This window comes from Bos javanicus, chromosome 18, assembly GCF_032452875.1.
Source record: "Bos javanicus breed banteng chromosome 18, ARS-OSU_banteng_1.0, whole genome shotgun sequence".
In the NCBI taxonomy this organism is placed as follows: domain Eukaryota; kingdom Metazoa; phylum Chordata; class Mammalia; order Artiodactyla; family Bovidae; genus Bos; species Bos javanicus.
This window is the reverse complement of record NC_083885.1, coordinates 51678612-51795847: the sequence shown is the minus strand read 5'-3', so window position 1 is coordinate 51795847 and position 117236 is coordinate 51678612. Positions and strand designations below refer to the sequence as shown.

The following is a 117236-nucleotide window of genomic DNA, read 5'->3' as shown; positions in this document are numbered from 1 at the left end:
AGCCCATGACCCATGCCCTTTCCATCTTCAAAGCCAGCAACGGCCGGTGGAGTTGTTCTCACGCTGCATCACTCTGACACTGACTTCTTGGGATTATGCTGAGCCCACCTGGATAACCTGGGATAATCTGGTTTTAAAGTCAGCCCGTTAGCAACCTTCCTTCCTTATGCTGTCTTTAAAATCTTTTATTTATTTCTGACTGTACTAGGTCTTCGTTGCAGTGTGGGCTTTTCTCTTGTTGCACCAAGCGGGGACTACTCCAGTTGAGTTGCCCGGCCTTCTCATTGCGGTGGCTTCTCATTGCTGAGCACAGGCTCTAGGGTGGGTGAGCTTCAACAGTTGGGGCACATGGGCTCAGTAGTTGTGGTGCCCAGGCTTAGTTGCTCTGAGGCCTGTGGGATCTTCCCAGGTCAGGGGTCGAACATGTGTTTCCTGCATTGGCAGGTGGATTCTTTACCACTGAGCCATCAGGGAAGCCCCCTTATGCTCTCTTAATTCACCTTTGCCATGTAACATATCCACAGGTTCCAGGGGTTAGGCTGTGGGTGTCTGGGGGGTCATTACTGTGCCAAGCACACCCACACACTGGGGCTCTGGTGTGCCAAATGAGACATGAGTCCCTGCTCTTATGGGGCTGACATTCTGCTGGGGGTCAGAGATGGTGAGTGTCTTGCAGCATGGCAATAAACCCTGTGTGAGCAGAAAAAGCTGGGTGGGGTTATCCAGCGATGAGAGTGACAGGGTCATGGGGAAGGCATCTCCGAGCACTCACCCATCGGCAGGGACTCAGGAGAAGCAAGGGAGGGTCTGGGGGAGCCATTCCAGGCAGAGGAAAAGCAAGGCAGGAACACATGCAAGGAGCAGCAGGGCATCAGCATGTCAGGAAAACGGAACCCACCCAGACTCAACGCTGTCCCCTTGTTTGTGTGTGTGCGCAGTCCTGTCTGAGAGGCCTTGAGGAGCTATTGTTTGAGCTCAGATCTGAAAGGTGGGGAGGATGGAATGCAAAGTGGTTTGTGGAATCTCCAGCACCAGGGGCATGATGCGTGTGCGTGCTGAGTCCTGTCCGACTCTGATCCCATGGACTGTAGCCTGCCAGGCTCCTCTGTCTATAGGAATTCGCAGGCAAGAATACTGGAGTGGGTTGCCATGCCCTCCTCCAGGGGACCTTCCCAATCCAGGGGTCAAACCCGTTGATCCTGTGTCTCCTGAATTGGCAGGCTGGGTTCTTCACCAATAGCACCACCTAGGAAGCCCTGTCCTCTTGTCAGTATGACCAAATCCCATCTCTCCAGGAGTCAGCTCTCTGGTCTAGACAAGCTAAGGTTGGACCAGATGGACACATCCCAAATGAGTTTGTGTCCTTGAAATTCGGATAGCGGTGTGGTTGCTTCCCAGAAGAGCTGCTAAGACAGGCTCCATGGTAAACATGGGCACAGGCCATACTGCCGACTTCCGAGGAGAGATCCTGCCCCTTGGCTGTCCCTCCCCCAGGGAGGGGAGCCTGCCATCCTGTGGCCTCGTTTTCATTTGTCTGGAGCCTGATGCTGGAGATTCCACAAACCACCTCACATTCCATCCTCCCCGCCTTTCAGATCCGAGCTCAAATAATAGCTCCTCAAGGAGACCTTTCCTAACTCTGTATCTGACAGCATATGCCAGGTATACACTCATAATGAGCTTCCCTGGTAGCTCAGCTGCTAAAGAATCTGCCTGCAGTGCAGGAGACAGAGATGCAGGTTTGATCCCTGGGAAGATCCCCCGGAGGAGGGCATGGCAACCCACTCCAGTATTCTTGCCTGGAGAATCCTACAAACAGTGGAGCCAGGCAGGGAACAGTCCATAAGGTTGCAAAGAGTCAGACACAACTGAAGCGACTTAGCATGCATACACTTACAATACTGTATCTTTGGACTTCCCTCCTGGTCCAGCAAAGGACTGCATCCCCAAAGCAGGGGGCATGGGTTTGATCCCTGGACAGGGAACTAAAATCCCACATGCCATATGGTGGGGCCAAAAAAAAAAAAACCCAACCCTTATGTATCTTTATCATAGTTGTAACTTGGTTTGCTTATGATCAGATTCACCAGTCTTTTCCTCTACAATTTATACTTTTTGTGTCAGTTTCTCTGTCTCTGAGGTTACTAAGATATTCTTTTATTCCCATCTAAATGCTCCAGAGTCTTATGTCTCAAACTTAGATCTTAAATCACTAGGAACTTAATTTTTGTGTATGCTGTAAGGTGGAGAGCTGTATTCATTTCTACACTGCTGTAACAAATTACCAAGATCACAGGATTTAAACAATACAACTTTTATTTTCTTACAGTTCTGGAGGTCAGTAAACCAAAATCAGTCTAAGTTGGGGTAAAAACTTGGTGATGTCTGGGCTGTGTTCCTTCTGTCTTTTAAAATTTATTTTTAATTTAATGTATATATTTAAATTTTTATTTTGCTGTGTTTCTTCTGGAAGTTCTAGGGGAGAATCCATTTCCTCGCCTTTTCTAGCCTCAAGAAGCTGCCTGCATTCCTTGACTCGTGGCCCCCCATCACTCCAGTCTTTGCTTCCATTGTCACATCTCTGGCTCCTGTGCCTCCGTCTTTCCCATGTAAGGACCCTTGTGATTACATTGGGCCCACTGGAATAATCAGGATAATCTCCCATCTCAAGATGAGATCCTTCGTCATGTATGCAAAGTCCCCTCTGCCGTGTGGAAGCCAACACAAACTCAGGTTCCAGGGATTAGGACGTGGACGTCTTTGGAGGACCATTATTCTGCCGGGTCTCATTTAATTTTCTGCTCTTATCTCTCAGCTCACTTCCCGATTAGCTATCCTGCCCCGGCTCGTCTATAGTTGGGACTGGCAAACTACAGTCCACGGGTTGAATCCGCCCACCGGCTGTTTGTAAATAACGTTTTATTGGAACATGGCCACGCTCATCCTTATATCCTAATGTGGCTGTCTGCCTTTGCCGCACAGCAGCAGAGCTGGACAGTGGTGGCAGACCCTGTATGGCCTGCAAAACCTAATAAGATCTGCTGCCCAGCCTCTGAGTATACAGGTGGGGAGCATCTCCTGACAGGACCTTGTAAGCACAGGTCTGTATCTGAGCTCCCAGTGCCATCCCTCCAGCCTGTTCCCAAGCCAACATCACCAGCCTCATTATGACAGCTGTGTAATAATTCTTCGAATGGGGGAAGGTGAGGCTCCCCTACTTGTTCAAAGTGGGCTTGGCTTCTTTACCTTTTTTTTTTTTTTAACCTATATGTTGTACAGTACTATTTCTAGACAATATTTATTTGGCTACACCAGGAGATAGTGGAGGACAGGGAAGCCTAGCGTGCTGCAGTCCACGGGGTCACAAAGAGTAGGATGCGACTTAGCCACTGAAGGACAACCAGGTCTTAGTTGCAGCACATGGGCTCTTTGATCTTCATTGCAGCTGGTGGGATCTAGTTCTCTGACCAGGGATCAAACCTGGGCACTTTGCATTGGACACATGGAGTCTTAGCCACTGGACCACCAGAGAAGTTCCTTGGCTTCTTTCTCTTGTTTTTGCAACTCTGGCTGGTGTCCACCTCCTCACTAGACCAGGTCTGTCTTGTCCATTGCCGTGTTCCTAACACCCTGTGCAGGGCCCAGCTCACAGTACCTGCCTGATACATGTCTGTAGAATGAACAGCAGTCCACTGTTAGCTCAGTCATCCTTGTTTTATAGCAGGAGAAACGGGCTCCAAAAGGGGAACCATCTTTGCCCCAAAAGATGCTTGTAAAGGCCTTGTAATACTCCCATTTGGAAATTCCCTGGCAGTCCAGTGGTTAGGACTCAGTGCTTTCACTCCAGCAGCCTGGGTTCAGTCCCTGGTTGGGTATCTAAGATTGCGAAAGTTGTGCAGTGTGGCCAAAAATTTTTTTTTAATTCCCATTTTATAGATAAAGCATCTAAGTCCAGAGAAATCACAAAACTTGTCTGAGGCCCTGAGGCTTTTACGTAGTGGGTCAAAGATGGCTCCAAAGCTTGGGCTTTAAAAAAATTTTTATACTTCTGGTAGTATACCCTTTGTGCTTGCTTTTATGATTTAGTATGCCTTGGGAATTCTACATGTCAGTACATGTAGAGCTGACTTTCCCTTCTGCAGCTACATCTTCCATTCTGTGGCTGTACTGTGATTCCTTAGCTGGTCCCCTATAAATGGGCACTCAGGTTATTTCTCATCTTTGGCACTACCATTGTACTGCAGTGAACATCCTTAATCTTATATCCTTCCCCCCCCCCCCCAAGTGCTAGGATAAATTCTTAGACGTGGAATAGCTGACATGAACATAGACACATTCAAACTTCTTTACACCTATAGTTGGGGGTTCCCTGGTGGCTCAGACGGTAAAGAATCTGCCCACAGTGCAGGAGACCAGGTTCAATCTCTGGGTCAAGAAGATCCCCTAGAGAAAGGAATGGCTACCCACTCCAGTATTCTTGCCTGGAGAATTCCATAGACAGAGGAGCTTGGGGGGCTACAGGGACCTATGGGGTCGAAAAGAGTCGGACACGACTGACTAACACACACACACACAGTCAATGGCCAAAGTGGAGGCACTAATTTAAACTCACAACAAGGAGAGCTTGTCTCCACACTCCTCAGCAGCACACAAAGCTAGCAGTTTAACCTTTGCCATATGAATAGGTGGGGTGGAAACCAGAGCCAAGACCTTTCTAACCAGGCTTCCAGGTCCACGGTTGGGACTCAGTGCAAACTCTTATGGATGACACTTTCCTTTCCCCCAAACAAAGGACTCCTCCGCCTCTAAGTTTGAGCCCAATGCGGGGTCAACTTCCCTTTCGTCTACCTGGAAGAGGCAAGTCCATACAGCCTGGCTTAGAGATGCCACCTCTTTATTGACGGGGGCTGGCAGCAGAAGGAGCCAGTGAGCCAAGAGGAGCGCTCACTCCCGCTCCCCGGGGCTCTCCGGCTGGTGGCTGCGCTGGTGAACGAGTAGGAGGCGTCTCTGGCCAAACGCCTGACTGCAGCTGGAGCAGCGGTGCCGCGCGGTGGCCTGGCTGCCCGGCGCGGTCGGGGGGTCGTGGCACAGGCGATGGGCCGCCAATTTGGAGGGGAATGAAAAAGCCTTGGGGCAGTGTGGGCAAGGATAGGGGCGGGCGTCAGTGGCATGGTGCGTGTGGCGGTGGGCCGCCAGCTTGGAGGGGTAGCAGAAGGACTTGGGGCAGTCGGGGCATGGGTAGGGGCGGGTGGGCGCGTGGGTCCAGAGGTGGGCTGCTAGCTTGGAGCGGTGGCCAAAGGCCTTTGGGCAGTGCGGGCACGGGTGCGGGCGGGCGCCGCTGTGCGTGAGGCGGTGGGCGGCCAGCTTGGAGGGGTAGGAGAAGGCTTTGGGGCAGTCGGGGCACGGGTGGGGGCGGGCGCCGCCGTGTGCCAACCGGTGGGTGGCCAGCTTGGACGGGTACGAGAACGCCTTGTCACAGTCAGGGCAGCGGTGCGGGCGCTGGGGCGGGGGTCGCCGACGGGGTCGGGAAGGCGCCCCCGTGGAGGCAGCGGGCTCTGGAACAGACTGGCTGGGCTTCTGCGGCGGGCCCTGGTCGGGAGCTAGGGAACAGGCGGGTTGGTGGGCTCCAGAAAGCAGCCAATGCCCTGAATCTAGACCAGACTCCCCCTAGACCTTGACATTTTAGGGTATCTGGACACCTCAAGGGTCATATTGAGGTTCCCCAAATGGCTTGATCCTGCTCCTCACCCACTGCCATGCATCCTCCTAAGGCAGGCTCCAAAGAGTTACATCTCTGGAACCCCAGACCTAAGCTTTCCCAAAGCCACTAAAGTGTTCGTTTCCAGGATCCTCCCAAGTGATAACCCTGAAATCCCTACAGAGGATCACTGAGGTCCCCCAAAGACAACCTGGAGGATTCCCCAGAAGGTTGCGTTTTAGGGATCCGAAATGGTTATCACCCTGGGCCCTCAAACTGTCACCCTAAGGTTCCCACAATAAGTGACTCTCTTGGCCCCAATTCCTGGAGAACGCCCCCTACCCCGGGTGGAGACGCCCTCACCTTCTCTTTTGATCACAGGCTCCTTGTCAGTGGGACTAGGCTCGGCGCCCCCGGCCGCAGACTCCGTCTCTCGCTCCAGCATCCTGCTGGCCCAGAAACCTAGAGGGAGGACCTAGCCGGGAGAGGGGGCGACGCCGGGGGTTATCAGGCTGTTGGGGATAGGACTGAGAGCCCATATTCAGGGGTTAGTTTGTTCAGGAGCAGGGGCTATCACGTCAGGTCCTAGAAGGCGAGGGTGGGTGGAGCCTAAGGGCGCAGTGGGCGGGGTTACTTACGCAAACCCGACCCAGAAGCAGTCTGGAACCTAGACCCCGAGATTGAGCCTTCCGGCGGAGTGGGTGGGGCCTCTACAACTTTAACTCCCAGCCGCCCCGGGCGCGGAGCAGGCGGGGCTTAAGCCCAGGTGGGCGGGACCGGCCGCGGATGGGTGGAGTTATACAATTAAGACCCGAAGTCGGTTGCTCAGCAACTCTGTCCCAGGGGAGGGGCCTACGAGCTCAGTGTGCGGTAATACACACCCAATAGGTAGCTTTACCCGGCTCTTGGCTCAGTCTCAGTCCATTGACGCCGCGTGCACTGCCTTTCAACCACGGAGTGGAGCTGGAGACGTGGAGAGGAGAGGGGAGACCTGGAGAAAGACACAGAAAGAGCGTGGCTCGTGTGTTGCGATCCAGAGACCCATAATGGACTTCTCCCTCGAGGTCGCAAGCGTCCGAGCCTTCACGCACCCCTTGGGATCATGGCATTCGGGCATCAATGTAACCTCCCAAGGCTCAGGGGGCAATGCAGCCCCTCCGGAACCTATGCATCAGGACCCCAATGGGTCCTTCTCCGGGAACTGTGGCGTGCAGGCCCCACTCCATTTCCCGAGACCCAGGTGTCTGGGTCCGAACCCCTGCCCCCTCACCTGAGGACGGCCCCTCCCTGGGGGCGGGGCTCCGGGCCCCTCCCTCGGCGGCCGTGGCCACTGCAGAGCTGCCTTCGGATGCTGGGGAGCTGCACCACCCGGCGCGCGCCCAACGACGGGAGGGAAAAGGAGGGAGCGCGCGCGAGCTGCTGGGCCCAGCCTCATTTCCATCCCCTCCTCCCACGCCGAGACGTTGGGGGCGTCAGTTCGCATGCGCAGTCGCGGCTCGCGGGGGCTGCTGCGGAGGAGATGGAAAGGAAGGAGTGGGTGGGTTCTCTAGGCCAGCGAGTTGGCGAGCAGGCGCACAGCTACAGGCCGAAGGACCGGAGGAAAGTGTCCTGCGGCTTGCGGGGCCTACGGTGGCTGGCTGGGGTCAAGTACGTGCAGGAGTTAACCTAACTCGGAGATCACTGAGACAGCCTTCTCTTTTTATGTTCCCCTTCTTTTCGAGAATTCCCCTGGGAGCTTGAGTTCCGTCTCGCGAATCAGTTTCAAGAACCCGCTTCCTATTCTCCCTTTAAAGGCATTGGCAAGGAAAGGGTAGCCATTTCCTCGAGAGAGGACGGAAGCGGGACTGCAGGCTCAGAGGGAGCCGATGCCCAGTGCAAGTCACGTTATTTGCACAGCGCCCGACACTTTTCGCCGTTGGGTGATTCACGATTCTCAGCCCCTCGCACCCCAATGCTAAGGCCCTGGGGCAGGGAGGGCGGCAGTGTCCACGTTTCCCGGGCCCCCGCGTTCCTGGCTGGAGCTCCTGAAGCTAGGCCCAGGGTGGCTTGCCTGGCACCATTACGTGACGGTGCACCATCCCGCCCCGCACAGGAATGATCGTGAAGTGCCCATAAACTACCCCCGCATGGGTGGGTCTTCAGTTTGATAATCCACAAGATCTGGCAAACCCTGGCAGTCAAGGGAGTTATAAGGAAGGATTATCTGGGCTCATTTCCCCACCCACTCCTCCCGGGTGATTTTTGAAGCTATATACCAGGCCTCCTATTCCATAAAAATATTTTTGTTATGCTTGGTTTGTTTGAATCAGTAGTTAAACAAGATCCACACGTTGGATTTGTTTGCTGTGAGTCTTCAGTCTCTTCTTTAACATTTTAAAAGGTTCATTTAAATAGGTTTAAAAGGTTACTGCATGGAAAATGGATCATTGGGAGGCAGAATGGAAGACAAGTCAGTGAGGCGGCTGTTATATATTAATTATATTAGCTATTAAAAATAATATAATTTTGTAATAATTATATTGTCATTACAGCATCTGATCTTTTATATCAGAAATTGTCCTGAGTGCTTTGTAGATGTTCATTCATTTAATCCTGACAGCAGTTTTCTCGAGAGGAGGTGCTACTATGATAAGAATGATGCACAGTGGGACTTCCCCGGTCTAGTGGTCTAGTGGCTAAAAATCTGCCTGCCAATCCAGAGGACATGGTTTCCATTCCTGGTCCAGGAAGAGCTCACATCTTTCTTCGTTGCGGTGAGACAGCTAAGGCCATGTGCCGCAGCTAGTACAACGGCCGCTAGAGCCTGCACACTGGCAACTGGAGAGTAGCCTCCACTGGCTGCTACTACAGAAAGCCCGTGCGTAGGGACGAGAACATGCGCCCCAAGGAAGATACAGCACAGCCAAAAATAAAAAGAAATGAATTCTTTTTCAAAAATGAGGTACTGGGCCTTCCCTGGTGATCCCGTGGCTTAAACACCATGCTCCCAATGCGGGAGGCTCAGGATCAAACCCTGGTCAGGGAACTAGATCCCACATGCTGCAACTAGGAGTCTCATGCCACAACTGAAGATACTGTATACTGCAACTAAGACCCAGAACAGCCGAAAGAAAACAAGAGGCACGAAGACTTATTCAAGCAGAAAGAAGCAGGGCCAGGATTTGAACCCTTGCAGCCTAGCCCTGGAATCCGTGTCATTTACGTTCTTGCTTTGCTGCCTCTGTGACTGGGGCAGAGGGCATGATGATGCAAAAGTGATCTGATTGGAGAGATTAATTCAACAGGGCTTAGTAATGAATGGAGAGGAAATAGTAAAAGGAGGAAGGAGTCAAGGATGATGAAATAAGGAGAGCCACCTCCCTGGGAGCAAAACACCTAGAAATTGTTCCGTGCCAGCTGATCTGCCAACCTTTTTGCAAGCGTGCACTCATTTGATTTTTTTCTAAATTGAAATATAGTTGCTGACAAGAGTATATAAATCACAAGTGTATAGTGATTCAGTTTATTGAATATAAAGGTTATATTCCATTTATAGTTATTATAAAATATTGGCTATATTCCCCATTTGCATTGTATATCCTTGTAGCCTATTTTGCCCCTAATAGTTTATACCTCTTAATCCTCTACCCATGTAATGCCCCTCCCCACTTCTTGTTCCCCAGTGGTAACCACTAGTTTGTACTTATCTGTGAGTCTGCTGCTTCTTTTTTTTCTGTTACATTCAGTAGCTTGTTCTATTTTTTAGATTTCACATATAAGTGATATCATGCAATATTTGGGAGAAGGCAATGGCACCCCACTCCAGTACTCTTGCCTGGAAAATCCCATGGACAGAGGAGCCTGGTAGGCAGCAGTCCATGGGGTCGCTAAGACTCGAACAGGACTGAGCAGCTTCACTTTCACTTTTCATTTTCATGCATTGGAGAAGGAAATGGCAACCCACTCCAGTGTTCTTGCCTGGAGAATCCCAGGGACGGGGGAGCCTGGTAGGCTGCCATCTATGGGGTCTCACAGAGTCGGACACGACTGAAGCGACTTAGCAGCAGCAGCAGCATGCAGTATTTGCCTTTTTCTGATTTATTTCACTTGGCAGAATGCCCTTCAAGTCAATCCATGTTGCTGCAAACAGCAAAAATTTTTTTTATGGCTGAGTAGTATTCCATTGTGTATATACACCACATCTTCCTTAGCCATTCCTCTGTGGCTGCACACTTAGGTGGCTTCCGTATCTTGGCAATTGTAAATAATGCTGCTGTGAACATTGGGATGCTTGTTATCTTTTCTTAGATCTTCACAGTGAGGGAGGAACTATTTTCAGCCACAATTTACAGATGAGAAAACAGAGGCCCAGAAGAGGTTAAGTTTTGAGCCTGAGGTCACACAGTTGGGAAGAGTGATGGTAGTTTCTAACTCTTAGGATGCCTCACAGCTAACACTACAAAACCCCCAGAAGGCGTGCATGCCTTCAAGGGACAGGTTACTGTCTAGAGATCCTGCCAGAACAGTTAGGAATGGGCCCCAGGGCTGAGGAGGTTTTATTTGGGGGATCCTCACAGTAAAGTGCCTGAGGGTCCCTGCTTTCCTGGCCTCTCTCTCCCCTGAGCTCCTGGCTATCCCTGTACCTCTCCTCCTTGTTTTAGGCCTGATGTCTGCTCCTCTTTCCCCACCAACCAGACTGAGGACTCACCTCTGCATCTCCAGTTTCACCCAGCTTGAGCCAAACATTCAGGACACCTCACTGTGAGGATAACTGAAGCAGGTTCTCTCCTTGAGTCTGAGCCTGTCTTTCTACCTGTTTCTCCATTCTCTGGGTGTTTCCCTGTTCTGACAGGCTCTCCTTCCTGTACATTTCTCCCTGCTCCCCACATCTCTTCCCATCTCCACAATCTTCTAGAATCTCCAAGTATATCTTTTTTTGTTTTGTTTTGGCTGTGCCATGTTCCATTCATGATCTTATTCCCTGAGAGAAAGTGAAAATGAAAGTCGCTCAGTAGTGTCTGACTCTTTGCAACCTCATGGACTATACAGTCCATGGAATTCTCCAGGCCAGAATACTGGAGTGGGTAGCCTTTTCCTTCTCCAGGGGATCTTCCCAACCCAGGAATCGAATTGGCGTCTCCTGCATTGCAGGTGGATTCTTTACCAACTGAGGCTGACCAGGGATCAAACCTGTGCCCCCTGCAGTGGAAGCACAGAGTCTTAACCCCTGGACAGCCAGTAAAGTCCCTCCAGGTATATCTTTGTGACCATATTCCTTTTGACCCACACCCCATTTCAACTCTGAAACTCCATATATCTCTGAAACTCTCCAGATCTCTCTCTCTCTCTCAGTATGACTGAGTCTCTGCATCTTCCTTGTCTCTGAGTCTCTCTCCTCATAAAGTCCATCAGAAACACACTAGGAGTCTGGCAAAGTTGGCTAAGGGGAGAGGACCAAAGATGGAGCACTGGTTGTCTCCCCAAACATAGGGAGAATTACAGTCATCCCTCAGCATCCACAGGCTTCCCCAGTGGCTCAGCAGTAAAGAACCCCCCTGCAATCCTGGAGACACAGAAGATGCTGGTTCGATCCCTGGGTCAGGAAGTTCTGCTGGAGGAGGGCATGGCAGCCGACTCCAGTATTCTTGCCTGGAGAATCCCATTGATAGAGGAACCTGGTGGGCTACAGTCCATATATCTCTGAAACTCTCCAGATCTCTCTCTCTCTCTCAGTATGACTGAGTCTCTGCATCTTCCTTGTCTCTGAGTCTCTCTCCTCATAAAGTCCATCAGAAACACACTAGGAGTCTGGCAAAGTTGGCTAAGGGGAGAGGACCAAAGATGGAGCACTGGTTGTCTCCCCAAACATAGGGAGAATTACAGTCATCCCTCAGCATCCACAGGCTTCCCCAGTGGCTCAGCAGTAAAGAACCCCCCTGCAATCCTGGAGACACAGAAGATGCTGGTTCGATCCCTGGGTCAGGAAGTTCTGCTGGAGGAGGGCATGGCAGCCGACTCCAGTATTCTTGCCTGGAGAATCCCATTGATAGAGGAACCTGGTGGGCTACAGTCCATATATCTCTGAAACTCTCCAGATCTCTCTCTCTCTCTATGACTGAGTCTCTGCATCTTCCTTGTCTCTGAGTCTCTCTCCTCATAAAGTCCATCAGAAACACACTAGGAGTCTGGCAAAGTTGGCTAAGGGGAGAGGACCAAAGATGGAGCACTGGTTGTCTCCCCAAACATAGGGAGAATTACAGTCATCCCTCAGCATCCACAGGCTTCCCCAGTGGCTCAGCAGTAAAGAACCCCCCTGCAATCCTGGAGACACAGAAGATGCTGGTTCGATCCCTGGGTCAGGAAGTTCTGCTGGAGGAGGGCATGGCAGCCGACTCCAGTATTCTTGCCTGGAGAATCCCATTGATAGAGGAACCTGGTGGGCTACAGTCCATGGGCTCATGAAGAGTAGGACGGGACTGAAACTACTGGGCATGAACATGAGTTCAGTATCCATGGGATGGGGTGGGAGTGCTTAGTTCCAGGACCCCTCTTGGCTACTAGAATGCGGAATGCTAATGTATCTCATATAAAATGATGTGGTACAGTTGACCTCTGAATCTGTGACCAAGGTGAGGGCGGGGTGCTATTCTCGAAACTGACATGCAATTCTTGCTTTTGATATGATTCCAAAGAGCAAACTTTCAGACTGCCCATGACTAGACGTGTTTCAACTCTAGGTCCTTGGTGTAAATGAATAAAAGCCATTTTTAGAGGTTCACATTCCAAAAGAAGCCAAATGATTCCAAACCCGATTTTGCAAGGCATCATGCTAAGTTATTTATTTATTTGGGGCTTTATTTGGCACTAATGGTAAAGAACCTGCCTGCCAATGCAGGAGACTAAGAGATGAGGATTTGATCCCTGGGTGGGAAAGATCCCTTGGAGAAGGAAATGGCAACCCACTCCAGTATTCTTGCCTGGAGAATCCCATGGACAGAGGAGCCAGTCCATAGGGTGGCAAAGAGTCAGACATGACTGAAGAAACTTAGCAAGCATTTATTTATTTATTTAGCTGCATAGCAATACGTGAACCGTGAACTTCCAGATGTTCAAGTTGGTTTTAGAAAAGGCAGAGGAACCAGAGATCAAATTGCCAACATCCGCTAGATCATCGAAAAACCAAGAGAGTTCCAGAAAAACATCTATTTCTGCTTTATTGACTATGCCAAAGCCTTTGACTGTGTGGATCACAATAAACTGCGGAAAATTCTGAAAGAGATGGGAATACCAGACCACCTGACCTGCCTCTTGAGAAACCTATATGCAGGTCAGGAAGCAACAGTTAGAACTGGACATGGAACAACAGACTGGTTCCAAATAGGAAAAGGAGTACGTCAAGGCTGTATATTGTCACCCTGCTTATTAAACTTATATACAGAGTACATCATGAGAAATGCTGGGCTGGAAGAAGCACAAGCTGGAATCAAGATTGCCGGGAGAAATATCAATAACCTCAGATATGCAGATGACACCACCCTTATGGCAGAAAGTGAAGAGGAACTAAAAAGCCTCTTGATGAAAGTGAAAGTGGAGAGTGAAAAAGTTGGCCTAAAGCTCAACATTCAGAAAACAAAGATCATGGCATCTGGTCCCATCACTTCATGAGAAGTAGATGGGGAAACAGTGGAAACAGTGTCAGACTTTATTTTGGGGTGCTCCAAAATCACTACAGATGGTGATTGCAGCCATGAAATTAAAAGACGCCTACTCCTTGGAAGGAAAGTTATGACCAACCTAGATAGCATATTCAAAAGCAGAGACATTACTTTGCTAACAAAGGTCCGTCTAGTCAAGGCTATGGTTTTTCCTGTGGTCATGTATGAATATGAGAGTTGGACTGTGAAGAAAGCTGAGCGCTGAAGAATGGATACCTTTGAACTGTGGTGTTGGAGAAGACTCTTGAGAGTCCCTTGGACTGCAAGGAGATCCAACCAGTCCATTCTGAAGGAGATCAGTCCTGGGTGTTCTTTGGAAGGAATGATGCTAAAGCTGAAACTCCAGTACTTTAGCCACCTCAAGTGAAGAGTTGACTCATTGGAAAAGACTCTGATGCTGGGAAGGATTGGGGGGCAGGAGGAAAAGGGGACGACAGAGGATGAGATGGCTGGATGGCATCACCGACTCAATGGACGTGAGTCTGAGTGAACTCCGGGAGTTGGTGATGGACAGGGAGGCCTGGTGTGCAACTGAACTGAACTGAACTGAACTGAAGCATACATTTGTTTTCAAAGTCTGTGACTCTGTTTCTGTTTTGTAAATAAGTTCCTTTGTATCATTTTTTAAGATTCCACATATAAGTGATAACACATGATGTTTATCTTTCTCTCTGACTTACTTCAGGTAGTTAGATGATCTCTAGGTCTATTCATGTTGCATTATTTCATTTTTAATGGTTGAGTAATATTCCCTTTTATTTATGTGCCACACTTTCTTTATCCATTCCCCCAGCTGATGGACATTTAGATTACTTCCTGTTTGGGCTGTTGTACATAGTGCTGCAGTGTAGATTGGAGTGCATATGTCTTTTCAAATCGTGGTTTTCTCTGGATATATGCCCCTGGAGGGGGAATACTGGATCATATGGTAGTTCTATTTTTATTTATTTATTATTTTTGAAGTGAAGAAGTGAAGTGAAGTCGCTCAGTCGTGTCCCATTCTTTGTGACCCCATGGACTGTACAGTACCAAGCTCCTCCGTCCACGGGATTTTCCATGCAAGAGTACTGGAGTGGGTTGCCATTTCCTTCTCCAGGGGATCTTCCGTACCCAGGGATCGAATCCAGGTCTCCCACATTGTAGGCAGACGCTTTTTTTTCTTTTAAGGAACCTTTGTACTGTTCTCCACATAGTGGTTGTAACTCTTCCAACAGTGTAGGAAGGTTCCCTTTTCTCCCCACCTTCTCTATCATTTATTGTTCATAGACTTTTTGATGATGCCCATTCAGGTCAGTGTGTGGTGACTGTTCTTTGTTTCTCTGGGACTTTCCAAACTCGCCAGCCTCGCTCTGCTCAGCCCCGCCCTCGGTCCGCGCAGTCGCGGCTCCTTTAAGGCGGGCCCCGCCCCCGCCCTGCCCCTCCGAGGTCAGCCAGCGGAGCACCCGGCTTCCGCGGGCATTCGTCCTCGGCTCCGTCCCTACTCTGCTTCGGGCACGATGGCGGGGTCTGTACTGAAGATCGCTGGCCGGCGGCTCAGTCAACACACAGGGTCTGGAGCCCCCGTTCTCCTACGGCAGGTTCGCTGTGGCTGGACCCAGGAGCGAAGATTACTGGGTCCTGAGCGGGTGCAAGAGCGGAACTCCTGGGTCCTTTAAATCCGGAGAGATACCTTGGCCCCGATCCTGGATCTTTGAGGAAGGGGTGTGGGGCTAGACTCGCGTCCTTTAAAGGTGGTGGTGGTGGGGGGGTGTGGTTCTGGAATCCTCCGGACTTGGGGCCGGAATCCTGCTTCTATTTCAGAATGAGTGATGGGGACCCAAATTTGGGGACGGATGGATGTTGGGATTCTTTGGTTTAGACAAAGTAAGGTGCAGGGGTCCCAGACTCCTGACTCCTGGAGTAAAACGGGTCTGGAGTTTCTGGGCCGGGATCTTAGGAAGACAATCGAGTTGAGGCCTGGACTCCTGGGTCTGCAATGAGTGGAAGTCCGATTCTGTGCTCTCAGCTGTACCCGCCCCGCTTCCCAGATGTTTGAGCCCAAGAGCTGCACCTATACTTATCTTCTGGGGGACCGAGAGTCCCGAGAGGCGGTTCTGATCGACCCGGTTCTGGAGACAGCGCAACGAGATGCCCAGTTGGTCAAGGAGCTGGGGCTGCGGCTGCTGTATGCGGGTCAGTGTGGAGCTCCTGGGGTCTGAGGGCGTGGGGCCGCAGCTTGGAGCGGGAAGCCGGAGACCCGGACTCCTGGGTCTCAGGGCGGGCGGGGGCTTGAGGCTGGGGATCCCGGGTCCTCTCTGTGCCCTCCCGGACCTGGCCCTCCTCTCTCTCCCAGTGAATACCCACTGCCATGCGGACCACATTACCGGCTCCGGGCTCCTCCGGTCCCTACTTCCCGGCTGCCAGTCGGTCATCTCCCGCCTTAGCGGGGCCCAGGCTGACTGGCACATTGAGGATGGAGACTCCATCCAGTTCGGGCGCTTCGTGAGTTGGATGCTGGGTCTAAGAGGGTGGTGGCCTGGACTTCTTGGGCTAAAGGGAAGTGGGGATGGAGGCCTGGGCTTCTGAGACCTGCCGTAGGAGGGGCGGCCAGGCCTGAGTTCCTGGTCTGTCTCTGGGAGGAGGGCACCATAAACCCAGGTGGAAAAGTGGGCCAGGAGTCTCTGGCAGGTGTGTCTTTGACCGAACCCCTTAAGTCAACAACACTTAAAGAGTTTTCTGTAACCTTGTGGCAACTCCTTTGGCCTTGGAGTCTCATAATATTTGACTGGGAGCTGGAATTCCAAGGTCACCGTTGAGGGAGAGACCCAGCCCTGGCTTCCTAAAATCTTTGACGGAAGAAGGTGCATCCAGTAGCCCCAGGGCAAGGACTAACTAGGGTGAGGCAAGAGAGGTGCCTCGGGCGCAACACTTAAGGAGGCGCTCATTCTCACGTCTGCGAAATGACAGGGCTGGCACCTTCGAGTGGGTGCCTCCTTAAATGTTGCGCCCCTTTAGGAGCCTGCTTGCCTCACCCTAACTCCAGCCTCGCTATTGCCTCACACAGCAATGGTCTGAAGATTCCTACCTCCTTTTTTTGCAACCAGCACTATCAGCAGGGTTCCGGCCAGAATCTTAACCCAGGGCAATATGATGGGTGAGGAGGGTGCTAGGGGGAGTTGCCCTCAGGGGGAAGGGGAAACAGCTGGCAGAACTCTTTTCTGATCAGAGTTGCTAAAGTCTGAAGAGAGTTTGGCTGGCTTTGTAAACAGAATGTTAGATGACAGGGTGAGGACTTTGCCTCCAGGTTTTGCTAAACGAGGTCAGTTCATCTGAGTCAGGATTTTGCGGAAATGAGGTCTGTGTGTGGGATCGGAAGGTTTATTATTACTTTTTAAATTTAATTTTTATTTTATATTGGCATTTAGTTGATTTACAATATTGTGTTAATTTCAGATGTACAGCAAAGTGATTCAGTTACCCATTCTTTTTCAGATTCTTTTCCCATATCGAGTTATGACAAAATATTGAGTAGGATTCCCTGTGCTATACAGTAGGTCTTTGTTGGTTACCTATTTTCTGTATAGTAGTGTGTATATGTTAATCTCAGACTCCTAATTTGGGATCAGAGGGTTTAGCTCCACTGGTTACAGCCTCTTTATTTCAAGTCTTTTCCTGGAAGAAAGTAAAAAGAAAATGCATTGGACATTTATATACACTGTGTTTAATAGTCAGGTTCTAACAAGCATTAGAGGTGTTAGAAACAGGTGGAGTTATGTGTCAAGGTGAGCCCTTTGTTATGTTGGGTGAGTGATGTTTTCAGTTAATCAGTGTGGAAGGCTCTAGCTATGGAAGATTGTTTAAGTGCTTTTCTTTTTTTTGTTGTGTGGAGCAGCTTGCAGGATCTTAGTTCCCTGATCAGGGATTAAACCGGGGCCACAGCACTGGGCTTGCCTTGTGGCTCAGCTGGTAAAGAATCCACCAGCAATGCGGGAGACCTGGGTTTGATCCCTGGGTTGGGAAGATCCCCTGGAGAAGGGAAAGGCTACCCACTCCAGTATTCTGACCTGGAGAATTCCATGGACTGTATGGACCCATGGGATCACAAAGAATCGAACACGACTGAGTCACTTTCACTTTTCACAGCAGTGGAAGCATGGAGTTCAGACCACTGGGCCACCAGGGAACTCTCAGTGCTTGGTTTTTTAAAACAGCTTTATTGATATAGCTCACATACCATCCAGTTCACCCATTTGAAATACATATTCAGTGACTTAGTATATTTGGAGTTGCACACCCTTCACCACAGTTCATTTTAGAATATTTTCATCACTCCAGAAAGAAGATTCTGCACCCCTTAGCTGTCACCCCAGTGTATCCTTCTTTTGCTCCCACGGCTGTAGGCAACCACTAATCTGCTTTCAGTCTCTACAGATTTGCTTATTCTGGATATTTCATAGAAATGCTATCATATAATATGTGGTCTTTGTGACTGTAACACTTACCACAATTTGTCAAGATTCATCCATGTTGTAACATGTATCCAGTGTTTTGTTTCTTTTTATTACTGTATAATATTCCATTGAATGGATATATCACATTTTATTTAGTCATCAGTTGATGGGCAGTTAAATTGTTTCCACTTTAAGGGTATTGTGAATAATGCTGCTATGAATATTCATGAATAAGTTTTGTGGGGGTGTATGTTTTCATCTCTCTTGGGTGTATACATGGGATGGAATTGCTGGATCATATGCTAACTTTGTTTAACAGTTTGAGAAACTGTTATCAGAAACTGTTACCCAGGGCTTCCCTGGTGGTCCACTGGCTAAAACTCTGCATTACCAGTGCAGAGGGCGCAGGTTCGATCCCTAGTCAGGGACCTAAATCCCACATGCCATACCTAAGAGTTCACATGCCTCAGCCAAGATCCAGTGCAGCCAAATAAATAAATTAAAAAAAAACAAAACTGTTACCCAAAGTGTCTACACAATTTTACTTTTTTCAAATTGATCTTTAAAAAAAAATGTGTGTGTGTTAGTCGCTCAGTCATGTCCAACTCTTTGCGACCCCATGGACTGAGGAGCCTACCTGGCTCCTCAGTCCATGGAATTCTTCAGGCAAGAATACTGGAGTGGGTTGCCCTTCCCTTCTCCAGGGGATCTTCCCAACCCATGGACTGAACCTGGGTCTCCTGCGTTTCAGGCAGGTTCTTTGCCATCTGGGCCACCAGAGAAGCCCTTAAATAAACATTTTTTAAAATATGTATTTATTTGGCTGTGTTGGGTCTCAGTTGAGGCATGTGGGATCTTTCATCATGGCCACAGGCTTCTCTCTAGGTGTGGCGTGTGTGCTCTGGAGCTCACAGGCTCACTAGTGGTGGTGCACGAGCATAGCTGCCCGGAAGCAAATGGGAACTTAGTTCCCTGACCAGGGATCAAACCCACATCCTGTGCATCAGCAGGCAGATTCTTAACCACTGGACCACCGGGGAAGTCCTGGCTGTACCATCTTATGTTCCCATCACCTGTGTGAAGGTTGCAGTTCCTCCACATCCTCGCCAACACTTTTTACTATCTGTCTTTATGATTATTCAGCATTTTTGTTTGTTTTTCATCTGAGTTCTTTATAAACCTCTGGAGATGGGCACTTTTCTTCCCCTCTCACTTCTCTCCCCTCCACTTTAAAAATTTTAATTGTAACATGCATATTATAATAACAAGGGCTCATATTATACACGTGCAGCCTGGTAATTTTTTACATATGTCTATACTGGAGTATCCACCGCCCAGATTCAAATCAAGCCCACTGGCCCAAAAGTCTTCCGTGTCCCCCTTCCTGGCCATTGACAGTCACACGAAGGGACTATTCTGACTTAAAAATCAGACTAGTTCTGTCTGTTCTGGACTTGATAAACAGGGATCCGTGTGTACTCTTTGTGTCTGCTTCCTTCACTCTACATATGCTTCTGTATAATTGTAGTTCTTTCCTTTCGTGTTGTACAGCAGTAGCTGGCACACTTTTCTGCCCAAGACCAGATAGTAAACCTTTTTGGTTTTGCAGGCCACGTGATCCCTGTTGTAACTACTTAATGCTCCTGCTGCTGTGAAAGCAGTCATAGACAGTGCAGACATGAATAAGCACGGCTGGGCTCCGCTAAAGCCTTATTTATGGCCCCTGAAAATTTGATTTCAATAATTTCTAAGTGTCATGAAACGCCATTCTTATTTTGATTTTTTTTTTCCAACCATGAAAAAGAAAAACCATTCTTAGTTCCCAGGGCTTATAAAAGCAAGTGGCAGGCCAAATGCCATGCTTAGTTTGCCAGCCCCTGTGGTAGAGCATTTTATCATGTGAATTGCTGACAGTTTATATCTATTATCCTTTTGATGGTTGATTTCAGTCTTGGCCTATTATGTAGAACACTGCTTTGGAGATTCTTGAACATCACCCTCAATGGTAATGGCGGGCATTACCCTCAATTCCAGGGAGTGGACTTGCCGGATCTTAGAACTGACATATATTTAACGTTAGTAGAAACCACCAGCTTTTTGAACTGCCTGTAGATTTTATATTCACAGTGGGCCACATTTGGGTGGTTTCATTGTAGAGTGGACTTTCTGTTTTATTAAGCAGTAATTGAAACGTAAACCTTCCAGCAGCTCCCATGAGGGGTGGCAGATTCCGAAAGTTAGTCTTTCCTGTTACACATGTTGATGTAGCTTCCCTGATAGCTCAGTTGGTAAAGAATCCACCTGCAATGCAGGAGACCCCCGTCTGATTCCTGGGTCAGGAAGATCTGCTGGAGAAGGGGTAGGCTACCCATTCCAGTATTCTTGGGCTTCCCTGGTGGCTCAGCTGATAAAGAATCCACCTGCAATGTGGGAGACCTGGGTTCGATCCCTGAGTTGGGAAGATTCCCTGGAGAAGGGAAAGACTACCCACTCCAGGATTCTGGCCTGGAGAAGCCCATGGGGTTGCAAAGAGTCAGACACGACTGAGCGACTTTCATATATTGATGCAGAGAGGTTGCTGCTCAAGATACTAATCCCTGGGTCCCACTTAAGAGATTCTGATTTAATTGTTTGAGGCAGACACCAGAAATCAGTATATTTTAAAACCTCACAAGTGATTCTCATTTGGCCCACCTGAGGATTTCAGTGGTTCTTCCTATTTGGAATGAAATATTGTAGAACAGGTCTGTGTGCTGTGCTATGCTTGGTCGCTCAGTCGTGTCCAACTCTTTGCGATTTCATGGAGTGTAGCCTGCCAAGCTCCTCTGTCCATGGGATTCTCCAGGTAAGAATACTTCAGTGGGTTGCCATGCCCTCCTCCAGGGGAACTTCCCAACTCAGAAATCAAACCCAGGTCTCCCACATTGCAGGTGGATTCTTTACCTTCTGAGCCATCAGGGAAGCCCAAGAATACTGGAGTGGGGATTCTCCAGGGGATCTTCCCAACCCAGGAATCGAACTGGGGTCTCCTGCATTGCAGGTAGATTCTTTACCAGCTGAGCTACCAGGAAGCCCCAGAACAAGTCTAACCCCCGCCACCAACATTTTTATGAAAAACTTGCAGTATACATAAAAGTTGAAAAAACATTTACAGCATATGCCTCTATCTATCTATCACTTAATCTTATTTTTTTAATCAAAGTATAGTTGGTTTACAGTATCTTGTTAGTTTCATGTGTACAACACAGCGTCCATCTTATTTTTTGATGCATTTTTAAGTACCAGGTCCCCCAAGCAGAACAAATAAATTTAATTTTTTTCGCAAAAGAAAGAAAGTTTAGCTGATGAAACTTTAGAGTATTTAGCTACAATGGAAAATGACGCTTTAGATCTTCAAGTTTAGCGGGTATAGAAACAGCAGTTAGTTATACCATAACCAAGTGCTTTTTAAATAATGGAGCAGAGAAATGAACTTGAGAACCAAGTGGGAAAAGGCTAGCGCTTACTTGCCACCAGGGGGCAGTGCGGGCCATGGGAACTGCCAGGCGAAGGAGCCTTGTGCTTGCGTGCATCTCCTGTTGAGTTTCGCTGATGGTTTTCTAAGGCACCACATCTGCAGGAAGGGCTTCCCAGGTGTGATCCTGCCTGACTTCCGAGGCTAGGTCATAACAGGCAGTTGGTGGCGCAATGGTAAAGAACCTGCCTGCTAGTGCAGGAGGCATAAGAGATGTGGATTCGATCCCTGGGTGGAGAAGATCCCCTGGAGAAGGGCATGGCAACCCACTCCAGTTTTCTTGCCTGGAGAATCCCATGGACAGAGGAGCCTGGCGGCTGCAGTCCATAGGATCACAAAGAGTCAGACATGACTGAAGCCAGCTTAGCAGGCACATTTCTGCAGGAAATAGGCGAAAGGGCAGCTGTGGAGCTGTATTACGCCCTTGATGCATCATGAACGGGAAGAATAAATTTTTGAAAAGAATGTGGGGTTAGGCGGGTCCTACAGAATCCCTGCAGAGGATTACTCAGGTTTCAGGAACAGGCGAGGCTGGGCTGGGTCACCACGTTAGCTGCCCCCACCCACAACTTTTTATTTTTAGTATTTTCAAAACTGTAGTAAATCAAAAGAATAGTACAGTTAATAGTCTCATATCTTTTCTCTGATGTTTACCGGTTGCTGACATTTTTACTACTTTGCTTTATTTCTCTCATGTGTATATATTAATACTTTTTTCCTCCTTTTGTAGTCAAAAGCTAAGTTGCAGACTTTTCCCCCCTAAAGACTTCTAAGATTGTTTTCCCATATCAGCGGTTCTCAAACTCAAACGTTTTGATCTGAGGATTCCTTAACCCTCTTAAAAGTTATAAAGGGCCTCCCTGGTGGCTCAGATGGTAAAAAATCTGCCTGCATTGTGGGAGGTGGGGGTTTGACCCCTAAGTTGGGAAGACCCCCTGGAGAAGGGAATGGCTACCCACTCCAGTATTCTTGCCTGGGAAATCTCATGGACAGAGGAGACTGGTGGGCTACAGTTCATGGGGTTTATGGAGGGCCCTAAAAAGCTCTTGTTTACCTGGATTCTGTCTGTTAATATTTACTGTATTGGTTATATGTCAATCATATCTCAGTTTTAAATAGAAAACATAAGTATTCTGATATGCAAAAAACATTTACTGTATCAGAAGTTGAAATTGAGACTTTTTTAAAAACACAAGCATACACAAGCACCCAGCTGTCAGAGTGATGACATCATCACAGGTTATGTAGCTTCTGGAAAACTCCACTGAATTCTCATGGGAGTGAAAAAGGACAAAAGGCCTCTTCACACCATTGTGAAAATAGTTTAATAGTGTTGATCTTGCAGACCCTGAGGGTTCACTCTACGACCTACGACACCACCTTGAGAACCATTCTTTTTAAAAAATCTCTGTCATGTCTAACAACATAGACATGTTCTTAAATTCTTAAACAGTTCTGAATCTAGCCCATGTTCAAATTTCCCCATTTTATCAGGAATCATTTTTATCAGTTCAGTTCAGTCGCTCAGTCATGTCCGACTCTTCGACCCCATGAACTGCAACACTCCAGGCCTCCCTGTCCATCACCAACTCCTGGAGTCCACCCAAACCCATGTCCATTGAGTCAGTGATGCCATCCAGCCATCTCATCGTCTGTTGTCCCCTTCTCCTCCTGCCCTCAGTCTTTCCTAGCATCAGGGTCTTTTCAAATCAGTCAGCACTTTGCATCAGGTGGCCAAAGTATTGGAGTTTTAGCTTCAACATCAGTCCTTCCAATGAACACCCAGGACTGATTTCCTTTAGGATGAACTGGTTGGATCTCCTAGAGTCCAAGGGACTCTCAAGAGTCTTCTCCAACACCACAGTTCAAAAGCATAATTTTTATAGCTATTCTTTTATTAAATAGGACCCAATCAAAGTTCATACATGGCATTTGGCTGGTATGTGTATTTAGTCTCCTTTAGTCTAGAACTCAATGTACATGAGTTTGAGCAAACTCTATGAGATAGTGAAGGACAAAGAAGCCTGGTGTGCTGCAGCCCATAGGATCTCAAAGAGTTCAGTGGGCTCAATGGTTGCAACTCCCAGGCTCTGAGCGACTCATAGGCTCGGTAGTTGTGGCACAAGGGCTCCATGGCATGTGGGATCTTCCTGGATGAGGAATCAAACTCATGTCTCCTGCATTGGCAGGAGGATTCTTCACCACTGAGCCACCACGGAAGCCCTTCTCTCAGTCTTTTTTAAAATTAGAAGCTACAAATATACATTTTTGAGAAATCCTCCAAATGATAAGGGTCAACAGCAAATTCAGACTTTTAATAACTACTGAGCAGTCCAGACGAAGCATTACTATGGCTGAACCTGGTTCTTGACCCTCCACTGTGTCTTCTCTGACAGATAAATCTCATTAAACCTTCCTAACCACGTAGTAGGGATTCCCTGATGGCTCAGGGGTAAAGAAACCGCCTGCAATGCAGGAGACGCAAGTTAGATCCCTGGGTTGGGAAGATCCCCTTAGAGAAGGAAATGGCCACCCACTGCAGTATTCTTGCCTGGGAAATCCCATGGACAGAGGAGCCTGGTGGGCTACAGTCCATGGGGTTGAAAAGAGACAGACACGACTTTGTGACTAAACAACAACATCCCTGTAGTTAGATCAGAAGTATTTTCCCATTTTACAGAGAAGGGAGTGCAGAGAGGAAAAGTGACTTCCCCAAAAATTATACTGAGAAAGTTGGCTGAGCCAGGATTTGAACACAGGAGGTTTGGTGGTTCCACTAGATCAGTATTTTAGAATTTTAAAACATTATTATTATTTATAATATAGAAATTATTGTATGTCAGGCATTTTAATTTTTTGGCTGCGCCACTTGGCTTGTAGGATCTCAGTTACCTGCTGCTGCTGCTGCTAAGTCGCTTCAGTCGTGTCCGACTCTGTGCAACCCCATAGACAGCAGCCCATCAGGCTCCCCCGTCCCTGTGACCAGGGATCAAACCCTGGCCCTTGGCAGGGAGGATGTGGAGTCCTAACCACGGGACTGTCAGGGAATTTCCTGAGCATTTTTAAAATGCTTTACATACATGAAATAATTTAATCTTTATAATAGCCCTATGAAGTGGGGACAATTATCCCCATTTTACAAATGAGCAGAGAAGCCCAGACAGGTGAAATAGCTTGCCCAAGGTCACACAGCTAATAATAGCAGAGCCAAATTTACAGCCCATGTCATATGGCTCCAGGGACTGCTCTTAACCACTAATCCATGTGCTTTCACTGAGAGAGAAATATTTTACATCTGGGGTCAGCACTGAAACCTCAGCTTCATGAAATACCACTTACCTTCCTGTGTACCAGGCACTCTGAGATTTCCCACTTTATCCTCTGCCTCTCCACTTCCCTCTTTATGTCTGCCCCACTTTTTTGTTTAGGCTCATGGTTATGTCTGTGAGATTCATCCGTATTGTCACGTGTAGTTCGTTCATTCGCATCCTGTGCCTCAGTTTCCTCATCTGTAGAGTGGGGACAGGAATGATGCTTACCGAGTAATGATGTGTGAGGTCTGAATGAATTCAGTCATGTCAAGGCCTTAGAAGAGAGCCTTGACAAAGGAAAAGGAGTCAATCAGGCTCGTAAAAAGTAGGCAGACCAGACTGATGGGAGAAGAGAGAATTGCAGGGGCAAAAAAAGTGTGGAGAAGCCTGGTGTTTTCTGGCAATGACTCTGGGATTCAAAGTAGCTGGGGAAAGGCGGATGTCATAGGACATGGGACTGGAAACGTGAGCAGGCACCAGAGCCGGGGCTGAAGAGCTGAAACTTTGTCCCAGGGCCACTGGGAGCCTGGGAAAGGTTTTTTTGTTTTTTAATTGTTGGATTGAAAAACAATTATTTATTTTTAATTGGAGGATAATTGCTTTAAAACATGGTATTCATTTCTGCCATGTATCAACATGAATCAGCCATAGGAATATATGTGTCCCCTCCCTCTTGAACCCCCCCTCCCCCAGGATGAGTTTTGAGCAGATAGGGACAAAATTGGATCTGGGTAGTAGAAAAGCTCCCTCAGGTCATGTAGGAGGTAGATTGGAGGCTGGTAGGCCAGGGAGGAGGCTGGTGCTTGGCCCAAGCAGGTGAGGCCTGGGATGGACAGGATTATGGGGGTTGATAGATATGGTAAATTCTAGATATTCCAGAGAAGGGAAAGATAAATAGGGAGGCTGACCATTAGCAAAGCCACCTGTGACACAGACTTGGTCATTAAGGGCCTAGGAGATTTTGATCCCTGTGGCAAGCAGGATTGTGTTCAATTTATATTAAAATTTTGTTTAATTTATACACATCACATAATTAATATGCCATATACTGTTGACCCTTGAACAACTCAGGGAGTTAGGGCTACTGACCTTCCCCACATTCAAAAATCGGGATATATCTTAATACAGTCGGTCCTTCCATCTGTGTTTTCTCCACATCCATGGATTCGCTAAGCCAGATTGGGTAGTACTGTAGTTCTTACTACTGAAAAAAAATCCTCCTATATATGGACTTGCACAGTTCAAATCTGAGTTATTCAAGGGTCAACTGTACATGCTCTAAATGTTGTTTAGTTGCTCCGATTCTTTTGCAACCCTGTGGACCCAGCCAGGCTCCTCTGTCCATGGGGTTTCCCAGGCAAGAATACTGGAGCGGGTTGCCATTTCCTTCTCTAGGGAATCTTCCCGACCCAGGGACTGAACCCAGGGCTCCTGCATTGCAGGCGGATTCTCTGCGGCTGAGCCACCAGGGAAGCCCTTATATACTCTAATTACTGGTTGTTTACAACTGACGCCCTTCTGATTGGCCAATACCCATGTTATTTGTTGTTGTTGTTATTCAGTTGCCAAGTCATATCCAACTCTTTGTGGCCCCACGGATTGCAGGACGCCAGGCTTCCCTGCCTCTCACCATCTCCCCGAGTTTACCCAAGTCCATGTCCATTGAATCGGTGATACCATCCAGCTATCTCATCCTTTGTCACCCTCATCTCCTTCTGCCTTCAATCTTTCCCAGCATCAGGGTCTTTTCTAATGAGTCAGCTGTTTGCATCAGGTGGACAAAGTATTGAAACTTCAGCTTCAGCATCAGACCTTCCAAAGAGTATTCAGGGTTGGTTTCCTTTAATATTGACTGGTTTGATCTCCTTGCTTTCCAAGGGACTCTCAAGAGTCTTCTCCAGCATCACAGTTCAAAAGTATCAATTCTTCTGTGCTCAGCCTTCTTTAGTGTTCAGCTCTCACATCTGTACATGACTAATGGAAACACCATAGCCTTGACCATATGGACCTTTTTCACCAAAGTAATGTCTTTGCTTTTTAACACACTGTCTAGGTTTGTCATAGCTTTGTTATAACCAAAGTTAAATATTTTGAACATTTCTCCTGAATATCCATCCCCTTTTTTAGTTCAAAAATTTCCATGCTTTTTGTTTAAAAAATTCAATGGAAACATACAAAATAAAAAGTGAAATATCATTCCTCTACTACCAAAAGGCAATATTACTTTGAGGGGCCAGGGGATGTGCTTTTTCCCACAAGATTTTGCAAGATTTGTGATTTCCCTTTGCACTTATATACCCTAGTTTGGCAGATAGTAACTGAAAAAAACATACAGTGGCTTGAACAAACAGTTTCACTTTTTCCTATAACAGGAAATTTGGAAGAAGGTAGTTATTCTCTGATTTGGCATCACCATCATTTGTGGGATTGATTATCTTGGCTTTTTTTCCTTCATGGTTGCAAGATAGCTGCTGCAACTCCAGCCATCACATCTTGTGTTCAGAGCCAGATGAAGTGGAAAGGGCAAGTGCCAGTCCCTTTTTATTAGGAAGGGAAAAGCTTTCCCAGAATTTCTCAGGATACTTGCTGAGATCTTATTGGCCAGAGAACTGTGCCAGAGGCCACTCAAGCTGTCAGGGAGACTGGGAAAGTGCTTCTGCTGGGCACACTGATGCCCCAAACCAAACTGGAGATCTGTGAGTGGGGAAGGTTAAAACAGATATCGGATATGGATATAGAGTCTGCACATAGTGTCCTTTGATAATTAGCAGATGACTGCCCTGGACAAGGATGCTAACTGGTGGGAGGAGCCTCTATTAAGAGAGGAGGAGTGATATGTGAGTGGAAACTAATCTCATAGGTGATTGTTAGATCACTGGGGTAATAGTTTTTTTTCTGACAGTTGCTTCACTGAACTGAGTGTGGGGATTTAGATAATCAGGGCTCCCTGGGTGGTGTCTTTGTGCTCATGTGTTGGTTGTACTTAACAGCAAGGCCTTAGTAGTGGCTTTGAGAGGTCAGAAAATATGTGCCTTTGAGATGTTGCTAGACGCTGCTTGCTGCTGCTGCTGCTAAGTCACTTCAGTCGTGTCTGACTCTGTGTGACCTCATAGATGGCAGCCCACCAGGCTCCCCGTCCCTGGGATTCTCCAGGCAAGAACACTGGAGTGGGCTGCCATTTCCTTCTCCAGTGCATGAAAGTGAAAAGTGAAAATGAAGTCGCTCAGTTGTGTCCGACTCCTCGCAACCCCGTGGACTGCAGCCTACCAGGCTCCTCCATCCATGGGATTTTCCAGGCAAGAGTACTAAAGTGGGGTGCCATCGCCTTCTCCGAGATGCTGCTTAGCTGCCGTCTAAAATGGCTTTTCTGAGTTGTACTCATGTGGAGAGGATGAAAGGGTTTGTCTCAAACACCCTGAGCAACTCTGACAGTTGCCAATCTGATAAATGAAAAATAAAGGTTTTAAAATTTATTTTAAACCTCTCTCTCCCTGCCCTTTTTTAAAGGGGATCAAACATCTTTTCAGATGTTTGTTCCCTCTTCCCTGAATTGCCTGTTCTTTTATGTAGCCAGTTTTCTTTGGGGATTCTTATTGATGTTTAGGAGCTGTTCAGATATTCTGGTTTTATAACACTTTCTTATACATGCTGCTAATATTGTCTCTGAGCTTTTTTGTTTTGTCGCTCTGATTTTCCTTTTCTATAATGAAGTTAAACTATGTGGTCCCTGTTTTTCCTTGTGGCCTCAGGATTTCCTACTGTGCTTAGAAAAACCTTTTCTACCTCAAGATTTTATGTATATACATATGTAATATATATTATATATATGCATAATGTTATATAAACATTAATATAATATGTATCTATAAATATAGATCTATTCTTTTATATTTCCTTCTAGAATTTTGGTTTTTTTAAGTGTTTATTTAGTTTATCCTGAATTTCGTGTTTTATTTTTGATTACAAAATGGCATGTTCACTGTAAAACAAAAAGATAATATAGGAGGAGTCTAAAGAAAAAAATACTTGGAGTTAATTAATAAATTTTTAAAAATAGACATTAAGTTGCTTTGTAACCTGTTTTTGTGCACTTACTGGCTAGTAAACATTTTTTCATGCCATTAAATATTTGTGTATAGCATCATTAAATTTTATTTCAATGACATAATTTTAAATGACTGTTTAGTATTTCATATTTATTAGTGTGCTTACCTTTTTCTTACTGATATGTAAGATCCGTTAGTACATAAAGTATCCTGACTACTGTCTGGTATGTATGTGCTACAAAAATATTTTGCCAGCATGTTGATTTCCTTTAAATTTTGTTTATGATGTTGTTGCCATTCTGAAACCTCAAATTTATTAAAATTCAAACCACTGATCTTTCCCTTAATGATTTAAGCCTTTTAAGAGAATGTTCTTCTCTAACCAGAGATCATATATCGAGTTGGCTAAAAACTTCCTGAGTGAACTTCTTGGCCAGCCTCCTATTTCTTTGTATGTTTGTTGTTCTAGTTTTATGATTTTATTTCCTTGTTTTAAGTTTGTAAGTCATTGGGGGTTTACTCTGGAGTGACGTTTGAGTCTAGGATCTAACTTACTTTTTTTTTTTTAATCAAAAAAAAGTACACATTATCTAAATGTGACCCTGGGATGAGGTGGGAGCATCTGAGGCCAGTTTTACCATGAGTGTAAAACCATAGGCTTATTGGTGACTCTTTGTACTTTCCTTCTCTGCCAGGCCTTGGAGACCCGGGCCAGCCCTGGCCACACCCCTGGCTGTGTCACCTTCGTCTTGAACGACCACAGCATGGCCTTCACTGGAGACGCCCTGCTTATCCGAGGGTGTGGGCGGACAGACTTCCAGCAAGGTCACAGGCCCTTTTCCCTGACCCAAGATTTTAGTATGGTTATGTGAATGCCAGGATTTTAAGTGTCCATTGTAAGAATGAATGAACAAATGTTAGATTTTTAGGGGATTAGCATTAGACTCAAGGAGTTTAGCTGCTAGTAGGTGGTTAGGTTCAGTGGTTTAATTGCTAGGGGGTGATGTTACATTGGGCTTCCCTGGTGGCTCAGCAGTAAAGAATCTTCCTGCCAATTCAGGAGACTCAGGAGATGCTGGTTTGATCCCTGGATCAGGAAGATCCCCTGGAGGAGGAAATTGCAATCCACTCCAGTATTCTTGCCTTAAAAATCCCATAGGCAGAGGAACTTGACAAGCTACAGTCCATGGGGTTTCAAAGAGTTGGACACCACTGAGTGACTGAGCGTGCACGCATGATGTTACATTTGGGGTATAGCCGCTGGGGCAGTTACATTAAGGAGTTTCACTATGGGAAGGATGTTTAGTTTCACAGTGTCAGGGTTCAGCTGCCCTTTGAGTATGTGTGTGAATGGGGGGGACACTAGATTGGAAGGATTCAGCCACCTTGCAGGGTGACGCTGGATGAGAGAAAAGAGACAGCCCTAGTGAGCTGGCTGTGGGTAGCCACGTCCCCAGGCTGCTTCTTGCTTCCTCTTTCCTTATCTTTCCATCTTGGTCTCTGTCTTTTTCTCTCTGAAGCTCCTAATCTTCCATTTATTCATCCCCAACACAGTCATGAGATCAAAGAAAAGATGGCAGAACATTCTGAGAGGTTTGCTCCTGTCCCAGTTTAGGACTCGGAGCTTCTTGCCAAAACTATGGCTCTATCCTCCTTTGCCTCATGTCTTCAATTTCTTACCTTCTAGTCCACTTTCCCTGCCCAGAATCCTTTCTTAGCACCCCCAGAGTGACGGGACTTGGTGCTTCAGGGTCCTATCCCAACCTTCTTTACAGTCATGCTGAATTCTTACCATTCCCCAAGTCTTTGCGTGTGTTGTTCCACTTACCTAGAATTCCCTTCGCTCTCCTCTACACAAAGGGTTGGCTACTGACAGAAAATGAGGGAGAAGGTTTAGCTACAGTGATTTTTATCCTCCTGTCTTCTTCCTGAAGGGAAGCAGTTTGGGAGCTTCTCTCAACCTGTTGTTCCACTGACCTCTGACTTTTCCTTCCCCAGGCTGTGCTAAGACCTTGTACCATTCAGTTCATGAAAAGATCTTCACTCTTCCAGGAAACTGCCTGATCTACCCTGCTCATGATTACCACGGTGAGGGCTTCCTGGAGGAGGTGTGTGATTTACATAATTTAGCATTTGAGAGGGAGCACTGAACTGCTATAATCCTCATGTGGCTCTCGGACTACAATTCCCAGGAATTCCTCTGGCTAAAAAGATCAAGTGCTGAGGTATACTGAGGGTCAGTTCAGTTCAGTGGCTCAGTTGTGTCCGACTCTTTGCGACCCCATGAATCGCAACACGCCAGGCCTCCCTGTCCATCACCAACTCCCGGAGTTCACTCAGACTCACGTCCATCGAGTCAGTGATGCCATCCAGCCATCTCATCCTCTGTCATCCCCTTCTCCTCCTGCCCCCAATCCCTCCCAGCATCAGAGTCTTTTCCAATGAGTCAACTCTTCGCATGAGGTGGCCAAAGTACTGGAGTTTTAGCTTTAGCATCATTCCTTCCAAAGAAATCCCAGGGCTGATCTCCTTCAGAATGGACTGGTTGGATCACCTTGCAGTCCAAGGGACTCTCAAGAGTCTTCTCCAACACCACAGTTCAAAAGCATCAATTCTTCGGCGCTCAGCCTTCTTCACAGTCCAACTCTCACATCCATACATGACCACAGGAAAAACCATAGCTTTGACTAGACGAACCTTTGTTGGCAAAGCCTAGAATTCCGGAAGGCATAGGCTTTCCTGGGACTTTCTTATAGAACTTAAGGAACTGGGAAACTACATTTCCCATAGTGCCTATTGGTTAGTGGGAAAGCAATCTGTTAGTCCTGGGCCAGAAAGATACCCTGAGGCCTCCTGGGAAATGTAGTTCTGGGAGGCCAGAGGCACTGGACAATTTGACATTCCTCCCCACTCCCTTGGCCATTAGGGCTCACAGTGTCCACTGTGGAGGAGGAGCGGACTCTGAACCCTCGGCTCACCCTCAGCTGTGAGGAGTTTGTCAAGGTCATGGACAAACTGAACCTGCCTAAACCTCAGCAGATAGGTGAGTGGCTGAGGATCTGGACTCCTGGATCTGAGGGAAGGAGCTGGGGGTCTGGACACCTGGGTGTGAGGGAGGAGGTGCTGAGGGTCTGGACTCTTAGTTTCTCAAAGAAGAAGAGCTATTAGGATGTCTGGGTCCCCAGTGGGGCAGAGGGGAAGCCGCATGGTCTGCTTGGGCCCCTTTGTTTCACTATTGGCTTCTTCGTTTCAGACTTTGCTGTTCCAGCTAACATGCGCTGTGGGATCCAGACACCCCCTTCCTGACCGACCCTGACTCTCAGGCGCTCACAGCTCACATCCGTTAAGAATGCACTAGGTGGGGTGAGGGGAGCCGTGCCATCACTGGGGCCTCTCTCCTCTTCCCCTCCCTTACTAGCCCCCTCAAGCTTCTTAAATAAACATCTTTTTTTTTTTCTCTTCTCTGAATCTGACTTCTGTTTTCTGGGGGAACCAGTGGGTTTCTGGGCTGAGGTATCTGCGGTTAGTTCTGGTCCCTGGAGAGGTCAGGGAGCAGGGCAGAATAAAGGTCCTGGGAGCCTGGAAGGAGGAGATTTTTGTAACTCATAAGAGAGAAGCAAACAGATACGTGGGGCAGGATTTCTCAGCTCCTTGGATTAGAACAGTCTTGAGTTTAAACCACTTGCCCCGTGAGACCCAGAATAAAGTATTTCAATTCTCCCAGCCTCAGTTTCTTCATCTGTAAAATGGGAATAATAGAAATAATAATAGAGTGTTGTGATGATCCAATGAGTTCATATACATGAAGTGCTTGGCACACTGCCTACACAGCAGATTTCCTATCAGTGTTAACTATTATTGTTACTATCTTTCCGAATGATCTCTCAGGGACTTCCTGGCTTGAATGACAGTAAGCGTAATGGTAAAGACTATGGATTTTCCAGAGAACAGATACGTTGCTCACATCAACAACATGTGTAGACTCTGGGTACGCTTGCCCCCCTCAGCTTTCCTGACTATAAAATGGAGATAGTAATTTCTCTGTAAGCTGCTGTAAAGATGAAATAAATTAATGTGTATAAAATGTTTATACTTTATATAGGCAGCTCCTGACATCCAAAAATCCTTTCTCACATAGCAGTTATTTTCCTGTTTTTGCCCAGAGAGGAAAGGGTCTGGCTGAGACCTTTAACCTCTGCCCTCCACCCATAGCAAAGTGGGGGGGCCACACTTCCAGCTGTCTCTGGGCGGGCCTCTGACTCAGCTCAGGGCACCCCCTCCTCTTGTCCAGCTCCCCAAACCGGTTGGGGCCCTTCTAAAGTGCTCATTAGAGGGGAGAGGTCCCTACCTCCATTCCCCTCTTCCTGTCAGGAGTCTCAGGGTCTGGGCATTAGGGAGGCGCTTTTACACAGGTGACCAAGGCGCCTGGCTCCCTGGGGGCAGGACTGGGGGAGCTGGAGGCAGAGCTGGGGGGTCGTCATGCTGGATTTTCCTAGGGTGGCGCCGGTGGGGCCAGGATGGCCCGATGCCGCGGCTGCGGGCGGGGCAAGCTGGTCGCTCCCTCCTCCCTCGAGAGCTGCTGGACCTGTTGTCCGCCCCCCCCCCCCTCCACTTCCGGGCTGCTGGGGAGGGGGACCGAGCAGCCTGTCTCTCCTCCCTCTTCCCCAGCCACCTGTCCAGTGGGCAGAAACTGCTGCGCCGGAGCGCAGAACGGAGCGCGCCGAAGCCTGAGCCGGTGAGGGGGCCGGGGCTGTGGGGGTCTCGGGGGCTGGAGTTCTGGAATCTCGCTCCCGAGGACCCGAGGACTCAAGGCTCCTGGTTTGTCCAGAGAGGGAGACCAGGAGACCCAACTCTCCGATCCCTGGGTGAGGCGGCAGGGGCATGGCTCCCTTACACAGGGGGGTCAGAGCTGAGACTACGGGGCTCCAGAGAGGACAGGGCGGAACCCAGATCCTGAGTCCGCGAAGCAGATGATGATGGGGTCGCTCTAAAGTGGTCTAAGGGGATAGTCGGGGGAGGGTGGGAAAGTACAAGGCTCGACACCTAGATAGCAGGGAGACGCCGGTAGGGGGCGTACTAGGACCCGGACTCAAATTCCAGTCCCGCCTCTTGGGGCGTGACGCCCTAGGAGCCAGGAACCCCGCCCCTAGAAGCTCCAGGCCCCGCCTGTGGAATGTTCAGTCCCATCCTTTGAACTCTCAGGCCCCGCCTCTGGAGCGCTCTCCGTAGCTTTCGGGAGGGACGCGCCGGCCCCCTGGGCCACGCCCCCAACGCCTCCGGAACCCCAGGCCCCGCCCACCCGACGGGAATTCTCAGCGGCCATGGGGACGCGAAGCAGCCCGGACCTGGGGGCCCCGCCGGCGGCGGTCCCGGAGTGCGACACAGAGGTCCGATCTCAAGGGGCCTCCAAGCCCCAGGGGCACCCCAAAGACTCCCGCGAGCCGGAGGCGCCCGAGGCCCCGGCAGAGCTTCCGAGCGGCCAAGGAGCTGAGCAGCAGGCGAAGGAAGAGGAAGAAGTGGGAGAAGGCAGCAGCACCGAAAGTAGCCACGATGCGGTGAGGGACCCGGGGGGCGAGAGTTCCTGGGGGGGGGGGGGCGGAGAGGGGCGGGGACCCAGAGGAGCAGACCCAAGCGGGTGACAGAGACACATTGAGCCAGGTATAGGGAGACCAGATAGAGACCGAGAGACGGGGAAACTGGGAGACAAAGATCCAAAGGAGTCAAGGGACACTGCGAGACCAGAGACAAGAGACTCAGAGAGTTGAGGATAGACACAAACAGAAACCCAGAAACAATGATGCTCAGAGAAACAGAGAGACAGAGAAACCTTGAGACAGGGAGATACTCTGAGGGAGAAAGAAACATAGCGATTCAGAGACAGAAGACATACTGAATCAGGAAAATGAAGCCCAGAAAAAAGGGGGGAAGACTCAGAGACCCGGGGAGAGAGAAAGAGATGCAGAACCTTCGAAGACGTGAGGCCAAGACAATGGGAAACAGCATCCTTGAGTCGGCGTTGTGCCCCCTCCCCGAACTGCGAGTCCCTGAGCCACCTCCTGGGGCCGAGCGGTCATCGGACCTGCACCCTCCCCGCCTCAGACAAAAGAGCTTGGTGGTTAAGGGTCGCTAACGCAGTCTCCCACCCTCATCCCCCGCCCCAGGGACCTATTTAGTGACGGCAGGGAGCGAGTCCTCCCCAACTGACTAGCCCTCTTCAACCTCAGGCGGAGGCTCCGTCTCCAGTTCAGACCCCGGCCACGACCCCCGCACCCGCTCTGTCTGGAGAAGGGGTGCGAGGGGCTGCGCGGCGGCTTCGCGCGCAGCAGCTGGAGGCACTGACTCGCGTGGCTTTGATGGAGCAGCGAGTGAAGGAGCTACAGCGTCAGAGGAAGGAACTGAGGATCGAGGTGAGGCTGCAGACCCCTTGGGAAGTCTGGCTCCAACTCGTGGGGAACCCCGTCAGGCCAGGCTCCCAGTCCTTTACAACCATGGGAGCCGAGTCTCAGGCCTCCAGCTCCATACTCTCTTCGAATCCAGGAGTTCGGATTCCCAGGTTCTTCTCTCAGACCCAGGCAGGCATCCTCGCGCCAGCACCCCTTTCTTACTCTCAGACCCAGGCCTCTGGGTCCCAGCTCTTGCCTTCTCTCTGCAGATGGAGGTGGAGGTGGCCCTGCTGCGGGGTGAGCTGGCTGGGGAGCGAGTGGCCGCTCGGCGGGAGGAGGAGCAGCTTCGTGAGCTGCTAGGGCAGCAGGTGGACTCAGAGAAGGGCGGCCAGGAGCAGCGGGAACAGGTGTGTTAGCCCTCCTGAATCTTCACCGTCGGTTCTCTTCCTTGTTGGACAGACTTCCTGTGGTGCTCCTGGGACCTGGGGCCGGGGTTACACCCCGCGTTGCCCAAGCCATGATGATACTGGGGCTGGGGGTGGGCAGTGGCAGGGACCTATGCCTCTCTCTGTTTCCCTCCTCCCTCCCTCCTCTATGACTTTGGGGCCTGACTCACTGGGGCGTGTTCCATCTCTCTTTGCTCGCTAAATGTCATTTTGTGAAAAATGTCAAACCAACAAAAAATAGACGGTTGCCATGTGATGTACTCCCCAGTTCAGCTGCGATGAATCCTCCATTCCTGTTTCATGTCCTCCAGTTGGCTTCCCTGTCCCTAGATTTGAAATCCAGTACCAGACATCATGTTGACAGTAGATACTTTAGTTCTTTAAGAACTCTTTTAAGAAAACATCACCCCTATGTCATTATCACATCTGAAGAATTACTGTCTCATCTCCAGTCAGTTTCTATGGGTCCCAGACTGTCTCAAAAACAATGGCTAATGGCTGGCTGTTTGAATCGGGTTCCCCACAGGCCAGTATATTGTAATGGGTTGAAATGCCTTGTGTGTGTTGTTTCTCCTCTAATGGTCCCTGCCTACTGTTTTTTTTCCCCCGAACTCTTTGTTGAAGAAACCAAATCCTCTGTCCCATGGTCAGTATGTGACCAGTTGCACACCGGGGGTGTCCTTTAACTTGTTTCGCTTCCTGGAAGCAGGTGGTTGATTAAATGTATAAGATGGATCAGATTCAGATGTGCTGTGGAGCTTTGGGGGCACTGGGCCAGGGGGATGTTGTCTCTGATTCTCCAGACCTCAGTGAGGTCACTCTGATCCCTTCCTAATAGTTATTTACCTAAAGGCTTTAACATCCATTGGTGGTCATTGCTTTCCCTGAGCATGCTTCAGGTTGGAAAATGATAACTTTGTAATTCTGTCAGTCTCTCTCTTTGCCTTTATCTTACATATTGGAATTTCCTGGGGTTGGATCCTAAGTCTTCAGTTACCTCAAAGAGCCTGTATTTCTCCCAGCCCTGATTTCTCTCTCAAAATCTAGACCTATGTGTCCTGATTTCTAGGACATTGGTTCCTAGATGCTCCTTCTTCCCCTAGGATCTGGGTTGTCAGACCCCAGCCCCTCCTGCCTTAGATCCAGGAGTCTGGCCCCTTCTCATTCACCATATCCAGTGCTGACCTCAGCAACTCCCTTTTCCACACCGTCCCTGTCTCACTGTCCCTTTGGTCACCAGGCCAGAGTCCTGAGCCTCACTCTGCACGCCACCTTATCTCTCACCCCAAGCCTGTCAGTCACCACGTCCTGTTCTTTGTTCTCCCTGAATCTCTCTTGCTAGTCTATCTCCTTTATATCTGCCCTGCCTAGACCTCGGGCGAGGTCACATTCTTTTTTTTTTAAATTTTTATTATTTACTAATTTTTGGATGGACTTGGTCTTCGTTGCTGCGTGCAGGCTTTCTCTAATTGCGGTGAGCGGGGGCTACTCTCTGGTTGTAGTGCTGGGGCTTCTTGTTGCTGTGGCTTCTCTTGTTGCAGCACTTGGGCTCGAGAGTTTAGGCTTCAGTAGTTGACCTGCGGCATGTGGGATCTTCCCAGACCACGGATTGAACCCATGTCCCCTGCGTTGGCAGGCGGATTCTTAACCACTGGACCACCAGGGAAGTCTAAGGTCTCATTCTTATTGCCCGGAGGACTCAGGAAGGAGCTGGTCTCAACCCCTCGAACCTATCTCCCAGAGGGATGGTTCCACACCCAGATCCTACCCCAGCCTTTCAATCTTGCCGTGACTCCCCACTGACCCCGGATAGGGTTCCTCAGCCTGGTGGTCCAAACCACACCTGAGCTCCATCTTGTCTGCCTTTCCACTGTCATCTCTCACCTGTATTCCCCATCTCTTCCCTCCATCCCACCTTCTTTCTTCTTGACTGCAGTCTGCCCTTACACTTCCTTTACTTTTCTTTTCTCTTTTATTAAGTATTTATTTTTATTTATTTATTTGGCTCTGCTGAGTTGGGCACTTGGCATGTGGAAATTTTTAGTTGTGATATGCAAACTCATAGGCTTCCTTGGTGGCTCAAGTGGTAAAGAATCTGCCTGCAATGCAGGAGCCCCAGGAGACACTGGTTTGATCCCTGGGTCGGGGAGATCTCCTGGAGGAGGAAATGGCAACCTACTCCAGTATTCTTGCCTGGGAAATCCCATGGACAGAGGAGCCTGGTGGGCTACAGTCCATGGGGCTGCAAAGAGTTGGACACAACTGAAGCAGTTTAGCCTGCAGCATGCCTGCAAACTCTTCGTTGTGGCATGTGGAATCTAGTGTCCTGAGCAGGGATCGAACCCAGGTCCCCTACATTGGGAGCTCAGAGTCTTAGCCAGTGGACCGCCAGGAAAGTCCCTCCTGTACTGTTCAACTTCCATTCATTTGCACCATGCTGTTCCCTCAGTCCAGAAAGCCCTTCCAGCCCTCTCTAGCTCCCCAGGTCTCAATGCTCCCTGGTTTTTGTGGCTCATCTTAAAATCTTCACATCCAGGAAGCCTAGGCTTACCCTGGTAGAAATTGTTCCCCCCATTCTGGTTCCCACAGAATCTGCATTTCACTGCCCTGATTGTCCCAGGCTATAACTGGCTGTGTCCCCTACTGGAGTACAGGGCCCAGGTCTGACCCCCTTCTGGGTCCCCAGTATCAATCACCAAGTCTGGATATGTTTAGCATTCATTCCCTCATTCGTTTCTTTTTTAAACATTTATTGAAGAATAGTTGATTTACAATGTTGTGTTAACTTCTGCTGTACAACAAAGTGATTCAGTTTTATATATATATATATATATATATATATATATATATATTCTTTATTTATTTATTTTTTTGCCATGTAGCTCAGCATGTGGGATCTTAGTTCCCTGACCAGGATCTAACCCATGCCCTTGCAGTGGAAGTACACTGTCTTAACCACTGGACCGAGGGGAAGACCCCTCATATTCTTTTCCATTACAATTTATCACAGAATATTGAATACAGTTCCCTGCGCTAACAAGTCTGTTCTCTATGACTGTGAGTTTGTTTGTTACATAGATTAGTTAATTTGTGTCAAATTTTAGATGACACATATGATTATTATTCTGTGATATTTATCTTTCTCCTCTGACTTACTTCACTTGGTATGCTAATCTCTAATTCCATCCATGTTGCTGCAAATGGCATTATTTCTTTCTTTTTCATGGCCGAGTAATATTCCACTGTGTATGTGTACCACATCTTTATCCATTCATCTGTCCCCTCCTTCATTTCTTAAAAAGCTGTTTACTTGGTCTGCTCTGGGTGGGCCTGTACAGCATGAACCAGAGAGACAGGGTCCCTGCCCTCATAGAGCCAACACCCCAGACTTGGAAGGGGGGACTTCCCAGGCGAGTAGGAGCTTGAGATCTGGCTGGCCTAGCCCCAGCTGGCCTCTGTTTCCCTCCCTGTGCTCAGGCTGAGGCTAAGAGCCTGATTGCTGTTGATGCAGGAACAGAGGCGGCTGAGCCAGGAGAGGGATCGTGTGGAGCGTCTTCGCCAAAGACTCCAGGAGGCCCAGGAGCAGCTTGACTCGCAGCCTGAAGACCAGCATGAGCGGCTTCTGCAGGGAATGCAGGAGGTAAGGGGACCCGGTATCCAGGCCACCCTCAGTCCCCTCCTCTCCTACCCACCTAGAAGCTCAGGCCCCAAGCTCCTAACCCTCTGGACGCCGGAGTCTAGATCTGCAGCCCCTCCTCCCTCGTCCAGGAGTCGTGGCTCCAGCCCTCCACCCTCCTGGTTCTTAGAGATCCAGGCCTCCAATCCTTTTGTGTTCCCTCCACAGATGAGGGAACAGCTGGACGTGGCCCAGCGTGCCTACGAGGACCTGGAGTTCCAGCAGCTGGAGCGCGAGAGCCGGCAGGAGGAAGAAGATCGGGACAGCCCTGGGGCCGGCGTGCCAGACCCCAAGGTCCAGGAGCTCCAGGCCAGTGTGGCGCAGCACAGGGTGAGTCGGTCTGGGCTCACCCTGCCTCCCCTCGACGCTGCCCTCTGGCTCCTCCACTCACTTGTCTCGTCCCTTCTCTGTCCTGGTGGCCTCCCTGTGTCATGTTCTTCAAAACAGTCATGATGGTCGATGATGTTTATTGAGCACTGACCATGGGCTGGGCACGATCCTAAACATTTCATGACTACTAAGTCATCGAATCCTTACAACAGTCCTGGGAGACAGATCTTCATATCTTTTCCCGAATTTTCTAAATGAAGGAACTCAAGGTCAAGCTGCTCGAGTTATCTTTTCCAAGGTCACTTTGTTTCCAAAGGATCGAACTGGGATCTGAACCTGCTAGGTCTTCGCCACTACACTCCCCATGTCTCAGCCCTTATCTCAAATCATGCTCCCACCAGTCCTTTCTGGGAGCTTCACTTTCAAGGGTCTGAAAAGTCCTGCTGGAAAAAGCTACAAGTTTGACTATATTTTGAAGAAGGAAATGGCAACCCACTCCAGTACTCTTGCCTGGAGAATTCCATGGATGGGCTACAGTCCATGGGACTGCAAAGAGCTGGACACAACTGTGCGACTTTAAACTTTTGACTGTATTTAATACAAAGGTTCCCAGAGTTTCGGATTAGAAAGTTCCCACGTGGGTCTCCTTTCCCATTCCTGCCTCACAGGCTCTGTTTCTGTTCTCCCTGTCTTGGCTCTTCTATTCTGTATCTTTTCCGGTTTATCTCTGTCTTTCCCTTTCTCTCTGTTCTTTTTTCTTAATAATACTTATTATTTAGTTGGCTGTGCCGGGTCTTAGTGGATCTTCGATCTTCATGGCAGCATGTAAGATCTTTTTAGCTCTGGCATGTGGGATCTAGCTCCCTGACCAGGGATCAAACCCAGGCCCCCTGCATTGCACGAACCCAGCGTCTTAGCCATTCTATCACCAGGAAAGTCCCTCTCTCTCTCTGTTCTTGGCAATGTCAACTTTCTCTGGGTCTCTGTCTTCCTCAGCCTCTGGATGTTTGAACCTCCATCCCTCCAGCTCACCCCAGGTCTCTTCTAGGCCCTCAAAGGGGAGAAGGGCACTAGCGAAGGTTAACTCTGAGTTCCCCCTGCCCTCCTAGGCATCCAGATGCCAGGGTCTCTGTATGGGGTGGAGCACACCCCAGGCTCTCAAGGAGGGCCTGGTTCTGGGCGTACCAGCCCGGGACCCGGGGTCAGCTGAGTAACCCGGGCCCTGGCGGGTGCCCCACAGCGCCGGATCCAGGTCTTGGAGGAGCAGCTCAAGTCGCTGGGGGAGCAGATGGCCGCTGAGAGCCGGGGGCTGAGCCGGAAGAAGGAGGAGGCCCTTCAGGCCCTGACGCAGGTCAGTTCACTGCCGACACCTATCCTACATCCCCACTTCCTGCTGGGGCATACCGTTGCCTCGCCTGCACCCCATATGTCCCCTGAGGTGTAGGAGTTGCTCATGTCTTGCCCTCCCCAGGAACGGAGCCGACTGCTCGAGCTTAACTGCCTTCAGGGAACCCCTGGCGGGGACTTCTCTGAGCCCAACCAGGCTCTCACCAAGGTATGGAGATTTCGTGTGCCTTTCAGCCCCCTCCTCCCTCAGACCCAGGAATCTAGGCCCCCCACCTCCATTGTCCCTTGGGATCTACCATTCTCAACCCCTAATCCCTTTTCCCCTGGGCCTCAGGAGTGCAGACCTCCAGAGCCTCCTCCTCAGAGAACCAGCAGTCTGCACACAAGTCCTCCTTCCCTGAGACTGCTTTCCCACTCTCTTGGGGCCTTGAGCCTTTCCTTTTCCATCCAAGAAATGGGCTGGCTTTGGAGGCCTGGGCCAGAGCATCCTGGCACCGGGCATCCATGCTCTGGAGGCCAGAGCATCCTGGCAGCGGCCCTCCACCCCACCCCTTCTCCTGCAGCTCCTCTTCACCCAGAAGACAGACCGCCAGTTGCTGGTTCTCCAGGATCCCACTGCCCACACGGCCGCCGCCACCTCTTCCTGCCTCTTCTCTGTTCACAGCTCCCTCCAGGTGCCCCCCCCACCACCCCCAAATACCTCATCACCCGGGGGGTCTCGCTGGTCACCGTGGCTTTCTCTGCTGTGGGCATGGGGGAGAGAGGGAGGGACAGGGGAGGCTGATCAAGCCGCATTTTTAACTTTCACCAAGCTCCAGCTTTATTATTCTTTTTCTGTCTTCTGCCTAACATCCTACCTCTCCTCCCCTGGAGAAATGGAACCGGGCCTGCCCAGATGTTAATTTTATTTAGTTAGTTTTAAAAAGATTTTATTTGTTTCTTAATTTTTGGCTGTGCTGAGCCTTCGTGGCGGTGCTCGGGCTTTTCTCTGGCTGCAGCAAGCGGGGGTTACTGTTCACTGTAGTGCCTGGGCTTCTCATCGCGGTGGCTTCTCTTGCTGTGAACCAAGGTCTCTAGGGTGCATGGGCTTCCGTAGTTGTGGCACGTGGGCTTAGCTGCTCCTTGGCATGTGGGATCTTCCCAGACCAGGGAGCGAACCTGTGTCTCCTGCATTGGCGGGTGGGTTCTTAACCACTAAATCACCAGGGAGGCCCCCAGATGTAAATTTTAAAAGCCACCCAACAGAGCATATTGATAATCAGTCCTCCTCTCCCCAGCCCAAGGAGCCGTGGCCCTCCTCCTCCTCAGAACCGGGCAGCTATTTGTTTCTTTTTCTTTTTTAGTATTTGTATTTATTTATTTGGCTATACCTGGTCTTAGTTGCAGCATGTGGGATCTAGTTCCCTGACCACGGATCAAACCCGGGGCCCCCTGCATTGGGAGCGTGGAGTCTTAGCCAGTGGGCCACCAGGGAGGTCCTGGTAGCTATTTGTTTCTTTCTTCCAGATTTTCTGAAAATGGGGGTTCCAACTTATGAATGGGTTAAAACATTTATTGAATATATTGCTAGCAACTTTAAATGAAATAGAGTAGACAGTGGCAGAGTGCTGTGCCCGGAGGTAGGGCTGTTGTAGGGATGTGGGGTCAGCCCTTAGAAAGGGTGAGCGCTTGTTCTATCCTGTAAATGTTTTTTCAAAAACATGTGTATTAGCTACTGCTGTTGCTGCTGCTGCTAAGTCGCTTCAGTCGTGTCCGACTCTGCGCGACCCCATAGACGGCAGCCCACCAGGCTCCGCCGTCCTTGGGATTCTCCAGGCAAGAACACTGGAGTGGGTTGCCATTTCCTTCTCCAATGCATGAAAGTGAAAAGTGAAAGTGAAGTCGCTCAGTCGTGTCCGACACTTCTCGACCCCATGGACTGCAGCCTACCAGGCTCCTCTGCCCATGGGATTTTCCAGGCAAGAGTACTGGAGTGGGGTGCCATTGCCTTCTCCAGTATTAGCTACTAGTTGGCTTTTTTTCCCCTAGCTCAAGACTGTGGTGGAGATTTTTTCTTTCAATACATTTAGAGATGCCTCTTCCTTTTCAATGGCTCTGTAATAATGATATAAACAGTAACAATCATAAAGACTGCTAAAATTTCTGAAGCCTTTTTTTTTTTTTTCTGGAGTCTTTATAGTGTGCCAGGCACTGTTTTATTTTATGAATTAAAAAACTTTTTTTTTCTTTTGGCTGTGCTGGATCTTCCCTGTGGCCCACAGGCTCAGTAGTTGCTGGGTGTGGGCTTAGTTGCCCCAAGGCCGCAGGATCTTAGATCCCCCTGTCCCCTGCATCGGAAGGTGGATTCTTAACCACTGGACCACCTGGGAAGTCCCCAGGCACTGTTTTAAATGTTTATGTGGATTCACTCATTTAGGCGTTGCAACAACTCTACAAGCTGGGTTCTTCTTATCGTTTTATAGGGAAGAAACTGAGGCAGCTGAGGTTTCTTAATCAGCTAGTATACAGCAAGGCTGGGATTTGAACTTAGCACTCTGCGTTCAGAGGCCACGCTCTGAACCACTCTGAGCTTCTGTGCGCACACAATTCTGTGTGGGCGCCTGGAGCTCCTCTCTGAGGATGGCGGATGGAGTTTTGTGCAGTTAACAATGACGTTATGAAGATCCATGTCTGTCTGTCTTTGTACCCACAATAATAACATAATATTGTTGTTGCTGTTGTTAGTTGCTCAGTCGTGTCCAACTCCTTGTGACCCATGGACTGTAGCCCGCCAGGTTCCTCTGTCCATGGGATTTCCCAGGCAAGAATACTGGAGTGGGTTGCCATTTCCTTCTCCAGGGGATCTTCCCAACCCAGGGACTGAACAAACTTGGGCCTCCTGCATTGCAGGCAGATTCTTTACTGTCTGAGCCACCAGGGAAGCTCAAAAGTTAATATTAATACATTAATTATATTGTATATTATAATATTTACCTGTTGATTATATAATATTATATGCAACATATCTTAATAGTAACAATATAATATTAATATATTATTAACTATTGCTAAAATATAATTAATATTAATATTTAAGAGCTTAATGTAGGCCAGGGTCTGCTCAAAGCCATCTCATCACTTTGAACCACACAGAATTGCTATTATTTGAGGGTGAAAGTCGCTCAGTTGTGTCCAACTCTTTGCAACACCATGGATGCAAAGCCAGTTCCTTCTGACCCAAAAATAAAATTTTATATTAGGTGCATATACAATTTCATACATATATAATATATATTATTGAATTATATATTCATGAAACATATAATTCCTGGCTCCTCTGTCCATGGAATTCTCCAGGCAAGAATACTGGAGTGGGTTACCATTCCCCTCTCCAGGGGATCTTCCTGATCCAGGGATCAAACCCCAGTCTCCCACACTTCAGGCTTCTTTACTGTCTGTGTCACCAGGGAAGCCCATTTGAAGGTGAGAAACGGTCAAATACTGACAGTTTGACATGCTTCAACTTAATATATTTTTATTAAAATTATATGTTTCTTGAATATATAATCAATAATATATGTTATATATGTATGAAATTGCAAATGCACCTAATATAAAATTCATTTTTTGGTTAGAAGAAACTGTAACAGTGGGTCCTATTATTGTCCAGGTAAAGGGTTAGCAGAGCTTTTGTAACTTTCTAGCTGGAAGGCTGATAAAGGTGGATTGTCAGCTCTGTTGCCAGGCAACGTGCCTTTGGGTAAATATGACCCTTATAATTAAACTGCGTATCTATAAAGACTTGGTGGAAAGCCGGGCCATTCCTATGGAGTCCTCACCTGAGTTAGTGGCTTCTGTGGACACGGAGCCTCTAAGGCCAGGTGGACCCGGTACCCACTGGCATGGACCCCACACCCACCTTGCATGCAGGTGTCACCACGTGTCTGGCCCTTGGACACTGGTGGCAGTGCCCCACTCTTATGTGTGTTTTGCATGAGGTCAGCGTATGAATCTTTGCATTAGTTACGGCAGGGTGGCAGGACCTCGCTCACTTTACAGGGGGGGAGTTGCCCTGAGAAGAGACGTGACTTGCTATAGTCACATACCCAACTAAGCGGCAGAGCTCAGTGTGAACCAAAGCTGCCTGATTCCTCAGCCTGTGCCTTATCAGAGACGAGGGTTTCTCAAGGAAACTTGAGAACCCAAGTGGGCACCTGGTTAACATGAGCTCATAGGCAGTGACGAGGGACCTCAGGGATGACGAAGAGCTTGTATGTGCGTGCTTGCTAAGTTTGCTTCAGTTGTGTCTGACTTTGTTCAACCCTATGGACTGTAGCCTGCCAGGCTCCTCAGTCCATGGGATTCTCCAGGCAGAAATACCAGAGTGGGTTGCTATGGCCTCCTCCAGGGGATCGAACCTGCATCTCCTGAGTCTCCTGCTTTGCAGGTGGATTCTTTAACCCCTGAGCCACAGGGGGAAGCCCCACAAAGAACATAGGGAGTGTTTGTTTACGAAGCCAGAGAAACAGTAGACAAGCAGATAAATGCAGGGATTAACAAATCACTTCCCCTTGCCCCTGCCCGTCTCTCCCTCCAAGTCCTATTAAATCCTTCTCAAATCCCACCCCTTCTTTCCAGGATCATGTGATGCCTAAGAGTACTGACTCTGCTCGGATTCCAGTACCTGTTGTGCCACTTCCTAGCTGGTTGACCTGAGATACGGCTCTATGCCTCAGTTTACTTAGCTGTGAAATGGGAATAATAACAGCATTCATTGGCTAATGCATTAAAGTACTTGGTGTGATGCCTGGCACATAGCAGGTGCTTAGTAAACGTGGGCACCTGTTGCTCTGGTTATATAATGATTGATATTATTATATTTTTTAATGAGGGAAGACCAGCTTTTTTTAAAAAAAATTCACTTTTGGCTGCGTCGGGCTAGTTAGTTGCAGTACGTGGGCTTCTCTCCAGTTGTGGCTTAAGGGCTTAGTTGCCCTGCAGCATGTGGGATCTTAGCTCTCCGACCAGGCATTGAATCCATGTCCCCCGTATTGGAAGGTGGATTCTTAACCATCCTTGATTGATATTGTTATAATTATTATAATTCTTATTCCACCCACTGCCACCCTCATTTCTGGCTTTTGCGACCTTCTACCACCCTCCTCACTGACTTTCTCCACCTTAGTTTTTGGCTCCCAAACAACAGCCAGAGTGATCTTCATCCCTCCTACTTCAGCCCTTCCCCCCAAAAGCCTTCCATGGTTCCCCCAGGCTCCTTGGTGTGGCCCACAAGTCCTTGTGTGGTCTGACCCCTGCCCACCTCTCAGCATCCCCCTCCCTGTACTGACTCTGTTCAGCTGCAGGGGCACTGACCCCCCAGCACACCGTGCTGGCTCCTGCCTCAGGGCCTTCGCACTTACTGATCCTGCGACCTGGAACACCCTTCGCCTCAGTCAACCCTGGCCAACTCTTATCCTTTGGGCCTCAGGGTCAGTGTCCAGAAGGCTGTTCCTGGTCTTCTAGTTGCAGGTGATCCTTTTTTATATTACCCTTTTATAACTCTCTTTTGTAACACTCTTCACTCACAGCGATGTCAGATGATCTGCGTCTTGTGTGATGACTCATTCAGTTCCTTGAGGGTTCCCAGGTGGTGCAGTGGTAAAGAACCTGCCTGCCAGTGCAGGAGGTGCAAGAGACGGGTTCAACCCCTGGGTTGGGAAGATCCCCTGGAGTAGGAAATGGCAACCCACTCCAGTATTCTTGGCTGGAAAATTCCACAGACAGAGGAACCTGGCAGGCTACAGTCCATGGAGTTGCAAAGAGTCTGACAGGACTGGACACACACACACACACACACACACACGTCACTCAGTCCCTGCAGTGTCAGCTCCATGCAGACAAGACTTGGCGCTCTCTTGCTGGTGTGGAACCTGCCAGGCTCCTCTGTCCACGGAATTCTCCCAGGCAAGAATATTGGAGTGGGTTGCCATTCCCTTCTCCAGGGAACCTCCCCAACCCAGGGATGAAACTCTGGTCTCCCACGTTGGCAGGCAGGTTCTTTATGGTCTGAGCCACCAGGAAAGACTGAGTTTCTCTTACCTACATGTTTCCTCAGTGCCAACAATCTCTCAGCTGGGAAGTGCTGGGAATATCAGTTGAGGGAAGGGAAGAGTAAAGAACCAAAGGAACTTGGGGCTCATTTTCATCTTTTTGAAGTGGTTTGAACCTTTCCTAACTCCCAGGGCTTCTAGAAGCTTAAATGGGTCTGTGGTGTGCCACATACACTCTTAGGTAAAGACTGAGCACGTGGTAAATACTGGTTATTATTTTTATTTTATTTACTTTTTATCTTCTGAATGAAGCTGCGTGGCATGTAGAATCGTATTCTCAATCCAGGGATTAAACCTGCACCCCCTGTAGTGGAAGTGTAGAGTATTAACCACTAGACGCCAGGGGAGTCCCATAGTTTTGTGTTTGTGTGTGTGTGTGTGTGTGTGCTTAGCTGTGCCCGGCTCTTTGCGACCCCATGGACGGTAGCCCGCCACGCTCCTCTGTTCATAGAATTTTCCAGGTAATAATACTGGAGTGGGTTGCCATTTCCTACTCCAGGAGGTCTTCGGGACTCAGATCAAACCCATGTCTCCTGCATTGACAGGCAGATTCTTAACCACTGAGCCACCTGGGAAGCCCAGTAGTCCCATGGTTACTATTTTAAAAAAACCTTTTAAAATAATACAGACATAGAGAATCACATCGAGCACACGCACAGCTTAATGATTATTATTGGGAAGACTCTGGTGACAGCCCCAGGTGTCAGGTCACCACATACCCCTGCTCAATGGTGACCCCTATCGGTCTCCCGGAGAATAACCACTAGCCTGACGTTTATCCTAGTCGTCTAACGTTTAAAGTTCCATCAGTGCAAAGTTCCATCCACAGTGTCTATCACTAAACGCTATAGTTTAAACTTCGTGTGTGTGTGGCTATGGGCTTCCCTGGTGGCTCAGACGGTAAAGAATCCGCCTGCAATGCGGGAGACCTGGGTCCGATCACTGTGTTGGGAAAATCACCTGGAGAAGGGCATGGCAACCCACTCTGGTATTCTTGCTTGGAGAATCCCCATGGACAGAGGAGCCTGGCGGGCTACAGTCCATGGCGTCTCAAAGAGTCGAATAAGACTGAGCGACTAAGCACAGCGCATCTCTTTTAAATCTAGAATCCACAGAGAAGGCAATGGCAACCCACTCCAGTACTCTTACCTGGGAAATCTCATGGAAGAAGGAGCCTGGTAGGCTGCAGTCCATGGCTCTCGAACAGTCGGACACGACTGAGCGACTTCACTTTCACTTTTCACTTTTGTGCACTGGAGAGGGAAATGGCAAACCACTCTAGTAGGACATGACTGATGCGACTTAGCAGCAGCAGCAGCATCCACAGACTCCCATTTCTTCTATTGTCCCTCTTGAAATCTGTTTGGTGAAGAAACCAGGCAGTTGCTCTGTAGTTTCGCAGGCAGGGTCTGCTGATTGCATCTGTGGGGGTCAACACCACCTTGCTCTGCCTCTTTATTTCCTGTAAAGTTGGATGTGGGAGGCTGAGCAGTTGCATGATTAGCATTTTGGCAAATCATCCTGGGAGCATGTGTCTCTTTTTTTGTGGCATCCATTGATTGATTCCCTGGAGGTCATGAGTGGGAAAATCCCATCTGTCATTACTTCATTTATTTTTATTGTTTTTTTTTTTTAAATTTAGTTAAAGAAATCTTAAAACAAAAAAAGCAGTTATTATTTTTTGGCTGCCCACTCAGCATGTGGGATCTTAGTTCCCTGACCAGAAATGGAACCTGTACCCCCTGCATTGGAAGTGCAGAGTCTTAACCACTGGCTTGCCAGGGAAGTCCTCCTTCTTCGTTGATTGATTGACAATTTTTTCTAAAGAGGGACTTGCCTTTATTGATTATTTGGTTACCCAGGGATATGGTTTTTGTAGGAAAAGAAAGTGCTTGACGATTTCACTTCATTCACCTACCTTCAAAATAAAGAGTTGGTTCTTTTGGTGACCAGTTCAATTTTTCTTTTAGTATTAACTCGTGAATTACATATATTTGATGAGTTAATATCTTTAGCAGTGAGCATACATATTGGTGGGCTTCCCTGGTTGCTCCTTGGTAAAGAATCTGCTGGAAATGCTGGAGATGCAGGATACTTGGGTTTGATCCCTGGGCCAGGAGGAGGGCCTGGCAACTCACTCTAGTATTCTTGCCTGGAGAATCCCATGGGCAGAGGAGCTGGCGGTCACAGACCATGAGGTTGCAAAAGAGTCTTATTCGACTGAAGCGGCTTGGCACGCACGATATGTGTTGGTGCTCAAATTATACAACTTATTTATTCTTATTATTTTTTGTTATCCAAGCAGAGCTTTTGCTGTTTTTTTAAGGAAATGATTTTAGTTTGCTTTGTTAACTCTCAAATAAGTTTATTTTCATTTGGGGGGTAGTTTTTTATTATTTTATTTTGAAAAGATTTAAGACTTACAGGAAAATTGCAGGAGGAGCAGAAAGTATTCCTGTCTACCTGTCACCCAGATTGTGTGACTAACATTTTACCACATTTGGCATTTGCTTTATCCTTCTCTGTACACACACACCCACATGCACACACACAGTTTATTCTTCTTTTCTGAAGCATGATTCCCCTTTACCCCTAAATGCTTTTACTTTTCATCATCTGAGGTCAAGGCCATTCCCAGATACAACCACAGTACAGCAATCACACTCAGGGAGCTAACATTGAGACAATACTATTCAAGTCCACAAATGTTATTCATATATATATTTTTTTTTTAATTATCTAATTTAGGCTGTGCTGGGTCTTTCATTGCTGCTCTTGGTTTTCTCTAGCCGTGGTGAGGGGGTTGCTCTGGAGCTGCAGTCTTCTCGTTGCAGTGGCTTCTCTTGGGGCAGAGCACGGGCTCTAGGGCTCATGGGCTTCAGTAGCTGTGGCAGGAGGGCTCGGTGGTTGCAGCTCCCGGGCTCTAGACCTCAATGACTGTGGCACACAGGCTTAGTTGCTCCCTGGCATGTGGGGTCTTCCTGGACCATGGCTGGAACCCATGTCTCCTGAATTATTAGCAGGCAGATTCTTTACCACTGAGCCACCAGGGAAGCTCTTGTTATTCATATTTTTGTCAGTTGTCCCGCAGATGTTATTTGTTAGCAAAAAACAACAACAACAAAAAATTGTTTTTTCTGGTCCAGGAACACAGGTTGCACTTGGTTGTCATGTTTATTTTATTGTTTTAAAAAAAAAAATTCCTCTTGTTCTGAGTTCAAAGGGAGGACATTCAGAGAAAAGATCTATCTTGCCACTGTTTCCGTCCACTCAACTCACCTCCCAGGGGCAGCCAGGGTTACCAGTGTCTCCTGTCTTCCCGGAGATGTACTGTATTTTTTTAAAAGTATTTATTTTTACTTATTTACTTATTTGGGCTTCCCCGATAGCTCAACTGGTAAAGAATCTGCCTGCAATGCGGGAGACCTGGGTTCGATCCCTGGGTTGGGAAGATCCCCTGGAGAAGGGAAAGGCTACCCACTCCAGTATTCTGGCCTAGAGAATTCCATGGACTGTATAGTCAGTGGGGTTGCAAAGAGTCGAACACGACTGAACGACTTTCATTGTACATCGGATATTTACTTATTTGGCTATGCTGGTCTTAGTTGCCACATTCGGGATCAGGTTCCCTGACCAGGGATTGAACCCGTGCCCCCTCCATTGGGAGGTCAGAGTCTTAGCCACTGGACCACCAGGGAAGTCCCAATACTCTGTACTGAAACAGTCAGGCATGTATACACTCTCCCCCTCTCTTTATGGGTAGGTGGTATCCTCTTCGCACTCTCTGTACTTGCTTATACCGTAAACATTGTTTTCTAGCTGATATAAACAGCATCCTTTGCCTTTTATCTGCTTTGGGATTTTCCTCCATGTGGATGATCTCAGGTTTATTGAGCCTGTCTCCTTTTTATGGGCACTTAGGTGGTCTCCTAGGTGGTCTCTTCCTTACTTAGGTAAGGAATCTGCCTGCAATGCAGGAGATGCAAGAGACTCAGGTTTGACCTCTGGGTTGGGAAGATCCCCTGGAGAAGGGAATGGCTACCCACTCCAGGATTCTTGCCTGGGAAATCCCATGGACAGAGGAGCCTGGTGGGCTCCAGTCCATGGGGTTGCAAAGAGTTGGACACTACTGAGCGACTAACACTAACTAACTAACTAGGTGGTCTCCAGGCATCTGTGGGAATTAACCTTGAACTCAGGTCATTTTGCACATGTCTGAGTGTACTCACAAGATACAGTCCTAGAAATGGAGTTGGGGCTCAAAAGTTTTATACATTTGTCATTTTGATTTTATTTCCTTTCTTTTTAAAAATTCATTTTATTTTTCTTTTTTCCCATTTTTATTTTTTAAAAAGAGCCAAACAGACCTCCGTAAATTTTTTCCAATAAAACAGCCCTCAGCCTTGTGGGCGGAGAAGGCAATGGCACTCCACTCCAGTACTCTTGCCTGGAAAATCCCATGGATGGTGGAGCCTGGTGGGCTGCAGTCCATGGGGTCGCACAGAGTCGGACACGACTGAAGCAACTTAGCAGCAGCAGCCTTGTAGGAGAACGTCTGGTTTCCCACATCTCCCCCGATACAGTGGGCTTAAAAAACAACAACAACCAGTTTTATGTAGATCTATAATTCACCTACCCTACAATTCACCCATTAAAAGTGTTTTTCAGTGGTTTTCAGTGTAGTCATAGAGTTGTGCAAACATTACCATCAGCAATTTTAGAGAATATTCAGGAGGGAATGACCATCCACTCCAGTGTTCTCGCCTGGAGAATCCCCATGGACAGAGGAGCCTGGCAGGCAGCAGTCCATGAGGTTGCAAGGAGTCGGACACGACTGAAGTGACTTAGCACGCATGCACAAAGAAACCCTGTACCCTTGAGCCATCACCCCTCAATTCCCCTCTCCTCGCAGCCCCTGGCAACCACTGTCTCTGGATTTGCCCATTCTGATCAGTACACTGTATGGTCCTTTGTGACTACTGCATTCACTCAGCATTGCGTTTACAGTGGCTTTCTGATCCGTGCCAATGAGATGGTGGTTTCTTTTTTTGAAAAAAACATATTTATTTATTTGGCTGCGCCGGCTTGCTCGGGGATCTTCGATCTTCACTGGGGCATGCAGGATCTTTAGTTGCCATCTGCAAACTCTTAGTTGTGGCATGTGGGATCTAGTTCCCTGACCAGGGATGGAACCCGGGCCCTTTCGTGGGGAGCTCGAAGTCTTCACCCTTGGACCACCCGGGAACTCTCAAGCTGGTGGTTTTCCTTGGTGGTTCTCCGATCTAATGGTGGAGACTGAGCATCTTTTCCTGTGTGCCTGGGCTGCGTGTGTTTTCAGGGCTCCATTGGCCTCCAGAGGACTGGAAGCCTGTCCCGGAAGAGGGGAGAGAGAGCCAGTCAGAGAGGATGCCCCCGGCCTCTGTCGCTCCATTGTAGTGGTGAGTACCAACATCACCCCACATACCCTCTTCTCCCATCACCACCCTCCCTGCACACAGGATGGAGAAACCTGGATGCCCCCGTTGGGGGAGAGAGGGAGAGGCTTAGACCAGGAAGCATCCCAGCCCATTGCCCTGGCCCTTCTCTCCCCCAGGATCCCTGGAGGCCTCGGCCCTCCCGCCTGAAGCTGGAGACTCCGGGAGACACCCTCTCTATCAGCTTCTGAACTGTGGCCCCAGGAATAGGTGAGACATCAGGGAGAAGGTGAGGAGACGGGGGGAAGAGACTGGGCTCCTCTCACCGGCCCCGTCTCTTCCCTGCTCCCAACTGCAGGGCCCTCTACCCAGACATTGCCCGAATGGAGCAGCTCCTGCAGCAGGCCGTGGCGGAGAGGGAGCGGCTGCTGCAGGCCAGGGTGAGACCCAGCCCCTCCTCTCTCGGACCCAGGAGTCCAGGCCCCCAGCCCCTCCTCCCTTGGACCCAGGAACACAGTACATTTCCCCTACTTCTTATTGGTTTGCAGTCTCCTTGACACTTTCTTTCTGCACCCACAGGAAGGGACAAGAAGAAGCAAGGAAGGTTCTTCAGGCCCCCCTGTACCTGCCATCATGGTAAGTCTCGCCCCTGCCCCCACTTCCCCTGGCCTCTGCCCTTTGACATCTCACCCTCTCCTGTCCTCCAAAAAGTATCCTGGGCTTGGCAAGAGAAGGGGAACTCTGAAGACCTAGTTTCTGTTCCCATCAGGGTCATCTGAATCCATGGTATGTGACACGCTCAGTTCTCTGTGCCTCGGTTTCCTCTTCTGTAAGTGGGTGCCGTTGTCAGCCAGTTACTGCAGTATAAGGGTAACCACAAGCTGGGGCTTTTAAATAGTATTTAAAATTTTGTTTTATTTGATTCTTAAAAAACAACAACCAAAAAAACCCTTTTTACTTAAGAAATATTCAAACATATTGTTCAAAGTTTGACTAGATTAATAACCTCCCATGTGCCCACCACGCAGCTCATGACCGTTGTTTAGTTGGTCAGTCGTGTCCGGCTCTTTCGTGACCCCATGGACTGTAGCCCGCCAGGCTCCTCTGGCCATGGGATTCTCCAGGCAAGAATATTGGAGTGGGTTGCCATTTCCATCTCCAGGGGATCTTCCCGACCCAGGGATTGAACCTTCGACTCTTGCATTGGCAAGCAGATTCTTTACCACTGAGCCACCAGGGAAGTCCTCCATGTTGCTCCAGTGATTATCAATATTGAATCTTATTTTAATTACTAACTTTCTTGTACTGGACCTCACACTTACTTCCCATTCTGCAGAAGAATATTTTAAAGCCAATTCCAGATATTTTATCATTCCTTCCATATATCAGTATGTACCTACTATATATATATATTTAACGTAAGTTCCACTGTCATAGCTTATGAAATTATGACTAATTCTGTAACATTCTAATACTGGTCCATATTAACATTTGGTGAGCACTTCCTCTCTAGAAGCCTCAGTTTCCTCCTCTGTGAAATGGGAACAATAATGGGTTGTTTTGGAGAGGCAGTAAGGTGATCATGATCACTGGGCCCAGTGCTGGCCACAGAGCAGACCTTCAGTACATGGTGATCACTTAGTGTTACTGTGTGGAGTTGGCAGGATGACCCAGTGGGTGCCCTCTTAACCACCCCTTCCCCTCCTGTGCGTTCCCCAGCTCCTCCCCCCACCCCCTCCTCACTCTCCCTTGTCTCCATGCAGTTCGGCTCACCTCTGTTTCTCATCCTTTCTTGCTTTGGCCTTACTTCAATGTTTTCAGCCCTCAATACTCATAGTGTGGTCCATGGACCAGCAGCATTGGATCCCTGAGCTTCATTCCCCTCCAGACCCCCACCCTGGAATGACTGAATCCCAGTCTGCATTTTAACAAAATCCCTAATTGTCTCCAAATTGTCTCCAAAATAGATTTTGATAGTTGGTTATTCAAATCTGGATCCAAACAAAGCACACACAGTGCCTTTAGTAAAAATGTCTTAAATCTCTGAGATTGAGTCCTCCCTCCCTGCTTTTTTTTAAAAAATGCCATTTATTGGGTGGAAAAGTCATTTATCTTGTAGAATTTCTCACACTTTGAGTTTAGCTGACAGCTCCTCATTAAGCTTTTATTTCTACCTATACTAAGAATATGAATACTTTTTTGTTACAGCATACACCTTATTTATTTATTTTTGTGGCCTCCCCATGTGGCATGTGGGATTTTAGTTCCCCAACCAGGTATTGAACCCATGCGCCCTACAGAGGAACTGCAGAGTGCCAGCCACTGGACCACCAGGGAAGCCCCTACAGCAAACACTTTAGAATTTGGGAAAGTGAAGTTGTCCCAGCTGGGAGGCGCAAGTGTTTTCTGTCATGGAGGAGGCTTTAAATCTGTGTTTATACTTTTCCACATTCACTGGTCAAACTGCATTTGGTGAATTTATGTTCCTCACAAACAAGTACATGGTTCCCAAACCATTTCTGTTTCTCTCAAACATGAGGCCTTTCCTTATTCATTTCAACCCAGTATTTATGGAGTGCCTCTTTATGGTGGCCTTCCCAAGTGGCTCAGTGATAACGAATCCGCCTGTCAATGCAGAAGATGCAGGAGATTCGGGTTCCGTCACTGGGTGGGGAAGATGCCCTGGAGGAGGGCATGGCAACCCACTGCAGCACTCTTGCCTGGAGAATCCCACAGACAGAGGAGCCCGGCGGGCTACAGTCCACGGGGTCGCAAAGAGTCGGGCGTGACCGAGTGACTGGGCTCGCACTGTGTGGTAGACCCTGGATGACAGCAGAGTGACAATCCCTGCCTTTTGGAAGCTGGCATTTAGCAGGGGAGAGCGACACAAAGCAGCATCAATAAGTAAAGTAAGTAGCATGTCAGGTGCTGATGAGAGCCAGGAATAAAATAAAGCAGGAAGGCTGCTGGAGCCTTCCGGGTTGTCAGGCATAAGCTCTGCCTCATTAAAAATGAAACACTGCTGCTGGGTAGCACCATCATTTATTAACCAGTCCCCTGCTGACTGCATTGTCCCCCATCCCCACCCCCTCATGCCTCGAGCTGCCTTCTCGCGTCCGTGAGCAAGCGTGTCCCTGGGGTTTGCGCCTGGGGGTGGACTCACCAGGTGACAACAGCGAGCTCATCCATGAAATAGCCCCATGAGGAGGGTGCTGGGATGAGGAAAACCAAGACTTGGAGAGGGTCAAGCGTTCCCTGGAGGTGAAACAGGTGGGCAGTGGGGGAGTTGCCAGTCCCAAGCCCATCCCTGCTCTCCTTCCTTGACTGGGGCCCGGCTACTCCCATGTCCTACCTGGGCGACCTTGGTGAGTCACTTCCTCTTTAAGAGCCTCAGTTTCCTCCTCTGTGAAATGGGGACAATAATGGGTTGTTTTGAAGAAGCAGCGAGGTGATCACTTGGCACAGTGCTGGCCACAGAGCAGAACTTCAGTACATGGTGATCACTTAGTGTTACTGTGTGGAGTTGGCAGGATGACCCAGTGGGTGCCCTTTTAACCACCCCTTCCCCTCCTGTGTGTTCCCCAGCTCCCGCCTCCCCCCTTCTCCTCACTCTTCCTTGTCTCCATGCAATTCGTCTCACCTCTATTTCTCATCCTTTCTTGCTTTAGCCTTACTTCAGTGTTTTCAACCCTCAATACTCATAGTGTGGTCCATGGACCAGCAGCGTCAGCATCCCTGAACTGAATCCCAGTCTGTATTTTAACAAAATCCCTTAGGGGTCTGCTTGCATGCTGTAGTCTGAGGCCTCAGTATGACCTTGGGGATCATATACCATTCTTTGCAGGAAGCATTCAGGAAGAATAGGTTTGATCAGGCTAGACCTCGTAACAGTAGACACTTAGATTGCCTTCATTCTGCTCCACTTTATGGCCACCTGAGATGACCACTCTGCCTGGGGAGTCCTGGCTCATCAGCTCTGGCTGTGTGACTTGGGCCTGTGACTTAACTTCTCCGAATCTTGGTTTCCACATCTGTAAAATGGGGACAATGACGTACCTACCTCCTGAGGAGAAGGGGGGCAAAGAGATTATAAAGTGTGTGTGTGTGTGTGTGTGTGTGTGTGTGTTTTATCACAGGTAATGATCAGCAATTTCATCACAGCAAGAATGCTATCTACAACAACAATAATAATGGAATCAACGCTCTCCTTATAACCACTCACCATCTGGTTCCTGTTTTACAGATACAGCAAATGAGGGCTTACTGGGGTTTATCACTTTTCTAACATATCTCCAGTATTTCAGGGTGAGCGCTAAGGTCAGGAAGACCTGAGTTCACAGCCCTGCTCTGTCACTTAGAAGCTCTATGTGACCTCAGGTGGATTATTTCTCTCTGTACCTCAGTGTGCTCATCTGAAAAACGGGACTTATAGTAGCCTTGACCCAAGAGTGGCCATTGAGGGGGATTGAGGAATGGATGCTGGTAAAGCCCTGGGCAGTGTGCAGTCAATCGGAGTAGCTGTCAGAGATACCGTCTTAATCGTCATTGCCAAAGTTAAAGGATGTGCTGGTCCTTACTCTTGAGCTACTCCGACGGGCTCCCCTCGAGGGTCCAGGCTATAGACTTCCCTCCCAGCTCTTGACCCTATGACGTCACACCCCCCTTCTCTTCCCTCCCCAGGCCCCGCCCACGCCGCCATCCAGCCCTGCTGGCCCTCGGGTCTTGGATCTCCGGCAACACCTGGAGCGCTGGGGCCACAATCCGGAAAATTGCCCGCACTTACGGGTGTCCGGGGGCTGCTGCCGCGGACCCCTGGTGAAGATGGGTGGCCGTATCAAGACCTGGAGGAAGCGATGGTTCTGCTTTGACCGCCAGGCCCGCCGCCTGGCCTACTACGCAGGTAAGCCCAGCCCTGCTGCCTGAGGTGCCTGGGCCCCCAAGCCTGTGAAAGAGACCACTCCAGACCTTCACCCCAGAGACCTAGCAGCCCCACCCCCAGTCTCTCCTCTCTTAGGTCCATGTATGTGCCTGGACCCCCCCAGTCGCTTCCTCCTTTAGCGACCCAGCCCTCCTTGGGTATCACTGTGTACCATTCTAGCTCTCCAGACCCCAGTTTCCCCATACCCAGGAGGAGCATTATCAGTGCCCAGCCCCCAGATCTAGGGTTCCAAGCTTCTCCTCCTTCCTCTCTAGGGTAATCGATGATTCTGAACCTCTCCTTAAGTCTCTGCCCTTCTCAGGGGCCAAGGGACTTGGGGACCTAGGATTCCAGCTCCCCAGACCCCACCTCCCAGCCTTATCCATTCACCACACCAGTCTTCCATCGACATTCACTCACCTCCTAACCACAGCGCTTTAGGGACCTTCAGATTCTATCACCATGCTCCTCACCCCAACCCCAGTCTCCGGACTTGGGCTCAGAGACTCCTCTCCCCCTTGGTACCCTCCCCGCCAACCCCAACCCATCTCTCACTGGCTCTGTTTCTCCCTCACCCTCCTCCATCAGACAAGGAAGAGACCAAGCTCAAAGGCGTCATCTACTTTCAGGCCATCGAGGAAGTCTACTACGACCACTTACGCTGTGCCTTCAAGGTGAAGCCCCTGTTTGGTGCTGCCCTGCCCTCATGGTTGGAGCCCTGCCAGTCAAATCTTAGCTTATCCCCCGGGGAAGGGCCACCCACAGCCCCTATTGTCAGGGTACTCCATCCAGCACAGGAAATCCAGACAGGTCATTTCACTGCAGGGACCAAAAATTAAGAGCTCAGTCTCTGGCTCTCAGCCACAGTTATTTTTCTTGGAACAAAAGTTTGAGAGCAGAAATTTGGGAAACTCAGATGCCAAGTCAAGAATGAATGACTGAATTGGGCAAGGTGGGGACTGAGGCTACCTGGGAGCATTGAAAGGAGAGGATCATTTCTTAGCATTTTCTCACAATTGCCAAATGGGAATGGGTCCCCTGGTGTCATATCAGATTTATTTTTCCCCAGAGAATTCTGGAATTGGAACATTTATAAAAGTGCAGTGCCAGAAACTGATACAATGTTTAGAAAGCTCTGGAGAGTAACTGTGTCTTTAGAGCTTAGGTTGGAATCCCAGCTGTGGGACATCAGAAAAGTGACTTCCATTCTCCAGCCTCAGTGTTTTCACCTGCAGAATGGGCACTCTTAAACCCATGTCTCCACAGTTGAGGTTAAAGACAGAAAATGGTCGTAAAGGCTTTACTTAATTTGGGGTTGGCAAGTAGGTACTCAATATATAGGTTGTAGACTAAAGTTTTCCCAGTTACAAACCAGGGAGACCTAGATTTGGAAGAGGGGAAATTTGAATGCTTGTATTTCTAACATATGGACTTCCTAGGGGACTCAGTAGGGCTTCCGATGGTAAAGAATCCGCCTGCAATGCAGGAGACCTGGATTTGATCCCTGGGTTGGGAAGATCCCCTGGAGGAGGGCATGGCCACCCACTAAAGTATTCTTGCCTGGAGAATCCCCATGGACAGGGAGCCTGGCAGGCTACAGTCAATGGCTCGCAAACAGTTGGACATGACTTAGCAACTAAGCATAAGGGGGCTCGGTGGTAAAGGATCCACCTGCAGTGCAGGAGATGCAGGAGACACAAGTTCAGATTCCTGGGTCGGGAAGACCCACTGGAGGAGGAAATGGCAACCCACTCCAATATTCTTGCCTTGGAAATCCCTGGACAGAGGAGCCGAGCCTGGCAGGCTACAGTCCTTGGGATCACAAAAGAGTCGGACACGACTTAGCGACTGAACAACAGCAACAATTTCTAATATAGGAGAAGGTAGAGAAGGCAATGGCACCCCACTCCAGTACTCTTGCCTGGAAAATCCCATGGATGGAGGAGCCTGGTAGGCTGCACTCCATGGGGTCGCTAAGAGTCGGATAGGACTGAGCGACTTCACTTTTACTTTTCACTTTCACGCAATGGAGAAGGAAATGGCAACCCACTCCAGTGTTCTTGCCTGGAAAATCCCAGGGACGGGGGAGCCTGGTGGGCTGCCGTCTATGGGGTCGCACAGAGTAGGACACGACTGAAGCGACTTAGCAGCAGCAGCAGCAGAGCTGGGGGATTGGGACATGGGTCCTTCCTTTAAATTTCTCTTGCTCCCATAATTCTCAGCGCCTTCCTGTGTTAATTCATTTAACCCCCATAACCCATCGAAGGAGGTAACATCATTTAGGAGGACAGATCCGCATACATTCAGGGAGTTTAAATTACTTGCCCAACCCTACACAGCCTGTAAATAGCAAGGCTGGAATTTGAACTAGGGTGGAGTCATACCTATTCTCTTAACCACCTCCACTCCGCTACTTATTCCAGAGCCCGAACCCTCGCCTAACGTTCTGTGTCAAAACCTACGAACGCCTTTTCTACATGGTGGCTCCCAGCCCAGAGGCCGTGCGCATTTGGATGGACGTCATCGTTACAGCGGCTGATGAGAACCACGCCCCCTAATTGATCACACCCTCTGAGGGGACATCTCAGTGAAGCTCCGCCCCCGCGCACTGCCTGAAGCCACGCCCACTGCCGGGAAGCCTGGGCGCGCCCCTTTAACTCTCCAGGGAGTTTTGTGGGTTTGTTGGCTCAGCTGGTCTGAGCCGCGACTTTTCCGGGCTGCTGGTGCCTTCTCCGGATGGGAAGCCAGCCCCTCGGGCTCTGACCCGGGCTGGAAGAAGATTGCAGGGATGGGAAGGAACTATTTATTGTTGCTCATGTGATACCGAATTAAACATGGAAGAAAACAGTTTGCTGAGGTTCCCAGCACAGACGTATGTGACCCCTCGAACCCTAGGCAAGGCATCTGAGTTACGGGTACCCAAGACAACCAACCATCCCTCTCCTTCAGGAATGGAGGTCTTCTTCAACCTCATGGTCTTGGATGGGAGCAGGGGGTGGGTATAGAGAGGCGTGTGGCAATTTTGTTTTTTCACTTTGTGGGTTCGTCTGCTTCCACCCTTTTCGACCTGACTGGGCAATTTCTAGGCAATTGGCAATTTCTAGGAACTCCTAGGCTCCTGCCTTCCAAGCCTTGGCACATGTTATTCGCTCTGCCCTTCCCTTAACCAGCTAGCTCCTTGTTCTTAGCGTCTTAATTGGATTGTCACCTTCTACAGGCAACCCTTCCTGACTCCCCCACTTGGATCAAATACACCCTCTCCTTTGAGCTCCCCTGGGCTACAGTCCATTGGGTCACAAAGAGTTGGACACGACTGAAGCAACTTAGCAGTCACGCACGCACCGTCCATTCCTGAACATCCTGGGTCATCATTGGTGATGGATCTTTGTCCCGACAGACTGGGAGCTCCAAGAAGGCAGAGCCAGGGCTGCCCTGGTCATAGCTGTATTCCCAGAACCTTAGGGCACATTTCATTCCATGAAAGGGAAAAAAAAAAAGTTATCCTTTCATCTCTCAGTCTTGGTGAATAATATACCCAATGTTCCCTTTGCTAAGTCACCTTTCCCAAGTCACCTTTCCCCTCTCCACCCTGCTCCTCATCATGTAGGTCATAACTCAGATGGTTCCTTCTCCAGGAAGCCTTCTCTGATTCTTCTGACTGAGTCAGATGTTTCCTCAGGGCTTCCAGTCCCAGCCCTGATCATTCTGCCTACACCTTCCCCACTGGAGCCTTGACTGCTCTGGGTCATCCTTGCTGATGAGTGTGTTTCTTGTGCTGGGCAGGGGGGAGCTCCAGGAGGCAGGGGTTGGACTGTTTCCATCACTACTGAGTCCTTGACACACAACAAAGCACCCGTATGCAAACTAGGTATTGAGGGAATGTCTGATGGTTGAAAAATTGATGAGAGAGATGCTGAGGATGGGGCGGTGGTAAACAGGACAGACAGAACTTTTTACCCTTTAGGTCTCACCCAAGGTGTCCCCTTGGAAAAGACCCCTATGCTGGGAAAGATTGAGGGTGGGAGAAGGAGGGAGCGACAGAGGATGAAATGATTGGATGTCATCACCGAGTCAATAGACATGAGTCTGAGCAAACTCCAGGAGATAGTGAAGGACAGGGAAGCCTGGTGTGCTGCTGTCCATGGGGTCGCAGAGTCGGACACGACTGAGTGACCTAACAGCTACAACAGCAACAAGGTGTCCCCTCCTTCAGCAAGCTCTCCTTGATCCCTGGTGGGCTTCCACAGTCCCTTGAGCTCCCCAGATACAACCTTGACCACTTTAGGCTGTCCCTGTGTGGAATAGGCCTTTTCCTCCCTTAAACTTCTCTGGAACTAGGCATTCAATTCTTCTGGTTCCCATCGCCTCTGGTCCTGGGTGTCCTGTCCCAGGATTCCTTAAGGATCTAGTTGTCCTCCTGAAGCCCCAGAATGCAAACAACCCAAACCCCAGGCCTTTGGGGACCCCAGCTGTTCCTTGGCCCCTACCTCCAGGTATGAGATATCTGGATCTTTGGATTATTTCATCCCTCAGCCCCTCTGCAAACTGGGTCTCCTTACAGGGACCAGCTTCCCAGGCATGTGACTCACGGGGTTGACAGGTCCCTGCATTCAGAAGAGCCCTCTTGGATTTAATCATCTGTGATTGCCATCTGGAAGTTCTTAATTTTGCATTTGAATTTGCATTTTGGAAGTGAAGTCTGAAGGGACATGGAGATTGATCTGGAGGGATTGGGGCCTCGGCTCAAACAAAGTCCCACACCTGTCATCTCCCACCTCCCTGGGATAGATTCTGTCTGCCTTCCCCTCCTTGCTCCTGCCCTGTGACCTCTGCCATCCACAAGCCCCAGCAGGGGCCGGGAGCCCACAGGAGAGTCAGACACTTGTGCCTCCTAGCATCTCAGGTGGGGCACAGCCGCGGGCAACTGGTGGAAGGGGAACCCAGCAACCAGAATGCTTTAGTTGTGGGGCAGGGTCTCTAAACACCTGTGAGGGTCTGTGCTTGTCCCATGAGTATCCCTGTGCACAAGGGAACATGACATTAGACATTAGACCAAGGGAACATGACACATGGTGTTGGGAGAGACAGAGAAAGAAAGGAAAGTAGCATTTATTAAAAATTTTTTTCCTTTGGCCATGCAATGTGATGTGGGATCTTAGTTCCCAGATCAAGGATGGAACCCACGACACCCCCTGCAGTAGAAGCTCAGGGTCTGGACTGGACTGCCAGGGAAGTCCCCAGCATTTCTACTTTAGTACCTTTCATTACACTCTTTCCTGCCCTTTGAACCAGGTCCCCATATTTTCATTTTGCACTGAGCCCAGCAAATTATGTAGCCAGCCCTGGCTCTGACCCCTCCCCTTCTCTGACGCATCCCAGAGGGAGTGGGTCTGAGGGAGGCTGGGAACACCACCGGGCCCAGAGCCTACCCTTCCCCAGGGGACAGGAAACCCATAGTGCAGATGGCCCCAGGCTTGTCTGACACCCTGGCATGACCTCTGGGGCTGGGGACCTGGTGCCTCCACACTGACCCTCTGTTTATCTCTCTGGGGAACAGATTCTCAACCTGTTTGCATTGACCCCTGTGGAGGAGATCTGGGGAGAGTCATAGAATAATTATAAGCATAGACCCTGCATTTAAACCTCCCTGTGTTCTCTGGTCACAGGCCATGTTGCGGGGGTGGGCGGGGGGAGCAGGCTGTCAGCACCCAGGATGCGGGCAGGCCTGAGCAAGAGGAAACTCCCCACCCTGGGTCCCACTCCCTCCCAAGACGCCAGCTCTTCTGGTCTGGCCAGTTGGGGTTCCTCCCTGAAACTCTCCCACGCAGCTGGGGCCTGCAGGGCCTCCTGCTCTGGAGCGCACAATAATAATTGTATTGTCACCCTGCCTCACTCCATCCCTCAGGAGATAGGGGGTTTCAGACCCACTTGGCAAAGGAGGCAGCTGAAATTCAGAGAGGGAGATGGTGTGGCTGGAGGTCACAGAGTGAGAGGATGGCAGAGGCAGGGTAAAATTTTAGTCTGTCCGACTCCAAACTTGAAATTTTGTCCACTGCCTCAATCCACCACGAAAGATTCTTCTCTCTTTATTATAAGACACCCAGAGGCTCAGAGAGGTGAAGACGCTTAGGTAGGGTCACACAGCAAACCATAAGTGGGGCTGAGATTCCAAGGCTGGGAGGCAGGAAGGTTAGGGGTCAGTGCTGAATGACTTCACAGTCACTCACTTTCTCTCTCTGAGCTGCGGCATGATGCCAAGTGACCCAGCCTAGGTGACTGAGGTACTAGTCATTGTTGGCAGTGTGTGTGGGGGGAGGTACCCCATGGGGTCCAGGGAATGGATAAAATTTTTATGAACACAGCCGCTATTTTCCTGCCACAGGTAAATCTCATCATCTATTAGGAGAAACAAAGTAAGATTACAGCTGTAGCTTTAAATAATAATAGAATATAAATAATATATAATATACATAGTCACTTATATTAGTTTATATACGGGGATGTTTAGTCACTCTGGTTTGCCCAGAGTTCTTATTTGTTTCTATGTTCAGACATGGGAGGCAGTGGTCCTGACTGGATCTCACTCCATCACGGTCACAGTGCGGGCCTCATCTGTGTTGATGCAGGGGTGGAACGGAGCACACAGGCCTCCAACTCCCAGTCATCAGGGTTGTTGCTGTCCTTCTCACCCGGGAGACTGCCCTGCTCCCTCCCTGGTCCCCTGCCCTCCTTTTCTCGCCCCTACTATGGTCTCTTCATTTTTTACAGAGGCCACAGTGGCATTCCACCCTGCCTTTATCCCTTTCTTTTTTTAATACTGGAGAAGGAAATGGCAACCCACTCCAGTATTCATGCCTGGAGAATCCCATGGACCGAGGAGCCTGGTGGGCTACAGTCCATGGGGTCGCAAACAGTCGGACAAGACTCAGTGACTTCACTTTTCTTTTTTACTTTTTTTTTTAATACAGTTTTTTTTTTAAGATGTTTTTCCATGTGGACCATTTTAAAGTCTTTATTGAATTTGTTACAATATTGTTTCTGTTTTGGTATTTTGGCCATGAGACGTGTGAGATCTTAGCTCCTCAATCAAGGATCGAATCCACACTCCTTGCATAGGAAGGCAAAGTCTTAACCACTGCATTGTCAAGAAAGACCCTTTCCTTTCTTTTTGTAAGAATAGTGTACATACAGTAAAGTGCATAAATATACAGCATATGGTTTGGTGATTTTTTTACGTATTTGTAGTTATATGTGTAACCACCACCCAGATGAAGACAGGAGGGGCTACTTACTATTACTCTTTTGGGGCAATACCTTCCTAAAATGACCCCGATTTCTATCACCACTGATTAGCTTTGCCTGTTCTAGAACTTTCATAGAAATGGAGTCACATGGTATCTTTATCTGTTTAAGACTTCTTGAGGTCAACATAAAGTTTTTGAGATTCACGTTGCTGCCCAGGCCAGTAGTTGGCCCATTTTCATTGCTGGGTAATTCCTTGGGTTTAGTGAATTCATTTCTTGAGAAGTTTTTGCATCATCTGCCAGACTGAATCAAAAAGCAAATCTAATTGTGTCCCCCAGAAACATTCTCCATCTTTCTCAAAATTAATTCAGATCTCTCTGCAGGGCTTGGCATGCCTGGAACAGTGTGACCCTGCCTGGCTCTTGTGCCTCAGTTTCCCTCTCACTCCCCTCACCTTCTGAGCTCCAGGGTCACTGCTCTCCTCTCTGGGTTTGAATGGTCCATGTTGCTTCCCACCGAGGGCTTTACCATGTGCTCTGCCCCCATCCCGACCTGCTTCACTGTTTAAACCTCCAAGTCTTTATCAGGCAACTCAGTGACTTACATCTCCAGGGATGCTTCACTTATCAGCCCCCTACTTCTGGACTCCACACCTCCTTTTAGCTCCCTCCTTTTCTTCCATCATTGTCTTGGCTGGAAATAACAATTTGGATGATTATTTAATTCATATCTTTCTCCCCCACCAGAAAGTGACCTCTTGGAGGACCAGCACTGGTTCTGTTTAGTATCCAGCATCACCCGACCCCAAACCTGCACTCATTCAATATTTACTGGATGCTGAGCGTTGAGTTGACCCCTTCTGTGAGCCTCAGTACTCTCCTCTCTCCCCCGTCTCAGATCCCAAACACAGACTTTCTCCTGGGAACTGCCAGGGAACCATGACTCCCGCCCTTTCCCTCCTTGGCAGCTGTGGGTGACGACGCACCCAGGGGCGGGTGTCACGCCCCACAGCGGACGCTGATTTGGCCCGGTTGGGCAAGGCCAGGGTTGCCTGGGGGGAGGTTACTCATCCCGGGCTCAGGTAAGAGGGCCTGGGTTGGGAGGCGGCACACCTAGGGGGTAAGCCGAGAGAGCAGGACGGAACCATGGACCCCGCCAGGAAAGCAGGCTCCTGGGCAGTGATCTGGACTACTGGCTGGCTGCTCCTGCTGTCGCTGCTGCTTCCAGAAGGTGAGTCTGTTGCCAGAGAGGGCGGAGGGGGCACAGTGGGAGCTCTAAGGAAGAGTCTGCCCCCCACCCCGCCACCCCTCAATGGAGAGGGCTGCGGGAAGAATCTCCTGTCCAGAGCAGAGGGAGCTGTGGGGAAAATTCTTCCACTTGGAACAGGGGGATTGTGGGAAAGATCACCTGCTTCGGTGGGGGAGGGGGTGCTCTAGGAAGGATTTGCTACCCTGGGCAGAAGGGACTATGGAAACTTTCTTCCATCCTGAGTAGACGTCGAGGGGTGGGTGGGGGGTGGTGGGAAGGGATGTCTCACCGAATGACTTGACTGTGGGTAAAATTCTCCCATCCTAAGTGGAGAACTGAAAGAAGGAGTCCCCCCATTTAAGTCAGGGATCCCCCACCTTGGGCATAAGGGTCTGTGAAAAAGATACTCCCACTGTAGGCATGAAAGGGACACAATGTATCTCCTGGTCTCAGATTTGCGGCTACGTTTTCCTTGTCCCTGAGGAGGGCAAGCAATCCACTCCAGTATTCTTGCTTGGAGAATCCCTTGGACAGAGGAGCCTGGTGGGCTACAGTCCAAAGGGTAGCAAAGAGTTGGACACGACTGAAACGACTTAGCGCGCGCACATTTCCTTATCTCCCTGCCCTGGAAAAGGATGTGCGGTACAGTTGCACAGGGGTGGAGGGACTGGGAAGGACTATTTCCTCTTTGAGGAAACTTCAGTTGGGATCGCTTAGTTCTACTTGCCTCTGCACCCCCAGGAGCGAAGGCCCTGGAGTGTTACAGCTGTGTGCAGAACGCAGATGACGGGTGCTCGCCGCAGAAGATGAAGACGGTGAAGTGTGCACCAGGCGTGGAAGTCTGCACAGAGGCTGTGGGGGCCGTGGAGACTAGTGAGTGGGACCTTCTGGTCCTTGCGTACTAGCTTCCAGCTCCTCCATCCGGGCCCCGGCTTCTTATAGTCAGCCCCTCCTTCTGACTTTGGCCACACCCACTCGAACGCATCCCCATTCTTCCCTTTCTGTCTGCAAGGGCCTGGGCCTTTCAACACACCCACGCCTTTAGGGCTTAGAGAAGTGAGGACTGAGCGCTGCGCAGGGGTGAGGTGACCTGGGAGAATCCAGACCTGGGACCTCGTCTCCTTCAAGGGCACAGCCTGGCTCACTGAGATCTCGCTATCGCCTTCTGACCCTTCCCAAATCCTCTCCACCCCAACCAAGCCTCCCCCATCCAATGGGGCCCTTGGTGATGGAGACCCATCCTAGAGATACTCTCCTAGGGTCCCAAGGCTGAGGTTTCGGGTCCCTCTGACCCGCCCTTGTCTGAGGTCACAGCTCCTAGGAGGCTCCATCTATCTCTGATCCTGTGCCTTTTTCGTCAGTCTCAGGCTCTTTCAGATGTTGCTTTCCGGGTGAGACTCCCTGTGGTCGTGCCCCTTCTTATCTCCACTCTTACCCCATCCCAGCTTTTGTGTACAGTATCTGTCAGCTTCTCTGTCCCCTCATACTCAGATCTCTCAAGTCTGTTGTTCTTTCCCCTCGGATCTGCTCTTTCTGAACCCCCTCTCCCCGGCGCTCCCCCCTTGGCCGGCCTATCTTCTGGGGCCGATCTATTCGAGGCCCCGCCCAGAGGCCACGCCCCTCTGACCCCGCCCCCTCCCCTCTTCGCAGTTCACGGGCAATTCTCGGTGGCAGTGCGGGGCTGCGGTTCGGGAATCCCCGGCAAGAATGACCGCGGACTGGACCTTTACGGGATTCTAGCCTTCATCCAGCTGCAGCAGTGTTCCCAGGACCGCTGCAACACGAAACTCAACCTCACCTCGCGAGGGCTCAACCCGGCAGGTCGGTAGGGGCGGAGCCACAGCCCCGGGGGCGGAGCCACGCCTGGGCGGAGCGGCTGGGCGGCGGCCGCAAGCAGGAGGCGGGAAAAAAAATCCTCAAGGCTGGGGGCGGGGTCACACCCTGGGGGCGGGGTTAGAGGCGGAGCTGCGTGTCCGTCGAGGGGCGGGGACGTGGACTGGAGGGACGCGGAGCAGGTCAGTGCTTCCTGAACCCCCTGGACCGCTTCCTTCCTTCTTGCCCGCCTCGCAGGCAATGAGAGTGCCTACCAGCCCAACGGCGTCGAGTGCTACAGCTGCGTGGGGCTGAGCCGCAAGGAGTGCCAGGGCAGGGCGCCGCCCGTCGTGAGCTGCTACAATGCCAGCGACCATTTCTACAAGGGCTGTTTCGACGGCAATGTCACCTTGACAGCAGGTGAGCGGAGCTCCAAAGCACCTGGCCTGCATGGGTCGTGGTAGCCTTTTCTGAGGCCTCATGGGTGGTAGGTAATAGTACCCTTTTACCCAAAGGGTTCCCTCACCTTCCCGCGCCTTCTGGGAACCGTAGGCCTAAGTTGGTGGCTTGTCCTAGAGCATCATGCAGTCCTATTCCCAGGATAGCACGGGAATAGGAATACTTTTGTCCCAGAGTTTTGGAGGAAATATGTTTTCACAGAGGCTTGCCAGGTGCAGAATGGGAGGATGTGCAATGGGAAATGTATTTAAGTCTCTAAGATTCTGCCCAGGCATTGTGGGGAATCTAGTCCTTAAAACTCAAAGGTTAGTGTCTGCTAATACTTTGTCCCACCCCAAAGTATTAGGAGAGATGTGGTTCAGCCTCCAGGTCTCTGCCTCAGGGAACCATGAGTTCTTGAAATCCCATCCTCTGCAGGGTGTATTATGGGAGATGATGGACGCTGATGCTGGAAAAGATTGAAGGTGGGAGGAGAAGGGGATGACAGAGGATGAGATGGTTAGATGGCATCGCCGACTCAATGGACATGAATCTGAGTACACTCTGGGAGTTCGTGATGGACAGGGAGGCCTGACATGCTGCAGTCCATGGGGTTGCAAAGAGTCAGACACTACTAAGCGACTGAATTTTGGCAACGGTGGCGTCAGGGGAGGAAGAGGGAGGCATTGCTCTCCTCTTTCGTCCTATTGAGAGGTGTTGTATCCCAGTTCAAACGTTTCTTCCAAAGCACTGTGGAACTTGTAGTTCATTCTACACATTTTTCCTCTTAAGTCCTATGGGAAATGTGGTCTACCAAGTACAAAAGACAGCAGGACAGTGTTTCTCAAAGTGGGGCCCAGATGGAGACATAGGGACTAATGGATGCAGAGCCCTTCCGTCCCCTGTTTTGGATGTTCTTGCTCTCGTGTTGCCCCTAAGTTTTGTTCTGGCTGTGCCTACCCCCTACCCCCAACCATGGACCTACTCATGTTTCTCTCCTGCAGCTAATGTGACCGTGTCCTTGCCTGTCCGGGGCTGCGTCCAGGACGAGTTCTGCACCCGGGATTCGGCGACAGGCCCAGGTTTCACGCTCAGCGGCTCCTGCTGCCAGGGGTCCCGCTGTAACTCAGACCTCCGCAACAAGACCTATTTCTCCCCTCAATTCCCACCTCTCGTCTTGCTGCCCCCACCTCGGTCCACCACCCTGGCCCCAAACAAATCTGTCAGTACTTCCACCTCAGCCCCATCCTCCACCGTCACCACCAAAGCTACCCCAGTCCCCACCACCACCCGGTCCACCACCAAAGCCATCACCCCAGCTCAGACCAACCAGACTTCTCCGCAAGAGGTGGGACATGAGACCTTCCGGGAAGAGGAAGCTAGCTTGGCTGGAGGTGCTAGTGGCCACCAGGACCGCAGAAATATGGGGCAGGACCCCATAAAAGATGTGACCCATAGTAAAGGCTCTGCGGCTCCTTGGGCGGGATGGGTGACTCTTCTGTTGGCCATGGCTGCTGGCGCCCTACTATGAGCTTCTCCACCTCTTGCCCTACTCCCTGGGCCCTGGATACCTCCATTTCCGTTACTTCTTTTCCCACCCCCTGGACTGGGCTGGCCCAGCCCCTGTTCTCCCCAGCTTTTGCTGCACTGGTTTGCGGCTTTGGGACACAAAGTTACCATTGTACATATATATATATATATCCTGCTGGGATGTTCTAGCTTTTTGAGGGAAGCAGCTGTATCCCCCACATCTTTGTCTCTCCCTGGTGTCCTCCTGATACTTAGGACAGTGGGAAGTCAGAGCTGTCCCAGGGAAGGAGGGAGAGACGGTGATAAGCTCTCTGTTCTCTGTTCCAGCCAACCTGGAATAGGAGAGGCGGTGGGGTTGATGGCTCTGCCCCCCGCTCCCCCAGGCCCCTCCATCTTTGTGGGAATCGTTTTTTTGGTATCTTCTCTTTTCTAGACTGTGAGCTCCTCAAGAGCAGGGCCCGTGCCGTGTCTGGCACATAAAGGCTTCAATAAAAGTTTGATTACTTTTATAGTGTTTTGTTTTAAAATTAAAAAAAATATTTATTTATTTGACTGTGCCGGGTCTTAGTTGTGAGGGATCTTTGAGTTTCGGCACATGGGATCTACTTTCCTGACCAAGGGTCAAACCTGGGCCCTCTGCCTTGAAGGAGTCTAAGTGTGTGGAGTCTTAGCCACTGGACCACCAGGAAGTCCTGTGTAGTGTTTTATAGGAGTTATTCCTAGTTCACTGCCGACACCAGACTCATGGGAAGTTGACCTAGGGTGGGATTGCCAAGACCGAGATAGAGAAACCGAGGTCCAGAGTTACAGCTCCCGCGTGAAGTCGCGTTTGAACACCTTTCACCTGAGTTGAGCAGCGCACGTGGGCTGTCCCACCCGGTGAGAGGGAGACTGGGTGAGAGCTCTGAGCAATGTGGAGGAGTGAATGGGACTCTTAGCAGTGCTTGGGAGCAGAGGAGAGTTTTGTTTCATGGGTTTACCTACCTTGCTATCTATCTGGTTTCTTGAGAATCATTGCACAACACGGGGAATATAGCCACTATTTTTTTTAATAACTGTAAATGGAAAGTAACCTTTAAAAATTATATAGGAAAAAATAGCCTAGCTTCATGATGAAAAGAAAAAAGAATCATTCAGTGGCTCGTTCATGGCATCCCACTTGTCCAAAGGGCTGGCAGGTGCTGCTGTCAGTCTTTGCTTCCTGTTGGGAACTTGGGGCCTGAGCCTCACCACCACCTTCTCCAATCAGATGAAGGGTTGGGGGGCCAGTGAGGAAAAGCCTGGCTTGGGAAGGAGAAACCCTGGCAGGCTTCTGGACTGACTGACAGAGGAGGACCAGAGGTGCAGAGTAGTGAGAGAGTAATACTGGGAATTCGCTGGCAGTCCTGTGGTTAGGACTCCGTGCTTTCTTTTTTTTGACTGCACCTCATGGCATGTGGGATCTTAGTTCCCCCACCGGGGATTGAACCTGTGCCCTCTCATTGGGAGTGCAGAGTCTTAATCACTGGACTGCCCAGGAAGTCCTAAGGACTCTGTGCTTTCACTGCAGAGGGCTGGGCTTCAATCCCTGGTGGGGGAACTAAGATCCCATAAGTGGTTTGGTGTGGCTAAAAAAAAAGAAAAGTAATATTGCTGATATTACCATTCATAATAGGGAGTATGTGAGTTAATAATAATAGTAAATAGTGATTATTATAACAAAATAGGGAATAAGAGCCTGAGCAACAAATAATACAAGTATCAGTAATGGTAGCTATAGTTAATGGGGATATTGGTCCTTTAAAAGAGTCTTACCAGATGCCAGGCTTGGGCTAAGGTTGTGTGCATCCATCTTTCTCATTTAATTTTCCATACAATTCTTAGATGGCATGATTTGGGGAAATGCAGGCTAAGAACGGCAAAGTAATTTAACCCACAGCAAGTCATATATTTATTATGTACCAGGTAGTGGTTTAAGGGCTGTACTTGGATTAACATATTTAATCTAACCAACCATCCTGTGAATTAAATATTGTTGTCATTCAGTTGATAAGTCATGTCCAACTTTTTGTGAACCCATGGATTGCAGCACACCAGGCTTCCCTGTCTCTCACCATCTCCCAGTGCTTGCTCAAACTCATGTCCATTGATTTGGTGACACCATCTAACCATCTTGTCCTCTGTCATCCCCTTCTCCTCCTGCCTTCAATCTTCCCTAGCATAATGGCTTTTTCCAGTGAGTCGGCTCTTCATATCAGGTGGACAAGGTATTGGGGCTTCAGCTTCAACATCAGTCCTTCCAATGAATATTCAGGGTTGATTTCCTTTAGGCTTGACTGGTTTGATTTCCTTGCAGTCCAAGGGACTCTCAAGGGTCTTCTCCAGCAGCACAATTTGAAAGCATCAGTTCACTGGTGCTCAACCTTTTTTATGGTTCAACTCTCACATCTGTACATGACTACTGGAAAAACCATAGCTTTGACTATACGGACCTTCGTTGGCAAAGTGGTGGCTCTGCTTTTTGAATTAAATATTAATGAATTAAGTAGTAATCATCTGCTTTTTATAAGATGAGAAACTAGGCCCAGAGAGGTCAAGTAACTTACCTCGTGTCACCCAGCTAATAAGCAATCGAGTTCAAGTTTGAACCCAGGCTGCCCAGCCTTATAGAGTATGATCACAAGCGCTGTAACTTTTCCCTCAGCTTAACTAAATTTTAGATAGACTTTTCCTGCCTCTAAACCACTGTACTCCCTCTCACCCTCATCCCTTCCAGAATCCAGACAGCCTAACCACAGATGTCCCGACCTCCTGTTTCTTAGAGCATGTACTTTAGAAGACTTGTCGTCATAAATTCTTTGCCCTTTTGAGATGTATGCGTGCGTGCTAAGTCACTTCAGTCAAGTCTAACTCTTTGCAATTCTATGGACTGTAGCCTGCCAGGCTCCTCTGTCCAAGGGATTCTCCAGTCAAGAATACTGAAGAGGGTTGCATATAAATCTCTAAAAGCCTCTTGCCAGTTTTACAACCCAGGAACTGTCATTAGAAAGGACCTGGGATCTATCTCTTTGAAATATAAACATCAAAGGAGACAGTACGTCTGTCTCCCAGTTTCCTGACTTCACTGGGGGCCTTTTTCCAAGTTGTGACACTGCTCCTTGCCCTGATGTTGCAAGACAGTTTCCTTTTCCCTTGGGTGAAGACAATTAGCAAACAGAGATGACCTGCCACCCCTACTTCCCACCCCAATTCTTAAAAACTCAACTGCCTGTGTTTCAGCCAAGTTGAGTTCAGACTGAATTCTAGCCTCTGTCTCTTAATTGGAATGGCTTTTTTTTTTTTCCTTCTATTTTTTGGCCATGCTGGGAGGCATGTGGGATCTGTTCCCTGACCAGGGCTTAAACCGTGTTCCTTGCAGTGGGAGCACTGTGTCTTAACCACTGGACCACCAGGAAGTCCACCTTATTGGAACATCTTTTTTTTTTTTTTATTACTATTATCTAATTTTATTTATTTTTGTATTTATTTGGCTGCATTGGGTCTCTGTTGCTGAATGTCGGCTTTCTCTGGTTGCGGCAAGAGGGGCCTACTCTTCATTGCAGTGCTTGGGCTTCCTGCTGTGGTGGCTTCTTTTGTTGCTGAGCGTGGGCTCGAGGGCACAGGATTGATAGTTGTGGCCCCCAGGCTGAGTTCCTCCGTGGCACGTGGGATCTTCCCAGATCAGGGATTAAACCCACATCTCCAGCATTGACAGGCGGATTGTTTACCACTGAGCCAAGAGGGAAGCCCTGGAACACCTTGGAATGAAGATTGTTAACTTAACCTGTGTGATTTTCGCTTTGATAAGCAAGACCTGTTAACCAGCAGGTTACACTCTTTAGAGGTGACTCTGAGTCTGTATTTTGCCGTCTTAGTAGTCTAAGTCAGAGGACTCCTGGGTTTCAAGGGTGTTGAGACTGGAAATCATCCTCTTATCACCTCTCATTCTGTGGGGGTGGGAGTTTTCTAATTTTTGGAGGAAGTTCCAAATTCGGGAAGTGGGTGCTGTCGGATAATATGTTTCAAAAAGTAAAATCAGCTCTTATACAGATCCAGGATGTCCAAGATTTTATTTAACTCATTTATGAATGAGAGGACCCTTACGTAAAATGTTGCAACCAGTTCAAAGGAGAATTCCAAGAGCACATGCATATAGGTGATCGGGAATGCTAAAAGAACTGGTCAGTATCCAGAGAGAAATAGTCAACGATAATCTGCCAGGCAGGAATATTTGCATTGTTATCAGTTTATATCATTTTAGTGTTACTATCATAGTTAAATTTTTTTTTTCATTTGTTTTGATGACCATTTTTAAAGTCTTTATTGAATTTGTTACAATATTGCTTCTGGTTTATGTTTTAGTGTTTTGACTGCAAGGCATGTGGATCTTAGCTCCCTGACCAGGGATGGAGCTTGCATCCTGCTCCCCTGCTGCTTTGGAAAGCAAAGTCTTAACCACTGGACCTTTAGTGATTAAGATAACAGAAATTTATTGACTCACAGTTCGGACGATTGCAAATAATTTTTGTTTGGTAAAGAAAATAATTTCTGACAGAATGACTTCTGCCCAGTAAACAATAAAGCCCCAGAGAGTAAGGTTTTATCACCCTGTAAGACAAGAATTCATGTTGAATCTCATTTTTTAAAGAGTCTTTTTATGTGGAGTATTTTTTAAAAAGTATTTATTCGATTTGCTTCAATATTGTTTCTGTTTTCTGTTTTTTGTGTTTTGTTTTTTTTTTTTTTTGCCACTAGGCATGTGGTTATCTTAGCTCCCCAACCAGGTATGAGATCCAAACCCCTGCATTGGAAGGTGAACAGTCTTAACCACTGGACTGCCAGGGACATTTCAGCATTCTTTCTTTTGTTGACTAAATATACTTCCATCTGGTCTATAGGCTTTTATTATATATTTTAATATTTGACTCTGCTCGGTTTTATATTTGACTGTGCTGGGCACCCAGGCACCTTTTTACAGTCGGGATTCTGGCCCGCCCCTGGCTGGCTACGCTCCCCAGGTTCCCCACACCCCGAGATTCCCCACAGCCCCCCAGGTTTCCCCACAGGAAAGCTGTGTGTGGGCTTTCTCTGGTTGCAGCGAGCGGGGCTACTCCTCATTGTGGTGCTTGGGCTTCTCACTGTGGTGGCTTCTCTTTGTTTCCAAGCACCGGGCTCTAGGAATATTGGCTCGGCTTAGTAGCCTCGAGGCATGTTCGATCCCTGCTCATCTACAGGCTTTTGAATTAACTGTATTCCTTGCGTTTAAATCTCAGCTCTGTTACTACTCTATACCAGTCTTCTTATCATTTGTAAAGTTAATATCTAAACTTTACGGAATTTGAGCCCTAATCAATAATAAATAAGAAGACATATCCCTATTACCCACAGAGAATCAGATAATCCCTGAATGGGTCTGTTATATGTGGTTCCCCTTTTATCTTATTTCTAAGTTTTAGGCCATCATGGCCCAACAGAAGTATATTGCAAAACACACTTAAATTACATATGTAAATAACAATTTTCTAGTATTCATGTTAAACAGGTAAAAAGAGAAGATCCAATTCTTTTGTATATGATCTTTGTAGTTAAAAAATATTTTACAGTGCAAGATATTTAATCTTGAGAGTCTCTTGGACTGCAAGGAGATCCAACCAGTCCATCCTAAAGGAGATCAGTCTTGGGTGTTCATTAGAAGGACTGATGTTGAGGCTGAAACTCCAATACTTGGGCCACCTGATGTGAAGAGTTGACTCATTGGAAAAGACCCTGATCCTGGGAAAGATTGAGGGCAGGAGGAGAAGGGGATGACAGAGGATGAGATGGTTGGATGGCGTCACCGACTCAATGGACATGGGTTTGGGTGGACTCTGGGAGTTGGTGATGGACAGGGAGGCCTGGCGTGCTGCAGTTCATGGGGTCGCAGAGAGTCAGACACGAATGAGCAACTGAACTGAATATATTTAATGTTATCACAACAAAACAGTATTTCTTCTTATACAATATTCTGAACAGCCACAAAAAATGAAAACCTAAATCCAGTCTTTTGAACCAAATCTGGGACATCAAAATGCTTTTTCCTCATAGTCTTATGTGCACACTATTTAATACATAATAGAAATTCTATTATAACAAACACAAGAGTGAACATTAAGTGTATTTGTTGTGTTCTGTCTTACCTGCGGCTGGCTTCCTAGGTGGCGCTGGTGGTAAAGAGCTTGCCTGCCAATGCAGGAGACGTAGAGACTCGGGTTCAGTCCCTAGGTTGAGAAAAATTCCCTGGCGAAGGGCATGGCAACCCACTCCAATATACATGCCTGGGAAATCCCATGGACAGAGGAGCCTGGTGGGCTACAGTCCATGGAGATCTCAGAGTCAGACCAGGACTGAGCGACCATCACCTTCACTTTTCATTATCATTTAAATATATAGTCAATGTGAAAGCATTATTCATAAGATATTTTGGGGGTGGATGTACTAAGTCTTCGGAGTCTAATGTGTATCTTATGCTTATATTACATTTTAGTTCCCACTAGCCACGTTTTAAGTGCTCAATATCTAAAGCTTTAGAGCTTTGTATAAATGAAGATATATTGTGTGTCCTTTTGGGGGAAAGGCTTCTTTCACTCAGTGAAATACGGTATTGTCAAGTTTATTTATTCATTCTTCTATTGCTGGACACCTGTTTCCAGTTTGGGGCTGTTATGTTATAAAGCTGGTGTGAGTGTTCTTATAGATTTGTTTTTACAAACACAGGCTTTCATTTCTCTGGCATAAATATTGAATGGAATTGCTGTGTCAAAGGATGGGGGTATATTAAGTTTAATAAGAAACTAGCAGACCCTTTTCAAAATCGGCTATCCACCTCCTGCGATGGAAATGTGGAGTCTTAACCACTGGACCACCAGAAAGTGAAAGTGCAAGTCTCTTGGTTGTGTCCGACTCTTTGCAACCCCATGGACTATACAGTCAGTCTATAGCATCCTCCAGGCCAGAATACTTTCCCTTCTCCAGGGGATCGTCCCAACCCAGGGGTTGAACCCAAGTCTCCCTATTGCAGGCGGATTCTTTACCACCTGAGCCACCAGGGAAGCCCTAGTCCCTAATCATTTGGAGTAACCTTTCACTAGTGTGGTATCTAAGAGGATAATGGGAGGAGCTTCGTGGAGTGTTGAGAAGAAATAAAATAGGAGAGCATGCAAGTATATGGGACCAGAAAAGCCTAGGCTGATTTCTAGGCAGAATTAAGGGCCAACTGAAGGTTATATATCATAGATTTAAAGTCAGAATTTTCAACAGGGTCAAGTGATTTTCTTCTAGTTTGAGAGAAGGGTAAAAATGGAGTTGGTCTTATGGTTGTCCGGGGGAAGGATGGGGAGAAGGGATAGTTAGGGAGTTTGGAATATAGTGCAGTACAGACTGCTGTATTTAAAATGGATAACCAAGAAGGACCTACCGTATAGCAAATGGAACTCTGCTCATTGTTTTGTGCAGCCTGGATGGGAGAGGAGTTGGGGGAGACAGGACGCATGTGTGTATGGCTGAGTCCCTTCGCTGTTCATCTGGGACTAGTTCATCTGCTATGCCCCAATACAAATAAAAAGTTTTTATAAAATGGAGTTGGTATTGCTAAGCGAGGACTTTGAAATGAAGCCAGGAGGCTAGTAAGGAAGTGTGACTTCTGCACGCTCAGCCTGGATGGAATCTGATCTTTTGATTAGATCACCGGCCAGAAATTCAAGATACTTACCACACACTGCCCTAAAGTGACTCGTGACCTTCTGTCTACTTGTTGGACTTCTATCCTAAAACAACTTGTGATTCCCTAAGGACAAATATTTTCCGACTCTCGTTAGAGTCAGTCACAATTCTCACCTGGCAGCTTTTAACAACCTTGTGGCTTTTTGTCTTTATGAGTCCCTGACTTTTCCTCTTCCTCGGAACACTCTTTTACCTTTACCTGGTCTGTGTCTCCCAAATTGCAATTTGTAAAACCACCAATAAACTCTTTTTTAAAAATTCGCAGCCTCCTGCATTGTTTTTTTGGGGTTGACACCAGCTCTGGTCACTTACATCACTCTGGTACAAGCATGAGTGGGTAGAAAGTTGGATATTGGCAGATTGCCTTACAAACACGATCAAGTCAGGGACTTGAGAGTATATGCAAAAATGTGATTCTAAGGCTGAAGAGTGGAATTTAAGGTTGAAAGGGAGGGACTTTAGGACCTGAGGGCCATGGCAGACAATCTATTCATTTGTTTAACATCCAGTTCCAGTTCAGTCGCTCAGTCTCAGTCGTGTCCGACTCTTTGCGACCCCATGAATTGCAGCACGCCAGGCCTCCCTGTCCATCACCAACTCCTAGAGTTCATCCAAACTCATGTCCATCGAATCGGTGATGCCATCCAGCCATCTCATCCTCTGTCGTCCCCTTCTCCTCCTGCCCCCAATCCCTCCCAGCATTAGGGTATTTTCCAATGAGTCAACTCTTTGCATCAGGTGGCCAAAGTATTGGAATTTCAGCTTTAGCATCAGTCCTTCCAATGAACACCCAGGACTGATCTCCTTTAGGATGGACTGGTTGGATCTTCTTGCAGTCCAAGGGACTCTCAAGAGTCTTCTCCAACACCATAGTTCAAAAGCATCAATACTTCAGCACTCAGCTTTCTTCTCAGTCCAACTCTCACATCCATACATGACCACTGGAAAAACCATAGCCTTGACTAGACAGACCTTTGTTGGCAAAGTAATGTCTCTGCTTTTGAATATGCTATCTAGGTTGGTCATAACTTTCCTTCCAAGGAGTAAGCGTCTTTTAATTTCATGGCTGCAATCACCATCTGCAGTGAATTTGGAGCCCAGAAAAATAAAGTCTGACACTGTTTCCACTGTTTCCGCATCTATTTGCCATGAAGTGATGGGACCAGATGCTGTGATCTTCGTTTTCTGAATGTTGAGCTTTAAGCCAACTTTTTCACTCTCCTCTTTCACTTTCGTCACTTTCATTGTTTAACGTATTTATATTTAATACTTACCATGGGTAAGGCATCATGCCGAGTGGTGGGATATAGCTTTGAACAAGAAGTCATGGTTTATCTGAAAAAGAATATAGATATAGATATGTATGTATCTGAATCACATCGCTGTACACTTGAAACTATCACAACATTGTAAATCAACTATGCTTCAGTTAAAAAAAAGAACGCCAGAATAAATCCAAGCACGTATACTTAACATCTATGTGCGTGTATGTGCTTGGCTGCTCAGTCGTGTCTGACTCTTTGCGACCCCATGGACTGTAGCCCACCAAGCTCCTCTGTCCATGGGATTTTTTTCTCTAGTAAGGATACTGGAGCAGGTTGCCATTTCTTCCTTCAAGGGATCTTCCTGACCCAGGGATCAAACCCCCATCTCCTGCATTGGCAGGTGGATTCTTTACCACATATTAAGGGGAATTCCCTGGCTGTCCAGTGGTTAGGGCACCACATTCTCACTGCTGGCATCCAGGGTTCAATCCCTGGTCAGGGAACTAGCTACCAAGAAAAAATCATGATTCCTGCCCCTGTGAGGTGGAATATGGTTGAGTGGTTAAGAGCTTGGATTCTGGAACCACAGTGCTTGCTTTCAAATCTTGGTTCTGCCAACTAACATCAGAACCACTTGGGCAAGTTATTCAACTTCCCTGTGCCTCAGTTTCTCCACCTTTAAGAGAAAAGCAATCTAGAGGTAAGGAAATACTCAAAAAATGATGGGGATGTCAGAAGGATGCAGGAAGACATCTTAAAGAGGCTTCTTATGACCAAATCTGGAACAAATTGAACGTCAGATTAAATAAAGATAGTAAAGGATTATCGGGCTTCCCTGGTGGCATGTTGGTAAAGAATCCACCTGCCAATGCAGGAGATTTGAGTTTGATTCCTGGGTTGGGAAGTTTCCCCTGGAGAAGGAAATGGCAGTCCACTCCAGTATTCATGCCTGGGAAATCCCATGGACAGAGGAGCCTGGCAAGTCCCAGTCCATGGTGTTGCAAAAGAGTTGGACACAACTTAGCCACTAAACAACAGCAACAAAAAAAGGATTATACTCCATTAAATGAACAAGAATTCATGACTACAGACTGATTTAAAATAAAAGGAGCAAAAGCACATTCCTAGAGTTACAAATTAAAGAATGATGTAGAAGGAATAATTATCATTGTACAGGTCACCATTTGACAACCTTTATAATGACAATTCAAGCAAGATTCAACCATAGATACTGTGACATTGTGATTTATAATAAGAAACCTATATTTGTCTTCATCCTGGTTTCTGATGCAGAGCTCCTAAAATGCTTGGAAATTCCTAAGTGATAAGAGTGGTAAAAGAGTCTTGATATTTATAATAAACCCCTTTCAACCACACCTGAGTTTATGCTTATGAGGTGACTTTTGGAAAGCACCTGAGGATGGGGGCTGGTTATCTGGGGAATCAACCATGTAATTAGAGAGGTTGGAATTTTCAGGCCCTCCCAACCCCCACCTCCCAGGAAGAGGGAGGGGCTGGAGGTTGAAATCGATCACCAATGGCCAATGATTTAATCAACTGTGTCTAGGTAATGAAGCCTCCACCCCAAACCCCAAAAGCCTCCACCAAAACCCCCAAAAAGATGGAGTTCAGAGAGCTTCCGGGTCGATGAACTGTGGAGGTGTTAGGAGGATGGTGTGTCTGGAACTCCCCCGCCCCCTCCTGGGATCTTGCCTTGTGCATCTCCTCCTTCTGGCTGTTTCTGAGTTACATCCTTCTGTAATAAACCAGTAATCCAGTAAGTAAAATGTCTTTCTGAGTTCTTTATTAAAAATTTTTTTAAGTTGATTATGTTGTATTTTCATTTTATTCAGTTCAAGACATTATCCACCCCCCCCCCTTCTTCTATTTTGGCAACACAGCATGCAGGCTCTTTGTTCCCCAACCAGGGATCAAACTCAGGCTCCCTGCCTTGGGAGAGAGGAGTCTTAACCACTGGACCACCAGGGAAGTCCCTCTCTGAGTTCTTTGAGTTGCTCGAGCAAATTAACCAACACCAGGGAGAGGGTTGTGGGAACCTCTGAGCTATACATAGCCCATCAGTCAGAAGCGCAGGTGACAACCTGGACTTGTGATTGACATCTGTAGTTGGTAGCGGCTGAGCTTTTAACCTGTGGAATCCGACGCGCTCTCTCAGTAGATGGTGTCAGAACTGAGTTGCTTGCTTGTAGTGTTGGAAAAAAACATACAGGTTTAAACTAGTGGATTTAACCCTCCTACACTGTTGGTGGGGCTCTAAATTGGTACAGCCACTGTGGAGAACAGTATGGAGGTTCCTTAAAGAACTAAAAATAGAACTATCACTCCTGGGCATATATCCAGAAAAAAATCATAATTCAAAAAGATACATGCACCCCAATATTCACTGGGGCTATTTACAATAGCCAGAATATGATATCATATGATATTTGTCTTTCTCTGACTGACTTCACTTTAATACAATAATTTCTAGGCCCATCCATGTTGCTGCAAATGGCATTATTTCATTCTTTTTATGGCTGAGTAATATTCCATTATATATATATATATGTACATTTATATATATATATATTGCAGATGCAAACACTGAGGTACAAACAAGATTAAGTGTTTCCTCAAAGCTTCCCAGAACAGAGATTTGGACCCAGGGAGTCCGACCTCAGACGGTGCCCCTTGAACAACTAGTTCACACGTTAGGTTTTGGGGGACGCAAATGGGAAAGCCCTGCCCTAACTTCTGCGTCTTGCCATTTAGCGCCGTGCTGTTCAATACGGCAGCCACTAGCCACATGTGCTACGTATATCTAACTTTTTTTGGTTTCCACTTCCTGCTCTTTTAAAACTTTATCTTGGCTGTGCTAGGTCTTCACTGCAGCCAGTAGGTTTCTCTAGTTGCGGTTGAGCGGGAGTTAATCTCTAACCCCTGTGCTCCAGCTTCTGATTGCGGCAGCTTCTCCTACTGCAAAGCACGGGCTCAGTAGTTGTGGCGCTTGGGCTTCGTTGCGGTGAGGCATGTGGGATCTTCCTGGACCAGGGATCGAACCCGTGACCCATGAATTGGCAGGCAGATTCAGGGAAGTCCTGTCCCTACATTTAACTTTAAATGATTAAAATTAAATAAAAAACGTAAATTCAATTTCTCAGTGCTCTTTGAGTGCTCAGATAACCACCTGTGGCCGTTGTATGAACAGTTTCAGACATAAAATTTCCCATTATTACAGCTGTCAGTGGACATAAGCAATAAACAAACTGTAATAGGAATAGAAAATTTTGAGTGAGTGTTTGAGCCAAACAGAGCAATAGCCCAGGAGACACAGATTCAAGAAGCACTTGAATTGTGTTTCGCTAGACCACAGAAAGAGGGAGGCTTGTAAGAGCAAAAACCACAAAATTACATAAATTGTTTGTCAAGAGTCAGGACTGGAACTAGCGAGAAGTAAGGGTGCTGTTTAAGCAAGGATTGGTTGGGATCCAAAGTGGGTTGCTTAGTTACAACGGGAGTTCTTGAGACCATAAGGTTGCAGCTGGCAGCTGCTAGCGGATATTATTTTGAAAATGGCTGGTGGTATCCTCAAATCCAGTACAGTTCAGAAAACGCAAGTTCTCAAGTGATGCAGGAATGGGTCTAAAACCACATCCGCAGTGGCCACTCAGCTCCATTTTGAATGACTGAACCACAGTTACCCCATTTGAATTTTTAAATGCATTTTCTTTCATGGTTAAAGCAGATGAACTTCTTCTGATATGCCACAAAACTTGCTGATCTTTAAAATTTAAGTTAGCTTGGGAATTCCCTGGTGGTCCAGTGGTTAGGACTCTGTGCTTTCAGCGCTGAGGGTCAGGGTTCGATACCTGGTGGGGGAACTAAGATCCCACATGTCGAGCAGTGAGGCCAAAAAAAGAGAAAGTTTGTTAGCTCATATATAAGCCAGAATGAGTTCCTGGAATCTCAATATATGAAAATTTCTTCCATCATAGCACTGGACCCTAGTGTATAGATGGAAAGGTGGAAAAGGTGTATAATTTCAATCCCCACAGCAGAGGTGATGTTGATGAGCAATGGGGCCGGGTTAGATGGTGTGTCAGCAACAGACTGGGGAAAAATTTAGCCAGCTGGACATTTTCTCTCCTCACTCTTAGCTTTAATCTTTATTATTATTTTTTTTTGCAGGCTTTTCATCTGCCCCCATACGCCTGTTATTTTTTCCTACTCTCCACCCTCCCTCTGACGTATCTATCATCAGCATAAATTCAGTTATTAGTCTATTGTAATCCTAATTGCTTTGATCCATATCATGATGAATTTCCAGTGGGCTGAATCAGAATTATTTTTGTGCTAGAATTGTGTCTCTCCTTGGTTTGCTTTAGGTTGCATGCATGCTAAATCGCTTCATTCGTGTCCATCTCTGTGCAACTTTAGCATCCTCTGTTCATGGAATTCTCCAGGCAAGAATACTGGAGTGGGTTGCCATGCCCCTTCCAGGGGATCTTCCTGACCCAGGGATCAAACTCAGGTGTCCTGCATTGGCAGGCCAGTTCTTTACCACTAGCGCAAGCTGGGAAACCTTTCTTTAGATTAGGTAAAATAAGAAGATGAATGTGGAGTTTGAGGTGGAGAGATCTAGTTTGTATTCTATATTTATTACCTATGTGGATTTGGGCAGGTGACTTTACCTCTGTGAGCCACTGTGCCTCTTTTTGTAAAATGAAGATCATCACATGTGCTTTCTAGGGGTTAAAGTGAAAGTCGCTCAATCGTGTCCAACTCTTTATAGTCCATGGAATTCTCCAGGCCAGAATACTGGAGTGGGTAGGCTTTCCCTTCTCCAGGGAGACTTCCCAACCCAGGGATCAAACCCAGGTCTCCCTCACTGCAGGTGGATTCTTTACCAGCTGAGCCACAGGGGAAGCCTAAGAATACGGGAGTGGGTAGCCTGTCCCTTCTCCAGTGGATCTTTCTGACCCAGGAATCAACTCGGGGTCTTTTGCATTGCAGGCAGATTCTTTACCAACTGAGCTATCAGGGAAGCCCTCTTAGGGTTAGCATGAAAATAGTGACAATTAGGTCTGTAACAGCCCTAGGTGGGTAGAACATTTAATGACTGGTAGCTGCTGTCATTTGCAGACACTTTGCTTTCTGAGTTCTGCACTTGTAATTCTTCAGGGCAATACATACATCATGTGGCACAGAATGCCACATTCAGAAGCAAGATCTGGGGTTTCAAGCCACTGGATTAGAAATCTACAAGGTGGGACTTCCTTGGTGGTGGTTAAGACTTGGAGCTTCCACTGCAAGGGGTGGAGGTTCGATCCCTGATTGGGGAAATTCCACATGCCAGAAAAAACAAACAAAAACAAAAAAGAAATTTATAAGGTGGGAGTTTACAAATGCCATCAGCCATCACGACTATGGATTGAAACCCAAGTTGGAGTTGGAGTTTGTGGGCTTTATTTACTTACTACCTTGTTAGTTTATATGAAAAATCTGACAATGTGACTTCAATGAATGAAAAAAAGTGAAAGCAAAAGATGCTCGGTCATGTCTTAGTGAGCCCATGGACTGTAGCCTGCCAGGCTTCTCTGTCCTTGGGATTTCCCAGGCAAGAATACTGGAGTGGGTTGCCATTTTCTTCTCCAAGGATCTTCCTGACCCAGGGATCCAACCTGGGTCTCTTGCATTATCAAATCAGATCAGTCGCTCAGTCATGTCCGACTCTTTGCGACCCCATGAATCTCAGCACGCCAGGCCTCCCTGTCCATCACCAACTCCCGGAGTTCACGCAGACTCACGTCCATCGCGTCAGTGATGCCATCCAGCCATCTCATCCTCTGTCGTCCCCTTCTTCTCTTGCCCCCAATCCCTCCCAGCATCAGAGTCTTTTCCAATGAGTCAACTCTTCGCATGAGGTGGCCAAAGTACTGGAGTTTCAGCTTTAGCATCATTCCTTCCAAAGAAATCCCAGGGCTGATCTCCTTCAGAATGGACTGGCTGGATCTCCTTGCAGTCCAAGGGACTCTCAAGAGTCTTCTCCAACACCACAGTTCAAAAGCATCAATTCTTCAGTGCTCAGCCTTCTTCACAGTCCAACTCTCACATCCATACGTGACCACAGGAAAAACTATAGCCTTGACTAGACGAACCTTTCAGATTTTTTTTACTATCTGAGCCACCAGAGAAGCCCGTGACTTTAATAAAAACACACTTAAATGTGGTTGTTAGGGAAAAATCTGATAGGATGTGCTCTAGCATATATTAAAGAAAATCCAGAATATCCTAGTCCCTGCTTTTGAAAAAAACAATTGTCAAGCCCTTGCAAGGCAATCTCTAGATTCCACCTGTCCAACAGAACCTCCAGTGACCATGGAAGTGGTCTGTAGCCTATGTTGTGCACTGTGCTAGCAATGAGCTCATGGGTGCATGTTTAAAGGTGGTGAGTGAGAGACATCAAAGTTTTAATTTTGTTTAATTTGAATTAAATTTAAGCAGCCGCTTGTGGCCTGTGACTACCTTGTTGGACAGCGAAGCTCTGGTCTGACAGCCTGAGTGCCGGTGAAAGTAGGAGGCTTGTTCTTGTAACCGGGTTGGATGAGCAAACAGTGGTTCCTGGTTCGGGATCTAAGCATTGACATCGTTCCTCCCTGATTATGCAAGTCTGTTATTGAGGACTAGTCTCTGCTTTCAGAATCAGCCTGGCCATTGAGTTTCTCTGAGCCTTGGTTACCCAATCTGTCAAATGAGGGATAATCATATTCCTTTTGCAAGGCCTTTTGTGAAGGCAGCCTAAAATTCTAAGCCAGCTTTTTCTCGGCTGCGTGACCTTGGGCACATTACTTAACCTTTTTCGGCTTTAGTATCATTACCTTTAAGATGGGAGTGAATGTTACCTTCCTCCTAAGATTGTTGGGAGGATTAAGAAGTATTTGTCAAGTACTTAGAGCAGTGCCCAGGGCGTGATACAACCTATATATGTATTTGCTCTTATATTAATAATATGCTTGTGGACAAAATCTGTAGGTCAGGAAGTCAATTTAGTAAGTCTCCACCAGTGCTTTTGGAGTCTTTCTTTTCTGTGTGTCTTAGAATTTCTTTTTCCTGTGTTATGTTAACCATTTATAAAACCACATTTGATATTACCTTTTTTAAAAGACTGAAGTTGATATATAACATTTCAGGTGTACATTCTTATTTTCAGATTATTTTCCATTGTAGGGTATTACAAGATAGTGAATATAGTTCCCCATGCTATACAGTAGGCCCTTGTTGTTTATATTTTATATATAATAGTGTGTATCTTGGAGAAGGAAATGGCAACCCACTCCAGTGTTCTTGCCTAGAGAATCCCAGGGACGGGGGAGCCTGGTAGGTCTATGGGGTCACACAGAGTCGGACATGACTGAAGCGACTTAGCAGCAGCAGTGTGTATCTGTTAATCGCAAACTCCCAATTTATCCCTCCCCCCTTTCCCCTGTGGTAACCATGAGTTTGTTTCCTGTGTCTGTGTGTCTGTTTCTGTTTTATAAATTTATCTGTATTAGTTTTTAGATTCCACATATAAGTGATATCATATAATATTTGTCTTTGTCTGGCTTACTTCACTTAATATGATAATCCATTCACTATTATATATATTTTTCAATTTATTTTATTGAAGTATATTTGATTTACGTGTTATGATCTTTTTGAGCAAGGCTATGCTTTGTTTCATGATGTGTTTCTTTCAGTTTCACAAATATGTTTTGTACCGTTTTTGGTGTCAAATACATTTCTTACCCCAATGTGTACAAACAAATTTCAAAAGCACTGCTTTAATATTTTTAAATTGCAAAGATCTCAAAGTTGCTGAAAAGTTGCAAGTACAGTACAAAGAAATTATTTTTCCCAAATCATATGAAAATGAGTTGCCAAACTTATGCTCCAACACTTATAGATATTTAATGTATTTCCTACACACAGGATCATCTCTTACATAACAAAAGTATAACCTCAGAAATAAAAACATATTAGCAGTGATGAATTACTACCATCTAATCTTCATGCTGGGACTTCCCAAGTGGCTCAATAGTAAAGAACCCGCCTTCCAACGCAGGAGACATAAGAGACTCGGGTTCAATTCCTGGGTCAGGAAGATGCCCTGGAGAAGGAAATGGCAACCCACTCCAGTATTCTTGCCTGGAAAATGCCATGGACAGAGGAGTCTGGTGGGCTACAGTCCATGGGGTCACAAAGCGTCAGACATGACTGAGCGACTGAGCGCTAATTTTCATGCTCCATTCAAGTGTCACCATTGTCCCAGTAATGGTGTTTACAGCAGAGGTTCCACTCCAGGCTCTTGCATTGCATCTTGTTGTCATGTCTCTTTTGCTTCCTTTAGTCTGGAAAATTTTTTCATTCTTTCCTTGACCTCCGTGACTCTTGTGAACATTACAAGGCCAGTTTTGGCTAGGATGCCCATGAATTGGTGATCGTCTGATATCTTCTCCTGATCAGATTCTAGTCATGCGCTTCTGGCAGGAGGGTCACAGAAGTGATGTTAGGATCTTACATCCATCAGGATGTTGATGCTAAGGTGGAGTCTTTCAGCCTTCTCCACTGTAAAAGTTACTCTTTTCCTCTTTGTGATTAATATGTTTTCTGGGAAGGTCTTTTGGGGTCATGTAAATACCCTGTTCGTCGTCAAAACTCTCAATTTATTCATTTATTTAGTCATATCAGGATAAACTCATAGCGTCAAAGAACTGTAATCTATTACAGTCACTGTTTATTTTGATGTTCCAGTTGTTCCCAATTTGACCTGCCCTTTCCAGCTGGTTCCAGGTCATTTTGGCCTGTTCCCCTCATCCTGTTTTCTTTTCTTTCATTTTAGAAGCTAAGTGATTTAAAAACATTTTTTTTAAATTGGAGTAGAGTTGATTTACATTGCTGTGTTAGTTTCAGTTGTACAGCAAAATGAGTCAGTTTCCCTGGTGGCTCACTGGTAAAGAATCCACCTGCAGTGCAGGAGATGCAAGAGATGCGGGTTCAATCCTTGGGTTGGGAAGATCCCCTGGAGGAGGGCATGGCAACCCATTTCAGTATTCTTGTCTGAAAAATCCCATGGACAGAGGAGCCTGGTGGGTTACAGTCCATGGGATCCCAAAGAGTCAGACATGACTGAAGTGACAGAGCACGCACATACATATATGTATGTATACACATTTATATGTATATATTTACATATATTAATAAATGTATGCCTATAGATCCCCTGGAGAAGGGAAAGGCTACCTACTCCAGTATTCTGGCCTGGAGAATTCCATGGACTGTATAGTCCATGGGGTCGCAAAGAGTCGGACATGACTGAGTGATTTTCACGTCACTTCACACATGCCTATGTACACACACACACACACACACACACACACACATACACACCTTTTTTTAGAATCTTTTCCCATATAGGCGATTACAGAGTACTGAGTAGAGTTCTCTGTGCTAAACAGTAGGTCCTTGTTATCTATTTTGTGTATCCCATCATTCTTTACACATTATTTTGCTTCCTGGCACAGCAGGGAATGGCAACGCACTCCAGTATTCTTGCCTGGAAAGTCCCATGGACACAGGAGCCTGGAAGGTTGCAGTCTATGGGGTAGCAAGAGTCGGATACCACTGAGCCACCAAGTGCACACACACAGCCCAGCAATAGGGCTCGCCTTGTATTTGGTCTGTCCCAGTTCTAGAAGTAGGCTTTATTCCGAGAAGCCCTGATCTATTTCACTAGAGAGTGACATTTAGAAACCAGGAGTTTGAAGTTACATGTGGTCATTGCTGTTGGCTCTTACTGCATCCAGGATCTCTCAGTGGGCAGAGGTAGGGAGTGTGTGTGTGTGTGTGTGTGTGTAGATATAGGTTAAGGAGGCATTCTTACATGAACAATTTAAAGAGATAGAGGAAAGCAACAGAATGGGAAAGACTAGACATCTCAAGAAAATTGGAGATATCAAGGGAACATTTCATGTAAGAATGGGCATGATAAAGGGAAAAAAATGGTAAGGACCTAATAGAAGTAGATGAGATTAAGAAGAGGTGAAAAGAATACAAAGAACTATACAAAAAAGTATTGATGACCTAGATAACCACAATGGTATGGTCACTCACCTAGAGCCAGACATCCTGGAGTGTGAAGTCAAGTGAGTCTTAGGGAGCATTACTACAAACAAAGCTAGTGGAGATGATGGAATTCCAGCTGAGCTATTTAAAATCCTAAAAGAGAATGCTGTTAAAGTGCTGCACTCAATATGTTAGCAAATTTGGAAAACTCAGCAGTGGCCACACGACTGGAAAAGGTCAGTTTTCATTCTAGTCCCAAAGAAGGGCAATGCCAAATTATGTTCAAACGACTGTACAGTTGTGCTTATTTCACATGGTAGCAAGGTTATGCTCAAAATCCTTCAAGCTAGGCTTCAGTAGTACATGAACCAAGAACTTCCAGGTATCATGCTGGGTTTAGAAAAGGCAGAGGAACCAGAGATTTACATCTATATTAAAAAAATTTTTTTTAAACTTAAAATATACCGATAAGGGTTTCTTTATTCAATCTTTGATGAGAAGCCTAGGCTTTTTTTTTTTTTTTGAAATACAATTAATTTACAATGTTGTGATATTCAGGTGTACAGCAAAGTGATCATATATACACACATGTGTTTGTGTATATAAACAAATATATATAGATATATACTTTTATATATTCTTTTCTACTATAGGTTATTACAAGATATTGAATATAGTTCCCTGTGATTTACAGTAGGTCCGTATGGGTTATCTGCTCCATATATAATAGTGTGTATATTTTCATCTCAAACTCCTCATTTATCCCTTCCCCTCCCCCACTTTCCCCTGTGATAACCATGTGTTTGTTGTCTGTGTCTCCGAGTCTATTTCTGTTTGGCAAATAAGTTCATTCGTATCATTTTTTAAGATTTCACATATAAATGATAACATATAATATTTGTCTTTCTCTCTCTGCCTTGCTTCACTCAGTATGATAATCTCTAGGGCCATCCATGTTGCTGAAAATGGCATCATTTCATTCTTTTTTATGGTTGAATAATATTCCACCTGTATTTATTTCTACATCTGTCTTTCTATATTGAAAGTCATGAGTTTACATTATCTCCAATTCCAACCCAGCACTATGGGGCTCATTCTAGGTTTCTCCCTTTATATCATTGTAGCTCACTTTTCTGGCAGTGAAAAAACTGGCTCCTGGTGCTCCTGATATATTTACCTATTTGCCGGATCCTCCTGAGAGTAACCAGTCTCTTATGGCTGCCACTGCCTGCTCCCCTGGGCCCTGGGAGTGGATTACCTATTCCATCTGAGCCCTGACACCCTATTCCTCGCGACTCCAACCCCTCTTCCCGACAATACTTGTTTGTGCTGAGGAAGGGAAAGGAAAGGAAGAGATCGATGTGTTTAAAATAGAATAAGGACTTCCCTGGTGATCCAGTGGCTAGGACTCCACACTCCCAATGCAGGGGACCTGGGTTTGATCCCTGGTCAGGGAACTAATCCCCACAGGCAGCAACTAAGAGTTTGTGTGCCCCAACTGAAGATCCTGTGTGCTGCAGTGAAGACCCAGAGCAGCTAAACAAATAAATATTTTTAAAAACTTCCTTTCCTTATAAAATAAATAGATTATCGTTTTGCTCTTCCAATTTCTACTTAGAAGCCCCTAGCCATTCTTTCCTTTCCTTTTCTGTTTCTTGTTATTAATACTTGGTTCCGTTTAAGTTAAGTGTTCTTTTACTGAACTGGACATATCTTATAAATCTTTTTAGTGCGATGCTCACTGTAACAGAAGTCAGAGAAGAAAGGAAAAGGAGGTGAAAGAGGAAGAAGATGAAGAGCAGCAGAATCTAGTTACATAAAAAACAACAGGGGGGAAATGATACAACCTGTGTGTGTGTGCCGTGCGTGTCCTGCTCTTTGAAACCCCATGGGCTGCAGCCCACCAGGCTTCTCTGGCCATGGGATTTTCCAGGCAAGAATACTGGAGTGGGTGGCCATTTCCTTCTCCAGAGAATGTTCCTCACCAAGGGATCAAACCCATGTCTCCTGCATTGGCAGGCAGACTCTTTACCACTGAGCCACATGAGAAGCCCTGACATAATCTCATCCCTGTATTTTTCCCAAGGTTGGACCTTTGAGGTCCTTGTTTTTGCTTGAGAAATGGATTTCAACATCAGGCAGGGCTTTTTGGGGATGAGGCGGGTGTGACAGGGGACAGAGGGAGAGGCTGCCCGAACTGGTCTTGCTGGTTTCTCTTCTTCCCAAGTTTGTGTTTTTAACGAAGGGCTCATTTAATTTCAGTTACATAAATAATACACGAATACTTTCTCGCTGTAAAAACATTCAAGTGAAGTGAAGTTGCTTAGTCGTACCCAACTCTTTGTGACCCCATGGTTAGTAGCCTGCATCAAGCTCCTCTGTCCATGGGATTTTCAAGGCAAGAGTACTGGAGTGGGTTGCCATTTCCTTCTCCAGGAAATCTTCTCAACCCAGGGATCGAACCCAGGTCTCTCACATTGTAGACAGACGCTTTACCATCTGAGCCACCAGGGAAGTCCAAAAACATTCAAACAATATATATATATATATAGAAAAAAAAGCCCTTTTGAGAAATGGGCAGTCAACCAGTGGCAGAGGGAGGAATTTGGAAGGCAATGTGGAAATATTTTTCAAAATGACGAATGCACATCACTTTTGGGTTGGCAGTTTTCCTCATAGGAATTTATCTTACAGGCATGGATCATATGGCCAGCACGAGGTCTGCCCAAGTGATATTAATTACAGTAATGGTCGAGGTGGCAAAAACTAGAAATCTCCTAAGTGTTTATTAAGAGTGGGCTGGCTAAGTTAATTATGGTACATTCAGACCGTTTGATGCTCTAAGGGTATTTGAAAAAAAAAATGAGGCACATATAGAGTTTTGTAAGAAATTAAAACTGTGTATAAATAATAATGCAAATATTCAAATAGAGTCCGTGGCTAAAGGGGAAAAACAAAACAAAACACAAGGCACATCCTATGTATTAGTCTGGAGAAACCTTGAAGATAATCTCAAGTTAAAAATTAAAGTAAGATGCAGAATTGTGTGTCATGATGGTGTTAAATGGGTTTCCCAGGTGGCGCAGTGGTAAACAATCCACCTGCTAACGCAATAGACTGCAGTTAGATCCTGGGTCGGGAAGATTCCCTGGAGGAAGAAATGGCAACCCACTCCAGTATTCTTGCCTGGAAAATCCCATGGACAGCGGAGCCTGACGGGCTACAGTCCATGGGGTCACAAAGATTCAGACACGACTGAGCTCACACGCATCGTGTTAAAAAAACGATCCATGTGTGAACACTTGTATATGCCTAAAACCCCTCAGGAAATTCACACAAGGCAATAACTAGTTCTGACTTGGCAAGAAATTGGGTGGCCACGGAACGGGCGTGGGTGGAGATTTTCCCATCCTTCCTGATGCATCCTTTCTATCCTTCCCGTGGCTTTTCTGAGCCTCAGTTTCCCCGCTTGGAAAGGAAGGGTCATGACAAGGGACACTGGAGTTCTCTTTCTGGAGCTGGCATAGAATGGCTTAGTGAGAGGCCTTGTCACCCCCCTACCTCCACCCCCCTGTCTGGGGCTTCACAGAGAACTCACTCCAACTTTCTGCTTTATCTGGTGATAAAGAGACACCAGCACCTCACTGTTTATAGCATCATTATTTCCAATAATGTCAAGACATGGAAGCAACTTAAGTGCCTGTTAACAGGTGAATGGATAAAGAAGACGTGGAATATATTGGAATATTACCCACAAAAAAGAATGAACTATGCCATTTGCAGCAATATGGATGAACCTAGAGATTATCTATGTAACAGAAACAGACTCAGACATAGAAAACAAACGTATGAAAACAAACTTCAACAAAGGCGGGAGAGGGGTAAATTGGGACTATCAATTAACAGATGCACCCTGCTATACATAAAATAGATAACAAGAATTTTACTGTCTAGCACAGGGAACCATATTCAGTATCTGGTACTAAAATTTAATGGAAAAGAATAGAAAAAAAGAATATATATGTTTGTGTATAATGGAATCACTTTACTGCACACATGGAAATAACATAATGTGTAAATCAACAATACTTAAAAAAAAAGTCAGTAGCATTTGCAGCCATCAGTCTGTAGTCAGATGCACAAGTGGATTTTCTTAATTTTTTGGCAATCTCTGGCAAGTAAGGGGCAAGATAACCCAGTCCTTTCCAGTATCTCTGCATTGCCACATTCACCCTCAGGCTTGGGTCCCACTGTGGGTTTCCCCTCCAGGAGTCTCAAGAGCCATCAGGGTTCTCTCTCTGCAGAGACCTCTGGTGAGTGAGGAGTGGGCTCCTGTGGGCTGTCACTCACCCAGCCTAATAAGTGACCTGTGTCAGCCCATCTCAGTTCTACATGGCAGGAGCTCCACTGCCTGGTCCAAAATCCTGCTCCTCCACCCATGTGTGACTTTGGCCAAGTCCCTTCTAGCTTTCTGTGCCTCAGTTTCCTCATCTGTAAAATGGAAGATATCCTAATTAGCTAATGTATCTAGACCTGCTCTAAGAGGGTAGCCACTAGCGATCTGGCCCTTTAAATGTGGCTGCTCTAAACAGAGGTGCGCTATCAACGTAAAGTAGGGCCTGCATTTGGAAGACTTCGTATGTGTATGGTGATCCTGATCACAGTGCCAGTGGGCCCACTGTTCGCACTGTTCGCACTGTTCGCTGAACCCAGGGTAGGCAAGGACAGAGTTAAAAGGCTGGAAGAAAATGCAAGGAGCAGTATTTATTCACTCCTGGCTGGTACAGCAGCCCTAGCAGGAGCTGTATTCGCTCCTCTTCATGGCTGACCCAACAGACACAGCCCTGAGGCAGCAGTAACGCGGCCCCTTTCTAGGTGGAGCTCACACATCCCAAGCGAGTACCTCATGATGCGCATGTGCAGTGCTATCAATGATCTCAGCTCTTACACCGTCATTGTTTACAAAATGTGGGGCCAGAGAGCCTGAACACGCTATCTTAGTTAACTTGCTCTCTCCTTACAGTATAAAAAAATGAAAGAATGTACAGTAAGTCATTCATAATTTCTATGTTGATCACATTCTAAAGTGATAATATTCTGAATGTGTTGGATTTAATATGATTTATTTCACCTTTTTCTTTTTGCTTTTTTTTAAATGTAGTTACTAGAAAATGTAGAATTACATTTGAAGCTCACCGTTATAGTTCTGTTGGATGGTGCTGGTTTAGAAAAACTGTGGGCACTGGAACATTAGCTGCTACTTCAAGCAGCCCTCAGAGCCCATTTTTTGTTCTGACAGTCACTGATTGGTTTTCTCCACAGCTTTATTGAGGTACAATTGACAAAAATTGTATGTGCTTATGGTGCACAAAATGATGATTTGATATACATATACATGGTGAAATAATTACCACAATCAGGCTAATAGTGCAGGACAGGGAAGTCTGGCATGCTGCAGTCCATGGGGTTGCAAAGAATCAGACATGAGTTAGCAACTGAACACCACCACCACCTCATGTAGTCACATTGTGTGTGTGTGTGTGTGTGGTGATCTACTTACTCTTTAGTGATTTTCAAGTAAATAATACATAGCATTAATTAAAGTCACCATGCTGTGTGTTCATTCAAAAAACTAAGATCATGGCATCCGGTCCCATCACTTCATGGCAAATAGATGGGAAAACAATGGAAACAGTGACAGACTTTATTTTCTTGGGCTCCAAAATCACTGTAGATGGTGACTGCAGCCATGAAATTAAAAGACGCTTGCTCCTTGGAAGAAAAGCTATGACCAACCTAGACAGTATATTAAAAAGCAGAGATGTTACTTTGCCAACAAAGGTCCACCTAGTCAAAGCTATGGTTTTTCCTGTGGTCATGTATGGCTGTGAGAGTTGGACTATAAAGAAAGCTGAGTGTGGAAGAATCGATGCTTTTGAATCATGGTGTTGGAGAAGACTCCTGAGAGTCCCTTAGATTGCAAGGAGATCCAACTAGTCTGTCCTAAAGGAAATCTGTCCTGAATATTCATTGGAAGGACTGATACTGAAGCTGAAGCTCCAATACTTTGGCCACCTGATCGAAGAAATGACTCATTGGAAAAGACCCTGATGCTGAGAAAATTGAAGGCGGGAGGAGAAGGGAACAACAGAGGATGAAATGGTTGGATGGCATCACTGACTCGATGGACATGAGTTTGAGCAAACTTCGGGAGCTGGTGATGGACGGTGAAGCCTGGTGTGCTGCAGTCCATGGGGTCACAAAGAGTCAGATACGACTGCGCAACTGAACTGAACTGAACTGATGCTGTATGCTAGATTCCCAGAAATTAATCATCTTATAAAAACAAGTTCTTTCCCTTTGACTAATATATATCCATTTTACCTGATGGCTATTTTTTATTGTTTTTTGTTGGTTGGTTGGTTTTTTCATCTTTTAAACATTTATTGAAAGTGAGCTGGGAAACAAGCAGATACCGATCTCAGCACTCAGGAGCTTTGTGGGGGTTTTTTTTTTTTTTGTATTATTATTTATTTATTTCTGGCTATGCTGGGTCTTCCTTGTTGCTCGGGCTTTTCTCTAGTTGCAGAGGACAGGGGCTACTCTCTAGTTTTGCTGGGCAGGCTTCTCATTGTGTGGCTTCTTTTGTCATGGAGCACAGGTTTTAGGGCACCCAGGCTTCAGTCGTCGTGGCTCAGGGGCTTAGTTGCTGTGTGGCGTGTGGGATCTTCCCTGATCAGGGATGGAACCTGTGTCCCTTGCATGGGCATGCAAATTCTTTACCACTGAGGTACCAGGGAAGCCTGGTTGGTTAGTTTTTAGATTATGAAATTAGGACAGATGACCAGCATTTACAGAATTCTGTGTGATTCTTGAATATCTCTCAAATCTATTCATTTCTTCCCTTTCTACTGCTTGAGTCCGGGCTACCTCTTCTATTGCCCGCTCCCACCGTTCTCCAAGATTCTGTGCTCAGGTCCGCTTGCGGTCACCAATCCTGGTCCCAATAGTTAGTCCTTCCTTACTTCTGGGCATCTGGGAGGATCACCCTTTCCGGCCTTAAAGAAACACGTGGCCACGTGACTTGTTGTGGCCAATGAAATAAGAGCGGAAGTGACGCGGGATGCTTCAGCGTGGAAGCATTTAAACTTACATGCGTCTGCATTTTCTGTATCCTTGTTGCTATGACCACCAACCTTCCAAATGGAAGATCTTTTGTCAGCCAGGGTCATAGTGTGAGGACGACGTGGAACAGAGTGAGGAATGATGCTCACAAGGAGTAAACCATCTTTGAGCCACTGAATTCTGGAGCCGTCCCCGCAGCATAACCTAGCCTATCCTGACAGATGTGTTCTTCACCCCCTTCACTTGCCCTGCAATTGGAATCTTTTGCAAAGCAAGCCGAGTTCACTGTCTATCACCCTTTCATGACTCCCAGCACTGTCAGGAGACAGTCCAAGTGCTTTTTGTGGCCCTACCTACCCTTCTACGTGATGCAGACTCCTTCCTGCCTCTTATGCCTCTCCCCCACCCTTATTTACATTTGTATTCTGAATGTAAATAAGTTGTCCTGAACTTCTGTTTACCGGAAGCATTGTAGTCTTATGCTCACTTCCTGGTTTTTCTGTGTGCTGTTCCTTCTACCCAGAATGCTTTTCCCAGTCCTGCCCTCTCTCTCTCTACCTGGCTGACACCTACTCCTCTTTTAAGACTCACCTCAGATATCCTCTCCAACAGGAAGCCCTCTCTGACCTCCAGTCTCGCTCAGAGGCTTCCTTTGGAACTCCCACAGTCCCTGGGCTTCCTCCATAGCTGTTCTGATCACTCTAGATCATCTCAATCTGAGGAATAAGTATATCTCCACCACTGGAGTCCCTTGAGGGCAGGGCTGGGCGAAGAGGAGGGTTTCAAGAAAAGTTTGTTCAATGAATAATAAATAAATTCAGATGTTAAACAGAGCTCTCTGTCACAGGGTTTCTGAGAAGTGGGGCGATATCTCTTCTGCTATTTTCCCTTCATTTCTCTGTGGGAGCCTTTCTTCTGATCCAGCATTTAACAGCTGGCATAATTCATTCCTGAATACTGCAGGGAAGTGGCTGTGGTTTCTGTGGAAAGTCCCAGACAAATTCTTGTTTTCTTGGATCCTCTAACCAATTCTATCGAAATTTCTTTGCTGAAGCCACCCTCATCAGCTTTTATTTTTACATTTTCCGCAACCTTTTTAATGAAAATTTTCGAACATAGAGAAAATCTGAAATAACTTCATAGTGAACACTCATCACCTAGATTCAAAGATTACTACTTAAAGCTACTTGCTTTATCACATATCCACTCACCTTCCCATCTGTCTACCCGTTACTCCCTCTGATTTTTATTTTGCCTTTCAAAGTACACTTCTCTCTCAATGCTATCCCATGTGTAAAAATAATGAGTGTTCAATATTTATTTTCTGTTTTATTTTACTTATTTAGATTTTACTTTTCATATAGAGTTTAAATACACCAAAATACACAATCTTAAGCACTCTTAGACTTATGACAAGCATGTAGATCCGTGCTAACCAGATTCCTATTATGAATCAGAACCTTACCACCTTTCAGAGGGTTCCCTTGCACATTTTCTGGATCAATTTCTGGGTTTCAGAGAGGAGTAGGTGGGGTGGGGGTAATGTGGTAGAAAGTGGGAGGCCAAACTTTGAAGACCATCTTAGACCATGATGAGTATGTTGACTAAAAAAAGATGTACATCTTGAGAGTTGTGAGTTAAGTTTTATTTGGGGCAAAATGAGGACAGCAGCCTGGGAGGCAGCACCTCAGAGAGCTCCGAGAGACTGCTCCAAAGCGGCAGTGGGGGAAAGTCAACAAGTAAGGTTTTGGTGAAGGGGGAGTTCAATGCCATGAAGCACTCATTTTACAAAAGTTTTCTGTTAGTCACGAGGATCTGATGTCACCATGAAGGGCTTCTCTAGATATGAGGACATGCAAGGATTGAGATCATAAAATCTGTTCCTAAAAACATTCAACTATCTAAAGACCTGTCCCAGCAGATTCCCTGGAGCACAGAGTGCCTCACTCCACCCTGAACTTCCTCAGGGGTTGCTGAAGGTCAACAGCTAGAGGCAGATGGCAAATGCCTTTGTGGTTCAGTTGTTGGGAGTTCTCTTGGTAAGTGCCAATTTATAGTTGAAAAGTAGTTTAATAATAAGATGAATACTATTGATGATGATGATAATATACTGGATACTTTTTGTTTGCTCTCTTCGGATCCACTATGATAAATGTTGGAACGTTAGTCACTATGGACTACCCTGGGCTTTCTTTTTTTTTTTTTAATATTATTTATTTGGCTGTATAGGTCTTAGTTGTGGCATGTGGGATGTTCAGTCTTCGTTGTGGCATGTGGAATCTTGAGTTTCGGCAACTCTTAGTTGCGGCATGTGAGATCTAGTTCCCCGACCAGGGACTGAACCTGGGCCCCCTGCGTCGGGAGCCTGGAGTCTTAGCCACTGGACCACCAAGGAAGTCCCACCCAGGGCTTTCTTGACCTCTAGCTTCCTGTTTGGGTTGGCCAATGGGGACACTGACAAGAGATTGAAAGGAGGGGTGCTTATGTGTCCAACACCCTGCTTGATGTGGGAGTTGCCTCCAGTTGGTTGTATCTTTCCACCCAAGGCCACAGCTCCTGTCTGAGGGTCCACTTCACACATGTCTGTGTTCTTCCAGGCCTGGGGGTAATCAAAACTCCCCTCTTTCTTGCCCTTAACTCCTGCACCATCTTTGCAGTCTCCCTGCTCACTGCTCCACCTTTGTAAATAGTCTTTTTTTTTATTTTAATTGGAGTGTAGTTGCTTTAAAGTATTATGGGGCTTCCCTGGTGGCTCAGACGGTAAAGCGTCTGCCTACAATACCTATCATGTGGGAGACCTGGGTTCAATCCCTGGGTCGGGAAGATCTCCTGGAGAAGGAAATGGCAACCCACTCCAGTATTCTTGCCTGGAAAATTCCATGGATGGTGGAACCTGGTAGGCTACAGTCCATGGGGTCACAAAGAGTCGGACATGACTGAGCGACTTCACTTCACTTCATAGTTGCTTTAAAGTATTGTTAGTAGTCATGTCTGACTCTTTGCAACCCCATGGACTGTAGCCCGCCAGGCTCCTCTGTTCATGAGATTCTCCAGGCAAGAATACTGGTGTGGGTTGCCATTTCCTTCTTTAGGAGATCTTCCCGACCCAGGAATTGAACCCATGTCGCCTGCTGGGCAGACAGATTCTTTACCACTGAGCCACCTGGGAAGTTCAAAAATTCCCTGTGCTATAGGTAGATCCCTATTGGTTATCTGCTTTACACATAGTAGTTTGTATCTGTTAATTCTTCTGATTTATCCCTCTTCCCCTTCCCTTTCCCCTTTGGTAACCATAAGGTTGTTTTGTATGTCTGTGACTCTGTTTCGTATATAGATTCATTTGTATTGTTTATTAGATCCCACAGATAAATGATATCATACATGTCTTTCTCTGTCTTAGTTCACTTAGTATGATCATCCCTTGGCTCTTTATTTTGCTGCAAATGGCAATATTCCATTCTTTTTTTGTGGCTGACTAATGGTAAGTAGTCTTTTTATTAAACTTGCGCCAGTCACTCACTTTGGATTTGATGTCTTTTTTCTGCCCAGACTGAAGGATGCAGTAGTTAGCCATACTGAGAACATCCTAAGAGACACTGTCCCAACTTTACAGCAAACACTCTATTTAATTCACCCAGTGACCCCACTGGGGTCGTTGAAGAGGTGGCAAGAGTACACAGAAGAACTGTACAAAAAAGATCTTCATGACCAAGATAATCACGATGGTGTGATCACTTACCTAGAGCCAGACATCCTGGAATGTGAAGCCAAGTGGGCCTTAGGAAGCATCACTATGAACAAAGCTAGTGGAGGTGATGGAATTCCAGTTGAGCTATTTCAAATCCTAAAAGATGATGCTGTGAAAGTGTTGCACTCAATATGTCAGCAAATTTGGAAAACTCAGTAGTGGCCACAGGACTGGAAAAGGTCACTTTTCATTCCAATTCCAAAGAAAGGCAATGCCAAAGAATGCTCAAACTACCACACAATTGCACTCATCTCACACACTAGTAAAGTAATAATCAAAATTCTCCAAGCCAGGCTTCAGTAATACTTGAACCATGAACTCCCAGATATTCAAGCTGGTTTTAGAAAAGGCAGAGGAACCAGAGATCAAATTGCCAACATCCAGTGGATCATTGAAAAAGCAAGAGAGTTCCAGAAAAACATCGATTTCTGCTTTATTGACTATGCCAAAGTCTTTGACTATGTGGATCACAAAAAACTGTGGAAAATTCTGAAAGAGTTGGGAATACCAGACCACCTGACCTGCCTCTTGAGAAACCTATATGCAGGTCAGTAAGCAACAGTTAGAACTGGACATGGAACAACAGACTGGTTCCAAATAGGAAAAGAAGTACGTCAAGGCTGTATATCGTCACCCTGCTTATTTAACTTATATACAGAGTACATCATGAGAAATGCTGGGCTGGAAGAAGCATAAGCTGGAATCAAGATTGCTGGGAGAAATATCAACAACCTCAGATATGCAGATGACACCACCCTTATGGCAGAAGGTAAAAAAGAACCAAAGAGCCTCTTGATGAAAGTGAAAGAGGAGAGTGAAAAAGTTGGCTTAAAGCTCAAGATTCAGAAAACTAAGATCATGGCATCCAGTCCCATCACTTCATGGCAAACAGATGGGGAAACAGTGGTAGCTGAGTTTTTTTTTTTTTTGTCGGGGGGCGGGGGTGGGCTCCAAAATCACTGCAGATGGTAATTGCAGCCATAATTTAAAAGACCCTTACTCCTTGGAAGGAAAGTTATGACCAACCTAGATAGCATATTAAAAAGCAGAGACATTACTTTGTCAACAAAGGTCCTTCTAGTCAAGGCTATGGTTTTTCCAGTAGTCATGTATGGATGTGAGAGTCGGACTATAAAGAAGGCTGAGTGCCGAAGAATTGATGCTTTTGAACTGTAGTGTTGGAGAAGACTCTTGAGAGTCCCTTGGACTGCAAGAAGATCCAACCAGTCCATCCTAAAGAAAATCAGTCCTGGGTGTTCATTGGAAGGACTGATGTTGAAGCTGAAACTCCAATACTTTGGCCACCTCATGCAAAGAGCTGACTCATTTGAAAAGACCCTGATGCTGGGAAAGATTGAAGGCAGGAGGAAAAGGGGATGACAGAGGATGAGATGTTTGGATAGCATCACGCACTCAATGGACGTGAGTTTGGGTAAAGTCCCGAGTCGGTGATGGATGGGGAGGCCTGGCATGCTGCGGTTCATGGGGTCGCAAAGAGTCGGACACGACTGAGTGACTGAACTGAACTGAACGACCCCATGGAGAAATAGAGATCTGGAGAGGTGGTCTCTAGTCCAGAGTTTCAAAATGAATTAAGTGGTGGGCCCAGGATTTGAACCGACAGCAATCAAGAATAACTCGGAGCCATTGTGGCAATTTTAAGCCAAGAAGTCAGGTTGGTGTTTTGAGAACGCCCTCTGGTGGCTGGGTGGAGCATGGTCAACTGAGTTAGTATCTACCACTGGCCCTGACTTGAGTTGGGGGTGTAGCTCAGTGATAGCGTGTATGCTTAGCATGCACGAGGCGCCGGGTTCAAATCCTGCGGCACTTCCATTTAGGAGTTCCTGCTTACTAGGAGCCTTTGGAGAAGGGCAGAAGAACCCACCTTGGTACTCTTTCCTGAGAAATCCCCTGAACGTTAGCTCCCTGGCTCTGCAGAGTACTCCTGTTTTAATATTTGGCTAATGCAACAACAACATTCAACTAAATTCTGCTGTATAACATTCAACTAAATTCAGCTGTGGACACTGCTTGGGTTCCAGGATGTCTTCTTGAAGGAGGTGACATTAGAGCAGAGCTTTAAAGGACAAGTAGCCAAGGCCTGAGGGAATCCCCCTTGTTCTGGGAAAAGGGTGCATCTTTGTGTGGGAGGGAGCCTGGCCAAGCAGGCTGGGGAAATAGGTCAGGACCCATTTGGGAAAGTACTCTGGCTCTGGGACTTTGTCTTGAAACTTAGTTTGGACCTGCAGATTTCCTATACCATTTAGCTTCTGCTGTAACAATGCATGTGACAAACCAGCCCTGACCCTCAGTAACATTCATTTGGCTCACAAGTCTGTGGTACCAAAGCAATTTAGGCTGAGCTTGGCTGAACCGTTTTCCTGGGCTCAGCTGTGCTTACCCACAAGTCTGTCTGGGGCAGGGTTGGGGGTGGGGGTGGGGTGTCAGCTGTTGGCTGATCTAGCCTGGTCTCATGGCAACGTAAGTACAGGTTCAAATGGGTGGGGGCCCCTCAGTTAAGACATAGGCTGGAGATTGGCGCTCTGTCACTTCCAACTCATCCTGCTGGTGAAAGCAGGTCACACAGCCAACTCAGAGTCATGTAACTACAAAGTTACATGGTAAAGAGCGTGAATACAGGGAGGGGTGAGTTATCGGGGGCCAACAGTTATCATCAGCTCAAAGATCTTGGGCTCTGCTCCCCAGGAGGAGACATCAGAGCTTGTCTGTGAGAGGACCCCAGAGGGCTCCCGTGTCATGGCTCTTTGCAGAAAACTCTCAGGCTCAGGGTGGACAGGGTTTATGTGGCGAAGGGAACAAAATAGAGAGAATGGCAGGGGGAAGAAGCTGTTGTGTCTGCATTTCTCATTTGGGTGCGGCTGTCTAGAGGGAGCTGGCGGGAAGCTTGGAAGCCATCCACATTTGCTGGCTGTTGATGCCTTATTTTATCATATCATTGCATTATCTGTTTTCTAAAAATATTTATTTATTTGCTTATTTTTATTTGGCTGCCCTGGGTCTTAGTTGCAGCCTGAGCAATCTTTTACTTGTGGCATTTGAACTCTTGATTACAGCATGTGGGATCTAGTTCCCTGACCAGGGATCGAACCTGAGTCTTAGCCACTGGGCCACCAGGGAGGTCCCTGAATTATCTGATTTGAGGTTTTAAATCTAAATGTATTAATTTAGATCTATCTATTTATCAATCAATTATACATGGGCTATGTTTTTCTGAATTTTTGTCTTCAGCTCAATGAAGGCTTGCTTTTGTAAATAAAGGTGCAGATGAGGGATTCATGCATCCTGAGGTCTTTGGAGTCATTTCGAAATCTTTCCTCTTAGTTCTTGTGTAAGCTTTGAGCTCTGCAAACCCGCATTCCTTCCTGTGTGCCCTGTGGAAGCCACTGAATCATCCCAGCAGTTCCCTATAGCCAGATATGATTACCTCCGTTTGACGAGTGAAGAAAATTGCGTGGTTTCCACAAGTAAGTTTCCCAGAACTTTTGCTGCTTGTAAAAATGATTGGACCCAGATGATTCTAGAACATCGCTGGTTTTTTTTTTTTTTTTTTAAAGCGAGGCTCACTGGGCTGTCACCCGCAGAATGGAGACAGCTGTCTGGGCACAGAGGCCTGACCAGGATGCAGGCACACTCCCATCTCTCTGGCAACAGCTTGTAGAATGGAGGGGCTGGTCTCCTTGGCAGCTCTCATTCTTACAGGAACTGCGGGTGTGGGTTTTTCCTGACTCTTGATCTGGAGTAGCCTCCCTATTCTCAGGGCTCATAGGCTTTGAGAAAGTCAAGTCTGGAATAACAGCAATCCTTTTACAGCTAATCTAGCAAGCCCAAGCCCAGTCTTTCACAGTTGGAAGCTGTATCATGCATTTGGCCTTTCCAAGTGGCCCTAGTGGTAAAGAACCCAGCTGCCAATGCAGGAGACATGAGACTTGGGTTTGATCTCTGGGTCAGGAGGAGGGCATGGCAACCCACACCAGTATTCTTGCCTAGAGAATCCCATGGACAGAGGAGCCTGGCGAGTTGCAGTTCATAGGGTCTCAAAGAGTTAGACAGGACTGAAGCAACTTAGCACACAGCACACATCATGCATTTGGAGTATTAATTATTTTCCCTATGTTTTACCATCTAGATGTTTTAACATCTATTTCTGCTTTATTGACTATGCTAAAGCCTTTGACTGTGTGGATCACAATTAACTGTGGAAAATTCTGAAAGAGATGGGAATACCAGACCACCTGATCTGCCTCTTGAGAAATCTGTATGCAGGTCAGCAAGCAACAGTTAGAACTGGACATGGAACAACAGACTGGGTCCAAATAGAAAAAGGAGTGCGTCAAGGCTGTATATCGTCACCCTGCTTATTTAACTTATATGCAGAGTACATCATGAGAAATGTTGGGCTGGAAGAAGCACAAGCTGGAATCAAGATTGCCAGGAGAAATATCAATAACCTCAGATATGCAGATGACACCACCCTTATGGCAGAAAGTGAAGAGGAACTAAAAAGCCTCTTGATGAAGGTGAAAGTGGAGAGTGAAAAAGTTGGCTTAAAGCTCAACATTCAGAAAATGAAGATCATGGCATCCGGTCCCATCACTTCGTGGGAAATAGATGGGGAAACAGTGGAAACAGTGTTAGACTTTATTTTTCTGGGCTCCAAAATCACTGCAGATGGTGACTGCAGCCATGAAATTAAAAGACGCTTGCTCCTTGGAAGGAAAGTTATGACCAACCTAGATAGCATATTCAAAAGCAGAGACATTACTTTGCCAACAAAGGTTTGTCTAGTCAAGGCTATGGTTTTTCCTGTGGTCATGTATGGATGTGAGAGTTGGACTGTGAAGAAGGCTGAGTGCCGAAGAATTGATGCTTTTGAACTGTGGTGTTGGAGAAGACTCTTGAGAGTCCCTTGGACTGCAAGGAGATCCAACCAGTCCATTCTGAAGGAGTTCAGCCCTGGGATTTCTTTGGAAGGACTGATGCTAAAGCTGAAACTCCAGTACTTTGGCCACCTCATGCGAAGAGTTGATTCATTGGAAAAGACTCTGATGCTGGGAGGGATTGGGGGCAAGAGGAGAAGGGGACGACAGAGGATGAGATGGCTGGATGGCATCACTGACTCAATGGACGTGAGTCTGAGTGAACTCCGGGAATTGGTGATGGACAGGGAGGCCTGGCATGCTGCGATTCATGGGGTCACAAAGAGTCCGACACGACTGAGCGACTGATCTGATGTTTTACCAATCAGAACTCAAGTTTCTTGATCCTTATCTCAAAGCAGTGGGAGGTACAGGGGAGGTCCCAGCCACACAGAGATATTATTCTGGCCCAGGGCCAAGGACCTGGGTTCAGTGTTGGGCTTTTGTAACACTGATGATGTTCCAGGCTCTTCCCACTCCTATCACTGCACCCAGCTTGGAGCTGGAAGGACATTATCAGCCCACACCCTGGCACCCTCAGCCTGTGCCCAGCAACCTCCTGGGAAGGCTGCCCATGTGCAAGGACAGCCCAACGATGAGAAAGTACTTCCAGACAGAGACTTGAGCCAGGTTGAGTTCTGAGAGTCCCATATGTCCAATTTTTGGCAACTGCAAATATTGCTGCCAGGAACATTCTTGTCAGAGTCCTTTGGTGGACATACTATGCACTCCTATTCAGTATGTAGGCAGGGCTGCAAGTGCCAGGTTAAAGGATATATATATATAGCGGAATACTGAGAAACAGTTTTCTCAAGTAGTTGTATACACTTACTGAATTTTGAACCAGAGGATTGTATTTCCTGTTTAAATAAGAAAAATTGAGATGTACAGCTACAAACACCACCAAATTGCCCAGACATTGCTTACATTGAGTGTATTAGTTTCCAATCGCTGCTATAACAGATGACCACAATCTTAATGGCTTAGAATAACACAAGTTTATTATCTTACAGTTCTGGAGGTCAGAAATCTTAAATAGGTTTTCTTGGGCTAAAATCAAAAGCCATTTTCTTTCAAAAGGCTTGAGACTTCCCTCATGGTCCAGTGGCTAAGACTTCATGCTCCCGTTGCAGGGGGCCCATGTTCAGTCTCAGTCAGGGAACTAGATCCCACATGATTCAACTAAGAGTTCGTGTGCTGGAACATGTCGCAACTAAGACCCGGTGCAGCCAAACACATAAGTATTTTAAAAATGAAAAGAAAAAAAGGAGGTTCTAGGAAAGAATCTACTCCTTGCCTTTTCCAGTTTCCAGAAGCTGCCTGCGTTCCTTGGCTCCCAGCCACATAACTCTGATTTCTGCTTCTGTCAACACATCTCCTCTGACTCTGACCCTCTTGCTTCCCTTGTATAAAGACCCAAGCAGTTACCCTGGACCTTTCCTGACAATTGTCAGGATAATCTTCCCATCTCAAGATGCTTGAGTTAATCATACCTGCAAACCTCCTTTTGCCACACAGGATCACATAGTCACAGGTCCTAGGGATCAGGACGTGGAAATTTTAGGGGGCATATTCTATCTCCTGGGCTTCCCAGGTGGCACTAGTGGTAAAGAATCCACCTGCTTAATTCAGGAGACAAAAGAGACATGGGTTCAATCTCTGGGTCTGGAAGAGCCCATGGAGTAGGAAATGGCAACCCATTCCAGTATTCTTGCCTGGAGAACCCCATGGACAGAGGAGCCTGATGGGCTACAGTCCATGGGGTCACAAAGAGTCGGACATCAGTGAAGCAGTTGAGCCCGTGCATATGCATTCTATCTCCCACACCGAGCCACAGAGTTTTGATACCAACAGAAAGACTCGTGTAGCCCTCTGGGTCACAGATCTGAATCAGCACTGGCTGTGTTGGCTGTGAGTGGGCCATCAGGCTCTGGCAAAAGAACACAGAACCCAAAATGGCATCTCCTGCTTGGCAAGGCTCTCTGTACCCAATTGGTCCCTACAGAAGTGGGTTGCCAGGTCTTCCCCTATTCATTACTGAGATTTCATCTCAATATTATTCCGATAATGACTTTGAGCTCTTCTTTTTTGGGGGGGGGGGCCACACTGCCCAGCTTATGGGAATCTTAGCTCTTCGACCAGGGGTCAAACCTGTGCCCCTGCAGTGGAAGGGCAGAGTCCTAACCACTGGACCACCAGGGAAGTCCCTGAGCTCTTCTTCTGTACAAGGTGATGTTCTAAGAGCTTCATGAAGACTAAGGCATTTCACATGAACGAACAACAACAACCACACTACAGGTTATGATTATTCTACTGTACAAATGAGGATACTGGGGCACAGAGAAGTTAATGAATATTTCCAAGGTCACACAGCTAGGAAATGACAAAGCTGGGATTCAGTCCCTTGTTTTGAAAGGGCTACAGTCCTCTGTAATGAGGCCAGCATCGATGCACAGCATTTCTACCCTAGGCCTATGCTCTCCTTTCTGGGGCACACAACCCTCCACCTCCAGGAATATTTCTAAGTGAGCAATGTCATCTTCAGTTGCTTTTCCCTTCCAGAGACTTGATCAGAGTCTTGAGGGAGGAGAGAGCCACCTTGTGGTGAGACAGGGCATCTGAGAACCTGGGCCCCAATTCTCCATGCGAGCTATCCACTGGACCAGTCCTGCATTCTGCTGTTTCATGTCTTGAATGTACCAACGTATTAGTTTATTCTATTCATTAAAATTTGTTTTAAATTTACATTTTAATTATTGTATAACTTAGAGCACAAAACTGACGTGTACAGCTCAATATATACATATACTTATAAATACAAAATAGACTGTAGCCTGCCAGGCTCCTCTGTCCATGGAATTATCCAGGCAGGAATATTGGTAGCCATTCCCTTCTCCATGGGATCGTCCCGACCTTAGGATTGAACCTGGGTCTCCTGCCTTGAAGGCAGATTCTTTACTGTCTGAGCCACCAGGGAAGCCTGGTTATATATTACATTACATAAACATATTATATACTAAATATGTATATTACATATTATATACTATATAATTATATATCATATTTTTATAGTTATCTTTATATAATTATATAATATATTATACTATATCATATAATAATTATAAATATATAATATATAATAACATACTTAATATACAATATTTAATATATATTATATAATATATTACATGTAATAATAAATGTAGGTATATAATAAATAATATATCATATATTATAAATATATAATATAATACATATAATTATATATATTATATATAAATGTATAATTTATATATAAATATGAATATATAATAAAATATATAATACATAGATATATAATAAACAATATATATAATATGCTGCTCCTGCTGTTAAGTCACTTCAGTCGTGTCCGACTCTGTGTGACCCCGTAGATGGCAGCCCACCAGGCTCCTCTGTCCATGGGATTCTCCAGGCAAGAACACTGGAGTGGGTTGCCATTTCCTTCTCCAATGCATGAAAGTGAAAAGTGAAAGTGAAGTCGCTCAGTCGTGTCCGACTCTTAGCGACCCCATGGACTGCAGCCTACCAGGCTCCTCCATCCGTGGGATTTTCCAGGCAAGAGTACTGGAGTGGGGTGCCATTGCCTTCTCCGATATATTATTTTATTGTATTATTTTATATAATTAATTATAATATGTTATTATACATTATAATATATAATATTAATGTATTGTATATTGTATATTATATAATTATATTATTTTATTTTATTATGTATTATATAATATATATTATAATATAAAGAATATATTTATAACATATTATATAATATGTGATATTAGTGCGGTAGCAGATTGGAAAAAAATGTTCATTTTCCTTCCCTAGGAACCCAGGAAATGCAAACTAAGAATAATATATTACCTTGGCAACTTTTCAAACAAGGGAGGAAACTAGTCAGAAATGAGCAAACTTCATTCAAGACAAAATTTTATAATGTTATAAATATATTCTTTATATTATAATATAATATATATTATATAATATATACATAATAAAATAAAATAATATAATTATATAATATACAATATACAATACATTAATATATTAATATTATATATTATAATGTATAATATAATAACATATTATAATTAATTATATAAAATAATACAATAAAATAATATATAAAATATATCAAAATATATAATATATAAAGTATAATAAAATAAAATAATATAATTATATATATTAATATAATATTAATATATTATATATATAAATAATGTATAAATATATACATGTATATTATATAAGTATATAAATATTGTATAATTATATAAATATATAATCATATACTTATATAATTATATATTTATAATTATAATTCATATTTATTATATATATAATAATATATAAATATATTTTTATATAATATAATTGATATATTAATATATAATATACTCTAATATATTGTACATTATATAATATATAATATAATATATATTATATTACATATATTATATAATATAATACAACATATAATATATTATATTATATATAGTATTATATTATATATAAAATAATACACATAGTATTAAATTATATAGTATTTTATATATATATACTATATACATATGTTCATTCATGTCACCACCACCGAGGTCCAGATGTAGAACATTCTAATCATTCCAGAAGGTTTCCTTGTGCCTTCTTCCAGTCAGTAACACCCAGGGGTGACTTTCTGAGTTCTATCACCATGAGTTGGTACTTATATAAAAGGAATCATTCAGTTATGTAGTCTTCTGTCTCTGACTTCTTTCACTCAACATTATGTTGTAAGATTCAACCATGTTATTGCATGTAGCTGTACTGTTATTTTTTAAGTTGCTGTGAAGGGAATTCCCTGGTGGTCCAGTGGTTAGGACTCGTTGCTTTCACTGACAGGGACCCAGGTTCAATCCCTGGTGGGGGGAATAAGATCCCCAAGCTGTGAGGTGAAGCCAAAAATATACATATTTCGGTGAAGCATTTCATCTTATGAATGTAACCACATTTATCTACCCAAGTCTATTGTTGATGGACGGCTTCCCAAGTAGCACTAGTGATAAAGAACTTGCCTGCCAATGCAGGAGATATTAGGAGAAGTGGGTTCGATCCCTGGATTAGGAAGATAACCTGGAGGAGAGCACGGCAACCCACTCCAGTATTCTTGCCCAGAGAATCCCATGGACAGAGGAGCCTGGAGGGCTGTCCATAGGTTCCATAGGGTCACAGAGTCGGGTGCAACTGAAGCGACTTAGCACACATGTACACACTCTTGATGGATATTTGGGTGGTTTCCAGTCTTTAGTTATTATGAATAAAGCTGCCATGAACATAAGCACTCATATTTCTTGGATGTATACCCAGATGTGGAATTACAAAGTCACAGGGCAAACACACGTTAGTCTCAGTAGATCCTGCCAAACTTTTTTTCCAAGTGCTTACTAGTATTTTTCAACTCCACAATGTAATTTTTTTTTTCTGTGACATGCGGCATGTGGGATCTTAGTTCCCTGACCAGGGATTGAACCTAGGCCCCCTGCGGTGGAAGCTCGGAGTCTTAACCATTGGACCACCAGGGAGGTCACCTATTATTTCTGTCTTTTAAAATGAGCCAGAAACTTGAGCCATGTGTCTTGAGACATGCTGAAGAAATCAAAACACTGCTTTAAAATTTTGTCTTGAACTAAGTTTGCTCATTTCTGAGTAGTTTCCTCCCTTGTTTGAAAAGTTGCCAAGGTAATATATTATTCTTAGTTTGCATTTCCTGGGTTCCTAGGGAAGGAGAATGAACATTTTTTCCCAATCTGCTACCGCACTAGATCATTTATTTGTTGTTGTTCAGTTGCTAAGTTATGTCCAACTCTTTGCGATCCCACGGACGGCAGCACTCCAGACTTCCCTGTGCTTCACTGTCTCCCAGAGTTTGCTCAAATTCATGTCGGTTGAGTCAGTGATGTTATCTAACCATCTCATCCTCTGCTGCCCTCTCCTCCTGCCTTCAATCTTCCCCAGAATCTGTTTTTTTTTTTTTTCCATTGAGTCGGCTCTTCCCATCAGGTGGCCAAAGTATTGAAGCTTCAGCATCAGTCCTTCCAGTGACTATTCAGGACTGATTTTCTTTAGGATTGACTGTTTTGATCTCCTTGCCATCCAAGGGACCCTCAAGAGTCTTCTTTAACACCACAGTTCAAAAGCATCTCAGCGCTCAGCCCTCTTTATAGTCCAACTCTCACATCCATACATGACTACTGGAAAAACCATAGCTTTGACTATATGGACCTTTGTTGGCAAAGTGATGTCTTGTGTTTTCTAAAGTGCTGTCTAGGTTGGTCATAGCTTTCCTTCCAAGGAACAAGCGTCTTTTAATTTCATGGCTGCAATCACCATCTGCAGTGATTTTAGAGCCCAAGAAAATAAAATCTGTTACTGTTTCCACTTTTCCCTCTTCTATTTGCCATAAAGTTATGGGGCCAGATACCATGATCTTAATTTTTTGAATGTTGAGTTTTAAGCCAACTTTTTTACTCTCTTCTTTCCCTTTTATCAAACAGCTCTTTACTTCCTCTTCACTTTCTACCATTAGAGTGGTATCATTTGCATATGTGAGGTTGGTGATATCTCTCTGGGTAATCTTGATTCCAGACTGTAATTCATTCAGCCCGGCATTTCACCCTGATGTACTCTGTATATAAGTTAAATAATCGGATTAACAGTATATAGCTTTGTCTTACTTGTTTCCCAATTTTGAATAGGTCTGTTGTTCCATGTCTGGTTCTAACTGTTGCTTTTTGACCTGCATACAGGTTTCTCAGGAGACAGGTAAGGTGGTCTGGTATTCCCACCTATTTAAGAATTTTCCACAGTTTGTTGTGATCCATGCAATCAAAAGCTTTAGCATAGTCAATGAAACAGAAGTAAATGTTCTTCTGGAATTTGTCTCTATCATCCAAGGAATGTTGGCAATTTGATCTCTGGTTCCTCTGCCTTTTCTAAACCCAGCTGGTACATCTCAAAGTTCTTGGGCATACTGCTGAACCGTATCTTGAAGGATTTTGAACATAACCTTCAGTTCAGTTCAGTTCAGTTCAGTCGCTCAGTCGTGTCCGACTCTTTGCGACCCCATGAATCGCAGCACGCCAGGCCTCCCTGTCCATCACCAACCCCCGGAGTTCACTCAGACTCACGTCCATCGAGTCAGTGATGCCATGTAGCCATCTCATACTGGCATGCAAAATGAGCATGATTGTTCAGTAGTTTGAACATTCTTTGCTAGTTTGAACCTTTATGGATAACGCCATTGTTCAAAGACCTGGGTCCACCGCTAGGGGGCACCACCTGACCAGGTGAATTCACAGAGTTCTGCTCCAGGGCTTACCATTTAGGTGCAAACCTGTAGACTGTAGTGTTAAGACTCTGCCTCTCTTCCCTTAGGATAATTTTTTTTTTTTTTAATCAAGACTTTCTTTCCTAAGTGTCTCATCTGGATTTAGCACATAAATTTGAACCCTGGAGGAATCGTGAAGTGGCTGAGGACACGTTATGGAAGGTGACCTTATGATGGTGACCAAAGTTATTGGATAAATATTTCCTGAGCACCTACTCTGTTCCAGGCACTCTTCCAGTCACTGGGGCTACAGCAGGGATGGAATAGACAGACATCCCTGCTCACGTGGGGGTTGTTTTCCCAGGAGGGAGATGCTAAATACTGTGAGCAAGTATAAACAGATGGGGAAGCAGGAGTGCCTGGGTTGGGGAAGATGGTTGCAGTTTTATTTTATTTTTTAAAATAATTTACTTTATTTTTTATATTTATTTGACTGAGTCAGGTCTCAGTTGCTTTTGTTGCTCCATAATAATTGTAGCGCTCAGGCTTATTTGGTCCGCGGCATGTGGGATCTTAGTTCCTTGACCAGGGGTCAAACCTGTGTGCCCTGCATGGAAAGGCAGATTCTTTTTATTTATTTCTTTATTTGGCTGCACTTAGTCTTAGTGGAGAAGGCAATGGCACCACACTCCAGTACTCTTGCCTGGAAAATCCCATGGGCGGAGGAGCCTGGTAGGCTGCAGTCCATGGGGTCGCTAAGAGTCGGACATGACTGAGCGACTTCACTTTCACTTTTCACTTTCATGCATTGGAGGAGGAAATGGCAACCCACTCCAGTGTTCTTGCCTGGAGAATCCCAGGGACGGGGGAGCCTGGTGGGCTGCCGTCTATGGGGTCGCACAGAGTCAGATACGACTGAAGCGACTTAGCAGCAGCAGCAGCAGTCTTAGCTGTGGCATGTGGGATCTAGTTCCCCAAACAGGGATCAAACTCGGGCCTCTTGCAGTGGGAGTGTGCAGAGTCTGAGCCACTGGACCACGAGGGAAGTCCCTGCAGTTCTAACTAGGGTGGTCAGAGAAGGTCTGCTTGAGAAGGGCACACTTGTGTGAAGATGTCAGGGAGGTGGAGGCGTGGACCAGAAGGAACACCAAGTGCAAAGGTCGTGAGGTGGGAGTGTGCCTGGTGCCTTAGAATGGGAGGCAGGCTGGTGAGGCTGGAAAAGAGGGACCCAAAGGACGCGACTTAGGAGAGGAGGGCAGAGAGAGAAAAAGTTAGCACAGAGTGTGGGACCTTGCAGGCTGCTGCAAGAACTTTGACCTTGACTCTGTTTAGACTTTTTTTTTTTTTGGCTGCACTTCTTGTTTTTCAGGATCTTAGTTTCCCAACCCGGACCCAGGCAGTGAAAGCGCTGAGTCCTAACCACTGGACCACCAGGGAATTCCTTAGACTTATTTGTTTATTTTTGGCTGCACTGGGTCTTCGTTGCTGCGCATATGGACTGTCTCCAGTTGCAGCGAGCAGGGGCTACTCTTTGTCTCGGGGCTTGTGATTCTTATTGCAGTGGCTTCTCTTGTTGGGAAGTACAGGCTCTAGGCACACAAGCTCAGCGAGCTCAGTAATTGTGACTCCCAGGTTCTAAAGCACAGGCTCAGTAGTTGTGGCCCACGAGCTTAGCTGCCCCACAGCATGTGGGATCTTCCCGGACCAGGGATTGAACCCGGGTCCCCTGCTTTGGCAGGTGGATTCTTATTCACTGTGCCACCAGGGAAGCCCCCTAGACTTATTTATTTATTTATTTTCCCGGAGATTGGAGAAAGATTTATTGCAGGGCCAAACAAGGAGATGGGTGGCTTGTGCCCCTCCCCCAAACCCCAAACTCCCTGGAGGCCTTTCAGCAAAGCATTTTTAATGGCCAGGTGAGGGGGTGTCACAGGGTATACAATCAGCTTGAGGACAATTCTCTGATTGATGGTGAGGTAACAGGATCATGTCACAGGGATTAACATTATCAGTCCTCAGACTCCAGTAGACCTGGGGTCAGTGTCATCAAGTGGTCAACATCTTCCACTTGGTGGGGTTTTTATTTCTGTAGCACAACTCAGGAAATGTGCATCAGATACTATTATCTAGGTACTTCAGAGAGGAGCTAAAGCAGAGGACATGGGGAAAGGGCATGCTCCCCCCCTCAAGGCCCCATAGTGTCCTGCTTGGTTATAGAAGCAAAAGGTGAAGGGTGATTTAACAAATTTTAAACTTGATATGCAAAAGTCTATGGCCAAATATACAATGTATTTTTTTTTATCAGTACCTTTGCTCATGCTGTTTCCCATCTGAAGCATCCTCTCTGGTTATATAATTCCTATACATGTTTGAAGGCTCAGTTCTAGACTTAACTCAAAAGAGCCTTCCATGACCTCTGTAGGATCCCTCCCTCCCTTCTGTTGCATAATCAGATGGGTAATCCATGCTCAAAAAGATTAGACTTAGTTTTTAAAAGGGTCTCTCTCTCTGGCTGCTGTGTTGATAATAGAATGGGATTGGGGAAGGGGTAAGGTTGCAACATAGAGATCGCTACAATAATCAAGGAGTGAAAGGGTGGTGAATTGGACCAAGGAAGTGGCAGTGAAGGTCATGAGAATGGTCAGATTCTAGAGGAAACCTGATGGTTAGATATGCTAATCGACTGGGTGTAGGTTAGGAGAGGAAGAGAGGAGGGTCAAGTATAGCTCCAGTGATGTGGTCTGAGCACACTTAGAAAAACTTTTATTTTGGATGATTTCAAACATATACATAAGTAGACAAAAATAGTATAGGAAACTCCCAAACCGGGACCCAAGCCATCAAAGCACTGAGGCTTTCACTTCAACAATTGTCACCTTATGATTCCTTTTATTTCTTATATGTCTCCACCCGTCTCTATCCCATATTACATTGACGCAAATGTCAGACTTCATTTCATGAAATTTGTAAATCCTTTATTCTATTTATTTCTTCAAAAATGTGAGCTCCCTGCCTTTTTTGTTCTTTTTAAATTGAAGTACGGCTCATTTATAACATTGTGTTCATTTCTGCTGTGGAGCAAAATGATTCAGTTACACATATACACGGTTTTTCGTATTCTTTTCTATTATGGTTTATCACAGGATAGTGAATACAGTTCCCCACGCTATACAGTAGGACCTTGTTGGCTATCTATCCATTCTATATATGATCATTCGCAACTTCTTAGCCCAAACCGCTACTCCATCCCACCCTGCCTTTCCCCTGGGCACCCGAAAGTCTGTTCTCTGTGGGTCTGCTTCTGTTTTCCAGCTGTGTTAATTTGTGTCATATTTTGGATTCCGCATGTAAGTGATATCCTGTGATATTTGTCTTCTCTTTCGGACTTTGTTCCCTTAGTATGATAATCTCTAGGTCCATCCATGTTGTTGAAAATGGCATTCTATCATTCTTTTTTATGATTGAATAATATTCCATTGTCCCTGGAGTAGGAAATGGTGACCCACTTCAGTATTCTTGCCTGGGAAATCCCATGGGTAGAGGAACCTGATGGGCTACAGGAGACTGATGGGGTTGCAAAGAGTCGGACCCAACCTTTCGACTGAACAACAAAGGGAAAAAGTAGGTGATTAAATCGTGAATCCCACTTGGGGATTGTAAGTAGAAAAAAGATGGGAGACCCCTGTAAGTTAATGATTACTCAAGAAAGCAGTTTTGTCCAGATATGTTAAGCTCCCCTCCCTTTAAAAATAAACATGCCACACAAAATTATTAAATATTTATTATAACATAAAATATTATTATATTATCAATATTATTATACATAATGTTGACTATACAATAACAACAGTTGGTTCTCACAAAGACCACCAGAGTCTCAGTAGTGCCACAAAAGAGAAAATTAAGTAAGGCTATTTGGGATGGGTTTTTCTAAGCAAGGAAGTAGCTAAGATTAAGCCAAGATTATGGCACAATAATTTAGGGTTGGTGAACACAAGGAAACGACAATCTTGCAACAAGCCTTGATAAGCAAACTTTTGTGTAATAAGTGAACTCGTTGCCTACATGAGCGATTGTTATCCTGAAAAAGGACCTGTTTGCCCAGGTGAATAAACTGTTTGCTTAGATAAACTGGTTTGCATGAATTTCCTGGGGGTAAATAATGAGTTATGTATTATTTTACAGACATCCTTCTGGGTAAGATTTTCTTGGAACAAACCATTAAGTCACGTTGAAATGCATAGTTCCAAATGCATAGTCTAAGAGAATTTAAAATATATATAGGTTAAATAGCCAATCAAGGAATGGATTTCCTTACCTGTCTCATAAAAGTATTTTTCCTGGTTTTTCAAGTCAGGAGCCAAGTGAGTTTTACATACTGCATTTGATCTTGTGTGTTTAAGTCTCTTTTGGAGCTATGGCTTCCTTCCTCTCTCTCCTTTAATCCCATTAAAATTGTTTTTTTTATTTATTAATATTTATTGCTGCGGCTGCACTGGGTCTTAGCTGCAACATGCAGGATTGTTAGTTGTGACACGCAAACTCTTAGTTGCAGCATGTGGGTTCTAGTTCCCTGACCAGGGGTTTAACCTGGGTCCCCTGCATTGGGAGCTTGGAGTCTTAACCACTGGACTACCAGGGAAGTCCCAAACTAAAATTAATTTTTGACAAAGCCGGTCACTATCTTTCAGAGTTTCTGCAGTCTGGGTTTTGCCGATCATATCCTGTGCTGTTGTTTAACATGACGCTTTGCCCCGTGAATTCCCTTTTACTTGGCAGTTAGAAATGCTGATCTAAGCCACTTAAATAACTCTGGCAGACAGTGGAAACGTGACAGAGTGAGAAGCACCAGGAATCTGTCTCTCCAACCTGACAACAACTGCACCTGCAGAATCTGCCTGATGTAACTATTTTGGAACTCTGGCTTCCCAGGTGGCTCAGTGATAAAGAATCCGCTGGCCAATGCAGGAGACGCGGCTTCAATCCCTGGGTCGAGAAGATCCCCTGGAGGAGGAAATGGCAACCCACTCCAGTATTCTCTCCTGGGGAATCCCACGGACAGAGGAGCCTGGCGGGCTACAGTCCAAGGGGTCGCTAAGAGGTGGACACGACTGCGCATGCTCTCACCACACCAGCGTCTGTCGACAGGCTTAACAACTTCCACGGGAAGGCTTGATGTAAATTGTGGTTCATTTCAGTCGATTGCACAGTAGCAGCTACTCATCCACCACCCCCACTCACGCGACAGGCTGCTGTTCCTGTGTTCCTGCAGCAATTTGCCTGCTTGCCCTCCAGATAGCGGAGATCTGTGTTCTGATCGCTGAGCGCTGCTTCCCCCGCCACCCCACCCCACCACCTATTTCA

The 117236-nt window shown here is 46.7% G+C and overlaps 4 protein-coding genes across 9 annotated transcripts; 3 read left to right on the top strand and 1 right to left on the bottom strand.

The window, feature by feature from the left end:
* Positions 1 to 4877: 4877 nt before the first annotated feature.
* On the bottom strand, positions 4878 to 7892 carry ZNF575 (zinc finger protein 575). 3 transcript variants are annotated; one of them, XM_061388518.1, is made up of 4 exons: positions 6969 to 7892; positions 6597 to 6689; positions 6062 to 6173; positions 4878 to 5600 (listed from the first exon to the last, which is right to left on the bottom strand). In XM_061388518.1, the coding sequence occupies exons 3-4, from the start codon at positions 6141 to 6143 to the stop codon at positions 4945 to 4947; spliced, it is 738 nt and encodes a 245-aa protein (XP_061244502.1). In that variant the 5' UTR covers positions 6144 to 6173; positions 6597 to 6689; positions 6969 to 7892; the 3' UTR covers positions 4878 to 4944. The 3 variants fall into 3 exon arrangements, with proteins under 3 accessions (XP_061244502.1, XP_061244501.1, XP_061244500.1); XM_061388517.1 differs by having other exon boundaries at positions 6580 to 6689; positions 6969 to 7891; XM_061388516.1 differs by lacking the exon at positions 6969 to 7892 and adding an exon at positions 6790 to 6961 and having other exon boundaries at positions 6580 to 6689.
* A 6917-nt stretch (positions 7893 to 14809) lies between these two features.
* On the top strand, positions 14810 to 32156 carry ETHE1 (ETHE1 persulfide dioxygenase). Of its 2 annotated transcripts, XM_061388508.1 has the most exons (7): positions 14810 to 14969; positions 15420 to 15564; positions 15725 to 15873; positions 29389 to 29518; positions 30692 to 30781; positions 31620 to 31736; positions 31947 to 32156. In XM_061388508.1, exons 1-7 carry the CDS (start codon positions 14889 to 14891, stop codon positions 31997 to 31999), a joined length of 765 nt encoding a protein of 254 aa, XP_061244492.1. In that variant the 5' UTR covers positions 14810 to 14888; the 3' UTR covers positions 32000 to 32156. The 2 variants fall into 2 exon arrangements, with proteins under 2 accessions (XP_061244492.1, XP_061244493.1); XM_061388509.1 differs by lacking the exons at positions 14810 to 14969; positions 15725 to 15873 and having other exon boundaries at positions 15426 to 15564.
* Positions 32157 to 33347: 1191 nt separating this feature from the next.
* On the top strand, positions 33348 to 60143 carry PHLDB3 (pleckstrin homology like domain family B member 3). Of its 3 annotated transcripts, none has more exons than XM_061388504.1 (16): positions 33352 to 33558; positions 33896 to 34248; positions 34918 to 35100; positions 35346 to 35483; positions 39034 to 39162; positions 39367 to 39528; positions 40769 to 40879; positions 41000 to 41083; positions 41439 to 41549; positions 52303 to 52402; positions 52558 to 52648; positions 52737 to 52818; positions 52958 to 53014; positions 57059 to 57278; positions 57885 to 57970; positions 59720 to 60143. In XM_061388504.1, the coding sequence occupies exons 2-16, from the start codon at positions 34015 to 34017 to the stop codon at positions 59852 to 59854; spliced, it is 1923 nt and encodes a 640-aa protein (XP_061244488.1). In that variant the 5' UTR covers positions 33352 to 33558; positions 33896 to 34014; the 3' UTR covers positions 59855 to 60143. The 3 variants fall into 3 exon arrangements, with proteins under 3 accessions (XP_061244489.1, XP_061244488.1, XP_061244490.1); XM_061388506.1 differs by having other exon boundaries at positions 33359 to 33428; XM_061388505.1 differs by lacking the exon at positions 41439 to 41549 and having other exon boundaries at positions 33348 to 33558.
* A 4400-nt stretch (positions 60144 to 64543) lies between these two features.
* On the top strand, positions 64544 to 70078 carry LYPD3 (LY6/PLAUR domain containing 3). The gene is made up of 5 exons (XM_061388507.1): positions 64544 to 65771; positions 66531 to 66662; positions 67440 to 67610; positions 67860 to 68021; positions 69044 to 70078. Exons 1-5 carry the CDS (start codon positions 65687 to 65689, stop codon positions 69568 to 69570), a joined length of 1077 nt encoding a protein of 358 aa, XP_061244491.1. The 5' UTR covers positions 64544 to 65686; the 3' UTR covers positions 69571 to 70078.
* The last annotated feature ends 47158 nt before the right edge of the window (positions 70079 to 117236 follow it).

Excerpts from the sequence above, each read along its gene's own strand:
- ZNF575 (XM_061388516.1), bottom strand. Across the intron at positions 6,174-6,579 it reads CGGGTAAAGCTACCTATTGG|GTCCTCCCTCTAGGTTTCTG; the intron begins GTGTGTATTACC and ends TCTCCCGGCTAG. Across the intron at positions 5,601-6,061 it reads GCCTGTGATCAAAAGAGAAG|CTCCCGACCAGGGCCCGCCG; the intron begins GTGAGGGCGTCT and ends CCTGTTCCCTAG.
- ETHE1 (XM_061388508.1), top strand. The coding sequence starts at position 14,889 with ATGGCGGGGTCTGTACTGAAGATCGCTGGCCGGCGGCTCAGTCAACAC. Across the intron at positions 14,970-15,419 it reads CCCCCGTTCTCCTACGGCAG|ATGTTTGAGCCCAAGAGCTG; the intron begins GTTCGCTGTGGC and ends CCCGCTTCCCAG. Across the intron at positions 15,874-29,388 it reads CCATCCAGTTCGGGCGCTTC|GCCTTGGAGACCCGGGCCAG; the intron begins GTGAGTTGGATG and ends CTTCTCTGCCAG.
- PHLDB3 (XM_061388504.1), top strand. The coding sequence starts at position 34,015 with ATGGGGACGCGAAGCAGCCCGGACCTGGGGGCCCCGCCGGCGGCGGTC. Across the intron at positions 35,101-35,345 it reads GGAAGGAACTGAGGATCGAG|ATGGAGGTGGAGGTGGCCCT; the intron begins GTGAGGCTGCAG and ends TTCTCTCTGCAG. Across the intron at positions 39,529-40,768 it reads CCAGTGTGGCGCAGCACAGG|CGCCGGATCCAGGTCTTGGA; the intron begins GTGAGTCGGTCT and ends GGTGCCCCACAG.
- LYPD3 (XM_061388507.1), top strand. The coding sequence starts at position 65,687 with ATGGACCCCGCCAGGAAAGCAGGCTCCTGGGCAGTGATCTGGACTACT. Across the intron at positions 67,611-67,859 it reads GCGAGGGCTCAACCCGGCAG|GCAATGAGAGTGCCTACCAG; the intron begins GTCGGTAGGGGC and ends CCCGCCTCGCAG. Across the intron at positions 68,022-69,043 it reads CAATGTCACCTTGACAGCAG|CTAATGTGACCGTGTCCTTG; the intron begins GTGAGCGGAGCT and ends TCTCTCCTGCAG.